Raw genomic sequence first — 121,896 nt, 5'->3', positions numbered from 1 at the left:
TACACTAGCATAAGGTGGCTGATGTTGATGCAAACGTTATGTGTAGCTACATAATGCTGTGTCATTGAGTTGACTGACTGAACATACGACTCATCATGTCATGCTATTACACTACAACTTACTAGGTCACAGAGAAACATTTCTTTAGTCACAAACGTAAAATAAAGCATTTTACAGCACATTTGTACCAGAGGGAAATTCAATGTGTCATCCTGTAATTACCACTTGTGGCCACAGTAGCGCTGTTTTGCAAACTTGTCAGTGATTTAACTACCCACAATTTGTATGAGAACACCAGTATATTCCCTTTTTATGAGTAATAAACAATAGCAGACAACCCCAAACCAGGCTAGCTAATATATCAAGAAAAGCAACAGCAGCTTGAAACTGAAAATGTACTATGTGCAACAGATACCACCTACAGGCAAAGAAAGGAACTGCAGCTGAATTTTTCATACTCCACCTGCAGTTAATGGACAGTTCTTGTTTTTATATAGCCTCTGTCAAGGTGTGAGTGTGTGTGTGTGTGTGTGTGTGTGTGTGTGTGTGTGTTAGGTTTTATATTTCCAATCTGCGATTTTTCCACAAACTTCAATTGTAATTCTGGAGGCCCAGCAGCTAGAAAAGGGGAAAAAGTCTGGCGAGTGTAAAACTGTTCTGATGATGAACCGATTCCTCTTGTGGAGAATCTGTGAACTAGTAAACATGAATAAGTGAGTTTGTGATTTTTTGAGCCGCTTACCACACAGGTGTATGAAGTATGTCTAAAAATATATACCACAAAATGATTCTCATTTTTTAATAATTGCATTTTATTAATTGAAAACAAAACAAAAACAAAAAAACAAAAAACAAATGCAAATTTAAAAAAAAGAGCAAAAACAAAAAAAAAACAACAAAAAAACAGTATCATTAGGTAAGACAAGGCGAGAGACACTTAAATAAGAAGAGTTCCACGTTGGTGAGGACAAAGGTGGAGGTGGGTTGATGTGGGAAGGGGATAAGTGGGGGTGGGGTTGTTGGATGGGACAGGTTGTATTATGTACACTGTTTCTCACTGTAGGACTGGCAGGCCCCAGAAAAGGGAGGAGTGGGATGGGGGGCTCAAAGTAGCAGGTCGGAGACACTGAAACACCAGAGAGAAAGGCACTATCCAGAGAGAACAAGAAAACAGAAACCATTAACACAAACACGGTAAACAAACACACAAACACACTGGACCAGAGCAGAAATCAAAATTTGACACAAAAGAAAAAAAAAAGTGCTTTAACACTAGCCACATTGGACAAAAGAAAAAAAAGGGGGGGGAGGGGGGACAAAAATCTTTTACATCATTTAAGCTGATCTCTCAACTTTTAGCATAAAAGACAATCTCTCAGTTTTCTGAACTGTTAATCTGTGCCAGTGGCAGATCTGCACTGGTGATTACACAACGTGATTATCCAAACTCCGCCTCTTTGCTACGTGCAGGTATAACAAAGGAGGCGAGCATCTGCGTATGCATGCATGTAATGAATGTGTTTGAATATGCATGTTAACTACCTGTACATTATCATCATACACCCCTTTATGAATGAATATTGACAACATTACTATTTCAGCATGTCTTTGTGTTGGTTTTTTTGTTAAATCCCTTGCATGGTTGTGTAGTTCAGTTCTCCGACCGTGCTTCCCTCATGTTAATGTCTACGGACTCAGTCAGCTACATTCACTGCCCAAGTAAAATGGCTGCAATAAATACATTGGCTTTGAAACAAAAAGGTGGCTGACCTTACACAGGGCTTCGTAATACAACAGCTCTTTGCAGCATTCATGGCTCTACTTGCTGGTCAACATTAGCTTTCTGACAGACTTTGTTTCTTCTCAGAGGACCCACTGGACATTTCTCGCATCATAAGGCGAGAGAAGCCTTCTCAAAATGGAATTTATGACCCCTTAAAATGTCATGCTGTTATTATCTGAGAGCCCTCAGATAGATTCAGAAAAAAAAAAAAAAAAAAGAAAATAGACTGACAATTCAGCACATTCTAGAGCTACTAGGTCTTATCCAGACTAACAAAAGATTGAACATAATTTACAAATGGAAAAAAAAAAATACATTTTGTGATGAGAGGTAAAACAGACAAACACATACAAATATATAATATATATTCTTAAAAAATGGATTCTCTCTATAGTTGATTTATTTATACAGCCAAAGGCTGATGTACAATGCTCACGTGCCAATGATCTTACACATGGAAACTTGCTTGTAGATGGCATCAGTTTTTTTTTCTCTCTTCTTTTTTTTGTACATTTTTAAAACCACTTCTTTTTTTTTTTTTTCTCAATATTTTTCTCTCTTTTTTTCTTTAAAACAGTTAGGATTTACCGGTAGGCATTTCATTTAGGTGATTAAAAACAACATGCGGCAACGAAAAAAAAAGAAAAAAAAAGAAGAAAAAAAAAACACAAAAGAAAAAAAAAAGGCAGAATGTTAAGAAGTTAAAGGAGAAGACAGAAGCAGCTGTGGGACTTCTAGCGGTTGAATCATTTGGTTATCTTCACGGTTGGTGCACTACACTTAAGTTTCTCTGCATTTACATTTCCCTCAAAGACAGTTCAATCCTCGCCGAGGCGTTCACTGGGGAGGTGAACGTTCTCAGCGCGAGTTTAAAGTTGATTTTTTTTTTTTTTTTTTTTTGCTCAGCTGCCACCCACACAGCGCCGCCTACGACAGCATTACTCCTGTTTTATCTCTCTCTCTCACTTTCAGTTGTTTGCATTCTTCCTGTCTGCTCCTGTTATCGTGGGATGGCCGAGAGGAGGGGAGGAGGAGGAGGAGGAGGAGGGGGTGGTTGGTTGGTTGGTTGGTTGGTTGGTTGGGGGTTTTGGATGGGGGGCTGATGAGATCAAGAACGATGATGATGATGGTGGTGGTGATGGTGATGGTTGCGGTTTGTTGTTGTTGTTGTTGTTGTTTACATGGTCTGACTGTTTACATGTTCCGATTGACGGGTGTGACGTAGTTGCGGGGGAACATGCCCGTCTGACCGTGGCAACCGCCTTTCCACCAGTTGGGGTCGGAGTTGTCCAGGACCTGGATGAAGTCGCCGCGTCGGAAACCCAGCTCTCCATCCTCCTGGGGGTCGAAGTCAAAGAGTGCCTGCACGTATGTGGGATGCTGTGCAGAATGAAATGAGGAGAGAGGTTGCGGGACAGGGTTAGAGAGGGCACAATGTGAGTCATGAAAAATAATTCATAAGTTCAGATGCTGACTTTGAAATGTCACTGACTCTACAGAGGCTGACACTGAGCTCAGAAGATTTATACTTTAAGTGACTCTTCTCAAGTTGCCTCTATAGTTCTTTCTCACTTCTTCCTTCACTTACATGTTCTATAATAAAACCATATCAATGATAATATAGTGCCGGTGAGGATGTGCCTGATGCATATTATTTGGATAATATAACTAAGCAATCTGATGAATGTTAACATATACTTTATTTATTTTTATTTGTGGTGACTTGATTGAAATTAAAAACACTCTTACCACAACCAGACTAGTAGATCATGACAGTAGTTCATATGAATTTATTAAGAGTAACATTGTGGGTTTGCTTCAGTCGCTCAGATAACACTGGGGGGGAGGGGGGGTGGGGGTTTCTGATGAACGATAATAATAGTATCACAGTATCAGTGGCAGCATCACCTGATCAGACACAAAGATCCTCACTTTGAATAAAATAAATCTCATCTATAAGTCTCACCTGTTTATTTTCTCCTAGTTCATATTTGAAATGTTCAGAATACACTTAAATTGAGCGAGTATGTTGTTGGCCTGTGTTGTCTTTTAAAACTTCAAGATGAAACACATTAAAAGGAGTTTGGCTGAGAGTGGTTTTTAAGTGTGAGGGAGGAAGCATTGATTGTGCGTCTCTCTGCTGCTCGGCGACCACAGTTGAGACTAAATGTGGCTAAAGACATTCATGCAAGACGTGCTGCTAGAATGAGCTAGCATGTGGTTAAGCTGACAACCAACATGCTCTATTTGGTTTTAAAGTGATCACAACTAGTGTGAAAGGACAACATTTATATGAGCATGTATGATTATCAGTTTGAAAAGTACATCTGGGTATTTCCTCTTTAGGAGTTCCCTTTGAAACAGTTGTGTTCAGTGTTAGGGGGGTGTAAGTCTTACCTGGGGGACCTGCTCTATGTCTCGCAGAAAGATTTGCTGATTACGGGAGACTGAGGTGGAGCGGTGGTAGTCCACTAGCTCATTGAGCGAGTTAAACTTCACCACCCATAGGAAATACTTTCCGGCCCCGTCACGAAGAACCTTGAAGTGCTGGACGTCATTTCCAAACCTGCAGGAGGTCACAGAGGAGGAAGAGGAAGAGGAGGAAACTTTGAGAAGGTGGGATCTTCAGAAATATTTGGGACAGACGTATCAAAGCTGTGGTTGAAAGCGGTTGTGCAGATTTAAACAAATGTAGTGGAGGACTCAGACGTTAAGCTCACTTATCAAACGCATTAGGCGTGTCTGTGACAGACTGCTAAGTGTTTAATCAAATGAATCAGTCACAGCGGTAACAGACTGACATTATTACCAACTGACTGGAGTCAGGATGGTCCAGACAGTTGTTAAGATCCATATCTTTACAACTTTACATGTAACCTCCTGTGAACCAACGTGTCTTTTGGGAAGGTCAGAGCGGAAAGGCAGAAAAGAGGAAATGAGCTCTTTCACTAAGTATTCAAAATGCTGATTAGAAAAAAAAAACACAGTGGTCAGGAGAGGGCAGCACTGAGAGTTTACAAGAATAAGGAAGTGGCTGTGCTGATGACTCACACAGTGTGGAAACTCATGAACCTGATCAATTGGCAGGAAACTGTACACTGATGTAAAGATAATGTGAAACTGTATTAATAGACGACAGTGTGAGTGTGAATCATGTCTGGTTTTTTTTTCTTCCCTTGAGTGATACATCTCTACGGTGCTACTTACTTCACAGAGAGAGAGAAGTCTCCTGGTGCACTCTCGCTCTCTCTAATGAGGAAGGCCCCGTCGTGCCTCTGTTTGTTTAGCATCTCCTCTGCTTTGGCCCGGGGAATCTTCCCGAAAAACCACCTGGAAAAAGGAAGGAAGGAAGGAAGGAAACAGGTATGAGTGAGAGTCCACCCCGAAGCCGCCACTTAACCGTCTTTATCTTGCAAACATCTGGCTGGATTCATTTAAAATCGATCAATGGCCGACACTGTGAGACTGTAAACACTCTGACTCCTGCATACAAACACTCACATTACACCTAAGAGCTTCAGAGTTTCACTTCAGCTCACGTGTCAGTTTGTGGATTATGAGCGTGAAATGATCACACTTCCTGTTGGTGGACATGTTTGAAGTGAGGAGACTAAGGTGTTAACCATGGATCCACTAAACTGCCCGGTGTTGACACAACAAAAGAACGTAATGCAGCATTTACTCTGAGTGATGCAAATAGAATGGAGTACACGGCAGTAAGGAAGGAAGGAAGGAATGACACTAGTATGTGGCTGTGATGAAGCTGTACTATCCCATCTACATACAAGGAAGTAGATTAGTTATTAACATATTATATTATACATTTTGTTCTGTGATTCTTCAACTGTGTGCTGTGAGTTCAAGTCGAAAAAGTGAGCGGCGTTATCTTCAAAAGAAAAAGGATCAGATTTCAGATTGAATCCAAACACTTTTTAAGCAGCGTCATTTGCATACTTGCGTTGCGACTAATACATCAGTGAAAACTCTGACAGAGGGAATAACCGAGAGTGATGAGGACCGACGGAGAGGAAGAGACCAAGCCGCTGAAAGCTCTTTACTAGTGTTAATAATTAAAAAGTTACAGTGAGCCAAAAAGATGACATCTTGGCTCCTTTACACGGAGGTGAAAAATCAATAATGAAATGGCCGACTCTTAATCTGCTCTGGATCTGTGCCTGACAGCGCGGCGGGGACCAGTCTCTTTCCCTGTTTGATAAAAAAAAGTGATAGTGGAGCAATTAATGGAGCCAAGGAAACGAAACAGGAGGAGGAGGTGGAGGAGTAGGAGGAGGAGGAGGAGAGTGACATGGCATTATCATCAGCCACACACATATACACACACACACACACACACACACACACACACACACACACACTTTACCTCCGCAACAGGGAACGGTCTAAATCATTCATGCTGTTAGCTGTATTGCTTAGATTGGCAAAGCATTAGCCTCAAAACTCAATTGTGGCCTGATGACTGTTGGTGTGGAGAGAAAGAGATATGTGTGTGTGTGTGTGTGTGTGCGTGTGCAGACAGACTGAGAGAGAGAGAGAGAGAGGGAGAGTGTGAGAGTGGATTCTAACTTGGAGTCGAGCCACACTGTATTGTGGCCCTGCTGTATAGCGCAGCTGTGGGTGCAGGAGGGCTGTGCGGGTGCCTGGTGCTTTCGGGTGGCACTTCATTGTCACCACAACGGGAGACAAAGGCACTTCATTGCCTCGTGACCATTACTGTGCTAGATAGTTATCCACTGTAACCTCAATACCTTCTACCAATAAACTACAATTATTTCACTAAATCACCAAATCATACGTTTAATTAGCTAAAGGAGAGTTTCTAGAAAAAAAAGAAAAAAAGAAACAGGGGTGTGGACTCTCAACATGAGACATTAGTCTTAGTGGAAAATTGTCCTGGCTGTATCACAGTAAATCATCTTTGCTGGAAAGCTTTTATCATGACGAGCAGGTGCTGGAAGTGCATGAGTTTACATTAAGAGCTTAATGCATCGGCTAAATGTGTACATTTTTAAACTCTACTCTGATGTTAAAGTGCATAAAAGAAAGCAAACAGAACAATAAGCCGTTCAGAGAAGTGCATGCGAGCACACTAATTGGAATGAATGGCTTGATTAGCTTTTCTAACTGGGTTTTCACGGCCGCTCTGCATATTGCCTCGCTTTTCAAACATTTTTCCATCTCTTCCAAACTTCCTGGCGTTGTTCTTTATTTGTGACTTGCCAGCTGGTGGGGAGCAAAGACATGATGCAGCATTCTTTACAAAACAACCACGCACGCACAGAGGAGCCCAGGGAGGGAAGGGAGGGTTTTGGTTTTTTTCTTTTCCTTTAAAAAGCAAAAAAAAAAAAAAAAAAAAAGCTTTGGGACACATGACATGAACCGTAACCATGCTGACAAACTGGATGGTAATGAGCATATGAAGGTGGAGAGTCAATAAATAGTTAAAAAAAAAAAGGTGCATCTGTCTAAATTTGTAAAATATATATATATATATATATAAAAAGTTAGCATCACCCTAGCTGTTCATGACCTAAGTGCCAGCGTACAGGAAGAAACATTAAGCAGATCCCTTGTTGTGTAGAAATGTCAGATCCTGCACATACACAGCCTGCTAAATGCCACAGCTGTTCCTGCACTCTTTGATGTGGTTGGATGAGTGGCAGGGCAGGAAAATTAATCCTAAACCCTCGATGAGGAAGTAATATTAAAGTAATGGTCAAATTGAGGGGTGAAAATTAGGCGGAGATAACAGCTCAGCACAAATCTCTTGGTTGGGAGTGTGATGACGACTGATCGCAATACGACAACAGGTGTGTGACGCATGGTCTGCTAATCAGATCCGTCTTTTCAACTAATCGAATTCTATGGTTTTAATAGCCTGTTTAACATTAGACAGGCTTGTAAGCCAAGGAACAACAATGCTGCCCTGAATACTGTGTTTGTATTGATATTATTGAGCCAAGAAATCCAAATGATTCAACATGTTTGAGCTATAACACATCAATGCGAATGTTAATACTGACAATGATGCCAAATTCTTAAAAAAATCAACATTTCATGGGTTGAAAATAGACCCAACACACCATCTACTGTTTAAAATCAGCCTGAACCCTGTAAGACTAATGCTGACATAGAGTCGACTGTTTGGGACTTTTTTACATCATGAAATTTATTAAAAAAAGAATGTTAACATCCTAACGGCTATGTACTGACACACCAGAGAGCCTCTGGTAGCAGAGCTCAGTTACAACAAAGGTACCACACAGTAACTCTTACAAAAGGGACATGGATGTGTGTCTAGTGACAGTCAAAGCTGTGGCCGACTACAGCGTGGACATAGAGAGTCTCACAGCAGCTGTTCATGGTACCAGCTCTTCATCCATGTGGCTATTCATGCTAAACTGAGCGGCGGTCAGTTGGTGTCTCCTCCCGTGTCACACACTATGCGGCCACTCTCCCTAAAGTCTGCTGCTTTTTAAAAATATGCTGGGAGGGTGGCTGTGTAGCTACTCTTTAATGTTTTAGTAGATGCTATGCAAATCACTGCTAGCTTTCTGTTGGGTTGGACCGATGTAAAAAATTTCAAACCTGTTTTTGATATTAAAGACTGTGTTAAAGTGAATTCAGACATTTTCTTCTAAACACATTAAATAGGTCATAAATGTATTTGTAAAAAAGGTGTAAAAAGCATTTCAACCATTTAGATTTGAATTGTGGAGCTAGGCTTCACAAACTGTGTTTCAAGGTTTCTGTGTTCAGGATTTAGTGGACGGGTCTGAAAATCACTGCCACGTTATCCGCCCCTGTAGAGGTATAAATACATTCAGCACATACTACTACTACTACTACTACTACTACTACTACAGTCTACAGTTAGCCACCAAGTTAGCCACCAAGTTAGCCACCAAGTTAGCCACCAAGTTAGCCACCAAGTTAGCCACCAAGTTAGCCACCAAGTTAGCCACCAAGTTAGCCGCTGAGCTAGCCGCCAAGCTACCACTGAGTTAGCAGCAGAAAGCTCTCAGACGTAGCGTCCATGTTTCTGGTAGAGGTGGTGACTTTGATTGACAGGTGACACTTGGTAGGGGGCGGGATTTAACTCGGCCGGCACTCCCACAGCGTTTGGGAGCAGAGAAAGAGGCTGAGTTTTACACAACTTTGAAGCCTAATTTCATATATTTGGCGATTTTTTTAATCATGCAAATTTGGCAGTGTGGTTAACAACACACTTTTCTGTGGCATGTCAAACTCAGAACACATATTTATTCTTACTGTAGGTTGACCTACTAACTGTAGGTTGACCTACTAACCTCTGATCTGGATGATGTTTATCATCATCTGGATGTTTATGTTTAATTACAAAAAACCTCTGATCTGGATGATGTTTATCATCCAGATCAGAGGTTAGTAGGTGCCCTGTGTTCTCGCATTATACGGATATATGCGGCGGTCCACTGGAGCTAATTTCGTCCAAACGACTCCAAATGACACCAAAGTTGTCTGGGTGAGTAAATGAACGTATTTTATGCTAGAAATAAAGTCCAAGTTGTAAAAAATGGTAATTATCCTTTAAGCCAAATACTGGACTGGAGCGGTAACACCAAATGTACCACAAGGTGTCAGATATGACTCAGCTTCTCCTGAGTTGAACTTAATGAGAGCCCATATAAGAGCGTAATGGCACCACATTTAGTACAATTAAGTGCTTTTATTTCTCACAACAACCATTCAACATAACTTAACCAGCTAGTGATGCTAGCCATGCTAACTAGCTGCATGCCGCAGAGCAGGCTAGTAGTATCCATAGGTTGTTTTCAGAAGTCTGTGCCGTTAGCCTCTGTCAATCTACCTCCTCCAGCTCATCTTTGCCAGCAGTTAAGTGAACAGCAGTACCTGGCCTCGTCAGTGTCGGAGCCTCCGTGTGCAACAATTAAGACATGTCATGATGTCAAATGCCAGTTCAGTCGGTTCTAGGGCTGGGTATCTTTTAAAAAATGACCATAATAGTACCAATCCAAGTACTCTTAGGGTGATACTGATATCAGTCAAGTACTTCAATCAATACCCATTACACATTTCGTGCACTTGCTTTTATCTGGCGTAACAGGTGTGTAGTGTAGACACACTTTAGAGCGTTTAGGTGGCATCTTGGCTGCTGAACTGCTAAGCACACTAACTCAAATTCACCACGACTTCACCACCACAGACAGGGTGTAGCTGCTGTGATTGGCTGTGAGCAAGTCCGTATAAATAGTCATAGTATACAGAAATAACAGAAACCGAGCCAGCTTTCACTTGTGCATGGATATTAATTTGCAGAAAATATAGTATTAATGTGTTGAACACTTAATAAAACCTTCATTATAATGATTATGAGAGGGTCAGTGTTACAGATGTGTGAATCCCTTGTGAATATTGATTCCCCATAACCATAATAAAGACTGCAAACACTTAAATATCACTACCACACTGTTCCAAAGAGGAGGCAATAAAAAATTACAAAAAAAAAGACACTAGAAAGCTCAACACAGTGACATCTCCCCGGAGAAAAATAAAGCTACATCTGACAGCACCCGAGCAGTGATGCAATAAGGTCAATATTCAATTAAGCGCAAGAGGCCTTGAGCACATTAATAAAGAGAGAGCTAATCTGGCACCGAGCGCAGGTCCAGAGGTAATGTCCTTTAAGGATGCTGCCAGGCGTTCTCTAAAGTGGTTTAACACACACTTACACAAAACACACTTCACCTAAGCATTGCGGACAATCAAGTCTCACAAGAGTGGACAGGACAGCGAGTAGTTTGAGCCTTCTCAGCATGAGCAAGTTAACATGTCCAGGAGTAGAGTACCTAACTATACCTCAAGTACAGTATAGAATAAGTAAACACTGTTTCCTCCTCTCACTTAAACACTCTGCTACTCTAATGGATCTAGAGGTTCAGATCCATTAGAGTAGCAGAATTGATATATTGTATGGACTGTATGTAGCACACTTTGATAGATACACATGTATGTATGTACACGGTTATGCAGAATACTTACGGATGAGCTTTCATCTCTATGTAATTCTTGGGGATGAAGCCGTCTTTTCCATTTAGCTCTGCCTTGTACCAGTTCTGATCACACTCTTCATTTAATACCTGGTGTTGACAAAAAGACAGAGAGAGAAAGAGGAGACAATCATGTTAGTGCCATATAAAAATGTCAACAATCAAACCAAACCAAACTACTAAATTTAGCTTCAGAGCATTCAATTTAATTTCCTGTGACTTCGGGGGGTGCGTGTTCTGCATGCTAGATAACAGCTAGGTAAATATAAGAGAGTAGAGCGGCAGCGGGCAGATACAATTACATGAATTCAGTTTGAAATGATGGCTTCTTATTAGCAAAAGGAACAAATAACGTGTCCGCATGTGAACAGAGAAGTCGAGGCTGTACTCATTTAATCAGTATGCTTGAGTGACACAGAGACAGCTGTGAGGGTGTTCATGTGTGAGACGGTGCAGGTGTATGGGGCCAGAGGTGCATCAGTGTGTGTCAAGATCAATATGACTGCTGGTATGACCTGTGTGTTAATGTGCTTATAAGGAGAGTTTAACCTCCAACATTGCAGCAGCTGATTTAGCATTAGTGTTGCTCCATTCATAATTTGATGATGTATTGGGTGATTTATAAAAAAATGCCACGTCACCCTGTAGGTGTTTGTATTACTGGCAGAGAAGGAGAGAGAGAGGAAGTGTGGGTATATGGGTCAATGGCGTTTTTTGTATCCATGTGGTTTAGTCAAATTTAAAATAAGTGCATGAATAACTTGCACACATTCTTTTTTTGTGTACCCAGCATAACATTTCTGCTTTTAATCCATTTTGAGAGAATATATGGCAAAAATGTCTAAGTGGTGTAACCATAAAAACTTTATACCAAATAATTAAACTTGCTTTAAAACATTAAATTCTCAATAAAACACCAGATTGACTAGTTTGGCATGATCTTATAATATACATTTTTTATATTATATAAAAGGTAATGGAATACAATTGTCCTAAATATTAAATTTAATCTGAGGAATCATGTCAACCAGGAACCATTTACAAGTCCACTTAAATACACTGTAGATGGATTCAATATTTAATATGCATCATTCCTTTGAATGCTTTTGAAAATGTCAAATGGTGCAACCACAGTCACAAATGTCATTTCAAAAGTAATTTCTTGTGTGTTATGTGTTGTGTGTTGTTGCTTATACACAGTATGTCGGGCATACAAGTTCAACTCTGGTGAAAACACCACTTAAAAAGAAGACAAGGGTTATAAATCCAGTATAATTTGTGGATTATTGGAGGTTAAGTGTGTGATTTTGTATGCACATAACTGTCATGCTGAACGTCTCATAGTGCGTAATGTCTTGTGGGAAATTGTTCCATTTCTGTGTGTTTTTGCAATGTCTAGGTGTGTACACATTTCTGAGGAAAACTAAGCAACAGTACTGAGTCATGTAACCTCTATCTGAGTGACATTGCAAAATAAAAAAAATAAAATAAAAAGCAGCCAAAGCCCATTCCATGTTTTGAGCCACCGCAGACTGGCACAGATATATATCCTGAAAAACACCACATACCCCCCCCCCCAAAAAAAAGAAAAATACACATGTTGCTATTGGAGGAGTCTGCATTAAAGCAAGCCCGGCATTAATCTGACTCCTCTCATGCAGTCAGACAGTCAGACAGACAGAGTCCTGCAGTGAAGAATGACTCAGTTTTACTCAGACAAATTTCATGAGTAAAGTGTGTTACAAGACGTTTCTTTCACTAGTTCACATCCCTTCTGCATTATTTAAAGACACTTTTGGGAGGGGGGGGGGGGTTAATGCAGCATCACTTGAGTTTCCTGATGACAGCTGACAATCTTAATCACATCACACTAAAACTTTTTATTACATCCCTCAATTTTCGCCACTATTTCACTCCTTTCCCTCTCCCCTCAAATTTATAATTTCCCCCCATAGCCCAGCCCGAGACAGCTGTCCGATTGGCCCGTGTGCAGTGCGAGTGGCCTGGGTCTATTTGCTCCAGCGAGCTTGCTGAATGCCAGCTGTCACTGGCCTTCCCCCCAGCTGCTAGCCCCGCACCAGACCAGCATTACGGGACGAGGGAGCGGCTTTGGCCCAAAAACGTGAGCTAGTGGGAATCATCCGTATGACACACAGACACCCAATGACCGAACACCTTAATATGCCTTACTGATGCCTCGAACTCTGAATGACCTCTTTCATCCCTTTCTGCCAACCACGACACACACATGTTCTCCATGTATCGAACATTTCTGTCACATAAAGTGTTTGATTCAATTAAGTCCTGCATGTGTTGTGTGTTGTTGTGGCGCTAACCGCTGACTCACAGGAAAGCTCATTTGGTAGACGCTAGAACAGCGCCCCAGGCTCACAGTCATGAGCTGCATGTGATGGTAGCGAGTGACTGATTTGCTTGATCTTATGTACGCTGGAATAAAACAGATCCAAAGGAGTCAGGCTCTCCCCACCCCCCCACCCTCCGGAGGCTTTAAGTGCAAGGACGAGGTGGCTTAAGTTACAGTACCCACTTTCACAACTTGTAACTGAGATACTTTCAAAACAAATCATATAAAATCAACAAAAACTGTGGGAGTAGAAAATATGCTCTTGTGCAGTATTGTAGGTGGTGGAGTTGCTGAGCTGTCGGAGACAATGCTTTACCCTTGCAACACCAACCCAGGTTCAAGCCCACTTGTTGGCAAGCATCCACTCCTCCAAAGTGCCCTTAAAAAGCCGACCAGCTCCGGCGGCTCTGCTACTTGATGCTGCACTCTGACCTCCCTCAAGAGAAGCAAACAACTTCTTAAACTTGATGAATTATTCTCGGGAAAATTGACAACGAGTATGCACACTGTCATAAAGTAGAAATGAAAATAAGAACAAGATGTTACATTTCACAATATATCTATCTATTCTAATAGTTTAGTTGGAAGGGATGGTGCTCACTGATCAATAGAAAACTGTAAGGGAACCAGATGTTACTTGTCAGTCTCTGGCACCTTGAAAATGTTGAAGACACTTCTGGTAATATTAACATTAGCTACAATAGGAACAAATCAATCACCAGTATGTGCACGGAAGAACAGGGGCCAGAAACAAGAGAGGAGATACAGTCTGAGTGTTGAATCTACTGAACAGACAAAAAAAAAGATAAAAAAAAAAACCACACAAGCCAGATGTTCTAATGCATCTTGGAATACAATACATTACTTACCAAGAAGATTAAAACACACTGTCTATTATAATCTATGCTTAAGAATAGTTATGCAGACAAAACAGCAGCGAAGCAGGAGTCACAACAGAGATGGCACCTCTTTTCAACCCATCAAGGTCTTTAAAAAAAAAAAAAAGGAAAAAAAGAAAAGTGAAACAAATGTTCTGCTAGTTAATACACCATCATCTTTATATCTCGCACTGCTTCCCTGTTGAATCATAAACCTGCAGGAGAGACTGTTTGGCAGACAGCACAACATGAACTTGGGTAACCTTCCATAATTACTCCGTCTACAACCAAAGTTAATAATAGAGCACAGCAGGTGCTGCATTATTCTGTATGCCTAAAGCTTATATGAATTGCTAAGATGCTTATGTGAATTTTCCAGCAGATTGAATAACAGTCGCTGTTTGCGTCGGGGGTATTCCAATCAAATTTTGTCAGTGTTACCGATATCTGAATTAGAATCACTTATTATGAAGGCTTGCGGCCGGTTATTGTAGTGCACAGTGAAACTTAGCTGAGCAGGTTAAAGTAGTGCGTGGATGCTAAAGCTCTGTTAATGAAGTATGACGCTCATCCACATGTATGAACGCGCAATCAATCAATCAAATTTAGATCTTCATATATAAAAACGTATCAATGATTCTTTGTCTCAAACGTGGGAGGAATGAAGAAAGGAATGAGGACCGCATTTCCCATGAGCGCTACCGCCTCACGGCCTAAAAATATTGGCTGGAGCGTGTGTTCGTTTTGGAAGGGAGTGAAAGAAATACTGTTTTTCTTTTGCAACCAGGTAGTGGATCTATTTGTGGCTGTGTATGATGAATAATAGTAATACACCTAGAGTACACGTCAGCCAAAACTAGTGATGCTGCACCTTTCTTCTGGCTGGTGCGGAGGCGTGGGCGTCGGAACAACAAAAAATCGTTGTGCTTTGCTCGCTCTCTTCATTCACAGAGAGAAATGACCCTTCATCCCAACGCTATATGTAATGTAAATACTGGATCTTCTGCTCTGTGGGGAATCTGTGTATATATGTGTCACAAAAGCAGGAGCACAAATAAAAAAAAATTTAATATGAAAGTGCATTACCACCTTCACATTTCCTCCTATGACAACAGGAAGGGTTGTGCTGGGGCGATGTGTGAAAGCACATATCTTCCACCCAACCCTCTTATTCTTAAACATTTTCACAACTGCGGTGCCATTACTCGAGTTTCTACTACTTCTGTTTTTTTTTAATCTCAGTGTGTAATGTAGCAGACGTCTGAGCCGCTACCTCCAGCTACGCTCTAATTAAAGTGTTTCACTGAGTCTTAGCTCAAATAAGTAGTTGCATAATTAGCTCGACTGATGCCGCCTTTTTAAGAATATCATCATCATTATCCGTTTGCTTTCGGTTTCCCTTTTGAGTCGTGGCGTCTTGCATGTTCTGAATGCACGGACCTGAGACTCAAACCTCTCGCGTTACTAAATAAAGCGCTCATGCCAATTGTGCCAACAGATTTGAAGAGATATCTTTTTTTTTTCCCTCTTCCCCTCCACGTGTTTAAAAAGATAAGGTAAAAGCCAGAAAGTATATTAAGTAAAGCTCAGTGAAAAACGGTTGGATTTTCAGCTTAAATGCTCACAGATCTATCTGGTGGCTCTCTAAACTGAAAGAACGGCAGCCCGTGAGGAAAAAAAAAAAAGGAGAAATAAAATATTTGCTTGGCTGGCAGTTTAAAAAAAAAAAAAAAACGTACAGAAAAGGAGACAACCGAAGCATTGTGTCCATCTGAGCTTGGACTCCCTCTCTCTCTGTGTGTTGTGTGTGTGTGTGTGTGTGTGTGTGTGTGTGTGTGTGGTGTTGTTGCACTACTGTGGATGATATATGTTCCCTCCCTCTCACTGAAGACTTTCCTTTTTTTTTTTTGTTGTCTTTTTAATCTGATTGAGCCACAATAGTTATAGGAGTTTCTATTTGAGAGGCTAAGGTCCAGGCCGGGGATTATCTCCTCCACAGCTGCCACTGTAGATTCTCTCCTCCCCCTGTGTATGTGTGTGTGTGTCTCTCTCTTACTCACACACACACAAAGATGAGAGCACTTACACCCACAAACTCATATGTGACACTAAACATGGATAGCTGTCATTGACACGAAACCTACCCCCCTGACATAAATTTAGCATGTCTGTGTTAAACCATGAAAATCATACGATACTTTATAATTCCCTCTGATGAACTGATGAGCTGCTGAGTTCCAACGTCATGATTAATCTTCTGTCTTTAAAAGAAGAGATTTATTTAGGCAGAAGTGGAGAGACAATGTGATTTCTCTCCTTTATTCTGACATCTTATGAAAAGCCAACTCATGTTTTATAATCATGTTGGAGTCATTTTTTCATTATTTAACAGAAACTATGGCTGAAAGAGATGGAAGTTCCTGTCGCCAACTACCAACTATTTTTTATAATAGTATAAACTGATTTTGGTTTACTCTCTCTCTCTAGTTTTTTGCATAACAATACATTTCTCAATAAAATAAATAGTCCTTATTGGATACACATAGATACAGATATAGAACTCATTCATGGAACAATTCCTGACATGAGATGGGAGGTAGCAGCAAGTGAGGTACACATGGAGAGTGACAGCGGGGGGGCAGAGAAAAAGAAAAAAAAAGATGCTATATAAATCTCGTCTGCACAGTCCGCATGGGATTGTGATAAATCAGGAGCAGGGATTACACTGGAGTGTGAGTTAATCTGAGCGTGAGGCAGGTCAGCCAGAGAGAGAAAGACAGACGAGCTAAAGCTTCAGCAGAACCGTACGGCCAAAAAAAAAAAAAAAGCCTGTTGGGTCTGCCACTGGTTTTTAATGCACCTCATATATTCTGTTGTCTATCTGCACACCAGACGGTAACTGTGACGACATCAGACACCGATCATCTAAAATCACACCACAGAAAATGACCGGTCATAACAGTGTACTTGGTAATATGTAGGGCCTAACTGATACTGGACTTTTGGGGCCGGTGCTGATACAGACACATGTGCCCACAATCTTACATCATGTACAGAACGAATACGTAAACACAATTTTTGTGATTAGCCCTTTAAATATGGTCATCAAACACTTGTGATAAAGATATGTAATGGAGGCATGATATATTAAAGTTAAAACAATAAACCTTATGTAGAAAATGACATCAGTGCATAAAATGGTAAACTCCACTTAGAATTTAAATCATAAAAAAAAACACCCATATGACTTAAAAAAACTTGAAACATATATAAGCTGATACTGATTGACTAATAATGACTAATATCAGGCAAGCGGTGTATCAGTCAGGCTCTAATAATGTGGAAAGTAAAAGTCAGCAAGTGGAAAGAAGAGAAGACTAAAGCTGAGAGGAAACATACGTTTTAAAAAGGAACCAGAGCAGCACACACTAAACACTCTTCATCTTTAACCAACACATTTAGTTAACAAATTTAATTTAAAAAGGTAAAATAAATAAATAAATACATCTAACGCAATTCGACAGACTCGGATAAGGAAGTGGTTTTTGGTGCGGTTTCTCAATCTGCCCCTCGGTTCATGTGCAGGCACAGACTGAGGAAGATGAGAGATGTAATGAGTCACCTGAAATGGCACGAATCTAGCACCTATTTCTGGCAGAGAATGAAGATGTTCAAAGACTTCAGAGTTTGTGAATGATCAAACGTCGGTGTCTGTGTGGAAGCAGAGGGGTTGGTCAGTCCTTAACAGTCTAGCAGATATCACTGAGCCATCATGTGGGCCTGGCTCACACCCCAGAAAGAAAAAAAAATCTAAGTTGTAATAACAGATGCCTGGGCACGTCTGTATTTGTGTGTGTGTGTGTGTGTGTGTGTGTGTGTGTGTGTGTGTGCATGCGTGCCAAACGCGTAGCTGTCCTGCAGGAATGGAATTTGAGGCCTGGTATTTTGACATACTGACGACAGTGGTGACCCCTGTTGTGGCACCAGGTTTTACACGGGGGACAACAGCCCTAAACAGCTCAGTACAGTAAGCAGGATAGTACGCAGGGACTGAGGAATCAGACAAAGGATGAAGTATTGATGTAATGATTTAAATACCCTCATAGACGTGATTAACTGTGCTGCTTTTAACAAATGATATGAGAGATTTGAAAACACAGCAGGTCTGAGGGGGACGTGGGGGGTACGCTGAGGGGAAGGGGGTGCATGGTATAAAGACCCAGACAAGTAAGCGTTTTTAAATTGTTGTTTTAAGCAAAACAATGCTACAAAAACAAATAAAAGCGCCACCTAAAATGTCTGTGACCTCCTTTGCTCCCAGCAGGGAAGCAGCAGCAGCAGCAGCAGTGGCGGCGGCAGACTTGATTCGGGACAGACCCAGAGCCAGAGAGGCAGCGAGCGCCCGCCCGGATTCAGAAAGACACAGAGGATGAGATTAGACTCGATTCCAGTAAATGAAGCCTCCTAACGCTCTTCTAATTAAAATAATGCTCCGGGGCCGTGACCACATGGGGAGCCTCCCCCCCTCATAAAGCATGGGGCTGCTGTTTCTAAACACACAGTGCACCTCTGACCCAGGAGACCATGCAGAGGAGGCTCATCATGGTGCTCAAATGTGAGGTAATAAAGTAAAGATCCCCTACCCCCCCACTGCTGGAGGCATAAACACGCTGAAAATACATTTACAGTGTGCATTAAAAACACTTGAACTATTCTGTATTATAACACAAGTGGGCCACACTGGTTGATTATCTCTTATAGAAGAAGCAAGTGGAGTAGTAAGTTTACATGAATTGAGAGCATTATTTTTAATCTCTTTATAATGCAATTTAATATACTGAGCTGCTGGAAAGGTTCACATTGTACAAGTAATAATGTATTTATGATATGCCTTTATTAAAATAGCTACAGTGCACAAACCCAGCCAGAGTGAGTGTTTTAAACTATACAACCAGGGAAATTGGATGTAAGTAGTATCATAATTTATCAATTAATCAAAATTCCACATTTCACGCTTCTGAAAAAAAGGTCATTCCTGCAAGTCATTATGCCTGAAAAAAAAAAAAAAAAAAAAAAAAAAAGGACCCAGCAGCCAAAACAGACAGGTGGTTAACTCTAATTAAAACCGAGTGTGATCACTGATATGGAGGATAATGTTGGCACTCCTTTCTTCTTCCAACATCAATTTGACTACAAGCAGCTGGGGGAGTAAGGGGGGAGGGGGGGGTGGCGAGTCCTCACTTACATCATGTTGTTGTTTATCACAGCTTGACTTCTCGGCACAGTTTACTTTGGCAAAACCCTCTAATGACTCTGGCTTAAAAACAACAACAACAACAACAACAATAATAATACAAAAAAAAAAGCGCGACAAAATCTGTTGTGCAGTAAACAGATGTGGAAGTGTGTTTGTGCGTGTGTGTCAGTGTGTATTGAGGAACAACTGTTGCGGTCGTGTCGCCTGATTCCACTGTGAAACTCCGGCAGCTGTTACTGAAAATATTAACCACCTCTATATGGAGTGTGTGTTTCTGCTCCGAGTGCCATTAAATCTGACCTATCGCCTTCTCACTTATGTCTAATTGATATATCAGATATGTATTTATGACGTGCTGAATACTTGTACGCTGCGTGGAGAGATAACTTGAGTGTAGCAGGCAGAGAGAGAGAGAGAGAGAGAGAGAGAGAGAGAGAGAGAGAGAGAGAGAGAGAGAGAGAGGAGAGAGAGAGAGAGAGAGAGAGAGAGAGAGAGAGAGAGAGAGAGAGAGAGAGAGAGAGAGAGAGAGAGAGAGAGAGAGAGAGAGAGAGAGAGAGAGAGAGAGAGAATGATGATAAGGTTTAGTTTAAATACAACTGTCGGTGTCTATATGGCGCATCAGGAGGGAGTGATGTGAAGATGAGAAGCAGCGAGACCTAATTACAGCTCTCTGACACAAAACTCTGCCTCACAGGCGAAGAGGCGACGAGAAGAGAGGCAGAGGGGAGCCGGAGAAGAAGGAGAGAGAGAGAACGATGACGGAGGACAGATTGAGAGAGAGAGAGCGAGGGAGAGAGAGAGAGATGAATTGCAAAAGCGACAGAAGCTGTGAGATAGTGTGAGAGAGAGAGAGAGAGAGAAAGAGGGAGAGATGGAGAAAAGAAGACAGAGATGCACTTTGAAGAATCACACTCTTTGTGATCAGCTTAGGAAAACTCCTTGAGGGCAAATAACATAAAATGAGGGCATCTCTTTTTGAGAGGAGCCAAACTAGCTATGTTTTATTCTGTGGAGCGCACTGTCCTCCATTTGCGGTAGCCGGCTAGCTAAATGACCCCCTTTTTTTTTTTTTTTTGATACCCCTCCATCAATCCTGCTCCAATTAGAAGCAACATCCAACTTGCATCTGCAGAGCTGCTGGTACTTTTTTTCCCCCCCTCTCGTTTTTATTTAGTTCTTAATATCTAGAAATGACTTGCATACAAAATGTGGGTTCCCTCCAGATTCAGAACAATCACAAAGTTTGATCTTTGACTTGTATGAGTGTGAGAGACATCTATCAGGGTGTTTATGTCCGGAGGTGGTGATCTAAGAGACTAAAACAGGACACATGGAGATTACAGATACTAATTCCTGCTTGTAGATGGCTGCTTTAATGAGTCTCACAGCCTGTCACACCAACACCCGTCATCTTTTAATGATTAGAGACGCGTTAGGGGGAAAGCCCCTCGGAAGCTCTGTCAAAACTGTACTTTATACTGGAATCTTTATCAGGGCATCTACGTGCCAGTTGACAGGTGTAAAAAAAAGAAAAAAGAAAAGCTGATAAAAAAACACTATCACCCAGCGCAACTACCTGTACACAAGCTGTGAGCATAATCTACACAGTCACCAGGAAACATCTCACTTTAAATAACAGACAGGAACTCTAGAGTCACACTTGTTAATCACATTTTTTCTCAGCACCTCCAATTCTCATCTCAATAAAAAGCCTAACCTGAGCAACCACCTGTACCGCTGCTACTCTTCCCCTAAGAGTCTCCAGGCCGACCCTGGACACAGACTACTTTCTGCTCTAACAAGCTGTGAGCAAACAAAGCCACGGGGCCATATATATATATATATATTTCTAGAGAGAGAGTGTGTGTGTCAATTTAAGAGGGCATGTTTCAACTTCCGCTGACATATTAAACTTTGCCCGGTTGAGCAGCTATTAAGCTCGGAGTGGATAAGTTGCCGGGATAAATAAATGTGTGCATGCTCGGCCTGCTGCCGCTTGTTGACTTGAAGCCGGTGCCTCAAAAAGTGCAAACAGGCGTATGAAATAGGACAAAAAGAAGAGAAGAGAAAAAAAAGAAAGGAGAAGAGAGGGGTTCATGCAAACACACTTTCCTCCGTTTCTAAGCTAAGGCAATATTTGCAGTTTCCACATCTCCTGCCACTGGCGCAGTGAGCAGAAGCATGCTGGTAGTGGCGTCACCGGGTGGTGATAGAAAAAAAAAAAAAAAAAGGGTTTGCAATTCTTGCTATTAGAAAGAAAAGGCTACGGCTGCTTTTCTTATGAAATTCATCTACAATACAATACAGGTGACCACAAAAGCGACTCGTGTGCCTGTGTATTGCAGGGATATTACATTAGATGAGTGAAATACTGCGGTACACTTTAGTCTGGCTGTCTGCTTTTTTTTATACTTTTAAAGCTGCATGTAGTTCACTGTAAATCTCTGCTTTCTGCTGTTTAGACCCCTAAAAGTTTTACCTAAAAAAAAAAAAGTACCTGCCTTTAGGAGGTTTGCACTATTTACAGTCCCTCATTAGTCATAACACTATCATCCCAAGCGTCCTCTCGTCTGATTTTGTAGGAAAAGCCAGCGTGACCTGTTTTGTGTAGATGCTTTGCACAGTCTATACTTGTTTTTCTTGAATTTAAAAGAAAAGAAAAAAAAAGACAATGCTTGAGTTAGATAAAAGAAAGAAGATGGAAAAAACCGAGTCAGAGAAATGTACTTATCTGAGCTTTCTCTCCAGAGATTCAGCCCTTAATTAGAAAATGAGTCTGCCAATCAGCTGCTATGCAAATGTGACTGGAACACACACACATACACACACACACACACACACACACACACACAGAGTCTGACTGCAGTGATCTTATAAGCCTCTGGCAGTGTAACTACGGTGAGTCTCAGATGTGCTGCACAATGAACAACATAGCAGGGATTTATTGACCCTTCAGCTCCACGTAGTACACTGCAGTGCTGCTTTTCACATGGCCGAGACATCAGCAGGAAAAACCGCTGCCGACTTGAACTGGGGAGTGTTTGGAAGTTAAAATCAAAACAATGAGGTTTGGATCTGGGTTTGGAGCTCAGAGAGAAGTCCTCAGCAGCTCTCGTGAGAGGCTTACGAGTCTTTCAAGCGAGGTTTGCATTTTCGAGACATTCAAGGCATCACAAGGCAGCGCTGATAAAGCTCTTCCTCCTCGCGGTGGGCAAGTGGATGAAGAGAAATCAATACTCTCTGAGCAATAATGGGCGATAAGGGAGCAATTAATCGGGGGAGAGGTGGGGGTAGCTAAAAGCTCTGTCCTTTGCTTGGAATTTAAAAAATAAAGTGATCAGGTTATACACAATAAATACAGCTGATAAGATAACACTTGAACTGAAATGAGGAAACAAGAGAGACAGAGAACGTCACAGGGGGATTTCTTGCTGAAACCTTAATGATTTTACTGCCATCATATTCCAGTTGTCTAAAAGGACGGGGTTGAGTAACTTTTAGGATTCTCTGTGTGAATTCACTGCTGTAGTTTGGTAGGTGTAGCCTACAGTCACTGGAGTTTGCTGTGGAGACACAGGAAGTTACTCGGGGGTGGGAAGATACATCAAACAGGATGTGAAAACAGCTAAGCTGTGGCATTAAGTTAAGCGCACACAGATACAAGGACACCCTAATGTTGAGACAGACTAGACAACTTTACCACACGTTCTGGGCCCAGTATGACTCCGGGATCGAGAGAGGTTTGGGACAGCAGAAGGAAGAGTGGGTGGTGATTGGTTACACTTCTGCCTTTTTTTTTCTCAAGGAAAAGGCTTGTCTGGTCTTTTTGCACTTTACGTCGGGTCTCGTGTTCACATTTAGTTCCATCGAGAGTTATGTCAATAGACCTTTTTCCATGAAGACATGTCATGTCACAGCAGGAGCGAGTACAAATAATAAAACAAATGAATTCCATGTAGCTGCTTTGCTCTCAGGGTCCTGGTTTCCTGCATGCACTGTCAGGACTTACTGGGACACTTTAATAAAACAAAGCTTTGTTAATGTGATCAGTAACACCTGGGGTTTTCTGATATGAAAAGCTGTGAAAAATACCTTTATGTTTGAGATATTTTAGTTTTATTAAGCACATTAGATTAAGAGACTAACTGAATTTAGTTTCATCAGTCTAACCAACTTTTACCATTCTGCAGCACTGCAGTTATAATATTTTCTAACCCCTGCAGGCCTTCACAAAGTTTTAATGTTTAATAAAGGTTTTCAAGCAGCTACATGAACCATCAGGCCTGCGTGTCCTGTCTAAAATTGTCTTCTGCACCAAACTGCTTTACTTTTTTTAGCCATTTCTCTGTGAGACATTATTTCATGTCTTAGCGTAGCACTAGCTAACACTCTTTTATGAGCTGACATTTACCTCCCATAATGTCGACCGGGCGCCTTAATGCTCCACAAAGGCCAAGCTTCTATTGGCGATCTATTGGCAAGCTCTTACTCAATTCCTGAGGTGACTCTAAATTCATGTTTTATAGCTATGCTATTTCATTAATGGCTGCAGTATAATATTGACAGAGCCAGTGTGACTTCAACACATTTTGTACAACAAATGCTTTTAATGTGCAGGCAGCAGTCTGAGGAGTGAGGTGGAGAGGCGGATCTTAGATCATGCAACATGAGCAGAGTTCAAAGATCTGTTGATGGGAGCTAATTCTGCCAGCTAGCAGGCCTGTTAATCTTTATTTATTTAAGGAGGAAATGAGAACAAGTGCACAGCGCTCTGGGCAATGGCCAGGCTCTAGTGTGGCCTCCACATGCCTGCCGCTTTGCCTCCAGATCTGCTTTCTGACACAGAATATTAGCAAAATAAGACGAGACTGTGCTACTGTGGCATTGGTTGGCCATCACAGTTATTTGGACGGACGGATGAACTGCAGAAATCAAAGAGAACACAGAAATAGCATTTTGCTAGATTATTGGATTAAGAAAGTGGTAAAGAAACAATATGATCCCTACCAGGAGCAGCTACATACATATTGCTGCTGTAGATTAAATGTAAGACCTTATCTTGAATCATTTGACATATCTACACATTTGAGCTGAGAAACAGCTGTGAATATGATGAATGATGATTCACCTCTTCTTGTTTCTCGTAGTATCATACCGTCTGCCAAATGCACCAGTACCAGGTCATGTGAACGAGACTCTCATACTCCTGAAACTTATTTTAACAATAGATCAGATCCTCAATCAGGACTAAGGACAAACATGAACATTACTGTTCCAAGTAATATGTGCTATTCCTAAGAATCGTGTGTGTGTCTGTCACATGTTGAGACTGAGGTCAGGATTCCAATAAAAGAAAGACTTTTCATTAGAAAAACAAAACATCTTCTAACCACCAGTTGCACCTTCCCCTTTTCCCTTTTTGTCTATGCATGATAGGAAATCGCTTTGTGAAACTCCACTAGTCTGCATTATGCAAATTTGTCATGTGCCCACACTCCGCACTCCACACTTGTACCGTAACATATTTACATGTAAGCTGTCCAATGTTTTTTTGTTGTTTTTAATGTCCGCGTCTAACAAATCTGGCTTTATGATAAAGAAAAAAAACATTTAAAACTATTTCACACTGTCTGGAAGAAAACAGGAAGGTAGTCGCAACAGCTCGGCATGTCCTTAACTGATAAGGAGCAGAAAGTACAGTTAAGGCGCGCACACCTAATTATAACTTAGATAGTATTATATTAAAATCGGTGTGTACACAATAAACGCCTTTGACAGTAAACTGGTGCTGCAAACCGCTGCTTAAAATCTCTCAAATGAAGGCCGGCCGCTGTGAAGAGCCTCGGTGACGATGTGACACTTTGCTTGGCTTCTAGTGAAGTGGCAAATGAGAGAACTAAATGTTGGTGGATGACTCAAGGCTGCAAATTAGAGAGGAGCCTGAGTCTGGTCAGCCAGCTGTGTGAGTCACGGTGACACAGTGCCTGTCGGCCGGCTCGCGGCGGTAGAACCTGGTTATATGAAATATCTTGATGGCGTTTGCTTCCTTTATGTCTAATAAAATGTCCCGTAACTGTGCTGCAATGTTATGAATGAAAGCAGCTGACGAGAAAGAGAGCGCTAACACATGAGTAGGGTGAAAACACAAGAAAAAAAAAAATCAGTGACCAGTGAGTCAAATTAAAACACAAACAGCTAGTAATCACTTCTCAGATGGATTACACATTTCTCCTGAAAGATTTACACACGATTTCTAATGTTCAGGACAATCCTTATTTGACATTTAATAATAAAAAAAAAAAAAACCCACTGTTATCTCGTTCTACTTATTTGAGGACAAACTGTAATCTCCTATTTGTAATCGCACACTTTTGTGGGTATTATGACAATTGATTCGATTGAGGATATACACATATCGCATTGACTGGATGGGCGGGTGAGCGGGACAGGGTTTCATGTACCCGTAACAACCTTTTCATCCCTTTGGTGGTAAGACCATTAGATTAATGCTTACATAAAAAAAGGCCTTTCTTTTTCTAAAAGCAAGTGGAACGAGGAAGAAAACTGCTGTGTGGCTGCCTGGCACCGGGCCAGAGCCGGAGCCGCCTAATATTTGGGCTTCGACTTCATAGTGAGTTTAATGAGCCACTCTGATTGACGCTTTAGCTGTGCTGCTGCTGGCATCGCTCATATGTGTTAGAGAAGATTCAGAAATGATTATTTAAAAAAAAAAAAAAAAAAGGTATTAAAATTGCTGCGAGATCATCAAAAGTGCCTGAAATCATTCATGAAGTCATCCCAACCTTATGTGGTAACAGATATTGGGGACGTGGAAAAGTGAGAACCTCAATATAGCAGTCCTGAATGGCAGAAGGAGAGCTGGTGAAAGTATAGGATGCTCAAATAAGCAAAGGCTGAACACGGGCCTTCTCTCTCATGAGAGGGAGCCTTTGTCCTGAGAGCAGAGCTGTTTAGTATTAGTATCAGCAGACAAGACAAGACAGCACTGGTGATGGAAGCAAAAAAGGAGCCACGATTAACACACACACACCCACACACAAAGTTGGTGTTTTTTTAGATGTACTACCTCAAATGGTAATGCTGTCGATAGTGATGAGACTCTAGTTTAGTATTACTGACGTTAGAACAAGTGTTATGTAACCGACGGGTCTAAAACGCAAGAGTGCAAAGGGCAAAGTGACAGAGGCTAAATTGATGTAGCTTTATTTAGCGCTTCAGCTCTTTGAAGTTACTAATGCAGAAAAATGACCAGATAGGCAGGAAGCACACAGCTGATACCAGGCTAACCGCTGGCACATTTCTGCGGTATAGGTAAACTCTCCCGTGCTAACCGCTTAGCAAAATTAAGGCTAATAAATTCCCAAAATAACTTGAAACCACAGCCTTTGGTTATAGGTTATATAAAGTGTAACACGGGTCCACCTGTATAATAGTATGTATCAGCTGGGTGACGGGAGCTTGTTCCATCCTGTTCCTCTCATATGTTACCTGAGGGCAAACATTCAGACATGAGACTAATGTATGAGTACAGTGAGGAGGAACAAAAGAAGAGGAAAAACAGTATAAAAAGAAGATGAAAGACAAAGAGGGAGACAGAGAGGAAGGGTGGGTGGTATCTGACAGTGGGACAAACACCATGCTGATTAATTTCGTCTAAAAAAAAATAAAAAATAGTGAAATAGTCCTGTGTGCTGAGCAGCCGACACAAGTGATTCAGATGAAATGTGTGGACGGTGCTGGAGGCCAGGCTCATGCAGGCTCTCCTTCCCCATTTCAGACTTGTTCTCTGTCCAAAAATAAACTGCAAAGCTGTTTTTTTTTCTTTTTTCCAGCAGCTCTTAAGACTGTGCACTTACAGTATGTTACCCACTAGCCAGGTCAAATATGGCGAGTCAGGATAGATGTACATAATATATTTAGAGAGAGTCAGACATCAGATGATTTCAGGCTATACTATGAAAGCATAAAGATTACAACAAGTATTATTCATATTACATCAATCAGTTTAGTTTCTGTTGAATCTCACTGCCAACTAGATCTTCACATCTGTGATAAGACTCAGTTGATGCCTCACACTTTGCATGAGACCAGATAGCTCTGGTGGACGGAGCTTCTCTTAAAAAAATAAAAATAAAAATAAAAAGAGGGTAAAGCAAGTTTTCAAGGAAGGACACAAACCCAGAAATGAGAGCAATGACATATGGGGAACTGAAAATGTTCAGTTTTAGATTTAAAAGTAGAAGTAACTTCAGAATAATTGTATAATACTGAGAATAATGCTCGGCTGCAGAGACCAGCAGGCACATCCCATCTTTAATGATGTCAATTAAGAGAGGGAACAAAAATCTTTGGTATTTCCCATCAACATGTCGGCTGAAACTCTGCCATCTAGAATAAAAGCTTGAACATTTTCCATCAAGACAGCCTGCTGTTAAAATTAGAGGAAATGTACATCACTTTCTCCTCTGATATGCAAATTTAATACCAGTTCATATTTAGCTCTGTGTTTCCTGAGCAGACTCTCCCTCTCTGTCTCTAACCCCCCCCCCCCCCCTCTCCTCCACCCCCCGGTGCGATAAGTCTCTTCAAAAACTCCCCACTCAAATCATTTATTCAGGGGAAAAAAACACAGCATGCATCCTGTGATAGCACCGGCAACTTATCCACCACAGCTGACCTGTATATTATACATACACAGATGATTAGAAGTTAATTCATCAAGGTGCTTGCATGCTGTGAAGTAGCAGCACAGGGTTACTCTCGTCTCACATGGAGGCTCTTCAGAGTTAAAATCTCAATTCTGTGGGAGGAATGGCTGTAAAACTATGTGGAGTATGTATTTACTAGTCCCAATTGATCCTTTACTATTAGCTACAGTTGTGCAATAAAGTCTTCTCTTATTCCTCTTCGAAACTCTGCGCAGGTAATATGACTTATGAGCAGTAGTGATGACAAAATTCAGAGTTTAGAATATGTATTTTCTGAAGTGGATAATTGACTTTTGGGCAATTATATGATCATATTATTGACACACATGTATGTAATGTTGCATCACAACAATTTTCCGTCTACCTGCATGTCAAAACAAAGCTGGTGTTGCCCATGAAAACAATTTATTATTATGATCATAACAGAATGACAGCTAAGGCTAAAAATACACAAAGTGGTTCTTTTTAGAAATATATCATTCTCAAAAGAGGTCGTTCACTCTGTAATCAGCCAGCAGCCCTTTCTAGAAACATCTCTTAGTAAAATACTGACTGACCTTAAAGCCGGAGGGGGAGGGAAAAAAAGAATACTTATAGTCATGTATTATGAGATGGATGTTTATACATCGTACTCTGCAACAAACGTTTTCCTAGAATATGGCGAGAAAATATGAAGGTTTATGTGGATTTCTGCACAGACCCCTGAGGCCGGGCAATAAAATGATCTCAACCATTTTCATGATAAAATCTTCCAGGATAACAATGATACATTTATGAGATTTATATTTAATAGCCATTTTTGAGTTTGTTACCCCTACAAGAACAGCCAAGAAACAAACAACCCTCGCACTCACAATGACCAACTGTGTGGAGTAGGCCACTATAAGGAAAATGATCTGCTGTGGGACAGAAAGTGCAAAGAAAGTGTTGCACAATATGAAGACATTGCAGTGAGGAGGTAATGAGGGACCACTACAACCTTAAAGGCTTAAAACCTGCTCTGCACTACCCATACTGTGACTGTCCATCACAACCAAAGACACAGCCTGTTGTTGAGAGGCTGCTAGCTTAGGCTGTCTACATCCATTTATAATGTCCCTATTGTGTTTTTTGCTTTTTATTAAGTGAAAAAAACCCCACAAATAACAGTCAACAGATTAGATTTCCTGTTAGAAACTTGTAATGAAGTTGCCATCTGTTTGTTCTGGTAAATAATTGTATATTATAAACCATAATCAACCTTGGGGTTTCTTTAGGTTTCTGTCCTGAGGAGAATACTCTTCAAACTGTATTATTCATATATGACGTGATAATTGGTGTTCGACTATCCCCTCTAGATTGGAAAGTGGGATGTATGAATTTCAGACAACAAGACAGCATCTTGTTTCACAGAGAAAAACTTGAAACAGTTCACAAGAGCAAAAAAATCTTTTTCCCTCTTTAATTGATGTGCTTTTTGCTTTGTCACATAAGCATTGTTCATTTAGAACAACATATTATCAAACAATAGGCCAAAGCATCTAGGCCACAAGTGTTGATGTTCTGTAGCCTGTTCCATCACATGACGCAGTTGTGTGTTTTGGCTTTTTGTCACAAACTTGCTGATATTTTATCGTTGTCCTCGCTTACGCTTCTAATACAAATATGTAAGATTTCTAACATTATGTTTGGCACCTTGTTTCTCTCATTTACTGTTGACTGCTGTGAAATGTGTTTTGGTCAACTGAGGCAGCTAGCGGTCTCATTAGCTGGAGAGCTAATAGCTCTGTTTGTGTGTGTGTGTGTGTGTGTGTGTGTGTGTGTCTGGGTTCTACTAAGATAGCACTGTTTTTGCTGAGTTGTATTATTATGCCAGTTGTTTGTTGACATTAGTGAGAGAGGTAAGGCATCAGGAGTGTGCAAAAATGTCACATCCTTTGGATTTTTGCCAATAATCCAGCCTGGGTCCTTCACATAGAGATCAGTCAACAGACTGTTACAGTAAAACCAAAACAGTTGCAAAAGGTCTCATTTTTTGACGTTACAACCCGTTCACTCATTGGCAATAAAAAACAATGAATGCATGTAAACTGCTTGGCATTTTTACACATAGAACCTTAAAAAGGGGTGTGAGTTTGATTATTAACAATGTAAGATATGAATACAAATAAATGAATTGTCTTAATGTACAGATTTGATGTAGGTGATGGTTTGAATCCTACAGTATTCCTTTTTAACAAAAACATTCCTGCCTGGAACTCATGACTTAATATCGATGACACTTTGTTTCAACACAGGAACATTAATTACACCGGAAATAAACTTAGAGCAAGAAAGAATTTTCAGGCATTTCGTAATTATAATTATGAGTAATGCAGACAAGCCTTGACATTCAATGATCAAATGGTTTAAAACTTACCTTGAGGACTTCTCCACGCTTGAAACTAAGCTCATCATCAGCAGTGGCTTTGAAATCGTATTTGGCAATGGCCTCCATGGTGCTGGTTGCGTGCCGGAAAACTGCTTGGCTGTAGTTGTGTTTCAGGGACTGAATAAAAAATAAAAACACTTATCCAGGCTGCTGTGGCCAGATACTTTTCTCCGAGTCTCTCCTCCCGTCTATGACCCGTTCCTTTAGGGCTTTGACCTCACATAAAGGTCACAGTAGGGTACCTGCAGCCAAGAAAGAATAGGAAATGTAGAGCACGGCTATTGCACAGGGGCAGGATGGTGTGATAGAAAAGAAATGCTGATAATTTACCCTGAGACATGAAAATCCTCATATAAAGCATAAAATTTGATTAGGATGGCCCAACAAAAAAACACTTTTAATCTGATCCTTTTTCTGTGATGGTTTTCCTGTAATCACGAGAAAGTTATTAAGTGATCTAGGCATCACAATCTTGTTCTCTTTAGATCTAACAATATCCAAAAAAAAAAAAAAAAAAATTTAAAAAAGCACATGTGTGAAAAAAGCTCATGTTCTCACTTCTACTTTCCAAAAACAGAGAACAATCAAAGATCAATAAGATACTGGTGTAATTTTGGATCAAGTTAACCACAGTTCCTGACAGTTCCTACAGACTTTCTTGACAGCTCTGACCAGAGCAGAGATAAATCTACTTGAGCAGAGCTGTAAGTGGCTAACCCTACAGTTGCTGGGATAAATGGATAAAGCCACGTTATCTCATTAGGGTTATTTACTAATATGCTGCCATACCGTACAGCTCTGAGAGGTTCACACTAATACAACTCTAGTCTAATAAGGCCATTAAATGTGACGGCTAACAGCTAGATGACAGATAACAGAGGAGTAACGCAACTTTAAGCAAATGATGTCCCCAATGCAAACTTCAGGATTTCATTGCTTTATTTAAACAACAATGAGTCCTCTTCCTCACGGATTATCCCGTTCATGTCAGCAAGAGTCGCCGATGAGGACACTTTTTCCAGAAAAGTCTTTTTGGTCGGTAGGAACACAACAAGTCCTAAAAATATGACTGAAGCCATTGTGTTTACAGTAATACAACTGACACCGACTCAACCCCATGACCACTACACTCAAGACAGGCGAACAATAACGCACATCTCTGACAGAAGTAGTAAAACAAAGTCATGAAAAAGAGGGGAGCTGACTGTAATTATCCTCTAGGAGCTAACTATAACCTCCTCCTGATGTGATTCGCGTATGATTTCGACATCGACTAAAATGCCACTTTGAGCACAAACCGCATTTTAACCCGTTTTTTCACGCCAGCTGGAGTTGGACCGGATCGATCCCGCTCCAGCAGACAGACTGCGCCCAGTGTTGACCGCTCGAAGCTAGCACACCGGCTAACGGTCGGGTAACAATAACTGCGATGCCGAGTGATTATCAAAGTTAACCCGGGTAATGTGACACGAGTGGTAGAGGAACGCTGACATTTCTCAACACGAGAGCTCACTTCCAGATGAACACGAGATGTGTATTGAACCCTCGAGGCCTACCAGCAAGCTTCACGTTGGCAAATGTGAAAAGGAAGAAAACACCTTTTTTTTCATAGCGCAAGCTGTTGTTGCTGCTAGCACCAGTTAGCCACAGCTAGCTTTACTGAACTTGACTAGCCTGCGTCGCGAAAGGAAAACAGTACACAACTTTTATGTCAAGAGAAAGCGTCGGGAAAACTCACCACTCGAGATATTCCGTTTAAGATGTTGCCACCGTGACAAACAAACCCCTCTCGTGTAATTATCCACTCCGTGTTTCCTCTCGAGAGGCAACAAACGATGTATGTCTTGTGTCGCTTCCACCCCGTCCTAGGAGCCGAAATCTAGCTACTAGCAGAAGGTTTGCGACGTTTATTTCCGCTTCCTTCCACAGAGCTGGGAGGGACGCCTTATTTTTTATACACACCCGCATTCCGTGAAGACCCGTCCTACTCTGCCTGCCATTGGCTAGTACTAGTTCTAATCGTCGTTAGATTGGTTAGCTCACAGCCAATCAGAGACAGAGTAGGGAGGGTCTTCGCTGAATGCGGGTGGGAAAAAAATAACGCAGCCTGCTGCTGTTGTGACTGGAGCTCCTCCCTGTCAGTCTGTTCCGCTTATCTGCCAAACCCACCATATAACTGTCACCCACAACTGGCTTTAATTATCCATGATTACCTATGCTATTATAAGAATGAATAATAATATGATTAATAACATCTATCTATCCAAGTTAATTTAAAAGGGCTTTATTGGCACGGTAAATACATTTACATTACCAAAGTGTGTGTGTGTGTGTGTGTGTGGGGGGGGGGGGGGGTATCCTGCATTAACAGAATAATTCTTTTGCTGTTAGAAATATGTAGTCTAAATACAGATAAATTTAAAAAAGAAAAGAAAGAATACTCAATTTAACAGCTATTCTTTCAATGTCTTTTTTTGGGGGGTTGTAATCGGTGGTTAATGTGGTTAATCTATCCATCCATCTAGAGTTTGTTTACTGTTTGGCTGCTTCACACACAAAAATCAATCTAATCTCAATCTATCTCTATCTAAATAGGAAACAGGACATCAGGTAAAATACTCCTTAAGGCACATCCCAATACTGTAAGATTTATGGGTGTACAATAATCTCAAACTGTTGCCTATAGGCTATAATAACTGACTTTAGTGTGCAGGTGATAAAAATAGACAGGGCAATGCCTGACAGTGAGCCAGGTGAAGCACAATGCCTGATGAATGTGCTGATATGCTGCTTACTTCTCAATGACGCAATGAGGTTTAAGTGACTTCAGTCAGAAAAAGTGTGCTGGCTGGATGAATTCTGAATAAAAAAGGCTTTGCTTTGTTCATCAGAGACTCTGCTGGTTCTTCTCATTACAAAAAAATCACATGCTATCAAAAGATGTGTGCCTGGATATGTCATATGCAAAGCAACCAAAGACACACACACACACACACACAAACACACACACAAAAGTATTCCAAATAACTTTTCTTCACACTTTCTTCACCTTTACTCCAGTACAGTACATAGCCCATTATTTGGCATTTGGCCAATGTGTGGGATATCTGCTCTGTGTTTGTTTATTCATTTTTTTAGGACATCTGCTTTTACTGTAATGTTGTCCGGTATGTGTGTGACAACGGAGACAAATACCTTGACAATACTGCCATCTAGTGGATATATTTAACATTGTGGCAACAGCGTTTAAAATGCTACATAGAGAGGATGACTGTAACTTGCTCTACTGTTCAAGCAAAGCTGCAAATTATGTCAAAAGTTCCGATTAAATATAAAAAGGATATATAACAACATGTCTCAATTAAACAAAAGTGTAAATCAAACTAACTAACTAACAAACTATTATCCATTACCTGCTACACTGACAGACAATACGAAGCGCTACCTTTGTCCTCAGGGAATGAAAACTAACGCACGACAAAATATCACTGCGTGCTTGACTTGGAGCGCATGTACTGCCTCTTTTAGCCTAGTCAAGTCATAGAGGAGCATGTGCAGCCAGTTTTCGGACTGATAGTGAGTGACATGTGTGTTATGACTCTTTTAAAGGTTCGTTTAATTGTTAATTGAAATAAGCTTCTTCTTTTTTTTTTTGATCGATCTGAAGTTTTCTAATCATTTGATGCTGTTTTTCTTATGGGACCGTTTTTCTAATTGCACTTTATTTTGAAATTGATTATGTAGGCTAGATTAGATTATTATTCGCAGCACATTGTTTCAGAGTAACACTATCAAAATCGATCTGGGATGGACTTTGCCTATATTTCAAATTCATCTTTTTCACCCATCATTTCACCCAAGAATGTAAAAGAAGGTAAGTTGTTTTTTCCTCTTTCATTTTTTCATTTTTTTTTTTCAAATTGAGTGTTAGACGAGTATACTTGAATTTGCACTGAGTACACGATGTTAGTATCATGTCAAAGCTGTAAAAGAATCATTAAAAATAAGTCAGACACATCAGGTAATGTGTTGTTGTGAACTTTTTTTAGTCATTCATATTTGATATTAATGTACATTCAGAATTGATCAGTTGTCATTATGATCTTTACCCCCCCAATATCCACTGGCTTCAATATAAAATTATTCATGGAGAGCAATCGAAGACATCAATATATCTGTTATATCTGACAAATAGCATTCTGTTTGTGTCCTTTCGGACAGATTATGAGCAGTACCACAATGTGCTCATGCCAAGCATCTATGGTGTCATCTGTTTCTTTGGGATCCTTGGAAACTGCATTGTTATCTACACCATTGTGAAGAAGACCAAGTTCTGCTCCCAGCAAACAGTACCAGATATATTTATCTTCAGTTTGTCCATTGCAGACCTCCTCTTTCTCCTTGGCATGCCTTTCCTAATTCACCAGCTTGTGGGCAATGGCTCCTGGTGCTTTGGAGCCACCATGTGCACAATGCTGACAGCACTTGACTCCAACAGCCAGATTGTCAGTACCTACATCCTGACTGTGATGACTCTGGATCGCTACCTGGCCACTGTCCATCCCATCCGCTTCAAGCATGTTCGGACCCCCTTCATGGCAGGGGCAGCAGTAGCGCTGGTGTGGGTGTTCTCTCTGGTCTCTATCACTCCTGTCTGGATGTACACAGGACTCATGCATCTCAAGGATGGAGCAGTTGGATGTGCCCTTCTGCTGCCTAACCCAGCCACAGATACATACTGGTTCACCCTCTACCAATTCTTCTTGGCCTTTGCTCTACCTTTGATGGTCATCTGCGGGGTCTTTTTCAAGATTCTTCAAAACATGTCAGCAACAGTGGCTCCACTGCCCCAGCGCAGCCTGAGGATGCGCACACGGAAGGTGACCCGCATGGCAGTGGCCATATGCCTGGCCTTCTTCATTTGCTGGGCCCCTTACTACATCTTACAGTTGGCCCACCTGGGAGTACAGCGACCTTCCTTTGCTTTCTTGTATGCCTACAACATTGCAATCAGCATGGGCTATGCCAATAGCTGCATTAATCCATTTATCTACATTATATTAAGTGAAACATTCAAGAGGCAGTTCATTATAGCCATTCGGCCGTCCCACAAGGTCTTCAGAGTTGCCCCTGCTCTAGCTGATGGCAGCATGAGTCTGAGGATGGCACCAGAAAGCTCTCATCCATCTCACTTGCAGTCATCGAGGGAACTACTGCAAAACATGCTGCCTGTCACTGTGGCTGTGCACTGAGATGGACAGTCTACTGGTCATAACTGCCAACCACTATCAGCAACAAACTGCCAATCTGCCAATACTGACTGTTACTATTTTCTCTGTTTACATAAAGACAAGAAGAAGATGGATATTTGAACTAAACAGTACATAAAAAGTAGTCATGTCATTTGAAATGAAATTTAAAGGCATGTTTAATGTGAGTAATAGTGATCTGTACTCATTATTTAATCAAAAAGAGAAAAACAGGAACATTAAATGACATGTTGTTTCTGGTATGTGACATGTTTGGTCTCAGCAGCTACAGAGAACCAGGTCAACAATTTTCAACAATGAAGTGCAAATTACAGACTAAATTGCAAGAGAGCATAATGAGTGACTACTTAAAGCAGTGTTCAATGTAGGCTAACATCATGTTTAATCATTCTCATATCTCTGTATAATTTTGTTTTTATGCATATTCTTGATTTACATTTGAAACAGCCATGGCTGAATATAGACTTTATAGTTGCTTACACTTGTAAAACAGTAAGAACATGTTTTGAAACAGACTACACAATGTAATACCTGCAAAGGCTTCCTTCTTTGTTTCGCCCCCCTTTCCCTTCTCCAAGCTGCCTCACTCCTCTTCTTCCCAGCTGTTTACCCTGTTTATTTCCTTGTTGTCCATCCATCGTCAGTAATCGTAACACTGTGTTGTGCTCTGTCTATATACTGACCAATTGAAGGTTCATGAGATGCACCTTTGAGGTCTTTTAGAGAGCTGGTTCATCATTGATTAATCTAATGCTTCACACATTCTCCTTCATCAGTGAAAGACAGGATTCACCTGAGAATAATCCACCAATACAGGACAAAAAGTATGTATAAACTGTATACCTGACAGATTATGACAACTGATTTACATGACATAAGCAATTGATAGTGAGGGAAACAGCAGGAAATTGTATAATAATGTTGCAATTTGTTCAAAAGAATGAGAAATTGATTTTATAATGTGCACAAGTGACTAGATGGTATGGAGGTTGAACAAGTAGTTGAGAGAAAAAGTTGAGAATTTCAATACTGATTTGAGAAATGTACCAAAATGACTGAGCAAAACTGTAAAACTACAAGCTAATTATAGTAATTACAAGCTAGAGCAGAGTTAGTCCAAATCACCATCATGCACGATTACAAGTGTGCAACCTTGGTTTACACCTAGACATTTGCATTTTCATGATCCTTATTTGTTTAGCTGCACACAGTACTATCAGATTACAGAATGTACTGCGCACGTCATTATGTTTGTCTATCATACAGTTGAACAGTTATTAGATAACCACACCACTAATAGCCAGTACAGCAAACACATTATCTGTAGTAGTCTTGTATTTCATTGTGGAAATTGTCAGAAACAGCTGACATTAATACACTCCATGTGCGTGGCATTTATTGCATATTTATAGTGCTGCAGCTTTTTCAAATGTTGTAAATAATTGGCTTTTATTGTTGCATAAAACAAACTGTTCCTGTTAACAGGCTGTTTGCCGAGTCATTGCTTGCATATTAACACATCGGAAATGTCAAAACAGTTGTATTCAGCAGTGGCATGCCATTAAAGCGAGCACACACAGCTGCGGGCGGTGCATGTAGTAATTACTGAGAGTTTAATAATTACAGAGTGTAAGAGCTCTGCTAGTGGCCCTCAGAGGAATCGCAGCTCCTTACACACCATGTGACCGGTGTGTTTTTTAAACCAAATTACTGACTAAGTGAAGACAGATTGCACACTTGCTAGTGATGAGAAAAAGTCTGCATTACATAATGACTGCAATTTATACGCTGATTTTTTTTCTGTAGGTGACAGTCTATAGGATCTGCTTTTATGTAAATATCAAAGCCAGTCTGATTGGTCACATTGCTCATAGTGATTTTTTACTATACATATGTGTCTGTTTGGCATGTGATGCTGTGACACAGTTATTTATCTGCAGATATGTATTGTGTATCATATGTATATTATAATATTGTACTCTGCTCTGTACCCTCTTTACTGGTTAATTATACTTCTGGAGAGAGACACAGGAGACTGTGTTTACCATGCTCCAACCTGAAGGACTTGTTTAATCAGGAGGTCAGAATCAGTTCACTCTTAATTAAAAGGTTCATGCTTAAGATAAGAGAAGACTTTATTGATCCTCAGAGGGTCCCCCCCCCCCTGGGCAAATTTGCATGTTACAGCAATGCAGCAAACAAAATGAATATAAAGTACATAAGAAGTCAAGTTAATGGAATTCAATATATAGATGTGTGTGTGTTATAAACTTTACACAACACAAACACATATATACACACATAGATATATAATTACATACACACAGCATGACAGATGGGTGACAAATTAAAGGAAAAACCTACAGAGTCTTAGTAAGGTATTGGACCACGGTTTGCCTCCAGATCAGTTTCAGTGCGACTTGGTAGTGATTTTACAGTCTTTGAACTCTACTGGAGGGATGAACACAATCTTTCCAGAAAGATATTCCCTCATTTGGTGTTTTGATGATGGTGGTGGAGAGCACTGCCTAACACATAAGTAAGATGAGGGCATTGTAATCCTGGAAGAAACCACTCCCATCAGGATAGAAATGTTTCATCATAGGATAAAGGTGATTACTCAGAACAACTTCTGTATTGATTTGAGTGATTCTTCCCTCTAAGGAGACAAGTGGACCCAACCCATGCCAGCAAGATGCCCCCCAAAGCATAACAGAGCCATTATCCCCTCACTCTAGGGATCAAGCATTCAGACCTGTGTCGTTTTCTCCTTTAATTTGTCCCCCGTCTGTATACATACATACATACTGTACAAACATGTATCATGTATATTTTCATGGTGTATATATGTATTATCGATTTTGGCTGCCAATCTCTAGAATGACATGGATTCTTTGTAAGATCAACAATTGCTTTGTAACTTTGTGTCAATAAAGTGTTACATTCCACTGAAATATCTCCATTCAACTGTATTCAAGGTTGTATATCAAGCCGGAAACATTTCAACCAGACATATCTGTTGACAGATATTTCTGGTCAATGATTTTTCCTTCAGGCCTAGGAGAGTGAGATAGAAAAGCAATTATTTACTGTGTGAGATTACCTTGAAGCAAATGTAGTGATAGGTCAAGGAAACCCTGATCATAAAAATGCTTGACGTCAATAGCAACATAGGTTAATGTTTGTCGATGTGTGTCATTCTTACTTTTATAGCTGGAGTCTTTTTACATTTTAGTTTCTTTACACCTTACATTCAATGCAAAATGGTATGGTATGAGTTCTTCTATACCACAGCTTACAATGAACATAATATAAATGTAGGGTTTTGACAGAATTGTACATAAATGTCAGGGACTCTCACTGTGCAAAGTCCTGAAACTTCCACCTCTGAATCTGCAAATGCTGATGTTCATGTTGAGCACAATGAACAGAAGCCTAAGTCGTCAAACAGTCGCTGAGCAGAGCTTTAATGTTCACGGCACATGAAGACACATAATAAAAGTTTAAAACCTAGCAGAAAAGCCCAAGGCACTGATGTAGATGTGCTTTTTAGAAAATCTCAGGTTTTAAAAAATACAGAAAGTCTGCTATAAATAATGCACTGTGGATTTACAGCACATAAACGACAGAGAAACATAAATTCACTTTTCTGCATTAGGAAGGTTAGCAAAGACAAAGACACTGGTGGAGGTTAAATGATCATAGGCATCTACCTGTTAATGATTTGAAATATATATTTTACTAACTCCCCAAATTCGATTTTCAAAATTTTTCTTGGCACCACTATGAGTTTCACTTCCATCAGTTTATGCAATTTTCTCTTGTTCTATGAGCATTGAGCGGTAGTTTCTGACTGCAGTCAAGCTTTGCACAATTTACTTTCTTTGCTGATTTCTCCACAGGATTGTCAATTTTTATGTCCAATTTCCTTTTGAAAAAACCCCCCCAAAACAACACATTTGAACACATCCCAGATGATCAATAAACATAAAATTAGTCCTGCACAATGTTGCACACCCCCCATAGACATGCCATTACCCATAGTCGTCCCCATGGTGAGAAATAAAAAACATTAAGCAAAGACATGTTTTCTTTATGAAGAGGACATTAGAAAAAACAATTTAAAAAACAATAAAGCCTAAGGATGGCATTTCACCTGAAGGTTTAGATGCCTGTTAAAGCTGATTGAAATAGATGCAAGGACATCATACTAATAGGAAACACAAGCAGGTGTCCGCCTTCCCTCTGATTTTGACATCCTTTGGTGATGGTGACAAAGCGGCAACAACAGTAATGGCCTCAGGACAAATACAACAACAAACACCAGCCAACACAACAGATCTCGGCATGAGCAAACACAGCAATTACACTTTTTATAATGAGTTTGGTCCAAAAGGTGTAGACCAGTCTCCAGTTCTAAAAAAAAACCCAGACCCTGAGAACTGTTGTATCATGCTGACAATAATCATACCACTGATGTGCTTCCACCATGTTATTTTGACGAGTAAATGATGAACTCCAACCCTGACATTATAAACAACAACAAAACACTAGAAACAGAAGAGTTTTATCTTCTTTCTGTCTCCTTTATTGCACACATAGCTTCCCGCTGTGTATTATGTATTCGTATGTTTTTATGTTATTTTGTTGTTTGTGTGTGTAATAAGCTGCTCCAAACAAATTGCCCCCAGTGGGATTAATAAAGTTGCTTGTATTGTATTGTATTGTATCCTTCATGTAACATGAGGCATTATTTAATTAAGAAAAAAATTAAACTCCTCATATGTTGATAGGCTATAACACAATAGACTCTGGCACATTACAGATTAAACAGACAAGATTTTATAAGTTGATCCAGTTCTTGTATTACCCTATTGATCCTACAAACATGGACACTGTGTCAATCTTCTCATTAAACTCTTAACAAGAGACAGTGACTAAGCGTATGTTGCAAAATGTTGAACTATTCCTTTAAACTCAAACTTTTAGGTGGTTTTACACACAAATAATATTATATGATTGATTTATGGATCACAGACACACAAACAAAAATCCAAGGTAACACAAAGACTTTCAACAGGAAAACTAAACAATGCGACTGAAGTTACAGTGTCATTACAGATTTCAGTATACATCTGTGACTCTGCTCTATAAATAGGTCCTAATTTGACTTCTATAAACTGTCATTTTTAAAAACTTGCCGTGTTTTGTAGAAGACTTTTCCACAATGAGCAGATCAGGTATTACTGAATAAGGAAAATAGAAACACAAAGAAATCTTTAAATACATCTTCAAAAACCTTTTATACCCTTCTAAATATTTAAGAGCACAACCAAACCCTCATCCATATGCATCACTGATGTGATTGTTTATGTTGTTGGAAGTCCAATGATCAATGCAGTGGTTGAGATCTCATCTCAATGGAGATCACATAGATAGGGTTACTTATCAGCATCAACTCATCTGCAGCGATAACATAAAACTAAAATTATTATTCTGCACAAGTTGCCCGGAAGTGGTATCAGCTACATACAGGCTGATTAAAACCTACATAGTGATTTGCAATGCACGTGATGCATTCATTATTAGCTATAGATATCCTCAGTTTTCCGCTTAAGTCATGCATTGGCACGTGGAATATGTTAATTGGGTTATTTCGTCATACATTTGGAGAAACAGTGAATTTTCCATTGATCCATCACGGTTACATGGAATAATTGAGAAAGGCATTACAATGCAGAGAAGAAAAAGGAAAGCAGAGATTAAAGTGGCAGTAGTACTGAGAAATGGGATTCTGGAAGTTAACAGGAATGACACGTGTGGTGAAGTCAACGTTTCACACTGCTGCATGAAAGTGAATCTTATGTCATTAAATTGTCCAAATAGTCAACAAGGGAGAGGCATTTTCAGCAACAAATCGACTGCTTTCTCCACTGACATGAAATGATGAATATGTTGCTCTAGCACACACTCTTCTTTTGTTAGGTCCCATTTTTCTGAAAGGTCCTGAAAGCAGTTTTTATTCAACATTAAAGCAGCAACAGCAGCACTATCTGCTTCCTCCTGGGAGTCTGGAGCACCTGCAGGAGAATTGTGACTATAAAAGTTTCATAGCCTGTACTTCCTTTTACGACTTACCAAAACAAATATGTACATAGCCATGCTGTAACAATATATGGGACCTTCTGCATTATGTTATTTCTACCTGCATCCGTGTTATGAGAACACAATAACCTAAGAACAGGTTGAACGTTTCACTTGCACAGCAGGTTTTCCTTATGGAGAAAATTATGTGATTAGATTTGGTGCACCTTGCAGCATAAATTTGCATATTAAGGATCTTCTTTTAAAATAACCTCTTCTTTTGTTTGTGTGAGAAATAAGCAACCGAGTAAATAACAAGTGCAGAGACCCCCTGATGTCATGTAATGGCTGACATTATAGTCTGATTAAATGACATACTGAGCCTCTTATAAGCTTAATGGTTTGGCTTGAGTACACTGGACCAATCACTCAATATGCATTCTGTGCAGAAACTGCTGATGTGCTGTTGATGTTCATGATCTGCAGTACACTGAATACACTGAATGTGAGAATATAAAGCTTAGTGTAATATGTTTTGACGTCATCATGGTGATCGATTTGGGAGCTCATAAAATAAATTGAGACAATTAAAATAATGACACAACACAACACCGCACTAATTTCTATCCTCTGCCAGTTGGTTGCTAAAGAGGAAAAACACACCGCAGCTGCTAGTAACTGCAGTAGGGAAACAATTTGACAGTGAACATCTATTCCTTAACAATTAACTATTCATTTTGATTGAATTATCAACATTCTGACACATTGACACTGTGCAATTTGCCAATTTATGCTGTTTAGTATGGCCCAAGTAGCTAATCACTTGGCAGCAGGTTGGCCTCATTAAAGTTTTATAGGTCTCTATAGAAAGATAATGTAAATAGATTAAATGTGCTTGTGGTAACATTAGGTAGGAAGTAAGGCAACCATGAGGCAGAAACAAGACTAGGAAATCTGAAGCCATGCTAGCAGCTACATCAGCTCCTTTGACGTCAGCAAACATGTTCCCAATGACAATGCTAACATGCTGGTGCTAAGTGGATGTAATGTTTACTATGTTCATCATTTAAGTTTAGTGTTAGCGTGTTAACATTTGCTAATTGGCGCTAAACACAAAGTACAGTTGAGGCTGATGGGAATGATGATTGGTTTTCCAGGAATTTGGTGATAAACCATTACAAGTATTGGACAAGCTGAAAATTGAACCTCATGGTGACACTAGAGTCAGAAAACGACAGACATGGGCAGTAAAAGTCAAGGTTTCACCAAAGTCAGTGGGATTTATTCTCCAGCCACCATGAAAATGTACACTAAATTTCAAGACAATCCATCCAGTCAGTAGTGTCGATCCTTTGGAGGTCATAAATGTCTGTTCAAAATATTATGATGAACCCATTTTTGTTGAAATATTTCGGTCTGCACAGAAGTGTGGACAGAGCGACAGAGTGACAGTCAGATATCACTGGAGCCATGCAACCAGCATGACTGAAAAAGTGTTTCAAGGTTAACAAAGCAACAAATTTGGTGTGAAACACTTCAGGGTCTATCTCTAAAACTTGAAATCCATTTAAGTGCTCTTAACAATGTTCTTTTTGAACATTGAATACACAACTTTCATTTACTGCACTTAAAAAAACCTCACTTTGCTGTATTTCAGGGAAACAAGCCGTTGCCTGGAGACTTCAGCACAGCACCCAATTCACTCAGAACAATCACACCTGCCAGGAGTCTTCAAAAATAGCACAGCTTTCTGATGTGAGCGAGACATAAGTTGAACTCGAGCTGGAAACTCCTGTCAGAAATCAATCAGCTACGCTTCATTCATTTGTGAGAAAAGCTGTGTTTAATTTGCAATCCATAAAACTTGCAGTACATTAAGCAGACATTATAGACAGTCCAGTACAGAGACTTGTGTGTGTTGTGTCCAATTCAACCCCACTTCAACATACTGTATCAATCTTACCTTAAACAGTAACCTCAAACATATAGTTACTAATGCTTTAATCTGGTACTTAAATTACATAATTACACATCAGGTACAAAATGTAGACTTTTAAAAAAGTTAATAAAATATAATCTAGCCATATTTCCCAAATAATGTCTCAGAAACATCCTTCATTTATCATTTCATTTTGGTAAAGAGTTGTTAAACTGTAATGTTAAATGACACAACAACATGGACCACGATTACAGTGTAGGCAACCAATATTGAGTCTTCTCTCATGAAGAGCACGGACACTTACATTCCCTAATAATCCCCAGTGATACATTTACAATGCATAAGTTAACAAAAGAGCATCTACAAAAAGTTGACTGGCAAATTCAAAAATAGAAACAAATAACAAATCAAGTTGGAATTAAGGAGCATTAATTCCTCCAGGTCTCAGTGGGGAATTTGAGATGTTTTGCTCCTCTGATTTTTGCTCCTCTTCCTCCTCCAGCAGAAAAATTAAACGCAGTGCAGATACAGAAATCGTGATTATGACTGATGATGACTGTGAATTAAATATATATCAGATATGCCGCAGGGACTTTCAACTGCTGACTCTCTGAACGGTGAATACTTTATGAAAGTTTGTGTGAATGTGACAAAACATGATTACCTGTGGGACTCGTCACATCCCTGTGACTGTGGAGAAATAATATTGTGTGTTTGCACACGGTGTGCAACTTCTGTTCAATCCAAGATAAGAAAACTGCTTCAAACTGAGCTTTGCTTTTGTGTCTGCTCCTGACAATATTTTATCAGGACAATTTAAAAATCCAGCATCAATAAGAGACTCTATTTCACTGCACTGCAAGCTAATGGGCTGGTAAATTAATACATTTTTTTGTCAGAATAACCCTACCTGTTGTTTTCTAATGCAACTGTTTATCACCCCCACACAGAACAAAGCTGAAACCAAAATATCAAAGTCATTTTAAGGGGAAGCGGTTTCCACAAGCCCACATTTCCATTTTGAAAAACCAGGCGAAGCGTTCACTGTATATTCCCCTTACATATTTAACCTCTACACCCACAAACCTCTTCCCACACTAGTCATCTATTTTCACACATTGTAAATTAATTGTCTATCTACCTGGAACACATAAAAAAACTCCCGCTTTTTTTTTTTTTGCCAGTTTTGGTACAGTGTAATCATTCCTAAATTAGAAATGCATATCAAAAGACATATAATCTTGGGTCATGTAGCAAAATATAAAAGTGCAATGATAATATAACCAGAAAATGATAATAAATGGCAAAGCAAATGATGCATGTTGTTATAGCAGCCAATTTACAGTGCAGTTAGTACTTCTTTTTTTTGCAGTGTTTAAGAACATGTTTTAGCCCATTATCTGTAAATTCCACTATACATCTTTTACTCAACTCAACTTTTAGGTTGATTTCCTACCTTTATATTGGTTGTAAGCAATTAAAGGCATGAAACTCTACCTTTATCTCTCATAATGGACTAAAAAACATGCTATTCCACCAAATCAGCCTCTACTTTTCAAATATTGATCTCATTAGCTCATGTATCGACAGTAGACCGCTTTGCGAAACAAACTCGGGAAGCAAAATCACATCATGTTACAGCAGTGTCTCTCCTCGGTAATTCAACTCTGCATAGATTTAGTTTAAGACACACACAGGTAAGAACTTATAACAGTACTATGGATGGGAGAGAGAAGGTTTACTTTCTGTCTTTCTTTCCGGCGACGCATCCTGCCTTCAGCTTCTCGCTTCTCTGGGTGCCACGTGTAGAGATCAGTAGAGAGGTCCTAAGGTTCAACAGTCATTCTGGGCTGTCACAGAGGCACTTATGGTGAAAAGAAAAACAAATAACACAGCCATCAATCACATGGTAACCACTCACTGAAGCAAAATGATTAACGTAAGGATATATGAATAATGAATTATGAATGAATAATAAAACAGGCTTAGGTTTACACTTTGGGAAATGAGAACTGGCTGTAATTCTGTAAGACTGAACTCATATCACAGTTAATTAATATATGACTTATTCCAGCTGCACAGAAGATTCCCAATTAAATCCTGTTGACCTTTTAATTATGTTTCTGTATAGTAGACACAGAGTGAATGTGTCATATATTTTCTGACACCAGAATTTTGTTTCTTAGCGCTTTAATTTGCTTTAATTTGCTTTAATTTGCTTTAATTTGTGCTTTCTTGTCATCAGGCAAACAGAAAAGGCCTCTGTTGAGTGACCTAGCTTAGCCTGCCTCAAAAACAGGACCAGGGGACAGGTCTGTGCCTACCCAGGGAGGTGGTACTGTATCGTGTCCGCTGCAGAGTGGCGTAGCTGGGCCTGTCTGACAGCAGGATGCGGTGGGCTGGATGGGCCGCGATATCGCCGTTCCTCTGTAGAGACGCACACCTACGAAACGTCAAATCCAGCTTAGTCTGGATGTTGCTGGAGCTGTGTGCACGCTTAATGTCTACAGGCTCGTGACTGCCGCCCTTTCCGTTCACCAGCTGCACTTTGCCGTTTTGGCTGTCGCAGTTGGGGGTGATGTTGGCCCTCTTATCCTCTAGTGCTACTGTGGTAAGCGTGCCATTAGAAAGGGACATTTTGGCCAAATTACTGCACGCTAGCTTTCCCAGTTGTCCGTGGCCGTTCGTACGCCTCTCCTGCCCCTTGATTGGTGACCTCTGAATGTCTTTTTTCATGAAACCAGTTTTGAAAAATGACAAGAGACTTTCGTGGCTCCTGCCCTCCTGACCCTTTTGACCCCTCCTGTCCTCGGGTTGAAGGACCGTCTGTAGCAGGTCTTTTTGTGCCCTGGAACTCCCCCCTGTCTGCACCTTGGCTCTTCTCAGTGTGGAGTCTCTGCTTGGAGGTGCACTGTGGCTGATATGACCTCCTAGAATAGTCCCTCTCTGGAGCTGCAGGTCCAGGGTCCTGCCCTGGTCCTGCCTAGATCTCTTAGATGACCTCTGCCTCAGAGAACTGTCATCCCTGCCTTGGACATTGCTGCTGATGCTCTTCTCCGCAAATCGTCTGCTCTGTCCCTCTGGTATTTTGGGGGAGTAACAAGTGTCCGAGCTGAGTTTGTCTGTACAACTGAGGCTGCTACCACTTGGTGAGCTGCAGTCCTGTCCTACTTCAAAGGCTCTTCCCTGGGCATTCCTCTGTGGTGGGGTGGCCACCAGTTTTATGATAGGGTCTTTGGTACATCGTGGCCTGCGCCCGGACTCCAGATACTCCACCAGCTCTCCAGGCTGGGTCTGGGCTGGGTGTTTAATGCGGTCCTTGGAGCCAAAGGACCACCGCAGTGGCAAAACTTTGCTCAAAGTCTCTTTGGGCTTTGTTGGTGATCTCATGCTCACACTTCTGCCTTGAGTGCCACGAACAAACGGCTTGGCTTGAAATCCATCTAGAGAAAAATACATGATACATTAGCTGCTTCTACTAGAAATACTATGTTGGAAAGTCAACTTCTTGTGGATAGCCAGTGAAATATTGGGATGCAGACACATTAAATACATGAGCATGATTTTAATTCACTTTGTTGCAAAAGTAAACATTTAGAGACTTAGCTTAGCATAAACACTGGAAGCAGGTGAAAACAGCCTGGCTCTGTCTCTAAGGTAACAAAAGCCACCTTCTATCACCAAGAAGCAATTTGGTGCATAACCAGCTGTTTCACATTAAAAAACCATACTATTTCTTGGTTGGGACCAGTTCATAGGAAAGTGTTGGGTGATTTTAGGTGGATTTAGTTTAGATTTAGTTATTCCCCTGTTTCCAGTCTCTATGCTAAGCTAAGCTAACATCTACTGTACAGGCTCCAGCTACAAATGTTTACTTTTTGCAAGAAAGTGTTAAAGGAAATTTTTATTGTTGTTATTATTATTGTTGTATAGTTGTATTTCTTATGCATTATTGCTTATTTTGCTTATAAATTAAATTTTAAGTGATTCAAGCATGCTATTTCCGATACTTACTTATGTCTACTGTTTTGGGGGGTTCGTCCCCAAACACTGGCAGCTCAGGGGACTCTGGGGCCTGTGTGGAGCCTGGGGGTCCAGTGATTGGTTCTGCTGACACCAGGCTGTCTCTCTTACTGCCCCCTGTCAGCCGGACCAGCCAGTGATCAGAGGTGGATGAGCTGGTGGAACCTGCCAAAAGAAAAGAAAAAGGAGCCTAATGGAAATGTGTCTTTGCTGTTAATATATCTAAACAAACTACACAATAAGAGAAAGAAACCATTCAACAGCAGCATCTATTACCCAACCAAACCATGGTGCATCAATCCACTCTGCAAAATGAAATCTACAGGCACAGTATCATCAATCATCAGCATTTTTACCCACCTGTGAAGACCCTCATAATGCTCCTGTAAATGGCGACCTTTTGTTATGGCTTTTCTCTACAACCTAAGAACCTTATTCTATGCAGGCTAAGAAGATTAGCAGAAAATGTGCACTGACAATGGTCAAAGTGAAAACACCAAACAATTGTAGCTGACTGAAAATGACATGTAACTCTAGGTAATGATGGCGTGAAGTGTAATGGTGCTCGTACATTCCCTCCATTATTTCTATACTCTGTCATGAAGATGTAAAAGGGGGTTTTAACCTCAATGTAACAAGCTGCTACACAGAATTTCAAAGGACTAACCAGTGACTGAGGAGCTGGCAGACCAAGGGGGGATGTTGTTTCTTCTCTGATAGAAGAGGATGTACGCTCCTCGTGTGCACACCTCCCCCTCTGGAACCGGCTCAGCACTGCTGTCATCATAGCTGTACCACTGGCCGTCCACTGAGTTCCTACAGAAGGCTGCATTATAACAACAGTGGAAAGAGTTTATGTGAGAACTCAGGGAATGTAAAATGCCACTCATTCATTTCAATGTGGCCATTAAAAGCATATTTTTAAATGTTTTTACTTCAGTTATCAAACCTGTGTAATGTCCGCCGTGCATTCCTCCGTGGTGGTTGCACACTGCATACAGATCGTAAAAGAAGTCAGGAGGAGTCAGGTCGGGTCGCCGGGATTGTTTCCAGCCCGGCTGGAGGGAGGGCTGATGGGTGCCGTGGTTGCGGTTCACCATGTGAGGGGTCATATCCAGACCCGCCATGGGGAAATGTACGAACGTCGTGAGCTTGTTCCTCCGCTCGCCCACCTGCCTGAAGCGCTTCAGGTGGAGGATGAGGATGTCTGGCAGCGTCCACAAGCTCATCTTAACCATACCCTGCTGCAGCTGCTTACAGTGAGGGCACTTCCAGGCGTCATCTGGGGCAAGCTGAAAGGGGGGAGGAGAGAGGAAACAGGGTGAGAGGGACACAAAACAGTCAAAAAATTGCAGATGGTGGAATCTTCTCTGTCTGCTACCGATAAATCAAAAGCCAAACCTCATTTGTTTTCTAATTTGAGTTAATCATATTCTTGGAAATAATGTATGACTGAACCTAGCATATTCATTTGGAACAGGGAGTAAATTGAAGCTGTTGCCATGGTTACTGCTTTTTAAAATGTTTTTACTTTTCCTGCTTCTCTCTGATTTCCATTGTGGATACTGGGCAGTGATGAGTGTTAAACAAGGTCATTTAAACTTCACAGTGAAGATTTTCTCTTCATCTTGGTGAACATCCTTTCTTCTGTAAGGAGTGTGTGCGTGTGCTCAGTGAGTGCACACATGCGGTACGTGTCAATTTGTACCCAGGGTGCTTGATGGCAGGTTACCTCAAAATAAAGGGAAAAACAAGAAAACAAGCAGGAACAGCAGTTATGAAATTATATCTTCATCTTTTAAGGCTTTTTTCGACAGGCCTGAGCTGGTCATAAGACACACAGACCTGTTCTGACAGCACTCTCACTAATGTACCCAAATGTGACAGATTCCACTCAGATGTCCCACTTTCAAGGAGTGAGAGAAATGTTAATGTTGTCATTGCAATATTTATGATTTGCAGTATTAATAATTTGCATTCTTATTCTTTGGGATTCTTAACAGACATTTAGGAAGGGGGGACTTCAAAAGGAAATGAATCAAATTGCTGAAGTAGGTGAACACCAAAGGGAAGCAAACAGCTGAAGACACATACATTTTAATCTGAAGAATTTTAATGTGCCAATTATACTTTTTTGTGGAAAAAGCATATCAGAAACACATGATTGTTTTTATATGTGGAAAGGATCTTAATCCATACATTATGAGCAACTTCTCAATTAGTCCTAAAAGTTGCTTAGTTGGCTCATTTACAGCAACTGCATCTGCACAGACCTACAGCAGTGCCTCCCACACACCTGCAGCTCCACTGGGTGGTGACACAACGTAACAACAGCTGCAATACCACATCTGAGACATTATTAATGCACTCTATGGTCATTAGGTACCTCATTTATTTTACTTTATTTAGATTTTTGAGGCTTGTATGAGTAAAATTATAAACTCATCAACCGTGCAATAGTGCATTCTGTATATGCACCTTGGATTTGCCAGTATTTGCAATTAAGCCTGGACTACTGCTCTTATTTATTACTACCTCCTATATTTATTACTGACGTTTTTATATTTTCTTTTTTATACATAGTGTCTTTTATGTATATCATTGTATGTTGTTTTATGTTTATTGTATGTTGCTGTTTATGTGTATTAGCCACAGGGGACACATAATTTCACTGTACTGCTGAATGTGCAATAACAATAAAAGCACTGAATTGAATTGAATTTACATCACTGCTAAGACTAAGAGTGCTGACTGTCCATCATTGACAGACTGCTGAATACAGCAGCTGATATTTGATTTGCAGCACTGAAACAAATGGTCTTACATGAAAACTGTTTGTGTTGAATCACAATCACTCCACATGATGGCACTAGACTACTCAACTTAGCCTGTTACTGCCCACTATGAACAATGTTAAAAATCTAAAAATAAAATATTTTTTCTTCTCACTGTCATCATCGGTCAAATGAAGCACTTATCATCTCTGGTGTCTACATGTGTATCTGAGTGACACACATCACTACCTGTGGACCTGTGGAGGAGTTGTGACTGGAAAGAAATATGTTTTCATCCAGTATACGCTGCTGCCCTCTGCAGTTGGCATAAATGTGACACTAGTAGACAAAAACTCTGCATGGCACCTTTCACAGAGATGAAAACGAAGGCTACTTTAAATATTTCTTTATTCCAAATGTATGACGTGTTCATATTGACCTGCAGCATCTTAATGGAGCTGCTGGTCTCACATGTTTAAGATAACAGACTGACTACCTGTTCCTCTTTGGTGTAGAGCTGGAAACACTCGTCCAAAGTACAGCTGTACTGCTGGACGTGCTGCTGCTGCTGATTTCTCACACTCTCTGCATCCTTCACCACCTCCTCCTGAATGTTACCGAACAGACTGTGGAGCAGGACACAAAGGGCTTCGTTATCGAACACACGCAGAGAGTAGTTTTATAATAGACAGGTGGCAGCCTGTGATATAAAAACAAACTCACCAGTCTTTGATTCTGTACTCCCACTCGATGATGAGCTTCACGTGTGGAGGTCCTCCTGAGCCGCAGAGCTTCAGAGCTCTAAAATACACAAAATAAAAAATCTGCACATTGAAGCTATGAGACATTTACTGAATCATGCAATGACAGCAGACCTGTTAGAAACACTGACTGAACGTGTATCGGGTCTTTTTAACCACTGGGTGTCAGCATTACCACAGTGCTTAAAGAAGCATGAGAAGCTTGACACATACTTTTATAAGTACACTTTTGGGCAACACTGGATTAGCGTTTTGGTTGTTCATCATTGTGTGTGTGATAGTATGAGGGATTTTACTGGAGTTTAGCACACTATAAGTAAACGACTAAAATGTGACTCTTTCTCCCTCAATGAGAATGACACAATCTATGACTGTGCAAATTATTTTACAATTTACAAAGTTTAACAGCTGGATTTAAGATGTCTTCAACTTCAGTCAAACATCAATTGTTACTGTATGTGCATTGAAGAATTGAAAACAAGTCTCTACATTATGTAGGTTTCACACTGGACCATGATTGGTGATGTGATGTCACAAATCATCCTCAGCAGATGAGTATGAAAACATCTGCACAGGGAAGCTCAAACATCCAACTGAAGTAGTGATATGTAAAATACTCATTTTTTTCACATTTTGAGTGGTGGGGGATTTTCATCAGATTACATTTTAAGATTACGTTGAAAGTTCAAGAAAAAGTTAGTACTGTAAATGGACCTTGAAGAAAGATTTTCTTTCATCAAACTACAATTTCCACACTACTGTGCAATGTTGCGAAATTTGAAAAAGTACAATAAGCAAATCTCAACTTTGATTCTTGCAGGAAGCATTTTACAGAACTTTCACTGCATGTATTACTCCAATCTGCTTTCAAAGAAAACTCATTTGATACAAAGTGAAAGAGCACAGTGTTTTAACTGTGATATACTTTATGTGACTGTATTTATACTTGACACCTCATGAAAAATAAGCAAACTGTCACAACTCAATATGAAGCTACCTCCTCTGGTATAAGGAGCAGCAATTTATGTGACATTACACGTAGATACAGAGAGTTTAGCGAGGCTGATGAAGGTGAACAAAGTAGACTAAAATACTAGCACTCATACATTCTTGTGCTGTTTGATGTGAGTTGACTTGGGGACAGAGCACATTTCTGCATCATTAGAGTTCAAACACTGTCATTACATTAGTTTCTAGGATACAGTGCGCTACACATTTGCATTTCAAAAGATTTCAAAAGGCATTTGCCCCCATCAGTACCATTCAACGAATGAATGAACTGTTCTTAGCAACTACACAAATGGGAGTCCTTTCAAGACTTTGCCAAAATGCCCCTTTGAAACAGCAATTCATTTTTTCAAGTTGAAAGCCATCAGACATGGATGTGCAAAAAGGGATAAAAAGACTGCACATATCAGTCTGTGGTGGAAATGTACTAACAAACTATACAGCACGAGTAGGATTGTTAGACTGTGTATCACGCTTATTAAACACCTATGTACATGAAGTCATTCATTTAATCACCAGTGTTATGACCTATGACCTTTTCATACTGTAATCACATTTTTTTGTCTGGAGTCGACGTCTTGCCGGATCATGTGCTTTGTCTTGTGTAAGCAAAACCAGCATCTCGTCAGTTATGAAAGGATAATTGAAAAAAGCTCATTTTGAAGTACACGATACACATAATGACCCCGAACCTAAGAAGTCGTTGTTGCAGAAGGAGAAGAGAGATTGACGAAGAGTGAAACTGGTGTCAGACAGGAGTCACGCACAGGTCAGGTTTAATTAAGTATAAATTACTGATCATGTGTTTATTCTTCGATGTACTGCTTCCCATGTGCATATAATAAAGAAGCATTTGAGACTTTTCTTTAATTAAAGATTTTCCATGACAACAAGTCATTGCTGTAAAATCAGGGCTTACCATTACAGTTGGTATGATATACATTTTAATTAGTTAATTTAAAAATATCATGCATTCGTTACAGAATATCAGCATACACCGTGCCATTCATTATAAAAATGCAGGATAGAACAAACTATACTGGTGTGTAATATGTGTTTCTATGTCAAAATATCCTCAGTAACTGGCTGCCTGCCTACAGTGTCTCAAGAAAGGCTTCATTAGATTAGATTAGAGCTGATTTAAATTGCATTAAAATTGATTGCATTAGATCAAATTTGAATGAGTATGTGGGAAAACTGGGTCATTTCTGCGTTTAAATTTTTCAACATAATACCAACGCAAAAGAACACATTTAGATGAATCTAATAATCCTTTAGTCTAATAATACAAGAATGTAGCGACCACACAGTGATAACATTCACTCTGGACTGCATGCTTACTGTGTTCACACCTGCAGGAATGTGTTTTACCTGCTCTTATTGAATATATGCTGTATATCTACTCTAGGAATGTGTCCAAAAATACTCCTGTCAGACACACTTGCATCAGGATGGAAGACCTTTGTTTTTTTTTTTGTTTAGTTTTTTTTTTTTTGCATGAATTGTTTTTCACTTTTATTTGGCATAACAGGCTCTGCAGCTGTGTCTGCTCCCCAAAGCTGCAGGATTCAGAAGGGAGAGCGATCAACACCCTCAAGACTGTGCATAGGAGAAGCCAGTATGTGTATATATATATATATATATATATTGTATCACTGAAATACTGAAATATAGGATACACGCAATGCATTAAAAAGTAGCAATTCTTTGTGTGGGTATTAGAACAGTGGGAGCTGTGGAGGAGTAGATGGAAATCAATTCTAGCACCCTGAACAGCTTCAAAAGCCTGTTGATGATTGTGTATGTGTGATTTCAGTCCTCTACTAGAATTAACTTTCCACCCCTTACCTGTCGACAGCAGGGTGGTAGAGTGGCCGGCCGTCCTGAGGCGACAGGTAGCTGTAAAATGCCGATCCTCCCACCACACGGATGTTGAACAGCACTCTGGTGTTCTGAAAATAGGAGCACAACAGAAACTCTGTGAAGAAAGCATTTGGGTATTTCAAGCTTTTTGTAACTTTCAGGTCTTTACATCTCCCACAAAAAGTGTCCCACATGTCCTCTTACAAATACTGATGGTTCAAACATTGTAGACCCTTTAGATCTCATTTTCAGTGATCGCAGTCGTACTACAAAGCACCCAAGCAAGCATCAGTGTCTTTATGTATCCCAACAGATGTGCAACTTTACTACAGTACATTCAAAAGTGCACCATGGTAGCTTTTTTCCTTTTCTATGCGCGTTCAGATGCTTTACCTCTGATTGTTAGGTCTGAAAGTAGCACAGCCACCAAACATTGATTCACCACATTTCATGAGTAATGTTGCTGCTTCTATTTATTACTCATTCATTGTGGTTTTGTAACAACTATGATGAGATACTTTCATGATGGCAAAATGAGAACACATAAAACACATTGGTCAGGATTTTGAAGAAGCTGCTGCAGCAACATTTCTCACCATTTTTACTGAAATGAGGCAAACATGACCGCTCAGTTTGGAGACTTCAGGCCATAAAAATGTGGGCTGAAATGGTCTGATGAACCCAGCATGCACACTCAAAAGATTAAATACCATAGTTAAGGATAATGGTTTGTGTAAGTACTGATGTGTTCCTGTTTTATTTTGATCAAAGCGGACGATGTTGAAGTTTTCCAGACGGCAAATCAAGATGTTCTCAACCTCTCTCTCCCCATTACACCACCTGGCATGTTTCATATGTCTGCAGGCCTCATCTTACTCTCATCATACTATACTATACTATATATATATATATATATATATAGATAGTTTTTTTTCTTTTTTTTGCATGAAAGTCTGCAACAACCTAGATGATGAGGTGCAATTGATGTCTTCAGGTAAAATTCATACACCCTAAACGCACTGATACTATATAGGCAAAAGGGAGAAAAGCACATTGAACCTCAGCATCAGATGAACTGAGGATGATCTGTCCCACATTTATTGTCCCCCATGATGAAAGGGAGCAACCGGGGATTGAGGTCACTCTATCTATTCATCTTTCTCAGTGGCACACACAATATGGTCAAAAGCTGGAGGATTTCTGTGGAAGGCTTGTGCCTCAGCAAATGAACTGTCATTTAAGGCTTAATACTATGAAAGAAGAGTTTAAGGCCAACCATTAAAGACGAAAACACAACTAAAAGTTGATATCCTGGCTCTTGAACTACTGAACTCTCTAAAAATGCTGAATTGAGAGAGAGATTAAGTATGTTTTCACACTTTCAGGGTCATATTTAACACAGAGAAAGAAAAAGACAGAGGAGAACAAAGTGGGCATTCGTAAAATATAGGCCAAGACCTGCACTTGACATTTTGAGCTCACAGCAGTTCAGCTTGAATCAACATGTAGCACTGTTAAAGTTCGCTTTGCTTTCAAAGTAAAAAACATGAATAAACCCAAAGATAATCAGGCGTCTCTCTCATATCGTTCTCAGCTGGTTTGAAAAGCCTGAGACTAGAAGAAAAAAAAGAGAGAACAAATAAAAGGACTAATATCTTTTTCTCTTGCTTATATTGCTCTGAAATCTGCTTAGATTGGAGGTGCTTTAGGAATGAAGGAGCGCTTTGCAAAAAAATGAAATTGATTTCCTCTCGTCCCACTGAAGTCTTGTGTGTAGCTGCTGGCTGAGCTCAAACACAAACACCCGCTCAGAGTTCTGTGAGGAGAGCGTCGTCCAGCAGGATCTTTCTGATGACAAGGAGTCCACCACAGCAGACAGCACATTCCTGGAAAATATTGATATGCTGAGCACATGAACCCAATGGAATGCACAAACCTTGAGGGAAATTACACAGTACGCTTGAATTAATGGCTCATATATTCAATATACAGGACTATTAAAAGGAACAGTAAGATAAGAGCCAGTCAACTGTAGAAATGCTGCAGACGTTTGGTTCTCGCTTTCCATAGAACATATGGATAGAAACTACTGTGATGTCCAAGTAACATGTACCATAGTCAGAATAAACAGCAACTATAACTTTTATGTAACTTAAACCTTTAGTTTACAAAATAAGATGTTCAATTTATTCCAAATTCCAGTGTGGATAAAAGTCAGGACAATAGGGGGTGAGTCATTTCGTAGGATCGTTTCCCCTTATTTTGAGTACACATGCAGAGCAGTCTAACAGCCTGTATTATATTCTCTCCTGCACTTCAGCAGTATGTGTTTGTGGACACTACAGGCGTCAAATCTGTCTGTGGTGCTCTGGTGTCATGTGTTGCTTTTCCAGAAAACTAATCAACTTTTCTGTGTGTTCAGTCTCAATCTACTACACACAAAAAAACAGCAACCTGGAATGCCAGATGACAAGTGCAAACCCAAAATGAGTTTACTTTTCATTACAGAATGGCTTGGGTTCACTGTGAGTTCCAGTAAAAGGCTTGTGTGTACATGTGAAGACCACCCAGAGGCCCGCTGATTACAGCTTCTCAGGAGTGGGCTTTATCCCCCTGAAATACTGGGAAAATTCCTTTAAAATATGATACAAACATGCACACACACCAAAGGTCTTGTCGGGTTCAGGTTGAATTGACCATACAGTATGCGAAAGCCGTCTCCTTGACAGCGATTGTCCAATAATAGCTATAGAAACTCGGACAAAGCACCACCTGTCAAACTTTGGATTTCACCAGGTGTTGAAGCCATGTCTATGGGGCCAGAACCAAAAATACAAGAGCAAGTGTGTTTGTCAGTTTTAATGTAAGCTGCTGTTAGCATGTTCAGCTATCTGTCTTACTGCTGGTATCGTTACATCCAAGAACTACTACGTTATTTTGTGAGTTACAAGTAATGGTAAAAAGTCTTGTTCAAGACTAGAATGTTCATTGTGTAGTATTTCCTCACTGTTTGGAAGCTGTTCCTGGACATCAATGGTTAGATTAACATTAGCTGCTCTTTTGTGATTCATTGGGTTTGTGGGAGTTCACCATGGATGTATTATAAGAGCTAGATACTGAATCAAATCAGACTTCATATTGTGATGAAGTCATATATTGCCTCGAGGAAAGTTTTCCAAATATAAAACTGCATGGATCAAAAGTTCATTATAATAATTGTAATAATTGATATTGTTTGCAGTTGAAGTTGTCCTGTTAATAGCATTGCAGACATTTCTTTTACAATGGTGGTCCATGGGTAAAATGCTTTTTGGTTGACAGTGGTATTTTTTGCTGCAATACCACAAGTGACCACTGGGGAAAAACCAAACTACCTGCAAAGCTGAGCAGTTGTGCCATATCCAGATCTTACAGTTTACAGCCCCAGTTACCTAAAACCAATCTTGTTATCTGTGATGGGTTTTTGTTTGCAAAACACACTAGTTGGTCCCTCACCCTTGTAATGTTAAAACAGAAACACATTTCCCATCTAGGACTCATTACTTTAAAAACAAAGTGGTAAATCTGCCACCATAATTATTGTAAACAGTATTACAGTAACTGCGAGGTGAGAATGGACAGCTTGACAGGCAAAACAACAGTAACTAGCGTGGTAGAACTAAATGAGCAGCCGATTGTGGTTCAGACAGAAATCTTGTACAGTAAAACGCTGTGCTGTGTGTGTATGTACGTCTGTTTGTGTGCGTGTATGTTTATTTTCCTCCCAGTAGAGATAGATAAAGAGGAATATGTGAGAATAACACCAGAAACAAAGGAGGTGTAAACACATTATTGGGTGTATGCGAAAGACAGTGAATGTGAGAAAAAAATATGAACAAACAAGGCATCTGAGATCTGGTCAGGCTCTGAGCAGCATCATCCTACTGTTAGTGTGAGTGCTGAGAAGAGGAGGAGAAAACCTGTGAAAATTCATTTCAGCGGCCTCCATGGATGCTGGTCGACAATAAAAAGTTTGTGATGTTCCCCGTGAGAAAATCCTTGGTTTTTCTTTGGACCAATCAGCGTTCAAACACACTGAGGTTAATCACTCTGTGTTCAGTGAGTGAGGGCGGTGTGAGGTGAGGAATGTTTGCCACATTGTTTGTGCCTGACAAGGCAAAAGATCTCCAATTACTACTCAGGCAAAGAGCACAGAGTTTCATTATGTTGTGAGCTTGAGCATTATGTGTGTCAGTCAGTGCCAGTACTGTCTGTCAGATGCTTTAATTGTCCCCTCAACAAAAATGGAGCACTCCTCTAAGTTTGCACCAATATGACTTGAAGCCTCTGTTGGAGAAGGTGTGCATGTGCAAGAATGCTTCAGTGTGCTGTAGTGTACTGTCCTGCTAGATTTGCATTAGTGAGCATCATTCCAGTCACTGCTACCCAGTCAGTACCAGGGTAAAACGGGTGGCAGAAAGGCTGTTTTTTTGGTTTTTGAATTGCATCTTTGGTGAAGCTAAAATTAGGCAGAGGCGGAAAAATCCACTTGTGAGTGTAATTCATTGATGCAAAAAACTACAGATTCTTTTTAGATGGAAGATTTAGAGCAAACATCTGCTCTGAGCGTTACTTCTTTCTTGGCAGAGGTACACTCCAGCAAACTGATTATACTGTACGAGCCTGGTTTTAATTAAATGGCTGACAGCGTGGGGCAGAATGGAGACTACAGATCTCCAACAGTTACTGAAAACGTTGCACCTGACTCTTTTCTTCTTTCTCGCCTGGCACTTTCTCGGAGAGCGTGGAGTTATGTGCCGCACGCCGGTCGACAATTTTCTTGTACAAGCCATGCTCTATATGGCTCTTATTTCAGCTGTGTGTCAGCTGCCCCTTCCCCACACACACACACAGGGACACTGATTGGAAATTAGTTTGTCTGCATGATTAACAGCATGCCTCTGGATGCAATCATATACTTAAATACAGGCAAGTACAACACTGCAAGCAAGTGTGCAAGCAGAAATAAGCACGAAAATGGAACCTTTGGCTTCTGCAAAGTAAATAATAGATTTGACAGTGACACACAGCAGGGGTGCATCGAGGCAAAATAAAAAGTTACGGTATGGATAGGTAAAACAAAGAAGAAAAAGTTGCAGAAATAGTCCTGCACAGTAGCATATCTGACTGCTGTTATTCTTTCTTTACTTTATCGCACAGGCATGATTCCTATAGCACACATAGGACTGGGTGTTGTTAAAAAATGTACATTACCAGTACCAGTAGAGATAAGGTGATAGGTGGTCACTTAATTCAATCCTTTTTCATCATCTTCATGCAACAGGCGTGCTGTATAGCCATACTTTCAAATGTTTGTGGTAAACCAGCATGCTGAACTGTCAATTCTGTCAAACACCGTGTTTGACTTCACTATCACAGACCTTATCTGCTGCGGTTGTGGGCCAATCATATGTCTCATTAAATCATCCCTTGCAGTGATTTGCTGTGGGCAAAACCATACAAACTTTTTTTCTAGATCTGGGTACAAAAAATTGAATTTTTTGTACTGAATACAGGTATCATTTGACTGGAGAAGTCTCAGTAATACATGGTACTGGGTTATTTTGGTAATAGTAATAGTATTGAGTATTGATACCCAGGTGTACATAGTTGTAAGTAGAAAAGCACATAGCAGACTGCCACTGTCTTATTTATGTTCAGTGAATTACATTGCAGCTATATATTATAGAACCCATCGATATGTATGATGTATATACTGCATACTGCACTGTTTTACACTAGTATCATAATGTATACAGCTTATTTTTGCATTTCACATTTTTAAAAAATAAATTCCTGTATTGTGCTGTTAATTACACTACTCAACGTGCCTCTGCAGATTGCCTCTCAGGAACAAATAAAGTGTTCTGAATTAAATTGAAGAAGTACTTTTTTAATGTTTATCATTATGTTCCATGTTTTACTCACACAAACAGTGGCAACCAACCACACCTGTTCTTTAGACCATACAAATGAGAGGTTTATTCACATCTAAAATTGTTTTTTTAATAAGTAAGATTAGTTATCAGTAAACTGCATGCTCAGCACTGCAGGTCAAGCAATAAGGCTTGACCTAATCAAGTTTCTTTAATGACTTGGTTACATTATCTAGTTGTTCTCTGTTGTAACAGAAACCACGCTCCTCTTAACTCTTGTAATGCCTTTATTGCTTCCATTCCTTTGCTTTGAATTCTGCCGCTGGGTTGAACCATTTGTTTGCATTTGGATTGCTGATTGTAACTCTGAGTGCCTAAAAAAAGAGTTGCCAAACTTTGCCATTAGAATATATTTGACTGTAATTTGAGCTCCACCTTGGTGAAACTCCTTGTGTTCCTTTGTAAAGGCGTCAGACCTGGCTAATCATTCATTTATTTAATTGCTTTCTAATCGTAATGTTATTTACCTACTTTAAAGCCTTTCATTTGACATTTTAATTTTTTCATCCTTTGTACTTTCAGGAAAAAACTCCTAACAAGCTAAGACTGAAGTCTATTTAACAGCTTTTGACCTCCTGAGAGAGATTGGCACTACCTGCTTATGCCTCAGAGCCACTGAAATGGTTTTAAACAAAAGAAGGAGCTGCTTTGTACATAATCCATTTACTAGCACACAGGAAACAAATGATGACAGAGAACAGCCACATGTGTGTAAGTCAGTGAGAGCGCTACAACCTGTCGAAAACGAGTTAACTGACTGGTTTGGTGTGCCAGTGAGAGTAAACCAATTCTCCTCTGCCTCCAGCTGGTGCTCAGCATTCTTCCACCTGTACCACACTCTGTCATTGTGTGGGCATGCTTTGCTGTGCCCCAAGCCAATAAACCTGCCGTGGAACAGGTGCGCCAGCCGGCACGGCAGGAGGGGAACCATGTCCCGTCTCTGCCTCCAGCCGGTGCTCCAAACACACCCGCCCACACAACAAGGCTATTAAATATAAGTTTTACAAGCGTCATGGAACAAATTCTATTGAAGTTAGAGGTTGGGTCTTATTTTATATGGCCCTACTGCAACTTTAGTCCAAGGTTTTCCATTTGTGGTTGCATTTATTTTCATTGCATTCACATACTGTTTAACGACAATCATAAATTCTCCCATTCAGGCTGGTTGTGGACAAATTACTTAAAATGTGTGGGTGGGGAAATCATACTTTTAGAGGGTATTACTATACATTTCTGTATCCTACTGCTTTAAAGGGGACATTATATGCTTTTTTTTGATGTTCTGTTATTTATATACTGTTGTGACATTGGATATCTGTAGTAAACATGGTGAAAGTTTCTAAAACATGAGGTTAATATATGTAGAAATGCAACCTGCAAGTCAAAAGCCAGGGCTCCAGTCTGCACCAATTGCTCTGTTAACAAAGTGACCTCTACTTTGTTGTTGCTAAGGTTGTTCTAGCTATTTTTTCAGATTGGACTGAAAATTTATGGATGTATATGAGAAGTTTTCACTTTGAGTAAAGAACAAGAAAAAGAAGCGAAATCCTACTACTATATTTTGTTTATGTAGCCTCTAGCACTGCTCGAGGTCTTCCAACATGGAAGCCTCTGAGATCAGGCCAATCAGAACAGAGTGGGCTAATTAGGGGACAGGAGATTAAGCGACCTGTTTAAGACAGAGGGTGCAACCAGGAAGCTGCATGAAGGGCTAATAAGATAAATTAGGAGTTTTATGAAATCTAAATCACAAGAAGGCCCCAGAATATAAATATAAACCTTGAAATGTACATAATATGCACAGGAAATTTGATTTGTGGATCAAATTCCTTTTTGTCCCTTGACAGCATGTGGATAGATCAGCATCTGCTGTGCTAAAGAGTCTGTATGTGAGTCAATAAATCCCAGCAGCTTTAGGTGTGGTGTTTTGATATTCCCCTGAAGGGCAAGAAAAAACTGAATTTGCTCGCATGGATTAATTATCACATTAAATTATTAGTAGCTGTCCAGTACCTGTGCCTGCGCTCCATTGATCATCAGGTAATAAAGCTTGCTGAGGATGCTCTGCTGCAGCTGGTCCCAGGAAATAGACCGGTCCTCTCTCATCAGGAATGGTGGTCCAAACCTTGAACAGGAACAGAGGACCAAAACTAGTTTAAAATAGCAGCTCTCAACAAATTAGCCCTGACCGGCTCACACGTCCCCTTATCCAATTGTAATGTAAATAATTATTTATTATCATTATCAGCATTAGAGCAGAATTCTCATTACTGCATATCTATAGAAGGACAGAAGGAGATAATAAGAAGTGGAAATGGCAGAAGAGGAGAGGGACAATCATGCCTCTGAAAAGATAGATCACATGACGTTTATTATAATAGACGTTTAATTGAGGGCAGCCTTCCATTGTATGCTGGAGATTTATTAGTATGAGACCATGTGAGCATGCATGTGCATAAAGAGACATACAAAGACATACAGGCACAGAGATGCACACAGAAGTACACAGTGAATGTCAATGAAGTACTATAAGCTGTAGATTTATCAGTAGAAGGTTATAAATGAAAAGTAAGCTTTGCAGTGAGCTTTGCAGCATTTGTAAAGGCACTTTTTCCTTTTTATTGTGTTTTTTAAAAAGATTTCTGCAGACTTTGAAACCAAACGAGCAGAAACCAAACTGATCCTGTGTATTAAATGTTCCCATCACGTCATACGTCAATACCATCGAGATCCTCAAAATAAATTAGGTTGGATTACTGTTCAGGATGGCAAACATTAACATTCTGTGGTAGCTGAGGAGCAACAGCTGCAGCGGCCACAACACACAAAGACACAATACACACAACAAAATGGGATGGAAAATGACTCAAAATTACAATCATCTCAACTGGATACAGCTCAGAGGCAAGACAAATCCCTTCTTTTGCGGTAGGTTAACTGGCTTGGTTTGGACTGGATTTAGTATAATTCAGAAGACTTTAACCTTGTGTTAGCAACTCTGTCCTCATTCCCATAGAGAATGTTTTCACTCTAACAACCTAAAATGTTCACACAGGCTCCACTCCTGTAAAAGATTATTAAAATATTAGAGAAATCTTACTTCATACTCTTTTTACAGAATGATAGCATGGAATTAATCATCCCTGTTAAAAAAGGAGACTTTTTTAATGGAATCATGCAGGAAATCTATTATATGCTTATTTAGTATGAATATTCATTTTATATTTGCCTCCAGAGATGTGAGAATCAGCAGCGAGATGTAACAGAAGAGAAATGTCATCAAAGTGTTCACTTACAAGAGAAGTGATGCAAAAAAAACAAAGAACATTTACATAAAATGTGAAACTGTATTAATTCTCATCTTCTGCTGGTTTCAGAGTTTAAACGGACCGACCGATGAAAACCGAGAGCTTTCACACTTTACTGATTTTCAGAAATGTAGCAATGAGTCTATTCTACAGAGAAGCAGAGCGAGAAGCAAGTATGTGACTCCAATGTCATTTTCTTGGCACAGACGAGTCCTCCAGCTGTCATTTGATGAGAGCGAGATAGGTGGGCGGTTTGATCAACGACGCTGAGGCGTTTGAAGGAGAAACTGAGACAGCGACCCTCGTGGATGGGATTGGACTCTCTCACAGCCGTGTTGGCACCTACATTGATCTCTCTGGTGGCTGATGGATCTCTATATCGTGCCAGATGTCAGATTCCACAGTCGTCTGATTTGAAACTCATCTCACAGTGAGATAGATGTGCAACCTTTCTGTTACAGGGAGCTAATGTGACCTTAGCGTCCTTTACCACTCCAGCGAGGTGAGATAAAAAAAAAGTGCACTGAATTACTCACATCTGCTGAGAAGCTTTTAATAGTGAGTAAACAAAAGCAGCCCAAAGCTAATGCTAACTGTATTGGTTGGATGAAAGGTTATAAATCAAGAACCATGTAAAGAGTCCTTCATTTGCACTTGATTGCCACATATATCATCTCTTTCTAAAAGACTGAGGCTAATGTTGTTAATACAATCTTATTATAGTGTAACATACTTGGACAAGCAACACAGTGGTTTAATCAGGGTGTGATTTGCCGCAGGGGGATGATGAGAACCCCCCCCCCTCCCTCTGGTCTATATATCCCTGCCTCTGCTGAGTTATTTTTATCACTGGTGGGGACAAAAATGTATCCCCCTCATAGTGATTTACCCTTCTTTACACATAGACCACATATATCTAAAATAATGAGCTATTTCAAAAAATAAGAGCTGCATTGTGAGAACAGTCAACAATAAAATCAGAGATGGACTTTTACTGTCAACGCCATTAGATTTGGAGTTAATACAAAATTCTACTGCAGATAGTAAGTGAGTTAGCTCTGCATTCAAACATTTACAGCTTACATTAGAGCAAATAAACACAGAGTTTAATCCATTCCTTTAATTTTACTGTTGCCATTTTTGGTTGTAATCTCTTGAACTGCTGAGTATTGTTCTTCTTAGGGAGACATGCAGACCATCTCAGCAGGTGAAGACAGACAAAGTTTGATGGGTTATGGTTACTACGTTAGTTAAGGTTGCTAAGCTGTTATTGGACAATCACTGTCCAGGATTAGGGTTAGCAAATGGTCAGTTTATGTAATTACCTAACAGTTTGTTGGCCTGCTCCTGCAGCGTTGCACACCAACAGTAGAATCTTTACAGGGACGCCCTGGTTGAGGAACTCTGAAGACAGTGTCCCAGATGCAGGTAACCTTTGACCCTCAGGACCACTGGAGTATGGAGAGGATGGCAGGCTGTGATGGTAACCTGGCAGAGAAGAAAGAACACAGGAAGATGGAAGAAGCTTTAAAAGATAAACTATAGATACAATCAAAGTTGTGTGATAAGTCCTGCTCATGCTGATCACATTCTTCACAACTACTTGCTTTTACATTGACTGCATGAAATACATGATATTTCACATTTTCTCCCTGAAAGGAAGATGACTGATTTCATGGACTGAAAATTTGATGATTAAACTTAACACCTCTAACAGGGAGGGAGGAGGAGAATTGAGATATATAAAGTGGCGAGACAGCAGCTTTCTATTTGGGGAACAGTGAATCAGAGGGGAGAACAGATGGACCAATGGCTGCGTGCACCCTCAGCAGGAGGTATTATCTGATGCAGCTTCTGCTCCACATCCTGTCCTGGTGGGGTGCCAAGCAGTCCCACTTCCCCCTTGTGTCTCTAACAACGCAGAGGACTGTGACCGACTGAGCGAAAAGCCGAGATTATAAGATTCCTGCGAGTCGTGACGTCAGAAGAGCTGCCAACTCAGCTGACAACCTCTGGGCTTAACGCGCAGGTCAGCGCCTCGAAAGTTCATGGTGATAAATCACACGGTAAATTAGACTCGCAGACGCAGTTGAAAAGTTATTGATTGGCCAGAGTGGCTGAGCCGTCTCCTTACCACAACGTTTCATACATGCTGTTGTTTGCACCTGACGCATGATTCATCACTGCTGCCACTGGTAAATGCCATGTCTGAGCATTCTGTAACTGAGATCTTTGCAAAGTAGCGAGCCGCTGTGGTGGTACATCCCTCTTCTTACAGAAATAATTGCGGTGTTAAGTTTTGCTCTGTATTAATGGCGAGACCCATTCAAAACTAATCAAACTCTACATATAAACCTTCAAAGCTTTAACATTAAACCTCTGATTGCAGTGTCTTGACCCTGAGAATGAGAGTAACGATAAGTATGCGCAGCTTTTCATTTATTAATGTTGGACTAATCAAGCCAGTGATAACAGTTCCTTAAATCATGAGCTGCAATTTACATGAGCGGTGACCTCTGACAGCCCTGGGAATGATTTACGAGCAAAAATCTCCTTTTAAACGCCTAGTGAAACATGTTCATGAAACACCAGAGGTCACCTCCTGGCCTGTCCTGCTGAGATTTATACAAAGATGCTTGGGGGGGGGGGGGGGGGGGGGCTACTACTCATCGCTCAATAAATCTATTTTTTTATAGCACACTGTCAAAAAATGAACTGTTTCTAGACATTTTTTCAAGGTTCCTTTCACTGCTCTCCTGTTTCTTTTAACCTTATTCACAGGAAGAATCATGGTGGAGGTGTGCTTGTGCATCTTCACCTGTGCTTATGGAACAATTCCCATTGATGTACTAAAAAAGGGCATTTAAATACAACATACAACTCACACACATACATATTCATACACAAACACACACACCACGCCAAAAATTAACTTTGTTTACCTCACATAGCTGTTCATCCTAACCTCTTACAATCAAAAAGCCTCTAACTAATTCCAAGAAACTGCAGGAGGTTTGTGGATTTATCATTTCTCGGCACTCTCAGGCTTCTTTCATTGTATAACAGCCACACAGGATGAGCCAGGCAAAACATAGCTAGACTTTGTGAAAGCCCATAATTAAACACCTCTGCCCCTAAAGCAATTTCCAGAACCCACAGCTACACCCCCACCCTCCAAATCCCATTAGTTAGCTACTCAGGCATATTCAAGGTCTTTGAAAAAAATGTGGTTTGATGCACACATCTTCATGTTATCTGACTTAAGCTTATTTTTAGTTTTTAATGCTGAATTATTCTTCAGTTCGTTAAAAAAGAAAACAAGTAAAAGACCTATTATGAGTCTGTGCTTCAAGATATCTACCACTACAATCTCACTAACTGCAATATTAGGTTAGATCTAATTCGGTGTGTGCTAGTTCTTGTGCTTTGAACAGAGCAATCCAGCCGTGGGTTGACTGAATTTATGTTACTTTGACAACTGCTTCATGCATACTGAAATTGGCAGCAGGTGACAGGCTGATGAAGATAACAAATATCTGATTGAATCAAAATCCTGTTAAAAAAATCACAGAATGTCTTCAAGAGTGTTCTTAGGTAAGATTTAAAGGGACCTATTATGCTCATTTCCAGCTCTATATTTTTACTCTGGGACTCTACTAGTGTAGTTTTGCATATTCACAGTTCAAAAAGACTCCTTATTTATCTTACATTTGCCCTTTATGCAGCCAATCAGTTCCGCCTTTGTCTCTAACAGGCAGTCTTAGCCCACTCTATTCTGATAGATCAGCTTTCCGGCCAGAGTCGTGTTAAGTTACTGCGGAGGCAAACCTGACATTTCCTGCTCCACTGCTTCATATTGAAAGCTTTTAAATGATTAAATAATGGGTGACTTTTATTGTTAAGAATTTACAGGTAGTGAAACGTGTTCCTCACTGATTTAGCAGAGCTTTGTTAGCAATGCTAACGGTCGAAACAACAACAAATTGAGATATTTGGAGCTTTTATTTTCAGTGAATCATTTTGAGGTGATGCAGGGAGGAGTACAAACTGAAACAGCCACAGTGATGATGATGTTAGACGAAGAGAACTGGCGCACTTGTGTGTAGAGCAGATGACCGTCTAAAGAAATCTGTCACGAGTTGATATCAGCTCAGGCTGCAAGTAGAAAAAAATGTTAGAAACTGAACATTCAGAGCCATTTGAAGCTGGTGCAGGTGCCTCAAATGGATTAGTTCTACAATGTTTGCATAGTTATTTGACACTTTGGCCAACTTTGCAACATTACATATATGACTGAAAAGAAGGAAAAGCATAATAAGTCCATCTTAAGATGTAACTGAGGCACACAAACACAGGCGTTGAAGTAACAATTACAATGACATCAAAACCCAAACTACAGTATGAAGGATGATCTGTTCTTACTGAAAGCTGGCTGATGAATGAGGAGGAAGAAGTACCTGTTCTCTGTTTGTACCAGAGATAAAAGAATGTGAAATGGATACTTCAATGTGAAAGCCAATTATCTGTTATATTCTTTGGCGGGTGATCCCATATTCATGTCTTGTCTTGGCACAGCTGCTCCCAACAGTGATATTGTGCTTATTAATTTCTGTCAGTGCGCCATCAAATCCCAAACAGAAAAGTCCTCTCTCTCAGATGTAACTTGCGAGCAAAGCTTTGGGATTTTATACATTATTCATTTTTAATGTAAAGCACTTAATCATGTCTGCACTGTCCTCCATTTATCAAGGAGACATGAACTGTGTCAAAGGAGTGTTTAAAAGGTCTCTGAAGTTCCATCATGACTGAAGGACTAGTAGTTTCAAACAGGGCTTCAAATAAGGATTCAAATATCTTGGGGATCGTGAGAGACTCGATTCTCTACTTCAAAACCCTGAGCTGAGAAGGTTTGCATCAGGGTCAAGCAAATTTCAGATTCATAAGGAACAGGGTGTCAACGGAGGCTGCAAGAATGTACACGAATACTCACATATCACACATAACCTACTGTTTAACAAGCTGGTCACAGGGAAGTAGAACCTTAAGGCCACGACAATCATTATATAAACATACCATGAAAACCCTTGATAAGAAACCTCACTTCTTACCACTGCAACATACTGGAACAATCTAACTTTCTAAACTTGGGAAAACCTGATCAAACATGCAAATATATAAAGTCTCATCTGTAAAACTATTCACGGCATGGCTCATCTCCCCACTTAGTTGCTCTCTAAGGCAACGGGGTAAATATAAATCACAGGAGTCACAAGAGGAAACTGCATTATCACTCTAAGAAAATCTGCTTTCATTCAATCAAAGCAGCACATGAATGGAATGCTGTAGAAGCCCAATTGGGGAACTTGGCACTTACAAGGTCCTTTTCTACATAGTTAAGTACATGACTTACAAGCCACCAAATCTGTCAGCACTAGCTTGAATGCCTTCATCATTTGGCAAATGTCTGTCAATACCCTACTTGTATGCTGCTTAACTGCCCTGTTGATTAACTTACCTTGGTGCCACTGTTTTCCTACTGCTCATCTGTCTTTGCTTATGTTTTTAAGGAGCTGTTCTGTAACTGAAGCTGTTCTGTAATTGGTTTTGCTTTGTTGAACCATAATTTCTTCTGTTTTTATTGCTGCCCATGTCTGTGTTCTGCTTATGTCTGTCTGTGTTCTGTTTTTACTGTAATTAACATGCCTAACAATGTGATTATTGTTTTAAACTTGTTTCTTAATTTTAGGCTGACTTTGGGCTGCCAGCTGGCCAGGCACTATGGATGAAAACTAGCCTCTTGGCACAAATCTGACATATTTGTAGAAATGTTTATTAATATGCACTGTTTCTGAGAAATAAACTGAATAAAAGTTAGAAAAAGCCTGTCAATCACCCAAAGATACAAAAGGCGGAGCTGCTGCCTCTCATGTTATGTCATTTGTGAGACTAAACTGTATTGTGGATGCAAGCAGTGAACTGTGTTTGGAATAATAATCATTGGATCTGCTCCCAACCAGCCAACTGTTGGTGTTGGTGGCACCTGGTGGCATCATAATGTTCGGTTGGGTCACAAAAGATACTTGTTTTGGACCTGGTCTTGCACAAAGAGATTATATCTTTGACATTTAACTTGTGTATATTCTTTTTTATAGACCAAAGCATGTTAAAACTAAGCCCCTCTGCCGAACCCTCATAGTCCAATCATGGCTTTAGGTATCCCAACTAGGCACACCAAGCTTGCATCTCTTCACATCTATGCTGTTAAGATGACATTCATTTGTTGAGCGCCAAAAAAGTATTTCCCCACTGCTCAGTCATTCTTTTCATTGGATTTAGGGAAGTTTACACTCCCAACCCAAGCCAACATTAGCTAAGTGAGATAGCTTTAAGTTTGCCAAATGCATCATATTGTCCTCATCCAAGGCATTTGCCTTCAGTCATGTAATATTACAACTGAAACATACAATTCGAAAATACAAACAAATGTAAACTAAGTAGCTATACAGGGTTATATTAGAATAAAAGAATAATAATAATAGTCTGATTCTACATTTCCTAAATTACCATATAATACAAAGTTTAGCTCTCTCTACACTGCAATACAAGAACAATGCTGTTTCTTTATTTCCATGACCAAGGATGCTAACTTTGCCCAGGACATTGAGTGCATCTAAGACTCCTATTACAAGATTCTGATTTTGTATTTTTCAGAAACTCATGGAGCTAAAGTTAGCCTTACTAGAAAGCTAGCTAGAGCTTATAAAACCTGCCACCAGCAGTTATCATTTTAGATGGAAAAATCGAAGATCTCTGGCTAGAAATGAGAAGCCTGCATTGGAGGACCAATTGTTTCAATATAAAAAGTGGTATTGAGTGGTATTCCTTCTGCCACTATCACTGTGAACTACCACTGTTATCTGCTGTGTCATACAATGGGAAGGGGGTAACGGGAGTTCAAGGAACAAAAATTACACCAAAAATAAATTCCAGTAATCAGTAACAAAAAGGTCTTAGATCTTATAAGACAGCAGTGCAAGGAAAAGCAGGAAATTATGACTTTAATGTGTAGAGGAAAGGTGATATATGCAGTGATGAGAAGATGATGTAAGAGATTAATCTTAAGCCCTACAGGGGTGGGAGTCAGGAGTGGGAAGGTCATGTCACTATTGGTTTGCCTTTGGCTTGATCCGAGGCTATGTCATTTGTTCATTCATAGAAGACACTGAACAGATTTTCACTGAGCGCCTCATGCTGTCTCAAACAGCCGGTCACATCAGGTGGCTTTAAATCTAAGTTAGGACTGTGAGTAAGTACTACCTTTAAATTCACTGAGAGGATGGTGGTGAAATTCAATCAATCATGTGTGTTACGAGTATTAAGGAAACTGACCACAAGATGTGCATCATGAATCACAATAAAACAGGTTTACCCTCACATTTCTTTTGCTTTAATTGCCCACAAGATGTATTTGTTTTGTACTAAGGAGATAATCTGCATTGATAAACTTTCCTTAACATTACCACTGCAAATGAAATGCGTAGATTACTAAGCTTAGGTTTAATGAGACTTCTGGTGAGAATGTGTTATTGTATCTCATATCCAAGGCTGAGTTCTTTATTTTCATTTAAGCATTTATAGATAATTGATGCAAGGCCTCACAGAGATCCGACCTTTTAGATTTAATTGCAAGAGGGGTATAAGAGCACATCTTTATGGCTCCAGGCAGTCTAAGAGCATTACAGATCATTGTGACTGGATAGGAAAAAAAATACATGCATGTTATACATCAACACAATATTTTTAATGGCACTCTTTATGCTATTTTCGTTTTACAACCTTGATAAATCACATATATTGAGGCAGAAAACACTCATGTGGTGTAATTGTACTTGCCTTATCTGAGTAAAATAGAATGAATTAAGTAATCTAATATATCATTTAATTAAAGGAATGCTGGTGGGATATTTATCTATCAGATAGTTCAATGCTATTTCAAGTAGAAAAACAAGCTAATGTCGCCTTTTTGGTGTTCTATTACATTTGGTTTGCCCAGTTTTTTACCTCAGTAATGTTACATAAAGACAAAAAGGTGGGAGGAGAGATATTAAATGCTTTGCACATATTACACTCTATCAAGTGGATATGAATTTAAAACATTAGTTAGAGTGTATCAGTGAGATCCTGTTGTTATTAATACATCTTAATGTCCATTAAATGATGATGGTAGTCTAACATCCATATTCACAGAGCAAACTGTGGTAATGGATGTGTTGAGTGGTGATGTAGAGTCTTCATATCAACCCCAGCAGGCTGAGCCATTAAGAACCCAGCACATTTAGTCTGTGACAGCATTCAGACCTGCCAGACTATTGAGGGGGTGGAGGGTGTGTGTGTGTGTGTGTGTGTGTGGGGGGGGGGGGTTGCTCCTTTTTGGCATCTGTGCAGTTATTGACCAACATAAATCAAAACACTAAAAGTCATATTCTTCAGGTAGCACAGCAGTGCTGGGACCACCCTATATTTACAGCCCTGTGAGAGAGCACAACAGAGCCGGACCTATTTGTTTACAGCACAAAGCAAGAAACAAGGGAGTACTACACCCTGAAATACTTCACAGCACACTTTTTACACCGCTAGCTGAGAAACAGATGAAATTGAGCAAATTCATTGAAGACATAAATCTGATAGTACAAAGGAAACCACACAGGGGGTATGCAATTCACAGAACTTCATGTGAAGTTATATACTTCTTAATGTGCTCCCCCAGGGCCCCCTGCAGTAAGGTGCACTCCCTGTGGGTTTCATTAAGCAAAGCAAATGAATAAAACTTCTTTGTTTGCTTACAGATAAGTGTGTACACCTGTGTTAAAGTAGGGAAACTATCACTGTGGTACCACACACTAGTCAAAAAACAGTATGTGTGCTATGTTGTGTTTAAAAATAATGTTTTATACCTGAGATGCGTGCAGAGCCCCCTCTGATGTAGAGGGGTGGAGCCTGGAAGGCGTAGATGACATCATTCTCAGCTATACTGGTTAGATCCTCTTCATCAAAGAAGGAGCGCTGGAACCCTGTGGAGTAAACCTCTGTCAGGATCACCTGGAGACGAACAGAGATAACACACATACACACACACACACGCACACACGCACACACACACACACACACACACACACACACACACACACACACACACACACACACACACACATACGTTAGTTTCCTTATTGCCATTATGCAGTATGTCGCGTAATGCTGCAGAAGTGAACTTTGAGCCCACTTGACAATACACCACCGCAAGTATTCCCCCTAATCTCTGATCCAGCTTAAGGGAAAGGTTCACTATTTTTCTAGTGTGTCTTAAAACAACATATGAACACTGATTTGAGGTTTGTGGTTTTCCTTGTTATTATTCCTGCTGTTCATACTGACTAAAACCCTTTTCAAAAGCATTTTCATTGTAAGTGATGGAGCCCAAAATCTACAGTGTGTTTACATAGTCATTTTGTGTAAACTATGCCTTTTAAAGTTGATGTGAAGTTTAAATGAGGCTTCAGTAGACTGAGTTAGTCATACCAACTGGATATCTGACACATTTACAATCTTGTTAGCATCAAATTCCCTCTTTGTGTTTCCCTGTTGAGCTGTGGTGGAAGTCTAGTATCAAAAAGAGGGACTTTGGTGCTAAAAACACTAACGTTGAAAGATATATATTTGGATTTTGTCCCCCATCACTTACATTGTAAGTGCATTATGAGGGATGTTCCATTATATTCCAGTATGAACAGGAGGATTGATTACAGCAGGGGGGAAAATCTATATTCATTTGGGCACCTAACTATTTATTTTTGTTTAATAAAGATAAGTGAACCTGTTCTTTAATGCATTTTTGCTAAGAAAGTAAATTCAAAGAAAAGATTCACATTATACTATATATTTATTATATTATATTATTATAATATTCATGTGCCAGTCAAGGTGAGCTGTGCTGCTCTGTCACAGTTTATACTTAAAAACACAAGACAGTGGACACACAATGTTGTTTATTCCTGCTTTTTTTGTTTTACCTGGTCTGGGGAAATTTTCCCCTCGTCAGCCACCATCCTCCTCAGACAGGCCATGGAGCCAAACAGAGGCACAGCCAGCCCGACTCGCAGAAACCTCTGTCCTTTGGTGCTGAACACCAGAGTCACACACAGCGGCCTGCCACAGATAAAGACACACGATCAGGGACGGTGGGAAATAGCGCAGCCTCTATTTCGCCTCCTAAGCCATTTCTAACTGCAGCTTCCTCTATGGCCAGGAAGGGACAAAAGAAGACTTTCATGAATAAATCAATACATTTTAACATTAATAATAGATCATTAGGACTTAGTTTTATGTGTGCAAAATAATGGAATCACTATTGCATTTTTAAAAACGGGGAGCGCTTGGCTCTGACCTCTCCAGAGGCTGTGCTGACATGAGTAGGGTGCTGGGACATAATGGCTTCTTTGAATAACAGTACACTGAGGAGATACAGAGGAACCCAGCCAGGTACCTGTGGGAGTCTGTTGCTAGTGGATGGAAGAGAGATGACAAATGTTTGTTTTTTGTTATTTATTTGCACCTCAATATAGAACATCTAATTAATTTAAAATGAGATAAACTCTATTGAACCCTTTCAGGAAGTACAAGAACATGTCAAAGTAAAGCTAACATTTAAACTCAAATGTTTACCAATATCAATATTTTAACTGGAAGGAATGAAAAAAAGAAGAAAATGATAAAGTAGAAAAATGAAGAGGGCAAATCCGCACTTGTGTAGAAAAGTCAAGATATTTTTTTCATATAAAGGATAAAAATGAAAACAAAATCGCAGCTCCAACAGAAAGATTTATCCTTGAAAGGCGCTCAACAATGAAAATGTCTATCGTCATCATCTTTGCACAGAGGAGGCTCTGAGTGATGAAGGATGAGAGATGACTGAAGAAGGATAACCTCTACTCTGCAAGCCAAGGAGTTTGGATATATCCGTAGTGTTTTGGAAGTTTGTTCTGCGACTAATTGGAAACCATTTCAAACATTTTAAGATTTAAAATCTGCATAATTCAGTTGGTTCTTGTTAGGCACGAGAAAATATTGTTAAGTCTGTTTATCTGAAACATAACAAACAACAAAACCTACTGAACCGAAAGATTTACTCCTGTTCCACTGATTTGGGTGAGAAATAGAGAACTTCAAAAGGGCAGAGTAGAAGAAGAGTACAGTAAATTGGCAGCATTAATCAAGCCGCAGCTCAAGGAGGAGCTCCAGTTTATGCTAATTACATTTTTTTTCCAGCAATATGGACAAAACAAATCATGGTAACCGCTCTGTAGTGGGGAGGGAATTGCATTGTTCACTCAAAGCTTTAATTTCAGCATTAATTTGAGACCATGATTACAGTTTTCAGCCGCTGAGATATTCATATTCATGTAGGAAAGGTCTGTGTCACATTCCCAAAGCAAGTTTTTGCAGTAGTGTAAACAAAATCATCCAACATGCAAAGAGCACATGATTGCCAAGAGACAGAGCCCAGTGTTTGGCTTGCCGGGCACAGTAAATGTTGGTTTGGTAACAAACAGTGTGTGTTTATGGCTTACAGACATGAGCTGAGAGCTGATCTCTTCACACAGAGAAATATATCTTTAAAAAATGCTTTAAAAGACAACCCATCTGTTTTCTGCTCTGTTTAGCCCTTCAGAAGTGTTTTCTCTCACCTTACCTGCCACACGGTACAAAAGAAAGGACGGTGTCGAAATAATCTTGATTTTGGCGCGCTGTCAGAGCGAAGCTTTTAAAAACAATTTCCCAAATTAGAAGGGATGTTGGCTGAACTTGTGTGAACTATTTTCAAAGACTGAAAGCTAAAAGGGAGGAAATAAGCGGCTAGAGTGAAACCTGGCAAAGAGCGATCGACACACCTCTGTGTGCCAATCATGAAAAAGAGTTGAGCTTTACACACTGTTTGTGGGCTGTGTTGAGTAAAAGAGACATTTTAGACTAAAAAAGCTCTGTCAATCAAATGTTAAAGTTTAGATTTATATTATACATGACATAAGACAGAAATAGTAAGAAGTAGTTAGTAGAATTTTTGGGATATATACCTATTTTCTTTCTTGCCAAGAGTGAGGTGAGAAGATCTATAACACTCTCAGATGTGTGAGTCTTCTCATCTAATGCTTTGCCAGACAGCCAAAAAGTATTTTACCCAAAATATAAAACTGTCTTTAAGATTAGGTTGGCCTCTTCAGGGTGTACTCCTGTGAATAATGACTGCAGCCTTCACAGCACACCTACACAGGAGAAGTAGTTTAAAAATGGACTGGTTATGGATGGTTAATGTTTTGGTTGAGGATAAGTTTTTTTGGTTTAAATTCAGTCAACTCTTTTTATACTCAGCCTGAGAGGTCAAACTCAGGTGGTACCACAGTACAGTAAATAAAAGAAGTTGAAAAAGCAGGGCTTGGATGTAAAGGACCAGCTCCCTATGTAGATATAAATATAAATATATATAATGAAACATAAGGATTCTTATTTTTAGGTGATTATAAAGTAATTAAAGCATACTAATGAATATTATATTCAATTTCAGCCAAGTCTTGTAGCCTAAATTCTACACACTGCACCTTTAACTCTAGTCACACAAGCATTCGTGTCAAGTAGAAGTGAATGAGGTGTGTGTCTGTAAGTTGGTGTGTTATTGTGGGTGTGTGGGAGGATTCTGCATATCAGCTCAGCCCATCTCCACTAGACAGGACTGGAGACAAGGAACATTATGGGAGACAAAATATCTGATTCAGTTTCCACAACATGAACAGGATCACAGTAACAAGCAGTAAAAAAACACTGTAAGCATGTTGTGAGTATTTAAGTGAAAGCCAGTGTGTGTGTGTGTGTGTGTGTGTGTGTGTGTGTGTGTGTGTGTGTGTGTTTGTGTGTGTTTGTTTGTTTGGTTGACAAAGAAACTGCCACATAGATAAAGTGAGAGTTGCTGGAAAACAGAGTGAATGGGGTCTCCCTCCTTGAAAATGTCAGGATTTCCTGAACAGGCTGACCCTCGTTGACCTGACATGGAGACTGAGTGGGTGTTGTGACATAAAGTTGAATAAGACATTGTTTTTAATAGCTAAGAGGGGTTTCCACCAGCTTTTCCTCTTCGATAAAAGCATGCCAGCATACACAATAACTCGTGTTTCTACTGTTTGTAGTGTATGAACAAACCTGGGTGTTGTCCATCTGTTTTATGCCTGAAGTTGAAGTTTAACAGCACGTACATAAGCATAACTATGCTTTGAGCTAAATGCTAACATTAGAATTGTCAACATGCTCACAGTGATAATGCTAACACGTTGATGGATTGATTAGGACATTTTACAGAGTGTCCTTATCAATTGGGTCCAAATGATAAGAAAAAAATGAAAAATGTATTAAGTTGGTACTAGTTCATTATACTTGGGTTTCTTTACCTGGTAGAAAATGACTTAGTAGAACATACTTTTTTCATTGTTTATATTTTTTTCAAATTCAGAACTACACATCAACTGAAATATAATGAGTGGGAACTTCTAACTAAACCAACTCTAAACCAACCACTCCTTTCTGATTTTTCTTAGAATTTCTACTTAAAAATGTCCTTAAAATGAACCATTAACTGTTATATAACTGCAAATGACTTTCCAGGAAATTAATATAAAATGACAATACCTATATTTGGGTTCATATGTAGTTCTTGTTTCTCTTTAACTGGTAGAAAATAACTTAAACTGGTGGAAAGTACTTGAATTGTGTACTTGTGTGTACACATTACGTTGTTTCTTCTCTACAATGAGCACATTTCCTGTATACTACCAAACTACGTAACCCTTTCCGAGAAATGTCCTGAGAATGAACAGTAACACAGCAGCTACTTTTAGTAAATTATTGGAAAAAACATAATATGCTAATATATTGTTTGACACACAAACCTAAAAACTGAAAACTAAATATGTTCTGTCTGTTACAGAATTGTCAAGTCAATTTTGGCAAATTCAGAGCTACACATCAACATAAACTAAACCAATTCAACCCTTTTTCGGATTTTTCTTACAATTTCTACTTAAAAATGTCCTTAAAATGAACTGTTTAATTACTTTTCAAAAAATGAGTATAAATTGACCTGTAAAATAAAGCATTACTCTAATTAGTAGTACAAAGTCTAGCAAGGAGGATCAATCTAGTAGTAGTTGAGATGTTTGAGTCTGGGTCAAAGTGTTGTACCGACCGGCTGAAACCAGCAGTGCTCACCTGGTCTGGCGAAGAGGAATTGGGAGCGAGATGCAGAGGAATGGGTCAAAGGTGTTGCTCTGTTTCAGGCAGTGCGGGCATGTCAGCGAAGATCTACGGGAAAATAAGCACACAGTCACATTAGTCTTGGAAAAACCAGCTGCGTTAACTTGACACAGACTTCCAAATAAATCTCCAAGTCGTCCTGATTAAGTCTGGCAGGAATGGAGATGGCTTAATCTCGTTACACAAGTGAACAACACATTCAAAATGAACACAGTGTTCCATACAGGACGACTTGATCTGATTGTGAGAATGGAAGAGATGAGTGATGTAACTGATGAGAACGACAGGGATCAGGGGTCGGGGGTTGGGGGGGGGGGGGGGTGTGGTAAGTAGTAGAAGGAGCTCCCCTGAGGGTGATCGGTGCTATAAAGGGGAAACCAGCAGGAGCGGTTTCCATCTTGTTGCATCATTCTCACCAGTGCTACTAATGCTCATGTGACGCCATAACAGGATCCCGAGGAGAGAGAAGTAGGGAGCTTTCCTAAGTTCCGTATCTGAACGCACAGGACATGGATTACAAAGAGGAAGTTTTCTGCTCGGTCCCTTTTGTTCATGATTACACTTAAATCCCTCTCCATTTCTCAGTAGGAAAAAATTCCAGTTAGCTATACCCATCAGAACAATGACTCACAGAGCCCACTAAAGTTAATGGACTGATTGCTGGAAGTGATTTTTTTAAAAACTCTCTCAAAAGTAAATGGAATCTTTTGTGAGGGATTTCCTGGATACACCTGGAAAAAATGCACAATAATTAATTGAATCTTTAATAGATGCTTTCCATCAACCTATTTGACTAATGGACAGCAAAGTCAGTGCACAAATTTAGCCTATTACTCCACATTGCACGGCCCAGTGGGCACGTGCATGAATTAGAAACATCAGTGGATGTAGACCAAAATGACTTTGTACCCGAGTGGATTTAAGCAGTCAGACACACAAATCAAACGTAGCATTAAATTAAAAAAATAAATAAAGTATTTCTGGGCTCAATCAATCTTCAGCACGTGTTTTACAAAGTTATATCTAGAAGCGACTGACTAATTTAATTCATCTTGGAGTTTGGGCATGGAAATTCATAAGTTTCATTGCCAAACCAGCTGGAAAATGAAAGATTTAGTGGGAAAGGGAATAAAAGAAAAAAAAAAAAAAAAAAAGATAGGAAAGGGAATAAAAAATGTCCTCCTGAGTAAAGACACCCCCGTTAGCAAGTGTGCAGTCTAAACATTAAAAGGAGCGTGGCTGTACATTGCAGGTCTTTGGTATGACTGTGTGTGTGTGTGTGTGTGTGTGTTAGTGTGAAGGATGATGGCGTTGCTGATGCGGTTGCTCAGCAGGCCTCTCCTAGATAAATACAGGTAGAAACATATTCCCAACTGCCTTTGACTAGTTAGACCTAATAAAAGCAGAGAGGATCATTAAGAAAAGCTCGCCTGCTAGCACTGAAATCCATTGTGGTGAGGGATTCACATATATATGAAAATTACATTATGGATCAGCTGTAGGCACATATGTTTAATGCCATGACCTACAGGGTACAATGCTAAAGTCATTCCTCTGATTCAGCTTTCCATTTCTTTTCTTTTTTTATCACCATGGCAGATATATGTGGGGTGAAATAACTTTTTCTCATAGTGACAGATTTGATTCACCACTGCTACTGTAACTGTATACAAAGCACCATGCTGCACATAAAATGCTAATAGACTTGAGTGAAGTATAAACCAGCTGAAATACAATACACACAGTGATATATAGAGTGTGAGGGAGGAAAAAATCATGTATTTTATGCACCGATATGGAGGCTACATTTTGATTAAATAAAAAATAATTATAATTGATTCATTTTATCTGCCAAATGTATTTTTACTGTCACGAACCATGGCTAAAAAAAATGCCCCCCCCCCACTCATCTTCTCATTTCCCCCTGGCTCTAGTGAGGCTTTACAAGCTTTACAGCTACCATGGGAAATGAAGCCATTGACGAACTGTTCAAACGTGTTCTCCTTATAGGAAGGCACCTGACAGACTCAGTGGGGGGCGAGGGGGAGAGGGGGAAAAGAGGGGGGAGTGAATAAAGCTCTATTCAAGCAAGCCCAGCTGACACTGGCTCTTAGTGGATCTCTCCCTCTTGGCAGAGTAGAATGGCTGCCCTACGGATGTCTTATTCTCGCCAGGAAACAGTGAGGGCAGCTGCACTCCATGCATACAAATCACACTCAGACCCCACTAAAACATAGATGTGCCCCAGCGCTGCTATAAAAAACTTACAAAGAGAAAAGCACCAGAGGAAGAGGTGATATTCTGGTGAAGCTCTAATGGAGGAAGCGTGCAAAGGTTGAGAGGTATGTATTCCCTGTCTGTGATGCAGCCATGCTGAAGAGACTCTGAGCTTGATGTTTTCTACACTGCTTCAACTTTGAGTGTAACGTTTTCCAGAGCAACGCATCCCCCCCAAGTATCTTTATCTACTGTAATTGATTTTTTTTCATAAGACAGGTAATTAAAAAAAAAAGGAAAAAGTCTCAATAGGTTATAATTTAATAGATCAGCAGCTAATTCGTCCCATTAAGCCTGACTGTTACTGTCTGTTAGTAGATGAAGGATTGTTTATTCACCACATTAATGATCTGAAAATCGAAAAGTCATAAACCTGAATGTGCGCCTGGTGATTTACTAATTGAACTCCAATAAACACACAAAAAACAAACCAATTACTGGGCCTGTTCAGTCACAAAGTACCAGTTAACCAGTCCTGCCCTTCAAATCATAATAAATGATGAGATACAGTACGATCAAAGCAAAAGTCACCATTGATTCAGAGAAATGACGACGTGAGGGAGTCTCAGAGAAAGTGGCATCGATGTAAGACGAGACCCACTCCCGCTGGAACTGCACCGCATTTGTAATCTGAAACGCTCGGCTGCCCGTCACTCGGCTTCACTGTAATGACCAAAGCTGGAGACATTTTCACTGCAGCCTGTGACTCACCCGCATCAAGACAAAGATCGTAGTTTTAAGATTGACATGATTGAGTGAGTGAAAGAGCGATAGATTATAAACATCTGCTTCTTCTTATGGAGGAAACAAAAAGGCAAATTAGATTTATTACAAAATGACGCTTGAATATAAAAGAGTTCAGCTCTGATTTTGATTAGCTGCAGCATGTGGTGACAGATAACATAAATTCAGAATAAAAAAACTCTTGCTTCGGCTCTCTCGGACAGAGATTTAACTTGTTTGGACATGTATAATGGCCGTGATGACTGCATAGTGACAAACCGGGCTATTATAAGGATAATTCTCCGGTCTGTCAACTTGAGATGTTGTATTACATTGGACACTGCGTTGCTAAGTGTTACACAGGCAGTGGTGGGGCCTCGGGACTTTTCAGAGAGAAAGAGAGGGACAGGAGTCAAGAAATATTTGTCTGATTCCGGCAATTAGAGCATTCATCTCCATTTAAAACCTCACAGCCGTGTGATGCATGGTGCCTGCAGGTTCTACACTGCTAAAATAGATTCACACTGTACACTTGTATATGTTAGAGTTCCTTTGTAAAGTTTGTGCTGAGCCAACCCAGTCATATATATATATTCCCTGTGTACCATTTCTCCCACTCTCCCTGGCTAGGACAGTATATGAGTGGGTGAGACGAACAAAATTTGCTTGCCAGGTTGCTAAGACTGCTGCTTCCTGTCTAGACACACCCAAGGTGTCACAGCTGAAACATTTGACAGAGAGGGTTGCAATTAAGAGATGCGCTCTGACAGATGTATTACTGGCAGTCACACGGAGCTGCCAATTTTCAGAGGAATTGGCAGATGGAGGAAGGTACAGACAAACAAGATCCGAGTGGTTCAGTCTGGAGGGAGAACTTATCCAAACTTTTATTAATTAAACATAAATTAGATTTTGGCGTAGAACCTAAAACCTGTATAATCTGTCAGTTGGGTCAATGGGTTATGGATGGAGTCTTGGTGGTGGTGGGGATTTGCATCTGCATCAGGAGATATACTGTAGATGGATACAGAAGCAGCTGTTTGGTTTAAATAAAGGAGGTATGGATTAGACGTTGAAACATACTAAGTAATCTAACTGGAAACTTCGGATTAATGTAGTGTGTTTTCATACCTACGCTTTTTAGAACAGCTAAATTTCAGCTCATTTTACCCCTTGGTCAATTCATATGGGCAGATCTGAACACGTTAATCATACTCAGATGTGGAACAAAAAACTGTACTGTGATTGTTTAAGAGATTTGTCTCAGTACAAAAACCAACACTGTAGGGATTAGTTTATGGTGAGATTGCTATCCAACCTCAATCCGACCCAACTCCGAAAGCCAGGTGTGGTTTGATCCAACTAGGGTTGATCCAAGACCCAACAAGGGGTGTGCGATATATATCTACAATCATATCTTAACTGTTGTTTTGTAATGTACAACCAAAAAGGACCAAGTGTTATATTGAGATGTGCTATACTGCTATATCGGCTGGCGCTAGACCTAACCTGCACTAACAGTGAAGTACGTTGCCTTTGACCAGAGGAGCATCTTCAGGTCTGCCTTCCTTTGATAACTTCATAGAAAGATAGACACAGAGTTGCTTTTAGTGATGCACGACTATAGGTTTGAAACACCCTTTTTATCTTTTTAAGTGTGGTGGCTTCTTATTGGAAATGACACCTAGATTAGTTGGCATCCAAATGATGCTCCACTCTCATTAGGCTGCAGCTGACAGATCTATATATTGTGTAAAAAATGGACTGCCTCTTTATCTCCTGGGCAACTGATTGATGGGAACCATGAGGACCTTCAGCTGCATGAGAAATGTTAATAACACAGTGTGGTGAAAAGCCTGTTTTTTTTGGGGGGGGGGGGGGGCTTTGCTGTTAATCACAAAAGAGCAAGAACAATAAACCATTTTGATAAAGAGGGGAAAAAATTGTATTGGGATCCAAATAAAGCAGAGCGCTTCACAAGATGACATCCTTTTAATGTTACAACAGAATAATGAAAACATTTGAGCACTGGCACAACTAACAACCCAAATTATTTCACCCAGCACAAGAGGTAAGCACTCTGAGTATTTGTAGTCAAGGCATTTCTATTTCCATAAGAGACACAGAGGTTAGGTCACCGTGGCAGTTTTTCATCAGACCTTTTCAGTATTACTGCTCTTGCCTGCTTGGTAATTACAGTCAAGATTTACTGAATTACTGCTCTTCTTGCCAGGCGTCTGTGTCTCTGAGGACCTCTGTGTAAAAGAAATGATGGTATCTCCATTACATCTGCTGTATCAATTACACTCCGGACCTGTCTCGACACAGGTGTTATACAATTATATTTCAGTCACTTGGCGTTGTCATGCTTGGACAAAACACAGGACTGTTAGAAACACAGGTATTAGACACTTAAACATGTGTTTGTAGGGTTAGGGCTGTTAAGGCTATGACCTTTCTGTTGTAGGGCAGTATGCCATTAAGATCTGGCATCACGACAGTAGAGCCGTTGTACAGTAAACTAAACTCACAAGACACAGTGCTATGGAATATGTTAATTTCCACCAGATGAGAGACAAGGTTATAGGCAGTACAGACAGACGGTTAGTAAATTGTTTTAGTACTGGAGCAGAAGTCCTCACTAATGTAATGATAGCATATTTTCTTCAACCACACATTACCAAGAAAAGCAGATATATCCAAAACAGGGCAGTTAAAGAATCCTTTTGTTAGGCTACATTATGTTTGGAAAAGCAGATTAATGCATGAAGTATATCTTAAAATATAACAAGCTTACTGGAAGCAATACATCTTATGTTTTGCCCTGAATAATTACATTAGGCAACCATTTTATATTTTTGGAAGGGAAAAGTTATACAGTAGGGTTGTGAGGAGGGAGGAGCTACTTCTTTGTCTCTTTCATTTTCTCCATAGATAAAGTTGTGTGACTCGCAGTTGCAGCACTTTTACATGACCTGGGAGAGTCCTGTGTTTCTGCATTCTGAGTACATTGTTTAAAGAGAAAATTAGAAATGGGAATATGCATTGGGAAAAAAATCTTCTAGAATCAGCGGCCCCTCCCACTTAGTGACAATATAAATATTTTGTGACAGACATTTAAGCTGCTCCACATTTCTATTCTGTCAGGTGTGAGTGTGGTGTGTAAAGAAAATAAACTTACTTGTACTGTGCCTGGAAGTGTTCCTGGACAAAGCTGTGCTGGATACTGGGCTGCTGTTGGGACTGGGTCGGGTCAGGAGACAGCACCTCCTCAGCTCCACCGGGGCCCTGCAGCACAGAGGAGACCATCTATAAATACAAATCTAACACTGGCAGATTCTTGAGATATCCGTCAAGTATTACCCTGGTTGTCCAGAACCATCAGTGTGAGTGGGAACTCATACAGTAGTAGTGCAACAATCATTTTGGAAATCTTACAGAGGCTCTTGTGTAATGCAGCTATAAGCACATTCTTGATTTTCCTTGATAATAAAGCAATATTCAAAAGCGGTGGAATGTGCTGACCTAAACATAACCTCCTGGGAAGCCCCCATCTTTATTCTTTCATCTACTTACCTACAACAGGGAGAAAGCTGGCCTTGGATGAAGATAAAAGAATTAAGGGGGAAAAAGATATCAAAAAAAAAATTAAGACACTGATCACTGAAAGACAAGCAAGATCACAACACAAATGTGTGGGCTGGCACAAACTGTGAATGCCTTACAAACACTGCTGTGTATGACACAGAACTGGACTGAATAACTTTCTGCATCAGTTATTGTCTTATACTGTTTTAATGTCAGGTAACTGTCCTGCTTTGTTGTATCCAACAGATTACATGTTCTTTATCTGTAGTCTAACATTAGAATAATATTCCACTTGGTAATGGGCTAACCCTTTGTGAGCCATCTAAATTTACAGATAGCATTACATTTTCACCTCTGACTCAAGAAGAGATAATGTATGTATGATGAACTCAGATGTATATGATATGCATATAAAGCTACTGTGAGCAGCTCGTTAGCTTAGCGTAATAGCTTGGCACATGAACCCACGTATAATAGCAAGGTGTCATTTGCATTGAATAATAACATGGTGAGCTTTGGAAGTACTGGTAAACTGATTTAGTTAACTTTGGGTTGCCTAGCTAGTTGCCACAGTCTTTGTGCTAAGCTAATCTGTCTGGCACACTTAATTCTGGGCTAGAAAGTTAAAGTCAAACTTAAACTCCAGTAGTTACAGAGCTACATTACAATTCATTTGCAGTGATGTTTGTGCCAACTTGGTGACTCTTAGCACAGTGTTTACTATCTTTTAGCTCTATGTTTGGGGACATTTCTGGCTCTTAAGCTGCAAAATGCTATGTTATGGTGTATTCACCAGGTAGATGCTACTGTAACTATGTTTCTTTGCCATTTGGTTTTGAGAAGGTAGTGTATGTTGGGTTTTTTAAAATGTTTTTGCCTCTGACAACAACAGTGAGAGTGGACCAAAACAGTAAAGCTACAGTCCAACAGCTTTATAATGAGCTAAAACTTGCTGTAGCCTAAAGTTCCATAATGCTGAGGGAATCTAGAGAGCCAGCTGTCCGGCTCCTATGCAGTTTCTCTGCTGTGTTTGGGTTGATGATTGTAGTAAAAATGAAAAAAATCTTAATTAAGCTATTTTGCTTAATTGCAGAGTAGCCAAATCTGTCAGTAGACTGAATAGACTGTATGGCCAAGCTAAAAGGACGTTTTAGTAATGAATGTTTGTCGCCAATGTGTACAACTTTATCACTGAGTTTAATATAGCAGCTTTTTCTCAATGAGAGAACGAGCTGTTTCTGGCTAAATTACCTCAAGACAGTGATGCTTATTATCACAGATCACCTACATGTGTAGGGTACGATCAAGGATTGTGGTTTTCTTTTTAGTTGTGTTTTGACCAACAACTTCGAGTGACAAACAAGCTAACAATAGAGATGAACCATTCCTATAACATCTCCATCTAGCTTGTTTAAGGAAGGCTTAGTGGCAAAAAAACTATAGCCTATACTATTTAGTTTTTAAGCCAATCTAGATGAATTTCAGGTTTGTTTGAAGAGCCCTATCTTACCCAACACAAACAAACCACACTCCTATTGTTCAGTGCTTCTTCTCCACTCTAAGTCATATCATCTCAGCTGTGTTTTTACACCGGGCCGGACAGGCCGAACGGAACTGCGCTCTCTCTGGGACTTTTCTATTGACACATGCTCTCTCACTCTCTCTGTTTACTATTCCTCCCATTTCCAGCATGGCTCCTGGTCCCATACTGGCCGCCACTGTTCCCAGGCTGGCAGCTCGACCATGACCTCCTCTCACAAATGGAGCTGAAAGGAGGTTTAGAATTTCTAAAAAGGGAGACGAAGGTGGAGGGCGTCTGAGAAATCAGTGCGAGACAGAGACAGACAGAGAGGCAGGACAGTCAGGAACAGTTCACCAGCATTTCAGGTCCTGAGTCTATTCTTCTCAGAGCATTTGAGCATTGCAAAAACCATGTGCAAGACTGAAACCTGACCTCCCTGCTGCAGTGTGCTCCAACAGGCATGTACTATGCCAAACTTCTACCTCCTCTCTCATTCTTTCCTCTTTGAGTTTTTTCCTCTTTGTTATATTCCACCATGAAATGTGAAGCCTGCCAAAAGAGGAGATTCAACACAGCTGATCTTCCTGTTGAGGTAAAACATGCAATTAGATGACGTGGGAGAGATTCCGAGTGCAACCCTTCAGACTTTTTCTTTTATTAATCAAATACACTGACATCAGCTCTGTATTTTACTGCCTCTCCACCCTCCACATAATGGATTCCAGAGCTATCGTTATATAGAGATAACAAAGCAACATTCAGGCCACAGAGTGCAGACACAGCCGGTCTTATCACTTCTCAGAAATGCATGCCCAGCTCTCCCCTGTCAATAGACTGCGAGGCGTCAACTGTGTGTTAACAGTAGCCATGGATGATGTGGACATTTAAGCAAGTTACACGGCCGCTGACATGTGGTTCTGATAAGTCCTCCGTCTCTAAAAAAGATCCTGGACAGATACTGCAGACTGATGCTGGTCTAAGAAATTGTCTTACAGGTTGTTAGGCGACCCCTTACAGAACAGGGGGTCCATCTCAAGAAGTGCCATGTGCCGGTCTGAAATTGAGATGCTATCTTTGAAATTGGTCGTCAGAAAAAAAATATGCCAACGTCAAACTGATAAAAAAAATTACACAGGCAAGCCACAGAGGGAGAAAAAGAAATCAGAGGAGCTATTTTTAGCGTAAGGTCTGACCAGTGGTTGGCTATTACCACATGGGAGGAAAAAATGGAAAAAGCACAGCGTGTGAAATTACAATTTTTACACTTAGGCTTCAGTATTCTTCTGTACATACAGTACTTACTATACAGCACACATGCACTGAAGCCCAGTATGTAAAAATGTATCCGAACTGCCTTTCTTAATAATCATCATGAGCATTATCATCCATTTAAACAATTACCTATGAAGCTAAGTGAATAAAACAAACCTTTCCCTGCAGTACAATAAAATTTAGATAAACAGATGATCTTGTCCCCCTAAACATGAATTCATACACTTCTAATACAGCTAACCCATAGTCCTCATACTAATGCATTTTGTTCTGTTTCAATCCTACTAAGCAATTGCGCTTCATTTCCTATTACATCACTCTTATTTAATTATTGTTTAAATGCTATGAAATTTCCAACCTGTAAATCAAAAGGTTACCCTTCATAGAAAACAATCACTGGCACTCTGCCCATCTCTGTTTCGTAATACTCTGTTTATTTTTGGAGAGCTGCTCCTGCAGTACTAATGTGAATATAAATTAAATGAGCAGTAAACTTTCAAAAGCATATTATTTAAATATCAGGGTAATGTCAGTCACTTATCTTGGCTCGTCTCCCCATTGTGACATACTTAGTGGCTTATCTAGGATAAAAATGTTTTGATGAGAATAAATTAGCCATAGTTTAATTTAGTCTGGTTGGTAATTTGGCGCAGGCTGGTTTGGTATGTTGTTACCTCCCATGGCAGACACAGTGTCTACTGATTTGGTCTTTTTTGGCTATTTTGCTGCTATTTTGTTGCTATTCACCATATACTTTGGGAGGGAAACATTAGTTTTTTTTGTTTGTGCTAATTTCTTCCCTTCAGGTAGTTTGTAGGAGAAAGTACATTCTGCACGCCCCTTCCTCCTTTGTTCTTTTGTCACTGATTTATTATGGGGTCAGATGGTCCAGGAGTATCATTTAGCAGCAGGTTCTCCTATGACACTCGTGTTGATCTAACAAACAGGTTTCCAACTTCCTGGTTGCTTTCTTCACCCTCAAAAGGTTTTGCATGCATAAGTACTCTACCTGTCACAAACTAGGTTAAAGGGAGTGTATGAGTTGACAACATGACAAACCAAATCAAACATCAGATCATCCTTTTATTCCAAAAGTGAGATTTACACACTGTACTGTTTAGTTCCCTCCAATTTTCACACAATGGAAAGAAAAGCATGGCATGTACAGTCCTTCCTGTTGACGATCCTGTGCTGCAAAGCGTTGTATCTTATGCTGCAAGCTGACTTCCACATTAAGCTCAATGACTGCAGACTCCTAATAGAGTATAGGTTCAATACTTGCATTCCTTAAACTAGTTTCTACAAAATTTAAATGTCATGAAAACTAGCAAGTTGTTACTTAGAATTGAAGTTGAGCATAGAAAATGACTCAGCACTATTTTTCAACCAATGCAACTCACATTTGAAAAACGTAACATGGAGAAATATAAACACAAAAATGTGCAACTGCTAATATCCGAGATATGTAAAGCCAGTGAATTGTCTACCTCTGCTTAATCCGTAATCCTCAATACCAGGAGAGGGGCGTGTGTGCCAGTGCCCAAGGAGCAAGGAGAAAATTAAAACCCAAATCCCTCACCCTGGCACCTAGCGTGCTGTAATTGATTTGTGGGATTTAGATAAATGACAAAGATACAGCGTGCAACCAAGTGGTGGTCTGGAGCCTGGCCGCTGGCTCAGCACTGTCAGCAGGAGGCCAGAGTTCACTGACAGTGAGTTTTTTTAAGCTGACTGAAAGAGGACGATGGAAAGCCAGAGTGAGACATGAGAGAGAGCGAGACATGATAAACACATTGTTGCTAAAAATTCTGACAGCTGCCACAGAGCACAGTTATTTCATTCAAACAATAGAGAAGACTGGGTTGATGTGAGTGTATGTTAATTGGAGTACCATTGTGAGATCATTTTTGTGATTGTGTTTAGCATCACATCTCCCTTATTGTGATAATTCAGAGTCAGAGTATACTTCCACAGAAAGTCAATTTGAAGTTTTGCATAGGCATTGCCCAAATTGTGTGTTTCATATTTACTGTGCCACTTTAAAAATGAAACGATTGCTCTTTCTCAAAACATAATCATAATTTTTTCCCCAATAAAATCTAAATGAATATGATCATTAGTACAATATTGAATAAATCGGAGTGGTGAAAACAAACGCTCATGTTGTTATCCACCAAGAAATCACGCCTTGAGGCTTTTTTTTTTTCTCCTTCTGCTTTCCCACAATGAGATCAATGTTATTAAAAAGACATTTGGCAGCCTTGGAAACGGCGCTGCATTTACTCATTATCCGTCTCAGCAGTGAGATGATGCAGACGCAGATGAGCAGCTCGTGCGCAAAGAATCTGTTAAATCCATGACTGTCGAGTCTTGGGGTCGTCTGTGCGTCGGCGCAAAAGCCTGAAATTGCACTGATTAACGGTGCACTCTGTCCCATCGCGGAAGGTTTTCAATAATTCACCCCCCCAGCCACCCCCCCACCCCCCAAAATATTTTTTAGAAAAAGTTACTGGGAGTGATGATTCATCTCTGTGAGTGAATCCACTGTAACAGAACTCAGGAACTGTGGTGAAAACCCAGGAATAAAAAAACCCCACTATCCTCACAGACCACCTGTCTCATCCTGATGGGTTTTCAAGGATAAAGGGAGGTAGATTGTAAAGGGGTCGGGGGGGGGGGGGGGGGGGGGGGGTGTTCCCAGTAATGGTCCTGATGTAAATAATTTAAACAGGCCGTGGAAACACACAGGGATGGACATGTGCTGCTGGTGAAGAAAGCACTATAGTGGAGTGATTGAGAACAAGACTCAACAGCACCTAAATCCCTGCGGTGATCGTAACACAGAGAGAGAGACTGAAAGATATGGGGCAGACGTGTGTGTGTGTGTGTGTGGACATAGACACACAGAAAGCGAAAGACAAGAAAGTGTTATTGAGTAACTGAATGATTAAGAAGTCAAAGTAGTACACAAACTGACATACAGAGCGGTGATAAATAATGGACATTCATTGCCTCCTGTCGCGTGCATACCTCTCTATAAATAGTCCCAATAATACCGGTAAAGCAAAGGAAGCTTTTCTCTCTGACCCTACTGCCCATTATTCCCAGTGAGCGGTCACTCTGCATGAGGTGCATTTGTATGGATATACTAAGAGCGCACACATCAGGGTTGTAACTGAATGACTGCTGCGTATGATAGATTGAGTCAGGCTTTATTCATGTCTGACAGGATGAAAGGAAGGGCCGAACTGACCCAGATGTAGTTTACAACTGTTATCTATACAACCGCTGTTAGAATATGTGTCAGTGGTTCATCTGTAATGCTACGCTCACCTGCTTAGCTTAGCCTGTTACAGTGATAACATTGGCCAATTAGCACTAAACACAAAGTACAGCTGAGTTTACAAACGTTTAGTCATTAACACATTGATATTTTGACCTGAAGATGGCGTTAGATGAAATGTAAGTGTATGACTGTTCATCTTAAAGGGGATATAAATGTCTGTATAAAATTTCATGTCAATCTATCCAACAGTTCTTCAGATATTTCAGTCCAGACTAAACGACAGACTGACATTATCTTCTATAGAGCGACACCACAAGCTAAAAATGAACGTGAAATTATATTCATTAAGCAGCAATTTGGTCCCATTTCACCAACATACATACTCATCAGGGGCAATTTGAGGTTCGATGTCATGCTCAGAGACACTTGTGGTCATGTCACATGTGGTCAGCGGGAGTCGGACCACCAACACTGCTGTGCTGCAGTTGTAAAACAATCCTTACTGATTCATTGTAGTCATTTCTTCTTGTGCTTTCATTATAAATGTTAATGTATGAATGCTGAATGCAACAAACCAGACTTCATTCAACTCTAAAAATATAATATTCCCAAAAGAAAGAGAACTAATTCAAAAAATCAAGATGGATCAATCCCATCTGAATAAGTAATGAAAATGTTCAGTAACATTTCAAAATCTTGGAATTAAAATGTAATTAAACATTTGAATTAAGAGTCTTTATATGGATGTTGGCATTTGCTAGAAGTATTACACGTTTTGACTGGTCTATACTGGTAGAAGTGGTATCCTGTTTATCATGTTTGGTCCATCATGAAGGACTTATTGTTCATTAAATCACACAATCTGAAGGTGAGATATGTGAGGAGAAAGCCATTGTGCTTCTGCAATCCTGAGAGCAGAACACCGGCCTCAAAATGAATTTCATCACCATCAGATGAAAATGAAAGGGCTTTCAACAAGAGAAATGAAAGAGGGTGTGAAAAAAAAAACTGTGATAGGTCAGACAGACATGGTGACAGGAATAAAGACAAGAGGAAGTCAAGATGAGAAGCTGGTCAGAAGGGAGGCTCTATTCTTGTGGCCTAAGATGTCTCGATGCACTGTCAACACAGTTCCTGGGTGACAGTGTTCTGCAGTATAACACACATGGAGACAACGTTCTTGTTCTTGGTGTGATATGGATTAGTCACATTTATAAACATGACATGAGATGAGTGTTGCGAGTGATCCTGAAATTGGGAAAACACATGATGTTTTAACAACTGTCTAAATAATCTTACCTAAGAGTGAGTCATTAATTACGGACATCTGTGGACTGAGGTTGCGAAAGTGATGACTTCATACGTAAAAGCAATATGATGACTGAAGCTTGACTCTACTGTCTGTCTGTGTTTTACATGCAATGCTGGGTTCCCACCGTTTTGTTACCATAAACTGTAAAAAAAAAAAAAAAAAAAGAATGCTGGCTCAAAATTGCTCACAGGTATGAATGTGAGTTTGACTGACTGTCTGCTTTAATACATTCTGCCTGTAGTGGACTGCCAACAGGATTGTCTTTTATGCATGCTGGGACAGGCTCCAGCTGTACGAGTCAAACAGGAGTGCTGGTAATGCATGATTCTGGGAAATATGCGTATTTGTTTTCTTTTGAAGAAATAAGCAGATCGATGGCATCTGTACGGTAAATATGAAACTACATCCAGTAGTCAGTTAGCTTAGCTTAGCAGTAAGACTGGGGGGAAAAAAGAAAAACTGATGTTGGTGCAATGAAACAGTAAACTTCACTGGGAAATTAATAATTATAAATAACTGTAGCTAACATAGCTAACTATAAGTAACTAAATAACAACATGTACATATATGCTGATACTGATATATCTGTGATAGGTCAATATTGGTACCGATGTCGGTTGGGCTGTAATTACCACTGAAGCCTTGTTGTGTCTAGGAGGTTACCAGGCAACCAGCTTTGACAGGGGGAGCTGTTTCCTCCTCTCTCCAGTCTTTATGCTAAGCTGAAGTAACCAGCTGCTGGCTGTAGCCTTATATTTACTGCACAGACATGACAGTGATTTTCTATTTCCATCCATTCAATTGCAACTGTGACCTAATGTGAGTTAAATTACTACTGATACTTCCTGCATTTGCATCACAGTGATGCACTTTAAGGTAAAGACTTCACTGTTGAAACCAGAAGACATTTGTTTTGAAACTTTTCTTGGTCAGAATTAGATGTTCAGCAAATAAGTAATCTTATAGCATGAACTAAGTATTACATTTATTAGATAATAATGTTAATGTTAACATGTTGTAATACATGTAAAAGTCTCATGTGAGCTTCCATACAAAGCATCTTAATCATTTGTGAACTTACAGGTTTTACATTGTGGGAAAACAGAGCACTTAAGGGTTCATTTGTTCAAGTGAGTAACTTTGTAGAACAATAAATAATGCCAGATAATCAAACTTATGTTCCCCATTTGGATATGAGCCTATGTGTTACACATCAAGCTATAACAAATACATGGGCCCAGCAGCTCCATGTTTATCTGCCTCTCGACTGCATCCATCCTCTTCTTGTTTCTATGGAAATACCCACAGCTCTCAAAGAGAAAGAGGGCATAAAACGTGAACGGAAAAAGAACAGGGGCTTGGGAGAGATTTCATTGAAATCTAGTGTTCCGGTGGCATATTGTGAAGGCGAATATGACTTTGCGGAACGTCTCTTAAGAAGATTTATCCCACCTTTAAGAAAGCAGCAGGAGAGGCAGAGGGGGGAAATTAATTCTAATGAAGGGCGGTTGGCCTCCTGAGCTGATGAGGTTTATTATTACCCTGCTGCTTCTGCGGCTGCTGGTGATGACTACGGTGACATAGATGAGGATAAAATGACTACGCACATCAGAGACACACAGCAGCCTCTGCTACCTCTCAGTTTGTTTTAATGGCCATCACAAGCAGCAATAGAAGATAAGAGCCTTTGTTAAAGATTACATGTATACTATTACTGGAATTGAAATGTTGCTATTGATATTTGATTAAAGCACTTTCTCTAAACTGTTCATGATGCCAGATTAATTATTATTGCTCTTTAAAAAAAAATCCATACATTCACAGACAGACTCAATTTAAGTCGAGATAACACATTAAAACTGGACTTGGCGTGACAGACATGCCTCCCTGCTTAAATTATTTCTATCAACAACTGTTTAAATCATTCCATCAAGACTGGTTTCGGGCAATTTAATTGACACACTCTCTGGAAAGACTCCACTCAGCAAATCTGAATCATTTAAATGGTTGGGGTTGGTACTGTCTGCCAATCAGACCCAGTGCTGGGAATCGTTTGTGCTTGAGGGAATTTCTTTATATTAAATAAAATATTCAGTCTGTTGATTTTACAAAAGATACAAGAAGTACTTAATTCGTCTGCAAAGCTAAATCTATTAAAACAATGCATTTTGAAGCTTTATGCTTGTGCTGCTGTTTTAAGCTTAACTGGCGAAGATAGACCTTTTAAAGTTAGACTCACATAGCCTCCCTTAAGTAATAAGAGACACGTTATAGAGATTGTCTTTAACTGTTCTTTAAAATAGTGGTGATGCAGTAGTATCTGGAGCAGTCTGACAGTTGCATCTTAATTGTGTCTGTGCCCCAACTTTTCAAAGCCAGCTTTTTTAGGAAAACGAGGGCAGCCTCAAATCCAACCTCCATGACTGACAGAGAGAATGCTGAACTCACTCGTTTTAGACTTATATCCACACACACACATGCAGACAACTCTCACCTCAGCATCTGCGGGGACGCTTCAGGCTCTTAGCCAATCAATACTAATCTGGGTCGGAGGTGAGAGAGGACCTCAAACACAGAGTGGTCATATTCGGACCCTTCCCTCCAAGCTGCTTTTCCAGCTGGGTGGCTCTGAGCCACAGGAAGCCATTTCAGCTTGGCAGGGCAGACAGAATCAAAGGCAGAGGGTGGGGGGGGGGATGCGTACACACACACACACACACACACACACACCCAGAGAAAACACACAAGACTCAAAGCAGAATCATTCGCATCTAGTCCTGATAGGAGCGGGGAGGAGCACTGACCACACACAGGCAAAAGTGCATCTCGGTTGAGGGTTTTCGAGGTGCATTTACGGGCATGTACTGAAAAGAAACCAAATTTGAAGCCTGGGTACAATGTCTGGGTCAGTGTCTGGATGTGTGTCTTATTTCAGTACACAGCCGCCCACATAGTACAAATCAAGTCTCCAGGCAGAAGGAGGGAAGGAGAGCACAACTAATAAACAAAGGAGGGCAACATTGTGATTGTTGTGCTGTTACTGTGCGGGGGCGGATGAGGACCTGGCCTATCAACCCCTATCAGGACATTTTCACATTTAGGCCTGCGTTGCTGAAAACATACAGTACAGACCTACTGACCCCGAGAGCTACCCTATCTGCACTGGCTTATAATAAGACAGACTGTGTTTCTAATTTTGTATTTTTGACTTGAAGTCTCAACATACAGCATCTCACTTCTACTGCCATGGAGCTGTAGGCGAGACACTTTCAACTGCACTGTCATTCATGTTAACAACAAAGCCCAGGTAAAAACTTTCACATGTATTTTCCTGTTGCTCTATGTGTGATTCACGTTTTGATCCTCTGGTTTATAGATAATCTTTCCTATTTCCCCCTCTGTAAGACTGTGCTTAGATACAGCAGGCAACATGCTGTCAATGGCCATGAGGCTGATGTTAAACAAGTATAATGTTTACCTTGTTTAGTGTATTAGTTTAGTGTGTGCATGCTCACATTTGCTAATTAGCACTAAGTACAAGTGCAGCTGAGGCTGGTGTGAATGTCGATGAAATTATTGGATAAATGTTCATTTTGACTTGATGATGACACTATATGAAAGGTTATGAAAGTTATTACAGTTCATCCTAAGGGGGGCTTGAATGTGTTTACCAAATTCCAAGACTATCCATCAAATAGTTTTGCTCAAAACCAAAACTCTCAACCTCATGGTGATGCAAGACGAAAAGTCAGGGGATCACTTTGGATTCATCATGTAGGAACAATGAATGTACAATGTACACAGTGTTGCGTCAATCCATCTCGTAGATGTTGAGATATTTCATTGAATTAGAGAATACTTTGACCTGCTGGTGGTGTAGAGTGAAAAGCCGAGGATCTCTAAAGTCAGTACTGTTTTTTTGGGCCCCATGAAAAGATATCACATTGGGCTTCACCACCTAACAGGTCACTCCAACAATGCTCAATTTCTCATGTTCTCTGTAGACCCAAATAAAGTGTTACTTTAATTGTAAATAAAATATTCTATTAATGTCTATTAATTATGATATGTAAAAAAAAATAAATAAATAACATTCTAAGTCATGGGTCAGTCATGGGTCCTCAAATCATCAAAACTTTTTACCCCCTTATGGCACCCCTGGGTACATCCTCTGGAGAACATAACATCAAGCAAGCCATCTAATACTTAAAGACATTTCACTAAACAAACTGAAATATCACCCTCCTGAAAAGTCAGGGGACCACCAAAGTCATTTATAACCATCCATCCTCTGGGGACTATGAATGTCTGTTCAAAAATTCATGGTGATCAATCCAGCAGTGGATACAACCAAAGCAGTTAACCAATCAAGCCACAGAGCATCGCTGTCTCTCGAGCAGTGCCGCTAGTGTGGTTTTAAACAGTGCCCTTACTTGACCGGACACATTTGTAAATGAGAAACGGCCCCATTCTACAGTTTCTACAGCAATTTTTGTCATGTAGAATCAAAGAAGTAATCTCTCTCTCTCTTTCCTCATCTCTCTGACTGTCACGACTGCTTACTGTTCTGTCTCCTATTGCCACACTATTGCAGAGAATTCAGTCTTACCACTCTCCCTGTCTCTCTCTTTCCCTCTCTGAACTAGGGCTGCACAACAAGTGTCTCTTTCTTCCTCCGACTTACAAAGAGCCACATTCATGGAGCCAAAAGAGAGAGAGAGAGAGTGAGAGAGATTCACACTTGCACTGTGTTTCCTAAGTGATAAACGATCAACAAACCGAGAAAGAGAATGAACGCCACATGAGTCAAAGCCATGGGGAGTCAACACTAAATGTTAGAATGTGTGGAGTGTATGTCCACTGGCGTATGCGTAGGACTGTGAACTGTCACCCTCCATTACAAACACAACATACTCCGGCTCCAACTGCAGGCTGGTCTGACACTCTACGGTTGTGAGTACGCAGGCAGCCCCGAGGGGATTGTGGATGGCTTCCACATTTGGGTCCTCGCTCTATGACGCTAACAACACATGCTTAAAAACAGTTAGCACAGGTCCACATGCTCTTGAATTAGCGGCAGAAGAGGATGGAGACTGCCAGCTTCTTGGCTGTGAGTGAGAACGTTGGTGGACTCCTAAACGGGGCTGACGCCTCCCATCAGCCTGGCTTTGACCCTGCATGACTCTGCCAGAAAGCCAGCACCACTGCAGCTACAACAGGGTGGGGGTGTAGGAGATTAGCACTGAGGTGAAACAACTTAGAAAACAAACCATCACAGACCAAAACTAATTCCTGAATGGCGTTATAATGTTTAAGTGTTACATTTAGTTACCTGGCTGCATGTTAATCTAGTAGATATGAGAGTGTGACTTAAGAGACTTTTCATTCAGCTGCCCTTCTCCTGGCCTCAGTGAGGCCCTTTCTGCCCTTCACAAAGCTCCTTTGTGGAGCGGTGATAGCGGACTGCATACCACAGCTTAACTGTACATTCTTACAGAGGTACTGTATGTAAGAACTGTGCAGGGATGAAGCAGAGAATAAGGCGAGGGGTGCACTACGATTCACGGGGAGACAGCATTACTGGAATCATTTTCCTCCCGTTCCTGATGCTGAGCAGAGGCCTATATGACCGCATGTTTCCTTACTGATAAAACCAAAATCCATGACAACCTTGGTGTCTGCAAAGAGCCCACACTGGCTGATGGCAGAAGGCCTGGACAAACATAAGAGACAACTGTCACAAGAGATTTTCTGCTCTGGACAGAGGCCATAGTGCTGCTCTCTCCTTCTCTCTCTCTCTCTCTGACACGGCAATGGATATTTATTCATATGCAGCATTTTCTATCACAGCACCATAGCCTTCTGAAATGGTCCCTAATTAAGCACGTCAGGGGTTTTCGCAGGCCCAGAAAATGCTGCAAAAAATTAACAAGGGAATGGACTAATCACAGTCTGTACATGGAAGACTAATACTGCAGCAGATTTGGTCATACTTAGTTGTACCTCCTGCAAGAGAAGAGCTGCAGCTTATTCCTGCTGTCTGTTGACTGAAAGGTGCAACATCTAATGCCAATGGATTTATGACTGGTCAAACTTTGCAAACTTAGTCAAGCAATCGAGAATGAGACTGCTTATATCTGCAATTTCATTCTTCTTGTCACTACCTAAAGCTTCTTATTAATAAAGAAGGTCGGAATAGAGAGACAGTATGTGTGTGACGGTGAGACTGGTGAGCAGAGAGTAACTTAGTATTATAGCTGTGAACGTAGCAGCGCAATGTGTAGCCTACATTTTAGGCTATTTGTCATTGAATTAATTCTCCCACTGTGCATTTAGAGATGTTCCCAGTGGAGAGGCATGTCCGCCCTGCAGAGTCCCATTAATCAGCACAAGTGACAGGTAGAATTTTAAATCCTTAGTTATGAACCAGTTTTCCATTGATCTGACACTCGGCATCTCCGTTCTTCATATTGCTGCTCACCAAAACTTTGCTCTGTGCTCCAGCAGTTAAGAGTTAAGAGCATTTAAAACATCATGTGATTTGGATTGTGACATTAAAGAAAATAATGTTAAACGGAACAAGATGCTGTGATATAATCACACTACTCACAAACACACAGACTTTTAAAAAGGAGCCATTGCTTGAACAGAAACATTGCTATTCATTTCTTGGGCTTTCGTGGACTGACCTTTAAGGTGGACCAGCTATTCTGATCGGTGGTAGGCAGGCATCGACGATCTCACCGGTCTATTCTCAACAATTTCATCTGACTCTAGAATAGACTGACCATTATGTGAGAGCTTTGCTTCATAGTTTAGCATTCTGCATTACTACAGCTAAAACATGTAATGAGTGGTTTTATTTGACTCATTTTATATTCAGGTGATAATGGCACTTGATGATATGTGTAAAACTTATATTATTAAATAATTACAATTTGTCCTGAGGGGGAATGAATATCGGTCTCCAATTTTCAGGGCAATCCCACCAATATTACATACTAATATCAACTTCATGGTGGTGCTATAGTTCAAATCAGAGAACCATCAAAGTCATTAGCAAACAGTGCCTTGGAATCATGAATGTCTGTTTAAATCCATCCATTAGACGTTGAGAGTTTTTACAGGTTAAATGAAAATGTTGACCTGGTAGTGGTGCTACATGCAAAGTTGGAATCCCCAAAGTCATTAGGATTCATCATCTGGGCAACATGAATGTCTGTACAACATTTCACGGCAATCCAATCAATCAATTTGTAACATGTAATCATATACGTGTAAGGTATAATCACAGTGAAATGAAATCGCGCCAGTTCCTTCAGTAAGTAATAGTAATGAATATATGTGTATGATTAGAGGAGGGGGGTGGGCAGTGACCTCATTTTGAATCTAAGTGTCTTGAGGGTACAGGGCTCTTCCTGAGCCTGTAAGTGTTCAGGAAGTCTCTTATAAACATTTCAGTCTGAACCACAAATACCAACGTGGCCTCCCTAAAGCCACAGAGCCGCTGGCCAGGATAAAATAAACTGCTACCTGATCTCACTTATGTAGCCGGCATACTGTAGGTAACTACTCTTATTGCTTAGCTTTTTCAAACAGTATCTTATGTTTTGGTTGTTGCTAGTCTGCAAAGATCCAATAACGTTTTTGATTTAGTGTGTTCCACTACACGGAAGATTTTGGAAATGAATTCTCAACTCTAGGCAGAGGGCCAAAAGTGCTGTTGACGAATGTTGCCACCCAGGCAATATAGGCAATCAAGTCGCCATGGATACAGGTCTCACAGTCCCTGCTTAGTTAACACTACTCCATCCTATACCACTCTGTAGTTTGATCATCTGTATCTGAAATATGCAACAAACACATTAACATTCCAACAACCTTTCCTCCATCCCGCCTCCACTAAAATAAAGTGGTATTGCTTGGATTTTAGAAATGGGACATTTAGCTTCACTGGCATCAGTTGATGTCATGAATGTTAAAGTGGAGATCTTGTATTGGCTAGATTAGAAACTGGGACAATGAATCTGAATACGGGATAGAAAGGTCATGTCATCTGAGCAATCCTTGGGGAATGGGAGTAAATTAGGTAAAACAGGTCAGCTCCATTGTAAAACAACAATAAAAAAGACTTTTAATGGTCTTTACATGTTGAGGAAGTTTAAAAAAATGGTGTTTTGGGGTTTAGATAGGTAAAAATCTCCACTTCGAATTGGGAAGAAGGTTAAATGTTGAGAAAAAGAAAACCCAAGCAAACGTTCCGCTCCTTCAATCAAATGGTTCATGCTGCCGAAACATCATAAAACGGATTCCAGGATTAAGTCAGCTTTTTTTTTTGCTCAGGTTTACATTCACCACACCTCACCGGCTCCGCAGGTGTTAACAAGGTGCTGCGATATTTTCCCCGGGGTGCTGCAGACTCATCATGACAGACCTTATCAGCGGCTCTCCAGTCCTAGCCTCCTGTCATGTCCTCTGCATGCCCATGTGCTCTCAAAAGACACAGTCCAGACTCACCCTCCCTCACTCTATCATTCAGTCTCATTCACTGAAGGGCATCTCAGCTCACAAAGAGATGGAGGTTTGTTCATGTGATAGCAGAGTGTTCTGTATCAACCACAGAAATATTGGAAATTCGGTGGAGAAAGATTTTCATTGACACAGAGGCCTGGACCCTGAGAAAGACAGATTTCTATCATATCTGTCTCATTTTATCACTCACATGCTAAAAGAGGATTGAGAGTCAAGAGCAGTCAAAGAGAGGAACTCAAGTGATACAAAAGCCAGAGAACTGAAAACAACAAAAAGTGAAGGTTGCATGTTGGTCATACCGGTACTCATGAGAAAAAGGCATGTTATAGCTTAAATTATCCAATGTGTAGCCTTAGGAGTATAAGACTTGCTGATTTCAATATCTCTCGATCCACAATGATGAAACAACAGAATAAATCATTGCCGTAAGCGCCTCAGGAAACAGGGGGCACTGAGTTTGAGTAGATTTATTTGCAATGAGTCACCAACAGCAAGCAACAGTGTAGCACTTCTCATAAATTATGCCAGTGGTTATCACCCTGATAAAACTACAAAAAAAAAGGGGGATGTCTATTTCAAAAGTAAAAACACGTTTTTAATAAAACATGAAAGTTCTGCGTTAATGGCTCACAGCAGAGCAGTTCAAAGTTCCACTCAGGGAGTATCAGAATGCACCGCGCCCACAGGCCCACCTCGAAGAGGAGACGTACTGCGAGAAAATCCAACACCGAATCGCCACACTTGTTCACAAGCAATGCATTAGACACAGAGCGAGGTTTGCATACCTTAGATTGTCACACCGGTTTCAGTGGTAGGAAAACTGCACTGCACAACACATTTTGAGACCTGGAGAGCCAATGATATAGCTGTCTGCTGAATTATCAAGAAACTTGTGGACATCCTTATCAGTGAGATTAGACTTGCTGGCTTGATAATAAACAACACAAACTTAGAGATATGAACTGCTGGAGGACAAACATCTGAAAACATCTGCTGACGTGTACTGAGCATTTGCATTTTTGAATATTCCTACATTCAAAGCATATCGTCTTGCACATTGGAATATGCAATATGTAAATGCATGAACAAAGAGATTTTTACATGATAGATACATGAATAAATGTGTATTGAAATTCCACATTAATTCATGTATGTCTTAAGTGCTCTCGTAAAAACTTCCATTAAACACCATATAATTAAATGAAGGAACAACGACTTCACCATGTATCAAGCCATAGGAGTTCATGATATATTATGAATTAATTAGTGTATTTGATCATAATGAGTCATGTTCTAGCTATGCGTCGCTTAAGCACACGTTGTGAACCTTTATTATGAAAAGTTATCATAAGTGGGACATGCTTCCTGAAATATCACGTCTCATCTGCTGCTGCTACATGGACCGACAGCCTGCTCGCTGCTTTACCTTTCCAGGAGGTTTGGTCTTGTTGTTGTTGTTGTGAGAGGCGAGGCTGACGTCTTCATGGACGCGGTCCAGCAGCCACAGGAGGAACTCCAGGGCGTCGTGTTGGGAATTACCACGGAACTGGGATCCATACTTGGACACTATAGTCTACAGAGAGGGGAGGAAAATCACATGTTGAAACTGCACAGCTACATAATTATAATGGGTGTTTTTCTGAGCAAGAAGAATAGTTCACCTCACAGAGAAACCTTTTGCAATCCATATCTACATTTATCCTATCCACATAATCCGTACTTTCACTTCAGTAGAAAACAAAAACATTGGTGGTTTAATTGGCTTTTATAATCTGACAGTTTGTTAGAATTAAAACTGTTGTGGGCCACCTGGAGAAGCAAAATATTTTTTTTTTTTTTTACAGAGTTCTCTCACACTAAATGTGAATCTCAAACGTTATTTGTTTAGTGGTTTTGACAGCTTGGGTGTGTTCCTTGGTACAACTGAGGCTCCTGAATGGACAGCTCTTCCCCAGCCTTCTCCACAGATCGCTGATGAGAGGAATCCTAGAATTGCAAATTTGAAATAATATTCCTCACACTTCCTTCGTCTTCACCCTACCCACGCTTTAACTGATGCCGAGTCATTTCAGAATTTAGATCTGCCTTTGTCTGAGACTTTTTATAAAATGCTCAAAACAAGTTTTACTGTCTAAAATCATTGCCTCTTTTTCTTCACAAGAATTGCCATTTTAGGTGTGAATAACATTCTTCTTAAAAAGTAGGTTGAAGACTACTTAAACTCACATACAGTATAATGTGACTTTTGATGTGAATGGCACCCAACTCAATTAAGGCAGAAATTAATAGCATGAACCGCAGCTGGCAGCCTGGAGAAGCACAAGCAGTGATGAGAGATTATAGTAGAGGGAACAGCAGACTGTAATCATTGCTTCATAATCCACTAATATGTGATATGCCTTTTACAGCCATTAAACCATAACGTGATGTAGGATGTCTAATGATGCCGTTAGAGGCCTGTCACTAAAGAGCTGCTGGTTCAGTCCTCGCAAAGAAAATATGCAGTCTGCTCCTTTAAAAGCCAACACTTGAAGGTGCAGTGCGAAGAATTTAGTAGCATCAAACAGAACAGACTTGTCAGAAATTAAATTAAGTATTTATAAGTATGCTTTAATTAGTGTATAATCCCATGAAAATAAGAATAGTTGTGTTGTCATTACTTTAGAATCAGCCCCTTATTTCTACATAAGGAGCAGGTCCTCTTCTATATTATATGTTGTATTGCCATGTTTCTACAGTAGCCCAGAATGGACAAACCAAACACTGGCTCTAGGGAGGGTCTTTTGTGTTTTTTGTGGCCACTGTGGGTTTTACATGCTTGTAAGGGGAGGGCAAGGGGAGTGACCTCACGATTAGAAGTCACTAAATTCTACACACTGGTCCTTTAAGTGTCCTAAAGCAAAGCATATAACTGAATATTACAGTGCAGCTACTCTCTGTGATTGTGTGTAGTTCTTCGAATGACAAGCACGGAACAGACCTTTAAAAAAAAGAGTCAATTTTCTCTTTAAATCACTTTAAACAAGAGCTGTTCAGTATGACCAGATTTATAACCTATTGGACGTGGAGCCAAGAATGCATCTTCAAAGTAGTTACTGAGATGTAGTTAAGTGACAAGAGCAAAAAGTGAACATAAAAATTCATAAACAGAGAAAAACTGCGGGTGGAGTCTTGGCAGAGCGATAAGGTTCCCTAATCTTCTCCTCTGATCTTGTCATGAAAGTGAAAGTGAAGCTTCCTTTATCTCATAGATCTCAAAGTTGAAAAGATGTAAGAGTTGTCATGTGAAACAGGAATCTTACACTCATTTTCATATAAAATCATAACAAAATGTGAAATGTTAACCGATACACAGCTACCGATTTTAGCCGATAAAACTGGACAGCTATGTGTTTCTGTTGACCAATAATCTGTTATCATTATTATTAATTTGCAGTTCACGTGCACTGCACTTTAATCTTTGCTCAGTCTTATGGGTGACACACCTCTGATTGCGGGAGGTCTTGTGTTTGCCCTGAATTTCAGAGTAAGTTATTCATAGCCTTAAAAAGACTCTTACCTTTCTTGCATTTCACACAGCACTTTGAAAAAACTTGAACAGCAACAACCCCTCTTCCCTCCTATGCCCCCCCCCTTTCAGACCAAATGATATGATTGGTCAGAGTTTTCACAGAACCATATAAGAATGGAATAATGATGAGTTTCTATGCCTGGTGGATCTCTCTAACATTTTAGAGTGCCATTACCTTATTAACAGCATGTTAACCTAAACAAAAAAATGTGTAAAAATGTAACAAAGGTAAGGATGTGTAAACTCTGCTGTGGTTGTATTTTCACACACAGTTTATATAAGCCTGTATGACTAACATCATATACTGTATAATATGGCCCCTCATTGACAAATTTAAAAACTATGATACTTAACATTACAAATGTTTTGAAATAAGACCAATTGGATACGATTCAATGTAATACAGCAGACATTTATAATTTGATGTTCTTAACATTCAGGGATGCTTTGCATAAATGCTATGATATTAAGACAGAGAACCATGTGCATATACTAACCTAAAGCTGTTGTGCAGCTAGTCATTACAGCAGAGTAATAACAGTAATTACTATCAGTCTTTTGAAGGTGGCAATTGTCTCAGCATCATAATTGAGGTTGTGGAAAAGGTTGTGTGTTTTTTATTGCTCTCTTTGGCAGATTGGCCGTTGGCCAGTCTGCAATGTGTGTTTATTTCTGGTTAATATTGACTCAACCATCTAACTACAAGAGAATTATCCTCTAAATCAGTGGTTCCCACTCTTTCTGTCAGACAACTCCCACAGCCTGATTATCTAAAGTGCATCATCACCACTTGTCACGGTCCAAAAGTGTTCATTTGAATTGATTTTAACTGGATTTTTTTTAACACTATGAATTATATGAAAGTGGATATTGTAGTATATTTCGTTCATACAATTTAGTCAGACAGTATTTAGGCTAGTCAAGTTTGCATTTGTACGCTACTAGTTATCTAGTTATATATTTCAAACAATTTATCCGTTACTTTTAGCTAACTATTTCAACTCTTTATTCAATACTTTTAGCTAACTATTTCAACTGTTTATTGAATACTTTTAGCTAACTATTCCAACTGTTTGTTCTTTACTTCTAGCCAACTATCTTAACTGTCATACCATAACTTTAAGCCAACTATTTCAATTATTTGTCCAGTACTTTTAATGCAAGCTAACTATTTCAATTATTTATTAATTACTAAGTGTTTTGACTTTTCTGCTAGCTTGATAACTATTTTTCCAGGTGCTCTCAATTACAAGTACCCCAGTTGGGAATCAGTGCTCTACACCTCCGTAACCACCAATGTAGATAATCATTCAAAATCACCATGGAGACAACAAACATTGACACATACCTGCAAGCAGAACCCACTGTCGCCAAGATCAGGTCATCACAACATATTTAGCTTCCTAAATAGGCCCATTAATATTCACTGAAGGAAGGATGACATTCCTGTTCAGTCATCTCGCTTGCTTACTGTAACTCCCTTCTTTCTCAGGCCTCTCATGTTATGGAAACTGATAAATTGTCTGTTGATTAACTGTTTGAGTTTCGGGGCCCTATCCCTGTCCAGGCCCCTCTGTGCAAACACACCATCCTGCTAAGGCGGGATTCGGAAACAGCACGAGAACTGTCCAGATCAAAAGCCCCACATGTGCTCCCAGAGCAAGTTGGAGAAACTCAACCCTACAACTACAGACATATTTGGACACCTTGTCAGATATCAAAAGCAACATAACGATCCTTAAGTGAACCTTTATGAAAGCTGCTTTCCTCCTTTCACCTCTCTTGTACTACAGGCCAGGTGGTACTGGTATGTGGCACAGCGCCAGACAATCAGCAGGACTTTTTTGTTGTGTTTTTTTCTCCTGACCGGGACTCTGCAGGCAACTGACCTGTAAGGAGCCCACTCCTGATTTATTAACTTTGGACAACTTTGTCTTTTGATCAAACAAGGATATATCTACATTCACAGGTGTGGTGTACATGAGCAGCATTATTCATTTAAAAGCGCAGTGCAGTGTACATCCCGTTGAAAGGGTAATTGTCAGAAAAAAGACATCCCTTTCAACACCTACCCTTTTATCAGCTCTTATCAAAATTCATGTGATGGGAAGATGGATACTATTGTAGTCCTTTTAAGTGCGTGCAACCTACCCAGTGCCCTTCTGGCTATACACCTGACTTGCAGAGGCCTGCAACGATATAACTTACAAAAACATTTGCTTGATAGATACATTTAAGACAAATCATTTTTGGAGGATTGTTAAATAAATAAATAATTTCCGCTGTCTTGAGTTCCCGCAACTGGAAGCTAATTTTGCCTTTCAGACACAAACCTTAGCACTATCTGATTATTTTATAATGCCTCCCTCCAGGCAGCTGTGGTATTACTCAACAGGCAATTTCAGAAGGCCTAAGCTGCATGAACTCTCGGCCTCCTATGGTCACAAACCACAGCCAAGAGGCACTGCAGTGTGTGGTTGTGTGTGAGTGTCTGTGTGGGTGTGTGTACTTCCACACAGGAAACATGACATACGGGGGGGGGAGTTGTTTTCTTTGAATCTGTCTTTTAATCTTGGCGAGATGTTTCCATGCTGTTCCCTGTGATTGTTGTCCCAAAAATGTCTGATCAGATTCCCATGAGATAAAGGGGAAGTGAAAGTGTGTAAATGGGGGATTTATTGGCAGTAGGAATTCTGGCTGACAGATTTGACTTTAACAGGGGTAGCAGAGGTAATCGGAGAGTACAAAAGATGGAAAAATGTTAAAAATGATTGTGTCAGTGACGTTAATGTTAATATTAATGCTGCAAAACTGACAACACTTAATTGGCTCTCAGGTAGACCTTACATCTCTACAGTAGGGGTCAAGACATTCCTGTCGCCATACTTATACCCTTTTCTTCCAGCGTAATTAGCATTTCCAAGAATAGATTCATTGTGGGGTGTCTTTGTTCGCTGTTCCATATTATCTACTTCTTGCCTTGAACTATGGCTCAGAGAAATCCAGAGCAAAGAGCTGCAGGCAGATAAAGTATGGTTGCTCCCCCCCTCCCCTATATTCAGCGTGGGCAAAGGAGGAAAGCCTGAGGGTCTCCTGATAGTCACAGCTCCTGATTCTCAAGGGAGGGAAGATTCTTAAGTGGAAAGTGCTCCAGTAAATTATCTCTAACATATTTCACATCACAACGGCAGCTACAATGATGCCATTTATTTATCGCTCTAGTTTTTACAGCCTTGTAACGTTTGTGGTGACCTGGTGGAAAAACTGTAACACGGCACTTGACCCTGGTGCTCGAGCTTCGGTGACACCGAGCGACAGACTCATTATCACCTGGCAGGGAAAACACTGAAGTCACAAGGCTGCACACTTGTTATTGCCCGTGGTAAGAGAATGGTTGCTGTACTGTTGGCAATTATAACCAATGATGTAAGACTCATGACACTTCCTTTTGTCTGAGCGTTACACTCAGGCTACTCCCTACACTTCATAGTGGTGTTTATGGCACACTGCTGTCTGCATAACATGCGATTAGGTGATTTGGCACTCTGCACCTGAGCATAAACTGTTCTTATTACCAAGGCACTAATAAAGGAAGAGTAGATGTTGTCAAAGGGTGTGTTCACAGTTTTATAAGTGTGTCTAAAAACAACAGCCAGGCGCTCTTATGAACACTGCTCCTGTTCACTGGCTATTAAAACTATTCAAATGTATTTTCATTGTAAGCGATGGGAGCCAAAATCCACAGTGTCCACACAGTCAATTTGAGTGAAAACTGTATTTAAAAGTTAATGTGAAGCTTATATGAGGCTTCAGCAGTCTGTCACATTTGTCTTTTTAGCATCAAATTCCCTCTTTGTGTTTTCTCAGAGAGTGTTTCCCTGCTGATCTGTGGTGAAAGTAGAGTAACAAAAAGAGGGACTTTGGCATTAAAAAGACTGTAAGGTTGAAAGATATCGATTTGATTTGACTTATTTGGACGCTGAAGCTTCATATTAGATTCAGATCAACTTTTTAATACATTTTTGCACAGGAGGAGGACTGTGGATTTTGGCTCCCATCACTTCCATTGTAAGTGCATTATGAAGGGATCTCCTCATGGTCAGTATGAATAGGAGGAATGATGAGTGGCATGTTTCAATGTTCATTTTGGGTACCAGACTGTTGTTTTAAGACAGACCTGCCCTTACCTCTCACTGAACTAACCGTTTTCTACAATGTGCACCCATCCTGAGCTCATATTCACCTGCAGTCTGTGTTTTTTGGGACTCTGAGTGAATTCTGCGTACCTTGAAGTCCACAGACAGCTGCGGGGTGTACTCCAGAGTCCACATAGCCCTGACAAGTGATGCCAACTTCTCAGTGACTTCTCCCTTGGCAAACCTCATCTCATCACTTTTCAGCAGCCCGTTTATTCTGGTCTCAATCAGGTCCAGCTTGTACCGCTCCAGCCCCAGGTACTCCGCGAGCAGGTCTGTGTTGCTCAAACACTGGACCACTGCGTTCATGAAACACGTGTTCCCGTGGTTTTTCAACCCAAGAACACCTGGGATTTTGTCTCCGTATTGGTAAAGTAGTTTCTCTCTGCCGGTGCACAGAGATGAAGACGTGCTCTGCGTGGTTTTCGCCACCCGATCCCACGCCACCTGTACATCCTCTTTGATAATTCCTGAGCTGGCGCTGAGGGTGCAAGGTGCGCCATTCCGAAACCCCCCATCGTCGTCCTCTGCGTCCTGCGCGTCAGCGTCTCCAAAGTGGGTGAAAGTGCCCAAAGTTTTAATGATTCTGTTCATAAAACTCCCCACAGACTTCAACGATTTCTTTCGGAAAAGCTTCCCAGATTTCGGCTTCTTCTCTTTGCGCTTCTCCTCCTTCGATGTCGGCATTTCTTCCTTGACTCTGCTCTGTCTCTCCATGACAGCCTCCTCTTACTCCCTCGCCTGTCTATTCTGAGACTGATAATTGCGTAAATTCCGACGCCGGTGTGCCACTTCTCCGCCAGTGTCCCCTGTCCGGATAGCAGAGGGAAAAGCGCCCAGAGGTGACACCATCGCGGAGCCAGGAGGCACAACGGCACACTGTTGTTCCACCCTGCGCTGACAGCAAACCTTCCTCATCCATCCCAGCACTTACTGAAGGCGTTCATTATTACTCCGACACCGCTGTCACAGGCAGCATCTCGTCATGCCCCGGCGCAACACGAGCCGCCCGACCGTCCAGCTGCAGCACTGAGCGCTCCCCTCCCATCGCTCCTAAGTTCGCCCTGGAAAAAAAAGGCTTGTGATTGTGTGGCTGCCTCCTCCCACATTCTAGCACATGTGGGAGATAAGAGAGCAGGGTACAGTCTGGATCCATGTAGTTGGCACTGACAACTTTCCACACATCAGTGAGTGGAATAAATTAGGCTTGTATAAACTCTAAATATATCATTCATTGTAGGTCATAAATATAGGCACAAGTTTGGTGCTGATTACTTAATGATGGAAGTCAAAAAGCACAAGCAGCTCATGTTTCATACAGTGGGCTATATAATATTTAATAGCCTGTTAGACTTATTAGACTTATAATTGAATATTTATATAATTGATTTCCTGCTTTGCTTGCATCCTCCATCAATGCCTCTTTTGTGAGGAAATCCCTTCACCCTTTGGTGCCTTCAGAAATCTTACAAATCCTTTATAGGCTACTGTCTATTATGGGTTTTTTTTGACAGAAGTGGTTTCTCACTGTGAGGAGACACCGGCTACCTGGAGTATTTATATGAAAGACTTCTTTCAGGCACTTTCCTGCTCTATGTGCTCAGTGCCAATTTTGACCAATTCAAGAATGAAAAGGGCAAGAAAGCCAATTTTGTGTAGCCGACAGAGCCAACAGAGGAGATTCATTAACTAAGCCATGGAAAGCATATATCACAGGTTACAGTGTCCTGGATTGTTACCTTCATTCCTGAGCTGTGAAGTATACAAGATCGGCTCCGCTTATCTCATTTGCTCACTACATAGATATGTTTAATCAGACAGGGCTGTCTTACAAACACTTAAAACTGCAGATTTATTGCAGTGGTGAGTAAAAGTTTTACGGTTGACTCCTCTCCCCCTCACTGCTAATGCAACCTGAGGAGTGAGCCAAGAGTTGCCTCCTACTCTGCTTCTCCTCAGAGTGGTGACGCTGATAGTGTGTGGAGGACCTGTTGTTGTTGTTAGGGAAGCAGCAGGCTCAATTTCAAGAGAGAATAAACTCAAGTGCACTCATGTCATGCTTGAAGATGAAAGCTAAAACAGAACTCCAACTCTTTTCCCCAACACTCTGATATCACACACAGAAGAAGGCAAATAACAACCCCTCTCTGTAGCACGCCATGAGCCAAACATGTCACCTGTGCACGTGAATCAACACTGCAGAGGTAAAGTGCACTGACCTCTCTGACACAATGACCCCAGACCAAATCCAAGGCTACAGGTTCAACTTTGTACTCCCCTAACATCTGTTACATTGGCTCTCTTGCCTATAGGAACAAGACAGTGTGATTAAAAAGGCACAGACTGGAGTATTTTCATCCTTCTCCTCCAAAAGACCAGCATCCATGAAGGATACAACTTTTAAACTTTTGCAGTCGTGACCCAGGGGCACCTCTTAGCTGTTATCCTCTATCATACAGCGCCGTGCATGTTTGTGAGAGTTTGTGGCTGAGCAACAATCACCTCAGTGTCTGGCAGTTGTCTCCTTCTTTTGGCCTCCAATCTCTATTGTTATTTTTAGAGTGATTCTTCATATATCTTTCACAAGACAGGTACTTTTTTGAATTTCTCTCTTGCAAAGTTGATTTCTCACATAGTTAACACTGAAATTTAAATCCATATAATGTGTATTTGCCTCACTATGAAAAGAGAAGATGATGTATAGTAAAGAAATGCAGTTAAGTGGATTTTATTGCCCCCCCTCTATGTTTATGTGGCCTATATTTTATTGTCTTTGATGTGCTTCTCATACAACGTGCAGTGCTTTGAACATTAATGTGGTCCTATCTCTAAGTTATGATAATACAAAGAGGCAGCAAGGTGTGTTTCTTTTAGAGTGCTGAAGTGTTTTTTTTATTGTATTATTATTATTATTATATACACACACACACACACACAATTAAATCAGTGTTGCAGCATTGTGGCCTAACAGTTAAAGTAACCCTGCGCCTGTAAAAGGAGAGAGAGGTAATTTGCCCGTGACGCTGTTCCCTGCAAAGAGGGAAATGTCATCCCAAAAGATGAAGCAGCAACAGAGACCATCTGGTCGCCTGAGTCATATATGCCATCCGCTCCGGGAACAAACACTCCCTTAGCTGAAAGAACAATGCACTATCACTGTTAGCCATGCTGCGACTGCCCTTCTACAGTAAAATATGTCCAGGGGCAAGAACGTACAGTGCACACATCACACTGTTTTGTAGGTTTTGCATATTTACGACCTCTTAAAAAAGATACGTGTAGTGCAGCACAATGAAAGCTGAAGCATTTATTTGCTGCTTTTTAAAGACAGCGAAGGTTTTTAACAGATCTCTGTAGATCTGCAGTGATTAGTTGATTATTGATTGTCAAGGCAGTTAATCAACAACTATAATCATGTTAGTCATCTTTTTTAAGTGCCAAATAATTGCTGGATCCAGCTTCTCACATGCTTTTCTTTATCATACATACTGTAGATAGTAAACTGAATATTGTTAGGTTTTGGAATGTATGTTGGACAAAACAAGACTTTTAACACTTTTATAGACAAATCAATTCATGGAGGAAAAGAACTGACTAATCCATACTGACAATGAAAAGTTGCAGCCCCAGCTCTCTGTTTCCTACACTAATAATGGCCTGCTTTACATTTGGGAGGTGTTGTGGACATTGCTGATCCGTGTTATCCAGCTCCATCTGACTCCTCACAAAATGCCTACATAGACAGACAAGAGTGAGGAAACAGCATGCCCCCAGGAGAGAAATCAATACCGCTCTGTGTAGTTTTACAGCCCTCACTAAATACGATGTTCTACAAAAGTTTCCCAAGGTTTAACAACACCATCGCCTTCATTAGAACTCAGTTGATTGAAGCGTTCCTGTGATGTGACTCCGTTTCAGCAGAAAAGAAACAGAAGGGGTTGAGTGGGCGAGTTCTGGATTCCACCGGGTCCCAGATTATGCAGGCCCCATCTGAGCTGGCAGTAACACATTCCTTGTCAATGCCTTTAATTTTAATGCAGTTGGCAGAGGACTTATGCTTTCTTGTGGACTCCAGGAGCTTTTTGAGTGCTGGGCAGGATCTCCCACACACGAGCAGGAGAAACGCACACGCACCTGGACAGAGTATAGACGGCCACCGTCTCCACAGCACACATGAGGCAACTGAAACAGCAAGTCTCTGCAGAGACTTTGGAGCCAAGGCTACAGTTCTATTTCTATTCATGGCCTATTTCATCCACAACCAGTCCTATTTTCACACTATCTGAACTGTTATCAGTTAAAGCAGCAGACTAGACCCACACATGCAGCAAGGAACCCAGCCAATGCACAGTCTAATCATGAATATTAATTTTTTTGTGTGTGTTAAAATCCCCTTGTAGCTCTATCTCTCCTCCCCTCCCTCATTATTCTCCTGCTATCTCAGGTGGTGGCAACAGCTGTCAATCTCCAACTGGAAGCTTTCTCTGTCCTGTTCCAGAAGTAAACACATGAATCTCCCATTATTTAGAAAGACAGGTGCCGGCTGTCTGTGTGCACATTTAAATAGAGATTTTTTTCTTTTCTTTTCAGGAAGTTGTAATTATTAACATGATCTACTAAGAATGAAGAAGTGAATGATGAACTGTAAAAAGCCAGATGTTGAGAGTCATGCCCTTATTGGACTGAAGCTTTCAATCATTAATGTTTCTATTTATCAGAGAATGTCACTCTTGAATACAAAATTTAAAAAAATTAAAACACTAATAACAACTAACTAACAACATGTAACTCTATTGCTTCTATTATTTAAGAAATGTTGCTTTTCTAATTTAAAATAATACACATAAACTGTCATATATAGAGAACATACAGTACTATAGTGGAAAGGCTGAAACTTTAAATGAATTGTATTAAGGCTCCCTCTAGTGGTGAGTTATAAATTTGACAGCGTCCACTATTTTAAGGGACAAAACAGCAAATAGATTATGGTGATGATCACACTGACAAGAAGTTGATACTTGTGTTTACAGTCACAGTACATGAGCGTCCTTGATAAGTGATGGGCCACATTGTTCTGGCTGGCTGTTGTCTCTGTCTCTCAGTCTGTGCAGGTGAAGTGGGGTGGGGGTTTAGATTTCTGCTGAATCAGTCGACCACCTACAACCACCTGGTACATTAACCATGCACCTGCTCCTGCACCTGAGCTGTCCCTATAAAAATACAATTCACACTATCTGTCTGTTAGTATGATTTTCATGCCTGTTCATGCCACATTTGGTACACACAAAATACCAACACACTGGATATGAATACTTGGCAGGGCCCCATGTGTCTAGATCATATTCAGTTTAGGTTACTTCTTGGGAAATACCTGACATGCCAGCCAGACTATATATGCTGTTCACTCTCGATCATTAAGTATCATCACATTTGTATCTATCCTGCATGCTGTCTGATAATCCGGGCCTGCATTAAATGTGCATTAAGAAAGAACTCCTGATTCGTCTCATCTTTGTAGCTTCAAGATCATCACAGAAACATCTACTTTCTCATCAGGGATCATTCCAAAAAGAGAATTTAGTTTTCTATTAACACCATACATAGGCCTACTGTTCATATGGATAAAACTATAGATACTGTAAACTATCGATATAGACTATTGGTAGAAATTCACAGTCACATTGGCCCCCTAATCACAGTCAGCCAGTGGTGTCAAATCAGGGTTTTTCCACTTTCCATGCAGAGCTTTTCATACCCACTTCAACACTTTACAGGTCAGTGACCCTATAAACACACATAAAATCAACACTAGAGTGCCTTCAGAGCAAGACTGTAAGAGTCTCTGAGCAGTACAACTAAAACCTGGTGTTGAATTCCATTAAAAAAAGAAATGATTGGATGATGATGATAGCTGCTCTGGTGCGCACTGTCCAAGTTGGCTGAATTTGAGCTAATCTGCGAAGATGAAAGCAAGGTAATCCAAACAAATCTCACTGCTATAGGTGCTTCCAGAAAGTATTGATTTCACTGTCTGTCACATAATATTTTAGTGAGAAAACATCAAGCCTGAACAGCATGTTCATATTACCAATGACTCAGTACACTGAGCCACTGGTATGTGCACCGAGCCAGTCAAAACTTTGAACACACTTTCCCATTCACTTGAACTTTTGACTGGTACTGTCTGTATAAGTAAAGATATTTCCTCACATCACATGATCCCTGCATTAGTTCATCAGATACAGCCTCAGAGATGCACAGTGAACTAGAAATAATGTTAACCAGCCTGATAGTTTTAGCTGACTGATATACAGGCTATGCTCTATTTATAGTAACTTCATGGCATGTTAATGAATGTGCATCTTTGAATATTCAATAGCTTTAAGTGATTTATGTTAATTTCAACTTGCAGGCGTCTATTTCACCTCAAAAATAATGCTTTCATTTGCAACACAAAGTCTTCTTTCATCTTTCTGACATCATCTCTGGTGTGATAAACTAAAGCACTGGCTCCCAAACCACGGGTCATGAACTCTACAGAGACTACACAAGATAAATCTGAAGGGTCGCAAAACAGTTAACAGGATAAGAGAGCAGACAAAACATAAATGCCTTTTTTTCTCCAAACATTTATTTACTTGTTCTTGTATGAATTGTGGGATGGGAATGTCACAACCATAGATATTATACAACTGGTGGTGTTTTTAAGCTATAACCAATAGTTGTAGGTTGCAGTAGAAGTTATAATGTGGGGGAAAAGAAACATCTGTCAGCTCCTAGTCTGACATAAGTTTTAAAGCACCTATAAAGTTGCCAACAATCAGAGACACATGCTGCATTTTATTTCAAATTTTGCATTTTAGTTGAACAGCATGTCTAAATTTACTCTGAATTAACACAGATAGTTGTATTTGTACTTTTTCTCACCAGCTTGCGTTCTCGTTTCAGTGCTGATTGAACATCAGTACCTGTTTTTAATTAGCCTAATTTGACATTTTGTCATGCCAATAAATGTAAAGTACAGGTGTATATAATAAAATTAATGATGGCTGAATTCCATTTAGCTGCTGTAGTTTCAGGGTTCCTGGCATTATGCATGCTGGTTCACTCTCACACTGTCATGACTTACTGGTACAACAGACTCATCGTTAATGTTATTAGTAACACCTGTGCTTTTTCCTACTGTGAAAGAGGTCTAGCCTGCTCTATCTGTAAATGCAATGTTCAGATCTTATCTATTAAATCTTGCTATATTAATTCACATATATATCCTGGTATATACATGTACCGGCAACCTGTCGAGGGTATATACATTCTCAGGTATTCATCATGTGATGTGAATGAACATGATGTGATCTATGTTGTGATATGGATATAGACAGTATGGTGGATTGTTTAATAGTTCACATTTGGTTGGGTTTTGGCAGCCCCTCTTTCAACAGGCCTACAAGTCACCACACACAGGGATCCTTTATGTCATATGATTAGGATAATATTAATTCCTACAACAGGGAAAGTGACATTGTCTTAATGACTCAGGCGTTTATGTACGGTATAAGACCATGATACTCAGAGCTCTCTACATTACTGGGCAGGTCAGCTCTGTGTTACTGTGTTCTCTTTAGTTGCTTTTTTATTAGGAAAACAAACCAAAATCTCCCGTACAGCCCAAGCTCGACTTGATGACAGCAAATAAATCAAATGAATAAATGGAGTTTTAAATCAAATTTAGTGAGATGTGCAATACAAAAAGACTGATGCAACTTGTAATTGACATCAGATGACTTGAATTTGAATGTTCTTAAAAAGAAACAATTGGACATATTCAGGTCTTGATTGTTTATCGTGTCATTTATACTAATTTAAACTGACAACACAAAAGCCAAAGAAAATTTCCATCTTCATTCCAGAACAAAAAGATCCACAATAAAGTGACGTTTCATTAGACACGATAAAAGTCAACTGATGGCTTTGGGATACATTTCAATAGAAAACAGGCCGTCTATTTGTTCCTTTGTGTTTTGCATAATGTGTCGTGAATCAGTGCCCCTTGACACCTCAACAAAAGTGAGGTTCATGCCAGAGCAGGCGTTGTTCCGAGCCACTCGGCACAAAGGTCTTTATTGGGGTCACATTCAGCTTTGCAGACCACCCAGCTGTGTGGGTGGAGGCGCATTCATGACCGTGTATGTCGAACTTTACTGTGGTGACAAATGAGGAAAAAATAGTCATAATTCTCTTTTAGACATAAATGACCTGTGGCACCTTTGATGAAAGAGTCTTTAGTTACACTCTGCGGTTGACCTCCAGGGTGGCATCTTTGCTGGGTGAATTATGACAAACATGAAAGACACAAAACCACATTTCAAAATGCCATTCAGAGCTCCATGTATGCAACATTAATCTTTGAGTAGGAAGCATGACCAAAAAACACTGTTCCCTTTTATTCACATCAATTCAAGAGTTCATTGTTCCAACCCACAGGTTCAGAGCACTTTTGCCCTGCAGAGGGCAGCATTTAGAAGAGAATGATGGCAGAATACCACCGCTCATAGAAACTTCTTTGCTGCAAATGTTAGTTGGAGTTCAGTGTAGGATCCATGAGTGAAAATCACAGAGGTGGCCCAGAATCATTATGTGGTAGGCTCTGGTACAGCTGATCCTCTAACTATGAATGACACCAGTTAAATTATTGTAATTGGCGATGCTAACACGTCAGAGTTAGTCCAGCACAGTTATTGCCTTGAATTACAGGATGTTTCAATGACCACTGAGTCTATTTCTTCTTTGCTGGAGTGAAAATATGAAAGCATCAACACAAGAACCCTTTCAGTTTAGTGTGTTGTTTGGAAAGTTGAGTTTCATTAAATCTTGAAACTCCAAAACAACTTTTATCAAACAATATTACTGAAGACAATTTAGTATTTGATAAAAAAAAAACAAAAAAACATTGAAATCTCTCCACTCCTCATTAGAAACTTTTAATCTGCACCTATTGGATCTACCTTTTTTCTCCCTATTAAAAGTCTGTATGAGAACAATGTGAAGGCTTAAAGACACAGTGTGGGGTCTCTGTGAGCAGCAACGATATTATTCACGCTTGAATTATCTAAGCTTTCCTCTCCTCTAATACTCCTGTTCAAAACCAATTTGAGAAACAGCACACTAATTAAATATTAGTTTGTAAAAAAAAACAGCAGCCCCCCATTATAAACAGTGGTGTCCCCATGTTTAGGCCTCTCACTTTTCTATGAGACTCTGCTGATCTGTGGGCGGCCTGGCAGCACTTCAGTGTGGCCGTGCCCTTTAGATGTGCCTGATTGGCTCAGCCGGTCTTAGCACACGTATAATTGGATAAGCTTCTAATCTTCACACCATCGCTTCACAGCTGGATCCTACATGAAGGATTAAATAGATATCCCTGGATAAAATAGTTTGTTGAATGCAGTTAAACATCGATCATAGGTTTTCTTAATGGGAAATACCTTTTAAACACTGCTTATTATCAGCAGGTGACGCGTGGAGGTTTTTATTTGTAGTGTTGACTTTTGTAAAATCATCAAAAGATGTGATGGGAGGTTAAAAAATGCAGACACGGCTTCTCAAAATATCAGATAGTTTTCTTTGGATTTTCTCCCCTTTTGCATTAAAGTATTTTCTGTTATTGTGGCATGACATAAAGCAGATACTGTATGTGTTGAGGACTGTGGTATGCGCTTGGATCGCCTCTGTTTACAAAGAATTTCACATGATGTAGTAGCACTGCAGATGTTTTTGCAAAACCACAAATAAGCTGTTCCTATTTTCCCCTCACTGTTTGAGCTCTGAGATGAACATTTGCCCACCATCAGTGACAAAACACAGAGATGTTTATGCAGTAAAATCCATGCATGTAAAACACTGAGATCCATAACTGTGATTGCGTCTGTGGTGTGTTCTCCGAGGGTTTTGTTATTATTACGGACTCCGTGCTGTTACTCCCCAAATATTCTGTTTGTCAAAACTACAGATTGTGTTTTTAAGTTGAAACACTGTGTACAATATACAGCACATTGATCAATGCATGTGACATTTTAAAATGTATAAAATGTAATATAACAGATAGTGTATATACTGACTACACATGCCATGCAAATAAATCCATTCTACTATAATGAGACATGGTGGCCCTAGTGAGGTAGATAGTTGGGTTATTGTCTGATACGTGCACCTCAAAATTTTGGACTGGCAATATGCAATGCTGCAACCCAAAACTAAATGCAAGGGGAAAAAAACATATTTTAAGTCATGTTGCTAACAACATGACTCCAGTTGGGCAGTTAGTCCACAACTTTGGCCAGATTCAAATATCTCATAAACTATTGGATGGATTGCTGTGGCATTTTTTACAGACATCCTTGCTCCCTTACTGACTCTGGTCTGATCCCTTTAGTTTTCCTCTAGCACGACCATCAGGTTCAAATTTGTGATTTTTAGTGAAATGTCTCTCTACAACTATTTGATGGTTTGCCATTTGGTTCACACGTTCATGTCTCTTCAGGATAAATAGTAATAACTGATGACATTTGCATCAGCCTCAGCTGCAATTTCTATTTAGTTCTGATTAGCAAATGTGGTAAAACGCTAAACTAAGATGTTGAAAATTGTAAACATTATACTTGCTACACATCAGCAGGTTAACATTGTCATTGTAAGCATGTTAACTTGCTGACATTAGCATTTAGCTCAAAGCATTGGTGTTGTGATGGATGGGTGGGAAGGATCGTCCCATGTTAAGGACTTATGAGCGTTCACGTCATCTGACAACTCTGGAAGGTTCTATGGTTGCCAAATTGGTTGTATGAGTTAAAATACTGTACATTGACACAATTCTATTAAGTTTGGGTTTTATCATGTTGAACAAAGACTTGAACTGATGTGAGGTGTCAATGTTTGGTTTTTAAGCATGCCCATATTAGTACTGTCAGTGCCAAGTTTGATATAGAACTTGAATTTTGAAGGTAATAAAACAGTGTGAAATGTGTAAACTGCATCATTGAGGCATCTAGGAAACATCCCTTTTATTCAATCTGAATGAAGCTAAAATGAATGCCAAATTATGTTAAACGTTTGCTGAATGAGTTTGTTTCTGTTTATGAGTCCAAACAAAATGTTGATAGAGGGTTTTCCTCCAACAGACTTTATTTGCCTCATTGTCAGTCATTTAAAATATACATGAACCTATCAAATAAATAACAATTCCCTCAGTTCTTCTGATCATTTCAGTGTCATCTTTCTCAAACAGAACTCTGATTTAATGAAATCTCATGAATGTTTTGGAATGTTAAACAATAACCTTAAACATCTTATTTTAGTTTATTTAACTTTGGTCACAAAAGATATCAGCTGAAATGAAAAGCTTGTCTTTGGGGGAACCATATGAAGTTATGTTTATTTTCAGAGCAACAGGCCTTTGGAGCAGTGGGCTTTTTTCAGGATAATGTGTTGTTGGACTATGGCCTTTTGGTCTAATGGGACATTTTTCAAGCTACTGGAGTTTTGGAATAATCGACCTTTGGACCAATGAACCATAGGGCTGGGTATCAGTACTCAATACCTTTAAGATATCACCTAACATAACCCAGTACCAAGTAATATAGGAACTTCTCCAAACAATACCTGCATTTGATCCTCTGTGTACCCAGATTTAGAAAGAAAATGACTATTTGTATGGTTTCGCTCACCTCCAATGGGACGTGTGAATGAAACCACTACTACAGCAGCTACATCCTGTGCAATCTGTGGTGGTGAAGTCGAGCGCGGTGAGTTTGATTGAATTGGCAGTTCAGCATGCCAACATGCCACCAAATCATTCTAAAGTATGTCTACACTACCCGCCTGTTGAATGAAGTAGGAATAAAGTATTGAATGAAGTACTCTATTGGTGTCAGTATCACTTTAATGGTACTGCTATTAGTTTGGTATGGTACTGGTATTAGTATTGTATGATATGGTACTGGTATTAGTGTTTGTATTGTAATTTCTTAAACAATTCCCAATCCTAATGGGCAGGCCCTTATATCACAACTTTCAGAAACAGTTTTCCAGTCAGAATTACTACTAGGTGGTTGGCGTGAATGCTGTTTACAAATTGGAAACTTATAATTGCAATAACTCCAATATGACATAAACATGGCATAAGTACAACCCTACAAAGCTGCTAGCATGGCTGTACAATCTAAGACTTGTTGACATACTTTTATGAAATATTTTCAGCATTAATCAATGGCTGAGAGAACTTTGTTTTCAGGTCATGCTCAAGTGCTACAGTATGTGTGTATATTTGCCTGACTGACATTCTGTGTCTTTGTTTGTGTGTTAAGATACAGTATGTACATACAAACTGAAGACACAAAAATGTATTTGTGGCACCGTGTTTCCATTTATATGTTAACGCTGTGTGTGCTCAGGTCTTTGAGGTATTTTAGGAACATAAACTAGTCATTAATGAGCACCATTAGCAACGATCATTGAGGGAACACCAGCAGCTAAGTGGAGTAAGGCATTGCAAAAGAATGTGAGATGTAAGTCCAAGTTAATCAGCTCCTCCACTGCTTTTCTTGGCGCTGGCCAGGCCCACCACAATGCTGCAGCTTTGGAACAGCGTAATTACAAGCTGCTATCTCACTAAAGAAGGCTCTCGCTCTTATGCAGAACAGTGATGACATGATTAGTGTTTTCCTGCTCATCTAGGCCTTGTGAATGGGGATGATGACAGCTGTATGTGGCTGGGGAAACAGTGCTAGACTGTTCCTCAGCGCCTTTAAACATGACAACACCTATCACAGTGAATGCGTCTTGTGTGAGCCACAAAAATGAGTGTTAGCGGAATAACAGCAATCTGTCTGCATTCCCTTATTATTACGTTGAATTTGCGGTCCTCTGTATCAAAGGGTACATGATTTCTGTGGAGCAAATGAAGACAAATTGTGTTGTCCTGTGGAGTGATGAGAGAGAGGGTATCTTCACCACACACTGTATAACTTACTAGCATTTATCATAATACAGACAAGATTGTGTTTTCTTAGTTTTAGAAAAACAGGCTGTTCCAAAAATATGAGTGAATAAAGTTCTAAATGTGATGATGAACAGACTCTTTTGAATAGCTGAGGACAAATTCTATAAACAAACCAGCAGTAAAAAACAGGATAAACAGCATAGAAACATCATGAATTAAATCAGTTATTTTCAAGTTGGTTTTACAGCATCTTCAAAAAGTCAAACTCTTAGAATCTTACTTAGCTCTATATTTTATATCTCCCGTCCTCTTAAAAAGATATTTAACAAAGCTTTCCATTAAAAGAAGACCTCTGTGCTCCAGAATCCCTGTTCCTGACACCTGTAGAAATATTAAAGGCAACTTTGGACTCCATTAAACGTGAGGCCCAGTAAGGAAGTGGCGGGTTCTGTCATCAGAGTAAATCCTCAATGTAGAGGAAGGCCTTCACCCAGAAAGGCCTGATCTGCCACAGTGTGAGTTACTGGCACTCTCCTCTGTCCTGCAGGTGCTGGTTTGTGTAGCGGAGAGCCGGTGGGAGCTGGCGAAGGTCGTTGGAGGAGGTTCTCGCAAGGGAGTGAGTGATGTTAGTGGTCGATCTAAACAGCATGTACAAAGAAGTCAGAAGGAAATGGTTTTGGCCTGAGTGGTGAGGAAAGAGGCTGTTAACAGTATGTTCCAATAATATTTCCATTAACGACCTCTCATTAAACTCCCTCTGTTTTCAGCTGCTA

At 40.1% G+C, this 121,896-nt stretch overlaps 3 protein-coding genes across 4 annotated transcripts; 1 reads left to right on the top strand and 2 right to left on the bottom strand.

Moving 5' to 3' along the window:
• Positions 1 to 805: 805 nt before the first annotated feature.
• Positions 806 to 32,361, bottom strand: grb2b (growth factor receptor-bound protein 2b). The gene is made up of 6 exons (XM_053338357.1): positions 32,229 to 32,361; positions 30,479 to 30,732; positions 10,844 to 10,941; positions 4,991 to 5,113; positions 4,181 to 4,349; positions 806 to 3,163 (listed from the first exon to the last, which is right to left on the bottom strand). Exons 2-6 carry the CDS (start codon positions 30,554 to 30,556, stop codon positions 2,978 to 2,980), a joined length of 654 nt encoding a protein of 217 aa, XP_053194332.1. The 5' UTR covers positions 30,557 to 30,732; positions 32,229 to 32,361; the 3' UTR covers positions 806 to 2,977.
• A 2,355-nt stretch (positions 32,362 to 34,716) lies between these two features.
• On the top strand, positions 34,717 to 35,742 carry mchr1b (melanin-concentrating hormone receptor 1b). Its single transcript, XM_053338720.1, has one exon. It carries the CDS (start codon positions 34,738 to 34,740, stop codon positions 35,740 to 35,742), a length of 1,005 nt encoding a protein of 334 aa, XP_053194695.1. The 5' UTR covers positions 34,717 to 34,737.
• Positions 35,743 to 44,899: 9,157 nt separating this feature from the next.
• On the bottom strand, positions 44,900 to 109,112 carry usp43b (ubiquitin specific peptidase 43b). Of its 2 annotated transcripts, XM_053338231.1 has the most exons (16): positions 108,217 to 109,112; positions 101,786 to 101,932; positions 84,029 to 84,135; positions 77,803 to 77,895; positions 73,563 to 73,698; positions 72,450 to 72,594; positions 64,821 to 64,983; positions 62,201 to 62,312; positions 54,198 to 54,301; positions 51,304 to 51,381; positions 51,077 to 51,206; positions 48,756 to 49,098; positions 48,474 to 48,632; positions 47,798 to 47,971; positions 46,108 to 47,226; positions 44,900 to 45,647 (listed from the first exon to the last, which is right to left on the bottom strand). In XM_053338231.1, the coding sequence occupies exons 1-16, from the start codon at positions 108,841 to 108,843 to the stop codon at positions 45,637 to 45,639; spliced, it is 3,648 nt and encodes a 1,215-aa protein (XP_053194206.1). In that variant the 5' UTR covers positions 108,844 to 109,112; the 3' UTR covers positions 44,900 to 45,636. The 2 variants fall into 2 exon arrangements, with proteins under 2 accessions (XP_053194206.1, XP_053194205.1); XM_053338230.1 differs by lacking the exon at positions 44,900 to 45,647 and having other exon boundaries at positions 46,073 to 47,226.
• Between the last annotated feature and the right edge of the window lie 12,784 nt (positions 109,113 to 121,896).

Source organism: Scomber japonicus, chromosome 18 (genome assembly GCF_027409825.1).
Source record: "Scomber japonicus isolate fScoJap1 chromosome 18, fScoJap1.pri, whole genome shotgun sequence".
Classification (NCBI taxonomy): Eukaryota; Metazoa; Chordata; class Actinopteri; order Scombriformes; family Scombridae; genus Scomber; species Scomber japonicus.
Note: the sequence above shows the minus strand (reverse complement) of the source record. Positions and strands in the feature narration are given on the sequence as shown.

Bases quoted from the DNA above. Each gene is read 5' to 3' on its own strand.
- grb2b (XM_053338357.1), bottom strand. From the start codon at position 30,556: ATGGAGGCCATTGCCAAATACGATTTCAAAGCCACTGCTGATGATGAG. The intron at 10,942-30,478 runs GTAAGTTTTAAA...TGTCAACACCAG, and splicing joins AGCGTGGAGAAGTCCTCAAG to GTATTAAATGAAGAGTGTGA. The intron at 3,164-4,180 runs GTAAGACTTACA...CATTCTGCACAG, and splicing joins ACATAGAGCAGGTCCCCCAG to CATCCCACATACGTGCAGGC.
- mchr1b (XM_053338720.1), top strand. From the start codon at position 34,738: ATGCCAAGCATCTATGGTGTCATCTGTTTCTTTGGGATCCTTGGAAAC.
- usp43b (XM_053338230.1), bottom strand. From the start codon at position 108,843: ATGGAGAGACAGAGCAGAGTCAAGGAAGAAATGCCGACATCGAAGGAG. The intron at 72,595-73,562 runs GTAAAACAAAAA...GTTCGTCTCCAG, and splicing joins GGAAAATTTCCCCAGACCAG to GTGATCCTGACAGAGGTTTA. The intron at 62,313-64,820 runs GTAATTACATAA...TTCCTGTTCAAG, and splicing joins GCAGGCCAACAAACTGTTAG to GTTTGGACCACCATTCCTGA.